This window comes from Nuphar pumila, chromosome 1 (genome assembly GCF_984573655.1).
Source record: "Nuphar pumila chromosome 1, dmNupPumi1.hap1.1, whole genome shotgun sequence".
Classification (NCBI taxonomy): Eukaryota; Viridiplantae; Streptophyta; class Magnoliopsida; order Nymphaeales; family Nymphaeaceae; genus Nuphar; species Nuphar pumila.
Window position 1 is genome coordinate 3,750,968 of NC_143249.1, and position 144,179 is coordinate 3,895,146.

Below are 144,179 nucleotides of genomic sequence, written 5' to 3' on the forward strand. Positions count from 1 at the left end.
TGTTTCTTCTCACACCGCCACTAGAAATGTTTGATCGCCTTGTTGGAGGCCCTTTTTTATCTGTAAAGCATAAACCATGCGAACGTCGAAGCAGGTATCATGCAAGGGGACTCTTCACTCATAAAACTGATGATGTCCAAGTGGGGCATAGGCACAGACTTACTCGCCCGTAGGAACTCCATCCCGAAGATTACTTTAAAATCGTCTAACGGAGCAATAGAAAAATAAGTTCTGTCAGTCCATTGTCCAGCCTTCATGCGACTGACTTTTCGATCCCATTGCAAGCCTAATCTTCAGGCTTCCTCTTGGGCCATGAAGTTATGTGTGGCTCTCGTATCAACCATCGCATTAGTAGCCCTCCCATTGATAGTCATCGTCAACTACATTAACTCATTTACCATGAGCACTGCAGAGGTGGGCCCCTCTAGTGCATTCACCCTCTGTAAGGCCCTCATTTTGACGTCATCTTCTATGGTTGCCTCTTCTATCTCGATAGCATTGGCCGCCCTTCGTCCTGCATTTCATTGATTGTAGTTGGGGCAATCCCACGCAAAGTGATTTTTGTTGCAGTACCAACACCGAAAGATCGAAAGTACCAATCTATTTCTCAAAAGTCCAACATGTCATACTTGGGGCTGATTTCTCTGTTCTCAAGGAGGTGGTCGATATCGATTTCCCTCTTGGCCTCCTGTAGCGTTACTCTGATCATCTCTACAAAACGACCTTGCTTGAGGTCCCCCACGATTAGGGAACTCAACTATTTGTTCAGCTATCGTCATTGTACTTACAAGGTCTGTTGGTTTCATCCGAGTCAACTCCTGTTGAGCCCAAAACCTTAGGCATCTTTTAAAGAAGTAAATGTGATCCATTTTTGACATGTCTTCTATATCGAGCATCACCGATGAAAACGCTGACACATATTCATGAATGCTTCCTATATGCCTTAGGAACATCAGCTTGTCCCGAGCAAATTTCTCAGCGTTGTATAAAAAGAAATATCCCCTCATCCTTTTTGAAGTTGTCCCACGATTCAATCATAACTCCTCCGCGTTTCATGCTTCAATATTACGTCCTACACCATACAGTGACACCCTCAATCAAGTACCTAATCGTCGTACATATTCGATCAGCATCAATGTCAATCTCTGTTTGATCAAAGAATTATTCCACATCCCACAACCAATTTTTCACAATCCTAGCATATCTTTCACCTTTAAATTTTGTCGACTCGACTGGTTTCAACTTGGGCCGATCACAACGAAACATCATTGTGTATCCCCTCCTTATAGGTTGTTTCTAAGATTTTCGGCATTGGCCACACCACCAATCTCGTTTTTCAATAGCCTTTTCTAAGACTATATCGTTCCCGGAGTTTTCGCATTTCAGCATCCTGCATACTCAAACGATTTGATAATTCTTGGACTGTAGTCCTTAGTTCTTCGATCTCAACCCTTGCATCACCATCTAACTTTCCGAAGTCATCTTGTGCCCTTTCAACAACATTGGCATAGGCACGAACGTCATCTGTCAATTCTGTCATTGTTTTCTCGACTTTAGTCACCTGTTTTTCTATAGGGCTGACTGTTGCTTTCAAGCAAGACATTTTTGTCGATTCCACGACAAATTTTTTCTTTTCCGCCTTTTTCTCTTTATGGACTTTTTCAAGAAGTTCTCCCAACTCTAAGACCATTATCAAACTCAACTCATGAGAGTTTCAGCAAATACCCTTTTTTCCTTCTCCCAATTCTTGAGTAGGCTTTGGTACCAATTGTCACGGGCTTATTTAGAAGCATCGCATGGCACCTAATGATTCCAACCAAGTCGGCCTTTCGAGTCAAGAAAGAAACACAAACACCCCGTACAATGGTACACAATCACAACAGAGTGTGCACAATCTCAAAGAAAGCAACAGAGAGAGATAAAGAGAAAGTAACTCATATTCATAAGTTACAAGATTACACCAATAGAGGAAAAAGGAAGGGACCTATAACAATTGTTGTTCACGAGAGATCTTAAGTCAAAGGCCATTATGTACACTACAAAAGATCAAAGAGGTATTTGTATGAAGAAACAAATGTATCAACATGGCGGGCTGAAACACAAATGCTCTCGCTTGATTGATTCATTAACAAAAGCTTATGAGGGCAGATTTTTAGGAAAGCAAGGCCAATAGTGAAGCAGAATGCAAAGTGTAACTCTTTTTAGGAAAGCAAGGCAGCATGAAGCCTAGCTCTTTACTAAGCTGCTTTGCTTAGCTTACCTGATGGCTTAGTCAGTCTTGAGCTATGTTTAGTATGGTCAGTCAGCCTAGTAAAATCATTAGTCAAGGAAAGGAGAATAGGGCTCACCTGTTATAGAAAGAAGCTAAAGAACTAGGCACCACACTCACTAGTTGACAGAAACCTATATACAGCCGGATTATTATGCCATCCACATATTCAGTTTCTGTAGGAACCCGTGGGAGATTGGGTATGACATCCGTGATTCTCAAGGCAGGTTTGTCTCAGCTGGATGGATAGTAGATAGATCCAATCTAATGGATGGGGGGAGATTCTGCATTCAGTAACATAATTGCCTCGTCAGGGAAAGATCAAGTGGGTCTTATAAACAGAGTTATGGAAGGAAGAGGGGTAGTTGATGGCTCTTTGTTTTAATTGACACTATAGAGGTTCCAAAGAAGTTTGGTCCAGTACATCCCAACTGCATCAAATGTGTTAGCGAAATCCCTCGCGATCGTGGATGTATCAGAGCATGATGAACATTGGTATAATTGACTGGCCTGAAAAGACCCACGTTTTGTGGGCATCGGCTACGTAAGTTGTGCCAAATCGAAACCACACCACCAGCTTCAAAGATATGTAACGGATAAAGAAAACAGTAGTTTATCGTTCGGTAACAACCAGATTAATGACTATAAAAAAAAAACCAGATTCATCAAAAGTATCATTATTTCAACATGAAAGATAAAGGAAAGTCACAGCCAAACAGGCTACAAAACGATAAATGGAGAAATTGTCCGGACCTAGTGAACTCTTTTTCTCTTCATTCGGCTACGTCCATCATTTGCAGAAATGCCTACAAATTAAGCACTCATCATGCCGTTGTTCCTGCGGCAATCAGACAACATGTCCAGGTAGAACTGGCACCTGCTGATGTCTGTGCCGTTGTGGTTCACGCACTGCCACGATGACAAAACACGCTCTTCAGCTCAGTCATCCAAATGCAAACACCAAACCAAAACGTTCAAAGGACTCAAGTGAGAGAGGTACTTACATCCTGAAAAGCCTTTGAGTGGACACTGCAGGCATCGGATCCACTCGCACTGTTCACTGGAGCAGCAGGAGCCTCTGAAGAAACGGTTTCATGCTGAATGGTACGAGGGCCAAGCACAGCATCAACGGCTCTATGTGCAACAGCACTCCCGGTGCCAAAGGCCATGCCTATGGAAGAAACAAGCAAAAGTTACCAAGAAATAAGCACAACAAGTTCGTCTGAGGTTCTCTACATAACTTTAAAATCTAAAAGAAACCTCAAATTTCCATGCGGCTGTGTCTTTACCTTGGGCTATCGTAGAACCAATGCCACTAAGCATTCCTCCACCGCTACTCTGGACAGGTGCAGGAGGAGGAGCATGACTTGCTGCAGTACAAAGAGTGCAAATAAAAAGCATGATCATGGACATCAAATTCATGATGTGTTATTAACACCCATACTTGATTCGGCATTTTTTACAGATCTAATTCATGGTGGGGCTATATCCCGGTCAAGAGCAATCATGGATTGTTTAAAAAGTTGTATAACATGCGCCTACATTTGGAACCACGCAAATTTAACTGCATAGAAAGTGCTAAGATTCGCATGCTTCGTTGATAACGATCCAGGATGAGGTTGGAGTAAAAAACCCAATATGGGCATCCTACCTGGCTGAGGAGGATTGCGCACTGGAGCAGGTCGTGGAGCAGCACGAGGTGCTGGTCTTCCTGCAAAGTTCAACATACAAACAGTCAATACCCGGTAATTTACAAACAGGGTATAGTTTCAGCAATAAATTAGCTAAACTGCGACCATACCAAATAAATCCATGACTGCAAAAAAACTAACATCAACTAGTAACATGTTTGCATTGATAGTAGCAATGCAGAAAATACATCAGTAATCCCAAGAGAAAATAAGAAGAAAAGGAACAATTCCAACTATCCAGGAGCACAAAATCTAGGAAATCAAAGATGTCGTTTCATTACTGGAGCAATGTATAGCAAGCTCATACTAATATGCAATTTCCCAGCTCAGAAGATGTTCAAATGAATAATGCGGGACTCCTCAACTAGCATGCCAACTTCATAAATCAAATGGACTCACTCACCACAATGGCCTGGACGTTTTGCTACGCCAAGACAAAACTAGATTTTGCTATAAGCAAATGCCGCTTTGCATATCCCAATCAAATTGAACATGCAGGTAGAAACTATGCCCATGCCCATTCCCACCAACCCAGGCTGAAACCATGCAATACCAAAATCAACTCATCATCCAAGACAATAAAAACTGCATATGCATGCCATGCCCATGCCCAATCTCCGACCCTCCGTTTTGCAACTCACTTTCGGCCAGAATTTGGTAATATTCATCACGAAAGATCGAACAACGGCTGTATCAATCAACTTGCCCAAAGTTCAAACCCAAAACCGAGTTATATCAATCAACTTGCCCAACAACAGGAAGACTTTCAAATAGTGCAAGATCCATGTAGAATTTCGCCTACAACTCGATTTCTAATCCACAAGAATTCCGGGTTATAAATTGATTTTCTCCATCAACACTATACAATACTAAAAAATCACAAAAAGGGAAAACACGTTCCCTACCGCCTCGAGTAACAAAATCCACCCAAAACAAAAGAAAACCACGAAACCCTAGGTCTCTAACCACAGCGAATAAAAAACGCATGAAAAACCCAAAATCGAAGGCCACAAATAATTTCAGCGTTAACCGCAATCCTATCTCATCCACCAAATAAAAGACAGAAGAAAAAAAAAAGAAACAGAACCACGAAACCTAGTAATTCAATCGGAGAAATAAAGTAAATCCCGAACGAATCTCATCAAACCTTAAAATCACAGATCAAGAAAAAAGAAAAAAATACAGCGATGATCAAAGAAAAGAGGGAGAGGAAGGAAGAAGGGGATAAGAGTCGTACCTCCGGAGCTTCGGCGAGCCATGAAACAAAGAAGAACGAAACTGAATGAAAAGGGGGAAAAAAAAAACCACGGACTCCAAACTTAGGGAACAAGAAAAGACAGGGGACTCGTGGATGGATTTATAGACCCGGTTTCCAGCAAAGAAGAGAGAGAGAAAGAGAGAGAGAGAGAGAGAGAGAGGGTTCTCATTTAGGCTCCCGCATTTTGCAATATTATAAAAAGGGCAATTTTTTATTTTTTAATATAATAACTCCCATTTAACCCTAAGGGTTTTGTTGCTGTGGAAGGGTCATTTGAATTGTTGGTCAAGAGTCCCAATTGATTTGTTTTTGAAGAGAGAAAAAATCTCATGAAGAAAAAAAAATGGTTATTAGAAGTTTTCATAAGAAAAAATTTCTTAAGAGTATTTTGATTAGGGTGAGGACCGAGGGTTGCCCTCAAAACTGATTTTTTTTTATATAGGATTTTTTTTTATTAGGGTTAGAGTGGTTAGAAATTAGTAAGGTGAAATCCGGATTTGCTGGAGACAGATTTCGCTTGGGATCATCTTATATTGGTGAGCCAGGAACATGGTACACTTTGAGTGTGCCTTTGCAACTGGCTGTCCTCCATCTGCTTTTGGGCCCCCACAACTGACTGTCTCCAAAAGATGAAGGGCAGCCAGGTTCAAAGGCACATTCAAAGTATGCCATGTGATGGCACCTGATCCTAGTTCCATATTGGTGGCTTGTCTGATGGCATTCTATTGTTCTTTCGTGCTGACTCATCCGGTAGAGTGTAGCAAAAAAATGGCCGCCACCAACTATTAAAGAAATATACACAACATACAACAGGGTTTACCCAGAGTCAATTAAGAGACTTATTTTTAGGCAGGTTATTTCTTAGTCATCAAAAAAAAAAAACTTGTTGGTAGAATTATAAATAAATAAATAATAAAAAAGGCAAGTAATAAATGCAAAAAAAAAAACTTGTTGGTAGCATTATAAATAAATAAATAATAAAAAAGGCAACTAATAAATAAAAAAAAAGGAGATAGAGAGCGACCTGTTCAAATAATCACGCACCTATAGTACTGATAATGCTTTACACACTTAATGTTGCACTTTTTGAATGACTGGAAAGGTTCAATGGGAGAGGATGTGCCGTTTCACAGATGAACGCACCCTTTGGATAAAGGGTGTCCACGTTTTACAATTTTTGAGGTCCCCCTCGCCCACCAGGGAGTATTCCTAGCTTCGACCTCATGGCTGGGATGCCATCGATGGGTTTTGATCTTATGACATTCTGTCAGCTTGGTGACATTAACAAGTCTCCCCCGAGTACTTGTGAAACATCTAATTTTGAAGGAGCAACAAAATGAGGTTTTTTTTTTTTTTTTCAACTAGGCGAAGGAAAAACCTCTCCCGATCATACAATGGCAAGCCTCTGGTTGGTCAAGCTCTTGACGTCCTCCCTACCCACCTTCAGTACATCCAGCTTCAGCCTTATGGCAAGGGACGTCCCATGGGTTTTGAACCGTAGTCATCCCATGTTAAGTGGCAAACCATAGTTGCCCCTAACCAATAAGGCGTAGCGTTGGTGGGCTCAGATTGAGGGGGATGGTTGAGTTTAATCTTTTTGTATGAGAATTAATTCCTGCCATGGGTATCCAAATGCACCCTTTAACAATATATGCTCCTTAGTTTAATTTATAGAAAATATATGAAGTTGTGGGTTGATACCTAGAAAATATTCTGATGCCCTTTTAATTATATTATTTTCTCTATTGCCTAGAAAAAAAAAAAAAAGAGTGCTGTGTCATCTTTATATTTGTTGAATATATAAATTTGGTGATGAACATACTAATTTTCACGTTTCTAGTGCTAATAGCACGCGATTTAATTCGATATAATTTCCTTATGGATGGGTGGTATGTAAGTAATGGCGCAATTTATCATCTTCTACCATTTGACGGAAGAACTTTCATTTTGGATAAAACAAGTGTGTTTACTTTTGAATTGCTTAAAGGATATATATTTGCTATAATTTTGTTTTGTTTTTTTAAGTCAAGCTGGGGTTAGGCATCCCTACCAGATATCTCTTAAGCCCCATGTGGCAGAGGGATTCGAACCTAGGCCTTCAGCTTGGCACATGATATATATTTGCTATACTTGATACTGCGAACCTCATCATGATAAGCTTTTTAGTTATTTAGAGGACCCAAGTACTCTCTTTTGGATCCATGAAACAACGCTTAGAGAGCTTTTGTAAGTACAAGTGACTTATAATCTCATAGGTACATACAAATTGTTTTGACTCAACTTAACACTAATATTAATTGTCAATTCATATATCAATTCCTTTTTAAAAAATGTATCTTAGTTTTAAATAAAAATATGTTCAAAACAAAAAAAAACAGCTTGCAAGTCGAAATCCAACTGCAGATCCGTGCTAGATTGCCCTATTTTAACGTTGAAAAATTTACAAACACACCTTCCTTTTGGCCTATTTACAAATGCACTTAACTGTTGGAATATTACATGTTACAAATGCACGCCAAACTTTTGAGAATTGCTTTGTTAATAGGGATGGCAGTGGGGCGGGGCGGGGCGGGGCGGGGGACAAGGTCTCCACCCCCGCCCTGCCTCAAGATTTTATCCTCCACCCCGCCTCCCTGGCGGGGATGGATTTTATCCTCCACCCCCGCCTTCATCCCCGTTTCATGTCCTCCATCCCCGGTTCAAACGGGGATGAGGCGGGGCGGGGCCCTGCTTTCCCCGGTCCACTGCCATCCCTATTTGTTAAAAAGTGTGTATTCTTAGTATCTCAAAACTTAGGCATGTATTTGTAAATAGAACAAAAATTATGCTTATGTTTGTAACTTTTTATGATGCTGACACATTATTATTTTGAGATCTATAGTATGTTTGATGGCTTGTCCAACTTTGGACGGAACCAACAAACAAAACATTTTGTCTTTTTAGTAACAATTGTACTCCATCCAACATTTGTTTTACGTTGGCAGACATACATTGATAATAGGCCGGATAACTTTGTTTTGGATCAAATGACTTAATCCACCCAACCATATGAGTGTTTTAACATGTTTATTATGGATTTTAATTTCCAATATAGATACCAGATTAAATCTAAAAACTAATAAATTATTTATAATTTGGGTAATTTGATAATAATAAGAATTTATATATATATATATATGCTTTAATCGGTGTAATATTGGATCTAGTTATGGAAGTTTATAAAAATTTATGGATTTTAGCCCAAAATAAGGATCTCAAACTTGATCCAAGTATGAAAAAATGTTTAAATTTAAGGTAATTTGAGAGAACAAAAATAAGAATTAATAAATTTTATATACAAATAAAACAACAAAAATAAATTATAAAACCTAAAATACAAAAAAATAAATCATAAATAAACAAAAAAACTCTAAACTACAAGAAAAATAAACTATAAATAAACCATAAAATTAAAGAAATCATAAATAAACCATGATAAAAAAACCTTAATTCAAACCTTAATAAAAATAAAAGAAAAACAACTCTAATCAAATTAAATATAAAAACCCTTAATTTAAGAAATTTAATTCAAAGCCTTAATCAAAGAAAATTAAAAAAACTAATCAAATAAAAGAAAAACCTTAATAAAATTAAATATCAAAAGCCCTAATTAAAGATATTTGATTCAAAGTTTTAATAAAAAAACCAAAGAAAAATCATATTCAAACTAAATTTAAAAAACCTTAATTTAAAATGTTGATTCAAAGCCTTAATCATTCTCTTTATTCAGATCCCTACTCAAAAGTCGAATCAAATCCTTAATTAGAGCCCTAATCAGAGAAGAAGAACAAGAAGAAGAGACCTAGGTGCCATCACCGGTGGCCTTTGTCAGTCGGCCAATGCACATGGGTGAGAGAAAAAGAAAAGAGAGAGCAGGGTGTCCTGGCCGATCACTAGTGGCCTCTGTAGCCATCAATGTACTCTCAAATCACCGATGGCCTCACCTGACTGATGCAGAGAGAGGGTCGGGGTTAGACCCCCTCCGCGTTGGATCCCCTCATCCTGTTCTCAGCGTAACATGGTGGTGGAACGGTTGGATCAACGAAATAAGAACGTGACGGACATTCTTACGTGCATCCATCATTTGTTAGATCTCCCTGTTCTCAACTGCCGTACCATTCGAAATTGAGCGTGTGATTGGGGATCAAACAAGTTGGTTTACTATATGTTTACTCATGATACCAACCAAGACTACCTTTTTTTTTATTGCTATGCTGGGCCGTGTGCATTGGTAAGTTATGGTAGTTTTAAAAACTCGTATATGAGCGCAACCCTTAGTGGAACGACGCTGGACGCTCAGCATTTTCCTACAAAAATGCTAAAAGCGGACAAAACAAATCATCTAGTTCTCTACCGCTGCTAAATGTCCCTTTTTTCCTTGGGGCTTTTAGCTGTAATTTTTTGACTACTGTTCCATTGAGAAAAGGGACCCTGTCAGTCAAAAACAGCCACTAAAAAGTCTAAAATTGAGCAAAAAACATGTTTTAACAATTGTTTTAGTGTTTCTTGCGCTGGCTGTCCATCAAGCCTTGCGATGGACATACCGAGTGATCCGTAGCTGCGCACCTATGGTTTGCGCAGCATATATATATATATATATGAGCATATAAAGTGGCAGTCAACTGCTGTGCCCATGCTTGACTAGTTGGTGTAACGGGCTTGACTAAACTTGGACCAGTGTCTACCTTACCAAACAGTCAAGATACAGGGATGTAAACGGTTTGGATTTGGGTCGAATGTAGTCAATACAAAATCTGACTAATTGGTTATTGGCTAATCATACTCGGATGGAAAAAACTAATACTGAATATGAAAAAATACATGTAATCTTGTTTTGATATCCATCAGAATGGGCCATGAAATCCTTATACCAAATCTGGATTTGATTACTGATTGGATTTGGATTGAATATCAGATATATCCAACCCGTTGACATCCGTAGCAAGATTGTTTGTTGTGGCTGTATTTGACCAGTAGTCCTATTCCCTTTCTCATCTAAGAAGCAAACTAACGCTAGGTTCCGACTTACGAGGCCTAGCGTCACGCGCTCTTATTTCCCGATTTTATAGCCAATAGATACAAATTTAGTAAATGCCACAGAACCGGATAAAGTTGGACGCAATGACACAGACACGGACACGCAAGTGTATTATTTTAATATATTAAATAATATTTGCTAAAAAACATGCGTTTTTACGCATTAAAACATAAACAAAAGTTCGGATATTTACAAAAAAAGGTAAAAAGTCTGCCTTCTCATGTTCTTTGGAAAGTATATTAAATTTGCACGCTGTGCTTGAGTCACGTGTTACGTATCCATATCTTTGTAACATAAGTTTCAATCACATAATTGAGCTCTACAAGAGTCAGACCCGGTTCAATTAGTTCCCGGCCCAAATGAGTCCAACGAGAGTCACACCCTTTTTCTCGGAAGCAGATCAGGTCATGCTGAACATGAGCGTTTTTGCTCATGCCGACATCGTGGCCATCCGATTTGCATTTTAAAAAGCTCAAAAGTCAACAAAACCACGTGGCATTCATCCAAAATGCAAACAGACGGCCACGATGTCGGCATGAGCAAAAACGCTCATGTTTAGCATGACTTAATTTGCTTCCCTTTTTCTCCGCGCTTTAGAGGGAAAGCACGGGAACCCAAATGCAAGAATCTTATTTCGTAAGGAAGCCTTGCGTTCGGTAACTACAACAACAACTACGCCTTCATCCCAAAACAATTAGGGTCGGTGATATGAACCAAAAAAGGAAATCATTCTGGGTTTTCCACATGAATCTTTCTTCTCCAATCATTTATATCCAATGCTATGTCCTCAGTGAGGTTCAAAGCATTCATATCCTTTCCTATCATCTCCATCCAAGTCTTTTTAGGCCGACCCCAAACTCTTTTAACTAATATATTTTCCCATTTCTCCATCCTTCTAACTGGAGCATCATTAGGCCTTCGCTGAATATGTCCAAACCACCGTAAACGATTCTCTCTCATCTTATTTTCAATGGGTGCAACGCCTACTTTCTTACATATCTCTTTGTTCTGAATCTTATCTTTTATTGTATTTTCACACATCCATCTAAGCATATGCATCTCAGCTACACTCATTTTCTGAATATGATGTCTCTTGGCAGCTCAACATTTCGTACCATATAGTAAAGCAGGCCTAATAATCATCCTATAAAACCTGAGCATGACTTTCATTAAACAGCTTATCAAAATAAATTTTTCACCTCTCCTTAATCTCCTCATCTATGACTAAAACCCTTTGTGTTTCATCTTTGATACATCTAACCATACCCAGATCCCTCGATTTTCTATATCTCATCTTTGCAAGCCTATAAATATCCTTCTCGCCCTCTTTGGTATCCAACTTGTCATAAACCTCCTTATATACCTTATCCATCACGTTTCAAACTACTTTTTTAACTTTCTTCTTTGCTATCGTATACTTTTTCAAATTCTCATTATCACGACTCTTACTTAGATTTCTATAACATTATCTTTTAACCTTAATAGTTAATTTGACATCCTCGTTCCACCATGATGTATCCTTACATAGAGGTGCATTGCCTCTAGGCTCACCCAATTCCTCCTTAGTCACCTTTCTCATGCCACCCGCTATCTTATTCCACATTGATTATGAATCATCATCGAGACACCAATCAACTTTCTTAACTACCTGCTCTACAAACATTTCTTGTTTAGCTCTTTTCAATGCCCACCACTTAATTCTAGGATCTATCACATGTCTATCCCTTTTGTGACATTGTCTAATTCTAAGATCTAAAATTAAGACTTTATGTTATGTAGCTACACTTTCTCCCGGTATAACTTTATAATCGATGCAACAACCCTTATCTCTCTTTCTAAGTATGAAAAAATCTATCTGACTTGTATTAACCTCACTTTTAAATGTTACTAAGTGAGACTCCCTCTTCCTAAACTAAGTGTTTGCTAAGATCATATCATAGGATAAGCCAAAATCTAAAATCCTTTATCCACTTTCGTTTCTTTCTTCTATACCATAGCCTCCATGAATACTCTCAAAATCATTCTAATGCCTACATATCCATTAATGTCACCGTTGATGAAAAGTTTTTCTTCATAAGATATTCCTTGTACTACTTAATCTAAATCTTCCTAAAATTGACGCTTAATGGAATCATCTAAACCTACTTGAGATGCATAAACACTAATAATATTAATAATATTCGTACCTAATAATAATTTAATAAGTAAAACTCTATCACCCTTCTTGCGGACCTCAACTACATTATCTATAAACTCACGACTCATAACAATTCCTACTTCATTCTTATTCTTATTTATTCCTATATACTAAATCTTATATCATCAAGGTTCTATCACTTTTGTTTTTTCATGTACCAATTTGTCTCTTGTAGACTAAAATATCAATCTTTCACCTGCACATACATAACATCTACTACTTCTACTAACTTACCAGTTAAAGACCTTGTTTCCTAATGTTATGGTCTACCCCCACCCGTCCAGCAAAGTGAGGGAACTCTGCTTACGGTAACTCCTGAACTAAAATTTCAAAACGCGCCGACGACGTCGTCTTCTTTCTCCCCTCGGCGGGCAAGAAGCAGCGGAAGAGGGAAAAGAAGAGAGAGAGAGAGAGCACCCCTCTCCCATCTTCTTCTCCCTCACTGCAAAACCCTAAAAAAGTTAAGGTTTCTGAGAGCTCGATATCTCCAGAAGGCCCGCCGTACAAACCGCCGGCGTCCGTCTTCCTTGCCGAATTCCCCGAACCGCCCGTCCGATCTCGCACATCGATGGAGGATCTTCAAGAAGCCGTCCCGGATCAGTCAGCGTCGAGCGCGGTCAGTTCGATGGGGCAGTCGGTGATCCCGATCGTCAACAAGCTCCAGGATATCTTCGCGCAGCTCGGGAGCTCGTCGACGATCGACCTGCCGCAGGTCGCCGTTGTCGGGAGCCAGAGCAGCGGGAAATCGAGCGTGCTTGAGGCGCTCGTCGGTAGGGATTTCCTTCCCAGGGGCACGGACATTTGCACTCGGCGTCCGCTGGTCCTGCAGCTCGTGCACACACCTAAACGGGATGACCGGGCTGAGGGGTCGGAATGGGGGGAATTCCTTCACTTGCCCGGGAAGCGATTCTTAGATTTCTCCGCAATTCGTCAGGAAATTCAGGTCCCCCCCTCCCTTTATTTTGATTATCTCGTGCCTTGATTTGTTGTTCCGATGATTCTTGATTTCTGGTATTTTTTACCTGTCAGTGAATTGGGTTGCTCGTTCGAGTAACCAATTGGGATGCGAATTTGTTATTTATTTGATTCTTAAGATGGTCTAGTGTTGGTTTTAGTACCAACATATGGTTATTAGTAAATTTTCATTTTTAGGCTTCTGTTGTTTCTGGATTTTCTTGTTACTGCATATAATTTAGCCACTAAAATTGGAGTAGTTTAAAAAGCGTGGGTGTGTCTTCAAATGTCAATTTATTACGTTTCACACTTTCATTTGTTACGAGTTGTTCGTGTTATTATAAGCAAATTGGGGTTCCACTATAGTTCAGTACACTATGATATCAATTGAGGTCTCTATATGGAATTGACAAATGAGAAGAATTGTTGGGCAGTGTTAGCCAGTAGCCTAGACATTCTCATGTGAGGGGAGTTATAGAAGTGTAGTGAAGATGATATTGGAAACTCCGATTGTAGTTCAATATTTTTGCTGGCTTATAAAATATCTTATGTGCTTGGTAAGTTGTTGATCGGTTAGCTTATCCTATAATTAACAGAGAAGCTTTTGGAGGATGCTATGATTTTACCATTAACTGGTGGAAGTGTCAAATTGGTATATCTCTCTCCTTGGTAGTTTCTAGCTATCGTTTTGAGGAATAAGCTTTGGCAAGAATTTGGTTGTGAAAAAGATTTACTCTCTGCACACTCCTTTCTATCTTTGATTAGTGAATTGGTGACCATAGAAGCATCATGCAAATTCGTTTCCCAAACTCATGATGTTAAACAACCATCACCACATGACCCATTATCTTCTTATAGATTTAGAAGTCTTTAGGCTCTTTGAGATATTTTTTAGGGATTGAGGTTGCTTACTCTGCCTATAGCTATTTTCTAACTCAATCCAAGTTTGCTACTGATATTATTAACATGTTTGAAATTACAGATGAAAAGATGGTAGACACTCCTGAAATGATCGCTGCAAAGATTAAGATAGATGATAGCACACCCTTGCATGACCCCACTCCTTATCAACAAATGATTGAGACTCTTATTTAACCATCATATATTTCACATGCAGTACACACAACCAATCAATTCCAGCATTCCTCTACTATTGTGCACATGAGTGCCATTATGCATATCGTTAGATATTTACATAATTATTTTTTTAAAGGAATTTTACTATCTTCTTTCTTCTCACTTGAATTAATTGCTTATACTGACTTTGATTGGGGAAGAGATATGATAGACGCTCCACCACCGTTTTTTGTGTCTTTATAGGTGACTCAGTGGTGTCGTAGAAGTGTAAAAAGCAACAAAAAGTATCTTTGTCATCGTCTGAAGTTAAATATCGCTCCATGACTTTCACAACGTCCGAGATTGTATGGTTGAGATGACTATTGGAAGACATAGGAGTGTTGATGCAGTCACCCTTACTGTTATGCTGTGATAACAAAAGCGTCGTATACATAACTGACGACCACACATTTCATGAAAGAACCAAGCATATCAAGATGAATTGCTAATATGTTCGTGAAGAGTACCTTAAGAAGACGATCATCCTGCTGAATGCAACATCATAATTTAAACTGGTTGATTTCTTCATGAAAGCGCTTTCTTCTCTTCAGTTTCACTTTTTACTTGATAAACTTTCGGTGATCATACCGTAAGTTTGAGGGGGAGTATTAAGAATATATGTATATACGTGTATGTACATATATATATATTTATATTTATATGTTTGTTAGGCAATACCCACTTGGGGTATTTTTGTTTTTTCACATTGTGTAATAGGCTGTGCCCACTAAGATCACAACTATCTTTATTTTTGTATTTTTTGTTTGTAATATTGGTCCATTGCCAAGGGCTTTTTAGTCCTTTGGAATAGAGTTGTTGGGAGCTTCCAACAGCTCTTCGAGCCCATCTACCTCTATAAAAGGAGGTCTTTCACTCTTGTAAAATTATGCTTGTATCTAGTATTTCAAATTCAAATATATTTATATTTTTTATACTTGTTTCTAGCCCTTTGATGCCTTGTGCTTGTGCTCTTGTACTTGACCCATAAGTGGTCCTTGTGTTTACACACTTTAGTGTGTTTGTAACATCCCATAAGAGGCATTCTATTGCTCGTTTTGTATTTCATTACAAGGATCACAAGGATGATGATAATTGATGATTACTTCAATTGTTGTGATGAAAGTGGTCTTTATATTGGTGATGAACGACAATCCTTTTTGTGAAGAAAAAGGTCAAGGTGATTATGATGATGACTCACTGAAGTTGTGCAGGGTGATGCCCGGTAAAAGATCATTCTTTTTAATAGTCATGAAGATCTAATTGCATAATAATATGTACCAAAAACATAATCAACTAAACATTAAGCACTGTGTTGGTGAACTTACATAAGATATGGCATGCAGGTAAATGCATACAAATTTAATCTGTTTTACGGTAAAAATGTCTATGAGTCTGCACACCTTTTAGCAAGAATGTCAAGCCCACTTCTCATTTGTGTTTATATGCATGTACATAGACATGCTTATATTTACTTCATCTATTCCCTGGTCTAGTGTTTTTCCTATTTCTAAATATTCCCATTTTGACCAACAAAAAACAATTGGCTCAATCCCTGGTGTTGAATTCATGTTCCAATGATGTAAAGAAGCACACAAATATTGGTGCTACTCAAGTCTACTAAGGACTCGATAAGAATATTCACTCATAAGATGCACTAAGGCACATAAATATCACAAAATGCACTAAGGCACACATACAAAATATCAATCTTTATTAAGAGGAATCCTCACTAAAAATCACACATTACAATAGGGCATTTACTCTAATATATATACACAAGAGAAAGGGGATTAGCCGTTGGGCTACCTCCCAACGGTTCTATTTAGAGCCGTTGGGAGCTGCCCAATGGCTAGTTAACAAGTCAAACCAGAAAAAAATAAAAATGAAAGAAAAATAAAATAAAAAATTACAAAAGAGAATCCATCAATATACGACATACACTTATATACATATACATATACATATATAGTCAAGCATATACGTATGTACAAGACGTGAATTTCTAACAGTTCCTCTCAAACTTATGGTGCAATCACCGAAAGTGTCAAGAAGAAAGTTGAATCTTGGCGAGCACAGAGCCTTGGTGAAGAAATCAGTAAGTTGATATTTTGATGTCACATAGGGAAGATCAATAGTCTTCTTTAAGTATTCTTCACGAACAAAGTGACAGTCCATTTCTATATGCTTAGTCCATTCATGAAACATGTGATTCCGAGCAATGTATATGGAACTCTTGTTGTCACAACATAATCTCGTAGGATTCTGAAGATGAACTCCCATATTTGAAATTAGTTGTTTGAGCCACACGATCTCCATGGTGGTGGTGGCCATTGCTCTATACTCAACTTCTGTAGATGATAGCGACACTTTTTGTTGCTTTTTGCACTTCCACGAAATCAAGGACTCCCCTAAAAATACACAAAAACCAGTTGTTGAACGCTTGTTATTCGGATCCCTTCCCCAATCGGCATCTGAGTAAGCGATGAGGTCTAATGAGGAAGAAGAGGATAAAAAGTCTCCCTTATTGATGGTGCCTTTAATGTATTTGATGATTCTAATGACTACACCCATATGAGCTGATGTTGGAGTATGCTGAAACTGACTGGCCACGTGGACAACATGAGCTATATCAGGTCTTGTAATACTTAGATACATAAGAGATCCAACCAGTTGTCTGAAATGTGTTGGATTGTCCAAATGAACCCCATCATCAGCTCACATCTTCGTTCCAACAATCTCTGGAGTATCAACAACTTTGTCATCTGATAATCTTGACTTGTCAATGATGTTTAAAGCAAACTTTGTTTGTGACAATATACATCCTCTGTTAGAATATGACACTTCTATTCCAAGAAAGTATGATAGATAACCAAGATCAATCATTTTAAAAGTGTTTTTTAAAAACTGTTTTACTTTTTTAATTTATTCTTTGTCACTTCCTGTAATCAACATATCATCAACATATAGAAGAATAATTACAATACCTGTAGAAGAATTCTTAACAAACAAAGCTGTGTCAGTATAACATGGTTTGAAACCATATTTAGTAATAACATTGTTAAATGTGTCAAACAAGGCTTTAGGTGCTTGTTTGAGCCCATGCAGGGCTTTTCTTAATCTAAGCACTTTGCCTTTAGAAACTATCAACCCGGGTGGAACATCCATATATACTTCTTCATTAAGGTTGCCATTTAAAAAGACATTCTTAACATCCATTTGAAATATATTCCAATTTTTAACAACTGTAATAGTTACAATGATTTTAACAGTTGTCATCCTAGCAACATGGGCAAAGGTTTCTTCATAATCTACTCCATACTCCTGAGAATATCCTTTGGCAACTAACCTGACATTATGTCTTTTCAAGGATCCATCACTCTTTGTCTTGACTTTGAAGACCCATCTACAACCTATGTTTTTCTTTCCGGGAGGTAAATTTAGGATTTTCCAAGTGTTGGCACCTTCCCGTGCTTCTAGTTCCATACGCATGTCTTTTTCTTATTCAGGAAGACTTTTGGCTTCATTGCAATAGGAGGGTTCAAAGTATGAATGAATGACTAAAAGGCATGCTCTATGTTTAGGAGAGAATGAGTCATAAGAAACAAATCTATTGGGAATCCTTGGAGTTCGCTCAGATCTACGAATGATAATTTGTTTAGAGGGAGCTTCTAATGATTCATGACCATCTCGATTTAGATTTTTATTGGATATGTTAATATTCCTTCTAGTGTATACTATTGGTTTAATTGTTGTTCCACTTTCAATAGAAGACTCCATAGAAATGTCTTGATTATCATCACACCCACAATTAGAAAGTAATTTAAACAAGGAGTAATCAACAGTTATATCTTGTGACATACATCCTTCAAATCCACTTTCATTTTCAACAAAGTTAACATTCTTTGAGACAAGGAGTTTATCATTTTTGACATCATAGCATTTAAACCTTTTTTGTGATTCAGAATAACCAATGAAAGCACAAGAAATAGCCTTGGAAGATAGTTTGTCTCCTTTATCATTTAAAACATAACACTTGCAACCAAAGATTCTAAGTCTTTGATAATCAGGTTTATACTTAAACAAATTTTCAAAGGGAATTTCATTTGATAGAGATTTTGAGGGCATCCTATTTATAAGATATATTGAGGTTAGGGCAACTTCGGCCCAAAAGTTTTTAGGAACATTCCTAGAAATAAATAGTGTCCTTGTAGCCTCTATAATATGTCTATGTTTCCTTTCTGAAACTCCGTTTTGTTGTGGTGTTTTAGGACATGATCTTTGGTGCAAAATCCCTAAATTTTTTAAGAATTGTTTGAAATCATTTGATAAATACTCTCCCCCAGAGTCTGTTTTAGGATTTTAATATTGCTTTCAAATTGAGTTTTGACCATGTTATGAAAGGTTTTGAAGGATACAAACACTTTGGATTTAAATTTAAGAAAATAAATCCAACAGTATCTAGTATAATCATCAATGAACACAACATAGTAGGAGAATCCTCCTTTGAAAAGTATAGGAACAAGACCCCACACATCCGAATGGACCAACTCAAAAGGCATGGATGAGTAAAAAGTCCTTTGTCTAAAAGGCAAAGATATCATTTTTCCAAGTATGCATTCCTTGCATTCAAAATTGTCTTTGCAAAGATCCTTAGTAATAGGTACAAAATTTAAATTCCTTACATTTGGATGACCAAGTCTATGATGCCAAACTTTGATATCTTTTGTTTGGGCAATATTACAAAAAGATTCTTTTGGAATACAAAGAGAGTTCATGTAATAAAGATCTCCTTGCCTAGAACCTTCCCCAATCAATTTCTCGGACTAGCGATTCTGCACCCAACATTTGTTTGATGAGAATACAATATGACATCCGTGATCCAAGATTTGAGAGGCGAAAAGTAAGTTAAGATGTAATTTTGGTATAAATCTAACTTTTGGAATGTAAAACTTGTTGTGTTTAGTCTTAGTCAAATCGTTTTTAAAATTTCCAACACCCTTTATTTTCAAAGAAGTTCCATCGGCAATAGAAACAAAAGATGCATTTGAGTTAGGTTGACATTCGGATAGAATAGACTTATGTGGGGTCATATGAAATGAAGCTCCAAAATCAAGAAGCCAAGAGCACATACCGGGAGTTCAAGAAGATGCAATGGCCGCCCCCGATGTAGATCCTTTAAACAATGGTTGTAATGCCTCTGTCAATTGTGCCAACGATTTGGAGCGATCTTTGAGGCTTATGGTATCTTCTTCTTGCTTTGACGGAGCCGCAACAACCTTTTTTTATGAGGTCTATAGTCCTTTTTGAATTTAGGACATTGAGGTTTAATATGATCGGGTTCATAACAATTATGACAAATTACTTTGTATTCTCTTCTATTTTGATTTTTATTGAAGTGAAGAGGCCTATAAGGCTTGATATAATTTCCCGGTTTGGAGGCGGCAAGAGCGCAATCATTTTCTTTAGTGTTACTAGGTGTAGCAAGAACGCTATTACTTTTGCTTATATTAAGTCTAGTATCTTCTCCACTAAGTTTAGTGAGAATTTCGTGAATAGGAGGAGGCAATGAAGAAGATAGCAAAGAGGCCCTAGTTTGTTTAAACTCGGGTCTCAAACTATAAAGAAAGACAAAAAGTCTATCTTCTTCAACTTGAGCCCTCCGCATCTCAATACACTTTCCTTCCCATTTTGGTTCAAATTGAGTGAGTTGAGTCCAAATGAAAGATAATTTCATAAATTATTCTCTAACATTTTTATCTCCTTGTTTGATGTTTCTAGCCTTTTCTTGGAGGTAATACTTATGAGCCATATATTTCTCGGTAAACATACCTTTAAGATATTCCCATGTATCACTTGTCTTTTTGTAACATAAAAGATTTGAGGCAATTTTGGTTTCAACCCCACTTAGCATCCAAGATAGAATTTTAGCATTTTTTATGTCCTATTCATCTATTTTTTTATAATATTCCTCCATTGCTTTTTCTCTTTCTTTTCCTTCGAGATTTGTCTCAACATCATTTTCACATATAGTAATTTCGAAGATAGTACCTCTAACGTACCCCCATAATCCTTGACCTTTTTATGAATGTCTCCAAGTGTCCCTCCCAAATGATGTAGCTGCTACCGTCAAGCTTGAATGGTGGAACAAAGTTGGAGTTGCTTGAGTTATGAGACAAAAATTCAGCCATGTTGAAGAGGAAGGAATCACGATCAAAGAAAGATCACCAACACGCTTTACGAGGCAGCCTCCATGAGTGAATATAAGCAAAGTAGCCAACCCGGCTCTTATACCATGTAAAGAAGCACGCAAATATTGGTGCTAATCAAGTCTACTAAGGACTCAATAAGAATATTCACTCATAAGATGCACTAAGGCACATAAATATCACAAAATGTACTAAGGCACACATACAAAATATCAATCTTTATTAAGAGGAATCCTCACTAAAAACCACACATTACAATGGGGCATTTACCCCAATATATATACACAAGAAAAAGGGGATTAGCCGTTGGGCTACCTCCCATCGGCTAGTCAACAAGTCAAACCAGAAAAAAAATAAAAATGAAAGAAAGAAAAATAAAATAAAAAATTACAAAAGTGAATCCATCTATATACGGCATACACTTATATATATATACATATGCAGTCAAGCATATGCGTATGTACAAGACATGAATTTCTAACAAGTGAGGTTACATTATACTATTGGGCACTATCATCTTTATGTAAGTGGGAAAAAGAGTTCTGCAGTTTTGTGGAAGATCTAAATCTTTTATTTGTGGTTATGTTTTGGTGTAATCATTTATTTGTGGATGATTCTTCTTATTCTTATTAACAAACACAAGATTTAGATCCACCATTTGTGGTTATGTTCCAGTGAAATCATTTATTTAGGAATGATTCTTCTCATTCTTAGTAACAAACAGTCTCACGATGATTTTGGTTGTTATTTCTCTAAGATGCGTTAATGTTATTTTGCTTATACTTTTAATGAAGCATGGCAGTTATGTTGATTTTCCACTTTTAATTGGCCTACTTTGATGGCTTATGAAGGTTTACCATAAATTAATTCTTATTGATGTAGGCTGAAACAGAAAGGGAGGTTGGAGCAAACAAGGGTGTTTCTGATAATCAAATTCGCTTAAAGGTGTTTTCGCCAAATGTTCTTAATATCGCTTTAGTGGATTTACCTGGAATAACAAAGGTCCCAGTAGGCGATCAGCCAACTGATATTGAAGCACGAATCAGGACTATGATACTATCATACATCAAGCATGAAACTTGTATAATATTGGCAGTTACACCAGCAAATTCAGATCTAGCAAATTCAGATGCACTCCAAATGGCAAGAATTGCAGATCCCGATGGTACATTCTGAAAATATATTTCATAAATTGGGTGTGTTAATCTTCTGCTGTTAAATAAACGCGTGACCATTCCTTAATGTTTTTGTTCCTTTGGCAGGTTCTCGAACTATTGGAGTTATTACAAAGGTCAAAATACATCGCAGTGTGCATTTTTTTCCATGTTCTCTAGCCATTAAACCATATCCTTTCCACAAATTAGCCAGGAAGCTTGACTGTTGTTTTCCCCCTTCTTTTGTTCAGCTGGATATAATGGATCGGGGTACTGATGCTCGTAATTTTTTGCTTGGGAATGTAATTCCCCTTCGACTTGGTTATGTGGGTGTTGTAAATCGCAGTCAAGAGGTAATAGATTCATTCTATTTTAATGGAAAGAGATTATTATGCATTCTTAATTTTTCCTGCCACTCTTTGCTTGTCGGATTTATGATGTTGTTTTACACATGCCTAAATCTTTTTTCTTTTTCTTTCATTAAAGGGGAAAAGGGAATTAGTTTTTGTAGTTATGAAATCAAGGTTGACATTTGGAAAAGCTGATGGTAAAAAATTACCATCCTTGGTCAAATAAAAGGATGACAATACAGCTACACCGGGATGGGTCTTATCAAACCCGATTTTGAATAGAGTCTAAAAGGCCCACACCCAACCCAATCTAATTCAGGTTCAGGTACAACTAGAAACTGTAGACCCATATGGGTTAATGGGTTCAGGTATACATCGGGTCAGGTCTTTAGTAGACCCATTTTGATTAGGGTCGGGTTTGGGCCTGGGTATGACTGTTAACAGGTTCGGGTTTCAACTCAGATCTTGATATGTTCGGTATTCTAGATCTAATTACCTGCCAATAAAAAATATGTAAATTAATGAAATCAACTGTTTATTAAGAAGATTATATGCTAACAAAATTGAAGCTTAATAACTATTCTAAATAATGTCAAGATCTGAATATAAAAACAATATATCTACGCTAACCAAACATTTTAAGTTGAAACAAAAAAAACAATGATATATCATATTCAAAATGTATCAAAGTCAATGAGTTCTCAAGTAATATTTTGGGATTCACTTCAATCCGACAATTTCCATGACATACGGGCAGTAGGAAGTATATGCAAAAATGAATTAAATTTTAGATTCCTAAAATTACTAAAATGCAATGCATATTAATTCTAAGTTTATCAACATCTTTAAATGTTTAATTGAATATATAATATTTATCAATTAGAAACTTTTAGATGGTTCGGGTATGGGTCGGTTCAGGTATATAGTCGAATCGCTATGTCACATAGGTGTGGGTGCAGATGCGGCGATGCGGCACTTTAAAAAAACTTGGGTGTGGGGGTGCGGAGAGGGTGTATATATATATATATATATAAAATTTTTAACAGTTTTAAGTTAACATTACGTGTATGTGTGTGCATTTATGTATTTATATATATAATATAAATAAAAATGGACTTGATTAGGGTTAACTGAATCTACTTTGGGATAGAAATGGACCTCAGTGTGGTTGACTTTACCTAACACAAAGGAAGTTGTGTCCAAGTGTCGCACCTGCCTAGGTGCTAGTGCGACGCTGGTGCGGTGCCCTGTTAGAAGAGTCCGTGTTACATAGTCGGGTCGGGTATGAGTCAGTTTGGGTACATAATCAGGTTGAATTCGGTTTTAAAATATGGAGAACCTATGTCACATGGGTGCGGGTGCGACACAAGTGCGGCGCAATTTAAAAAATTTTGGACATGGGGACTCGGCTATATATATATATATATAACAATAATAAGTCCGCTATAGCCCATTAGGGGACACGGCTATAGCCCAGTCTGCAGTTGCACAGTCTATGACTGCAATGCAGTTGCACAGTCAGTCTGTGACTACAGTCTGTGATTGTGCAATGCAGTTGCACAGTCAGTCTGTGACTACAGTCTGTGATTTTTTTTAGTTTTTTGCCCTAAAAACGGACCAAAATAGACTCGATCAAAGTTGACCGAGTCCAAAATGTGGACGGACTCAGCCCCGGTGTGTTGACCGAGTCTGACACTTGGTTGACCGTGTCCGCTCTGTGTCCGAAGCTGCACCAGTGTCGGGGCATGTCGATGCGGGTGCATCGACCCCCTAGCCGAGTCCGTGTGACATAGTGGAGAACCATTTGGGTCCGGGTACATAATAAGGTCAAGTCCATTCGGGTTCGGGTCTTCATTCACAGTACCCAAGACCCGACCCGATTTCACTACGGGTCCACCAATATCGGTACGAGACATCAGGTCGGGTCTGGTATACCCAACCCCGTTACACCCCTAGGGCCAATGGTTTGTCTATTTGCCGAATTCTATGCACTTGTTCTTTCACCTTCTGGCTCGCCTCCCTTAGGCAGTAATATAGCTAGAAAGTCGAATAATATTCTTTTTCTGTTCTCAAGCCAGTGTATGTCTTGTATATGTAGAATTTCATTGCCTAGGAAACCTGCATTTTCCATCTCTAACCTAAACCACTAAAAGCAAGTGTGTCAAGTTTCTGGGACACAACCAAAAGGTAGGAAGAAGATGGCCCTCTTACTTAATTCTGTTGCTTGGTTGCCCCACGTGCCTATCATAAGGCTAGGTGATATGCTACACTAAATGCTAGACTTGTTGCAGTAGGTTAGCTCCTATATTTTATTAGTGAGGTGTCACCCTACGTTCTTGTTAGAAACTGTTTATGTTTCCTGATTTAATAAGAAACGTGTTCTTGTTATATTGTATAATTACATTTTAAAAGACCTTATGAGATATAATAACATTTTGCTTCTTTTAGAAACAGAGGTTGATCAGCAACTTACTTTCTGACAGTTTATGTTTTAAATGATATTTATGTGTTTATAACAAGGTTGCCAAGATGGGAAACAGGGCTTTCTAAAATCCATGTGAAACGGGAAATGTGATATATATATATATCTGTGTGTGTGTAGTAAAAATGCAAATATTGAGAATATGCATGAAGTTTACACAAACTTTACTTTTTTACGAACATTATGATAACTAATAAGAATTAATAATTTATTTTTAATAAAATGCATCATTACATTGACTACAACTATAAAACTAATATATAGTTATGTTTTATTTGAACAAGCACATAGTCAGCTTAGTTTTAATAAAATATTAATTATCATAAATAAAGTATTTAAATGCAACATATGTTTAGATAGAATCAAGAATTAAATAAAAATAATGTGGTTACATTAATTTTTGAAAATTTTCAATTTCGTCCAGTCCATTATGTTCTTCTTATAACAAATATATTCATAATTTAGTTTTTTAAATAAATAATTCAGATTTTGGATAACACGTGTATTTCAACTTTTTATTGTAAAAAGAAATTCTCATTCAACCTAAATATTCAGAAAATGTATGGAAGACATGTTTCCTAAATAAGGAAAACGAGTTTCCCATATAAGTTAAGTAGGTTTTCCTTATAATATAAATGAGTTTCTCAGTCGATAGAAAATGAGTTTCCCATGCATTTTTAGAAGTTTCCCACAAAGTGATGTAAATGTTAGGTTTTTGGTTTGGGAAATGGTTTCCTAAGAAACCAGTTTCCCACATGCAAGTAGACTTTCCAGTAACCCTGGTTTATAACTTAGTCCCTTAAGTATATCTTTTAGTGAAAGAGTGACCATGAGGAAACTCTCCTATGCATCTCTGCAGGGTAATGTATAAATTTTGAAACCAGCAGAATCAATAAAAATGAACAAGGATTGAACCCTAGAGGTCCTGAACAAGTACACTATCTTATTTGGCTACTTATTGACGTTGTATGAGTCTGCAGCCTTGTATTATTGACTTAAGGCCTTCAACTCTGTATTAATAGGATTCTTGTGGTTGCTGTGCCAGCATAATTCTACTTTATGCTTAGACAGTATTCCTAGCTATGGTATTGATGCTGATCTTATGCAAAAGTTGAACCATATACGTTAATGTGAAATAAACTGGCTTAATACGGATCAGACTTGGTACCATGGTTATTTGCAGATCACCTAGTCCACATCAATGATCTTGTAGTCTCCCTCTGGTTGGCTTGTAGCAATGCCAATGTAAAATAAGGTTTGAGAATTTTATTTTCTAATGATTTGCTGTGTTCAATAACTGTATTTGTACTGAGCAGTCATCTTGTTTAGTGCTTATCCTTTTAGACCAACCTCAAAGATCATAAACAAAAGAGAAATTTTGTTATTATATAAATAACCTAATGACTTTTTTTAAACAAACCTGTTGCATGATTATGATGTACTTGTAACGCCCCCAAAATCCCGGGCTTGTAACTTTTTAGGAAAATTTTGAAAGCTTTGTAATCATTCATTTTTCAAGATTGATATACTTTGGTGCCTTTATATAAGAATAAGGGTGATATACAAGATTGCACAAACTATCGTAGTATAAAACTCATGAGTCATACTATGAAACTTTGGGAGAGGGTGATTGAGTCTAGGTTGAGGAAGGTTGTCATGATATCGGAGAATCAATTTGGTTTTATGCCTGGAAGATCAACTATGGAAGCTATACATCTTCTTAGACAACTTATTGAAAGACATAGAGAGAGGAACAAAGATTTGCATATGTTTTTTATTGATTTAGAGAAGGCATACGATAGAGTACCTAGGGACGTTCTGTGGTGGACAATGATGAAGAAAGGTGTTTCTCTCAAGTACATTAGTATAATTAAAGATATGTATGAAGGAGTAGTAACCAATGTCCGCACTTGTGGAGGGGTGACAACCAATTTTCCGATAACGGTTGGGTTACATCAAGGATCTGCTTTAAGCCCTTTCCTATTTGCGATAGTGATGGATGAGCTTACGAGATCAATTCAAGAAAATGTACCGTGGTGTATGTTGTTTGCTGATGATATTGTTTTGATTGATGAGTCTAGAGCTGGGGTTAATGCTAAGTTAGAATTATGGAGACAGACATTGGAAGTTAGAGGTTTCAAGTTGAGTAAGAGTAAGACTGAATATATGGAATGTCGATTTAGTAAGCAACGAAGTAGTGATGGGAGTGTAGTGAAGCTTGGTGAGCAAGAAATACCGGTGAATGATTATTTCAAATATTTGGGATCCATCATTCAAAAGTATGGAGAAATTGATGGAGATGTAAATCATAGGATAAAGGTTGGGTGGATGAAATGGAAAAGTGCAACTGGAGTGCTGTGCGATCGTAGAATGCCATTGCGGTTGAATGAAAAGTTTTATAGGACGACTATTAGACCCGCTTTACTATATGGTACGGAATGTTGGGCTGCCAAGAGACATCATATTCAAAAAATGAGTGTAGCTGAGATGCGGATGCTTAGATGGATGTGTGGAAATACAATAAAAGATAAGATTCGGAACGAGGAGATACGTAAGAAGGTAGGTGTTGCACCCATTGAAAATAAGATGAGAGAGAATCGTTTACGGTGGTTTGGACATATTCGGCGAAGGCCTAATGATGCTCCAGTTAGAAGGTTGGAGAAATGGGAAAATATATTAGTTAAAAGAGGTCGGGGTAGGCCTAGGAAGACTTGGATGGAGATGATAGGAAAGGATATGAATGCTTTGAACCTCACCGAGGACATGGCATTGGATAGAAATGATTGGAGGAAAAGGATTCATGTGGAAGACCCAAAATGAATTTCTTTTTTGGTTCATATCGCTGACCCCAATTGTTTTGGGATGAAGGCGTAGTTGTTGTTGTTGTTGTAATCATTCATTTTTCAGAGTTTTAAATAACAGTTCAGCGGAAAATGGTGTTTGAAAGCACAAGTCAACGGACCTTGGGCGCATTACAAGCGGACCTTCCTTTACACAACGGATTTGTAACTCCGTATATTCATTGAAACCAAATAAATTCAAAATGAGGTTTTAAAGTTTATACGAAAAGGAAAATTTCAAAGAAACCCTTATACCAAATTACAAAAATGTCCTCAAGAGCGAAACGTTAGGGAAAGAGTCTCATCTTGATATCATCACGTCATCGTGCCATCGTTTATCGTTCCGACCTAATCATCACCTGTACTCATGAAATAAGTTAGATTGATAAAAATTTGGTAGGTGTATAGATAACAAAATTCAGAACAAAACTCACATATACGTTGTCCCTTTCGTGATGTGCAGTTCAGAATAAGCAAAATGAGCATGATAATCTTGTTTCGATATTAACTGTCTTGAGGGTACACAAATGAGAGAACATAGAAACAATTGAAACTGCTTGGGGGTTTGTTTTGTTATGTATTTTGATATCCCAGACAACTAGTTGAGTCCGTTCCTAAGGGGACAGCCAGTGACCAAGAGAGATTTTTCAAGAGGCATTCGTGGCAAGGGATGTATCCAACTTCTGTAGAAGTCCATAGGATCTACCACCTAGGATAATTTTTGGTAGTCCTGTCTCCTAACTTCTATGATCGGGGATACAGAGTCAATTGCTACTCGAGGAGCGTAGTTGTTAACAACCTGTCCATCAGAGTTTTTGTATCATCACATCCTCTCCCTTGACAGAACCAAGAGACGAATGAGTATGTCAGGTTCTATTTTAACTGACGACCCATTCTACATGCTTTGGTTTTTCAAACCAAATCGAGCATCTTGTCTCTGAAGGCGATCATCACCATTTATGTAATTTTCTTTTCATCATTGGGCATTTACACGCTACGAGGTTACCATAAACCTCTCATCCAATCATCGTAGTACTAACATGCCGTGCATGTCTGATAGTACCGTTACGATGAGAGGGATCTTAGTTTCTCAGAAAAAAACCCCAACATCATTTAGAAATTTTAATGTCTCATGCTTTAGGCTGGGGATATCCGAGTCATTTCGGATATCAAAACAAAGGATCATACGTACCACTTAAGGCTACGCAGTCGAAGCTCTTTCGTTACCCAAGGTTGAGGGAAAGACTTGGTTGCGAATATGTAAACGCCAAATATTCGTTTTTGCTTTTCGAAACAACAAATATTACAAGCTTTGGAATTTCGCATGTGAAATCCTCTTTTTCTTTAAAGATGAGTATGCGCAAGTTTGCGTCTTTAAATGCAATCGTAAGGCAAAGTAGGTAGGAGTATGCAAAACTGCATACCTTACCAAGTTATATATATGTATATATGATACATATATATCAAAGCATAAGCCTGTGCACATTACAGCGCGACGACAATGTAAATGACATAAAGCTAGGCTCGGTATGCGAAACCACACATCAAAGTAAATAAACTGCGTAAGCGATGCACAATTTACGAAACCATACATCGGCTAAATAAATTGCGTAAGCAATGCACGATGTACGAAACCGTGCATCAGATAAGTAAATTGCGTAAGCAATAGCCTGTGTACGTAACAACGCGACGATAAAGTAAATGACATAAAGCCAAATTCGATTGTGTGAAACCATACATCGAGCTAAATAAACTGCGTAAGCGATGCATGATGTACGAAACTGTAAATTGGCTAAATAATTTACGTAAGCAGTGTACGATGTACAAAACTGTACATCAGCTAAGTAAATTGCATAAGCAGTAGCCTGTACACGTAACAACGTGGCGGCAAAGTAAATGACATAAATTTTAAATGGACAAGAATACGCAAAACTGCGTCCTTGAGTTTAAAAGCATATATATATATATATATACACACACACACGTATAAGTTAGAAGTATTCTATCATTTCTCCTCGTATGCAACTTTCTCCTATCTCGGAGATAGTCGGACTCGTGGATGATTCCGAGCGTAGGTTTTCAAGGGCTCGTGCCTTAGTGTGTGTGCCGCATTTGTTGCGCCGATGGGGTGCGCTGAAAGATATTTTATTGTTGTGCTACGAAAAAGAATGATGTTATAAAACCATTTTCTGGCGAAAAGAGGCAATCATTGCATCTCAGGGTTGAACACGAATCCTGCTCGGGACGACTGAACCGAGTCAGGCTTAAAGCGGCTAACTCGTGTGATTCGGCTAACGAAATGACTGAGTTGGTTCAAATTCGTTTGCAACCCGATGTACGGCTTGGCTTGGAGTTACTCAAGATGTAAACGTTTTGGAAAAAGACCCAAGCTCGGTACAAATGAGCCGAGTCAAGCTCGGTTTCAAGGAAATCGAGTTTTGACTCGGTTTACGTGGAATGAGATCCATGACCAAGCCGGCTCGACCAGATCGAGTCGGTCTTGGAACAAAAAAGGAACAAAGGGGTGACCAACAAACCAAAACAAAACATAGGCAGCAATATCTAAGAAACTGGTATAAGTCTAAAGAAAAATGCTAGTCTTAAGTTCTTAACTAAACCATGAGTGAAATCTTATAGCTTTTCTGTACGACCATCTGTGCTTCTAACCTTCGAGGTTGGCGAAGCTTCATTGAGGAAGCTGACATTGATGAGGGTGAAGAAGAAACGGATTCAGGACCCTCTTCCGCAACTGAAGGACAAGGACACACAGTACTCCTCAAGCGAGTCCCGGTGAAAATCCCTTTTGTCAGCAGAGTGAGCCCTTGAGCATAACTTGGGCAGACACCCAGTTTGCTCGAGTAGCCCACCCTGCACGCTTGGGGCAAAGGAGGTCTGCCACGACGGAATGGGGGCACGACCAGAGGAGGATTTGCTAATGCATTCACCATCCGAAGCTAGCGAGGATGCCCGAAAAGGGCCACAGAACACCAAATTTGCCAAGCTGAAGCAACCATTCCAGCTGCCAAGCTGAAGATGGATTTCTCATTTCTGGGAGAGTAGGGGAAAATACGTTGGTGAATGGGGCTGGTACCAATAGAAACCAGCGATGAGGTGGTCGACCACTTGGTTCCATGTCTGTAAAGGGCTCCAGCAGAGCCAAAGGATAAAAAAGGGGAGGGGGTTCGGGGTTCAGCAAAGAGAGAGAGAGAGCAGGATGACAGTGGAGAACCCGACTAGTGCTGCTGGAAATTAGAGAAGGGGGAGAGGTGGGGGAAACCACCGTGGGTGGTTTCTGGTGACCATTGCAGAGAGAGAGAGAGAGAGAGAGAGAGAGAGAGAGAGAGTCGAAAGAAACATCAACATTACTAAGGCAGGGGATCAACAAAAAGTTGAGTCTGCGAAAACAAAAAAACAACAGACCCAAAACAAAGGGCCGAAAGCACGAAGGCAAAACATAAAAACAGAAGAGCACAGAGATAAGCCAGGGTCTTGAGGAAGAGAAAGCGACTGAAGGGGGTGGACAACATGGGAGTAGAGGTGCAAAATTGTGTACACATCAACCAAGATGCAATGGACGAGCTTATTGAAAACAACCAGAATTTGACGGAAGATCACATTGTTGCGAGTCATCCACACAACCCACCAAGAAGTAAGAAGCCAAGTTCTCTAGATCAACCGTCACTGTGAACCCGCGGCGGACCCCACAGAAGGTCGAGCGCGAAGGATTCCTGTCTCACGATTACTTCAGGCTGATTCCATGTACTTTTAAAGAGATCCACAAAGATTGGGCAGGCCCAAAACAGATGGTAGGTGAATTCTTCCGCTGCTTGGCAAGGGACGCACCTACTCGGATACTAAAAACCCATCTTCTTAAGGAAGTTGTCCGTATGTACCCTATCGAGTAAAATTAACTAGGCTAAGAACCGAGATCGGGGAGTTGGCCCATTCACCCATAAAAGACGTTCAGGAAGCCAGTCAGCCCTAGGAGGAAGAAGAGACTGATACAGAGTTTTGGTGCACAAAACGCCGCTAGGCGCAATTGCCCATTGCAAAAACTGCGCGTCAGGACCAGGATCACCATCTTGCATGAGGACAAAAGACATGACCTTAAGCCACATGCGACGCAAACGCGAGATATGAAGCCTGCGGGGACGACAGATATAATGAATCGACTCAAGGGAACCATACTTAGCATGGAGCAGAGGAGCACACGGATTGCCTGGACGGTGCGCCATCCAGCATTGCTTGACGACGAGAGTAATACTCCTTAGTCTGGGAGCGAAGATCCCCAGACTAGCCATACGCCTTGGTAACACGAACGAGTTCCATCCAACCAGGTGGCGCTTAGTTCGAAGCTGACAACCAGACCAAATAAAATCCGCCATTAAACTGGAGAACTTCTTCTCCACACCCTTGGGCATCATAAACATGGACATAAAAAATTCTGGGATAGAGGACAAGACGTGCCTAATAAGGGTAAGCTGACCGGTGATGGAAAGGTAGGAAGTCTGCCAGAAAAAAATTTTGGTCTGGATTTTTTGGATAATGGCAGTCCAAGCGGCTGAGGGGATGCGTTTTATTTGCAAAGGGAGACCCAGATAGGAAATAGGTAAATCCGAAGTTACGCAGCTAAAAATTTGCTGTTCGGCGGCCAGCAAGGAAGATGAGGCATTGAACATGGACATAAAACATTTATTGTCATTAAGGGATAAACCCGAAAGAGAGAAAAAACTGAAAGATGAGCTTGAATCTCAGCATCTGTTGCACAAAAGCGTGGCAAAAAATGATCATGTTATCAGCATAGGTGAGAATATGATGGGGGAATTCCTGGATGTCGATGTGATCAATTATGTCTTTATCCGCTGCCCTTTTGAATAACACCACTAGACCCTCGGTGACAACGTTAATTAACAAAGGGGAGAGAGGGCAACCTTGCTGAATACCGTGCCCAAGCTTTAAGTGCCTACCTCTTGCTCCATTAAGCTTAATCAAAGAGTGAGCATTTGATACCAGCTCACGCACCCATCGAGAGAAACGACGACCGATACCGAAGTTGGTAAGCATGTGGAATAAGAAATGCCAATGGACCAAGTCGAAGGCTTTATGGAAGTCGAGCTTGAGAGAGAAGAAAGGCTGGCCGCTGATATGCAAAGAGTGAAGAACTTCCGATGCCAAGATGAATGAGTGATGAATCCGTCTTTGGGGGATAAAAGCGAACTGGGAGTCCGAGAAGATTTGAGCAGCGACAGTCCTGAGCCTATTAGCCAAAACCTTAGCAATAATGCGGTAGAGCGCACTTATAATTGAAATCGGACGGAACCTCGAGATATCAGAGGCCGCCACGTCCTTCGGGACGAGAGAGACAATGGCTAAGTGCATGTGAGCCGACAACCGACAATTGTGATGAAACTCAATGAAGACATTGATAACGTCATGCTGAATGCAAGACCAAAAGATACATAGGAAATCCACGGGAAAGCCGTTATAGCCAGGAGCTTTCCATCCTGAAAGACAGTTGATAGCCCAAATGATTTCAGCGTCAGCGAACTTAGATTGCATAGCTCGGGTTTGAGTTTGATCAATTGCCCGTATGAAAAGAGGGCCAATAGTGCCGTCGACGGAGGTCTGGGCAACATAAATGGTCTTGAAATAGTGAGAAACCGCTGGAAGGACATTGTCGGTGGAGTAGCTGACTCCCCTAATGGAGATAGAGGGAAAAATGTTCCTCCTGTGACGGTGCGAAGCGTAGGAGTGAAAGAAGCTAGTATTGCCGTCACCAGTCGCAAGCCAATGCACCCTTGCCCGTTGTTTCCATCGAATTTCATCTTTGATCCGCCGTGTTTGCAGAACCAAAGAAAGCTCAGTGGATTCGACCTTTAAGCTTTGAATAGTCGAATAAGAAAGGGAGTCCGGGAAAGACAAAGAATAATGAATGGTCGACGGCTCTTGCTCCCAGGCGTCTATTTGCTGGAATTTACTGATATTATGATTCAGAAGCCAAGCTTTGATGTCGCAGTTGAGGCGGAAAAACTTCTCATGGCACCAGACGGCGGCCATGACTGCAGTAGAAGGCTTGCTCCACGAACGGTAGACCACAAATTTGAAGTTCGTCTCCTTCAGCCATCGCAATATATATATATATATATATATATATATATATATATATATATATATATATATATATATATAGAGAGAGAGAGAGAGAGAGAGAGAGGGGGGGGGGGGGGGAGGAGGGCGGCTCCCTCCTGTCGGCAACCGACGAGTGAGAGAGGGGGATCCCGACGGGGGGTCGGGTCAAGCAAAGAGAGGGAGAGAGATGCGAGAAAGAGAGTACCTGGGGATTTTGGGTTTTCGCAGAAGAGGTGTCAGGCGACGAGCAGGGAGAGAGAGATAAGCGCAGGGGAGCTTGGGTCCTCGAGGACTTTTTAAAAAAGAAACCCCCCCTGTTGGGGGTTTAAATAGAAACGCGGGGTGTAACGCCCCAAAATTTCGAACTTTATAATTTCCTTGAAAAATTTCTTTTCTTTACAGAGTTTATTTTTAAAATCAGCGAAAACGATTTCTTTATAAAAAAAAAGACATGTTTGACAACTTTGGGCACGTTAGCGAGAGAACAAAGATTTACCATGGACGATCTGCAATAATACTTAGGAAACCATTTCTTCTATTAAAAGAGAGTGTCAGGTTTGTACAAAATTTGGATTTCCTCCAAGAAAATTGTAACAAAAAGCAAAATGTCCAGGAGAAGAACTACGAGCAGAAACAATGGATCCTGAAGTCATCTCGCAGTCGCGCCATCGCCTGTGATGCACTTATTCGTCACATGTACCCATAAAATGGGTTAGTTTTGCGAAAAACTAGTAGGTGAGCACAAAAACAGAAAGAATTAAATTAGACATAAATAATTTATGCAGCAGGTAGTAACGAGCAAACTAAGTAGATAAACTGGAGAAACAAGCTAAGTACAACAAACTGAAAGGTGAACATGCTCAATTTAGTTATTACTTGTTAACCGGCCATGCGGGTACATACATGGCACGTGAGTCAAAACAGTCGAGACCAAGCCTTGTGTTCATTATGTTAAGTAGTTTAAGATACCTCGGTTGTCTGACTGAATCCTATTCCTATGGAGGCGACCGATGGTCGAGAGAGTAAGTCCCCAACGCCTGATAGGGATGCATCCAACTTCTGCAGAAGTGTTAGGCTAACTTATGTAACCCTTATCCCCCCTAACCTCCGATGACTGGGGAAGACGGGTCTTTTGCTCGTATAAAGCCATAAATGGTCCGTCCATCGGAGTTGGTACCCTTCGTCCTCTCTCCTGACGAAGCCAGGTTGAATCGAGCGCGACATGGTTTCTTAGCCGTTGCCTCATTCTTCATGCTCTGGTCCATTAGACCAAAATGAGCATCTTGCCTATGAAGGCGATCCCTTTTTTTTTATATGTGTTTTCAGCAACGTGCACAAAACACTAATAGAGGTCATACGACCATCTCATCCAATCGTCGTAGTACTAACATGCCTCACATGTTCAAGAGTAAACTGTGAGAAAAGGGATATAAGTCCTCAGTAGGAGCCTCAGGAGTGTGTTTCGCAAAGATATAATGTTTTATTCTAATATTCTAAATCTTTCGAAACGATCAACAACTTGCCTACATATGACATGTGATTTTCTCGAATCTCGCATCCGATGATGCAGTGTCTTGGTGCTACGCAAGTCTCGACACTTGTCTTGGTAAATGAGTTTCGCAAAAGAACCCATCACCTAACAACTTGATCTTGTCCTAGATCAAGGATTTTCCCAAAACATATCGAGTAAAAATAGTGAAAAATGTATCCCTCCCGAATACGTTGAGTCGGTTGCAAGACAAAAATGAAAGTCAATAATGCGAAAAGCAAGAGCCTGGGCGCGAAGCGCGACGGCAAACAGAAACAGGAGATGCGAAAGCAAAGGACAAGGATCGCGAAACTGCATCATTGAATTAAAAGACAGTAAGTAGTAAATATGAAAGCAAAAGCCTGGGCGCAAAGCGCGACGGAAAACAGAAACAGAAAATGCGAAAGCAAAGGACAAGGATCGCGAAACCCTGTCCTTGAATTAAAAGACAGTAAGTAGTGAATACGAAAACAAAAGCCTGGGCGCAAAGCGCGACGACAAACAAAAACAGGAAATGCGAAAGCAAAAGACAAGGATCGCGAAACTGCGTCCTTGAATTGAAAGCGTACTTATATACGTATATATATATATATAAATATATAATTAAGTCCTTTAATCTTTAATTATTTAACCTCGATTTAATTATTTAAGTCCTTGTGCAACTTCTCCTACCTTGGAGTATTGCGAGGAAGAAGTCGTCTATGAGCGTAGGTGATCGTTGGTTTAGTTCGCGGGGCGCGAACGGACTCCGTCGCGTAACACTGCAAGAGTACGATATTAGCATGAATCTTAATTAAAAACGGAACAAAGGTCGGGCATGGGCTTATTTCCACTGCCTGTCGGACATAATCGGGCGGCAGGGGCCAAAGGCCCCTGCTAGTTTCCCAAAAGACGAGACAAGGGTCTTTGGCCCCTGTCGGCTTTCTAAAAGAATGAGGTAGGGGCCAAGGGCCCCTGCCGAGTCCTGGAGAATCATGAGGCAAGGGCCAAAGACCCTTGCCGACAGTCCTACCTCGAATGGAAGGGGGCTTCCCACCCCCTTCCGTTGGCCTGTCGGAAGGCAAAACGAGAGAGAGGGGGTCGCAGGGGCTAAATGCCCACTTGCGACCCTCGGAAGATGAGGCAGGGGCCAAATGGCCCCTGCCGAGCTTTGCTCGACAGGAAATGAACGGTTTAGAGAGGGGCAGGGGCCATCGGCTCCTGCTGGGTCTTCAAAAAGAGGGGCAAGGCCCTTAGGAGGCCCTTGCTGAGTTTTAAAGAAAGTAGGGGCAGGAGCCTTCGGCTCCTGCCAGGTTTTAAAAGAAAGGGGCAGGGGCCGATGGCCCCTGCCAAGGAAACAAGCAGAGAGAGGGAGCGCAGGGGCCAAAGGCCCCCTTCGGCTTTCAAAGAGGAGGCAGGAGCCAATGGCCCCTGTCATTCATGAAAAAAGGCATCGGCCCCTGCTGGATTTTTGAAAAGAAGAGGGGCAGGGCCCGAAGGCCCCCTGCCGGAAGGTAAACAGAGAGAGAAAGTGGTAGGGGCCTTTGGCCCCTGCCTGCCGTTATCGGGAGAGGAGATAGTGAGAGGGAGGGGACTCACCTGAGGCTGCCGGAGAGAAGGGAGGTCGCTGGGGAGTGGTTGTCGAAGAGGGGTTCGCCAACGTCGACAATGAGAGAGAGATGGAGTCGGGGGAAGAGAGAGCAGAGACAGGGGGGAAGAGACGAGAGAGAGATAGAGTCGGGGGATCGGGGGGAGAGGCTCGTAAGCCCTCCCCTCTCCCCTCTCGTCCTTTTAAAAGGAGGGGGCGCACACAGGGCCCGCCCCCTGTGTCGCCGACGATCCCCCCCCTCTGTGGGGTGCCAGCCCCTCCGAAAACCCTTTTTCGAGGGGCTGGGCACGGGTTGGATCCAGGTCGGGTCTGGACCCGACCCAGGTCCGATCTTTTTTTTTACAACTGGGTTTTACATCCAACCCTCCTTAAAAATAATTTCGTCCTCGAAATTAAATTGAAGTTATCGATCAAAGTACAAGTCAGGGTATTTCTCCCTAATATCAGAGTCAGGCTCCTTAGTACATTCCTCTATCTCATGGTGCTTTCAACACACCTTTACAAGAGATATCGTCTTTAATCTAAGCACTTGATCTCGACTGGTCTTTCCTCGAAAGACAAATCCTTCTGAATGTCTACATCATCATAATGGATGATGCGTGATGGGTCGTGAACGTATTTCCGAAGCATAGATACATGAAAAACGTTATGGATTTGAGCGTACTGTTGAGGTAAAGCCACATGATAAGCTGCTTCACCAATCCGTTCCAGGATCTCGAACGGTCCGACAAATCTAGGGTTTAGCTTTCCCTTTTTCCCGAACCGAAATACGCTCTTTGTGGGAGATACCTTAACAAAAACCACATCTTCCGTCGAGAAGGTGAGCTCTCGACGATGACGATCCACATAACTTTTCTGCCGGCTCTGGGCAGTACGGAGTCGCTCCCGAATCAATTGCACTTGCTGAGTGTAGTGTTGTAGCACTACCGGAGAATCCAATCTTCGCTCGCCGACCTCGTCCCAGTAGAGAGGCGAACGACAGGGCTTTCCATACAAGGCCTCGTAAGGGGCCATCCTGATGCTAGCGTGATAACTGTTGTTGTAAGCGAATTCGGCCAAACTGTATGAGAATCCCATTCTCCCTTCCAGTCCATCATGCACGCACACAACATGTCCTCCAAAGCCTGAATTGTGCGTTCAGACTGTCCGTCTGCTGAGGGTGAAAAGCGGTGCTGAATTTTAAATTCGTACCCAAAGCGATTTGAAGTTGTCCCCAAAACCTCGAGGTAAACTTCGGATCACGATCGGAGATGATAGATACAGGAACACCGTGCAACCTCACAATCTCACTGATGTAGAGGTCCGCGAAACTGTCTAAAGACTGACTAATACGGATAGGAAGAAAATGAGCCGATTTGGTGAGTCGGTCAACGATCACCCAAATCGCATCGTTCTTTCTTCGTGTCCTAAGCAAACCGACGATAAAGTCCATAGTGATGTCTTTCCACTTCCATTGTGGGATTTTCATCTGCTGCATCACTCCGCCAGGTCGTTGATGCTCGATCTTAATCTGCTGGCAAGTCAAACACTTAGAGATGTATTCGACCACGTCTCGCTTTATTCCGCTCCACTAATATCTGCGCTGCAAGTCTTTGAACATCTTCGTGCCTCCCGGGTGAATCGTATATTTGGATTTATGGGCCTCTACGAGAATCTCGTATCTCCAAACAGGATCAGCTGGGACCCAAAGACGATTTTTGAGCCAAATGCTTCTATTGTCCTTAAGCCGGAAAGGAGTATCGGTCTGCTGTGTACGAGCCTTCAGCTTCTCGTACTGCGCATCAGTCTTTTGCCCAACAAGGATCTTGGCTAATAGCTCAGGTTGAGCTATCAGATTAGAAAGACTGATAGAATTCGACGAGACTGCAAACGGTTTCCATGAGACCAAATCCTCAATCAACTTCCAACCAACGTATAATAGGTTGACGGAAACGCTAGAAGCCTTACGGCTGAGAGCATCAGCTAACACGTTCGCCTTTCCTGGATGGTAGGAAAGGGTGAAATCGTAATCCTTGAGAAATTCTAGCCAGCGTCGTTGCCTCATATTTAGCTCATTCTTTGAAAACAAGTACTTGAGGCTCTTATGATCTGTAAAAGCCTCGAATTGCTCCCCGTACAAGTAGTGTCGCCATATCTTCAATGCGAACACCACAGCTGCCAATTCCAAGTCATGAGTCGGATAATTCTTCTCATGAATCTTAAGTTGACGCAGGGCGTAAGCTATTACCTTACCATTCTGCATTAGGACGCAACCCAAGCCTGTTCCAAAAGCGTCAGTATAGATCACGAAGCCGCCTTGTGCTGAAGGCAAAGCCAAGATAGGAGCGGTAGTAAGTCGCTCTTTCAGCAACTGAAAACTGTTTTAGCACGAATCATCCCACATAAACTTAACTTCTTTCTTTAACAACTTTGTCATAGGTAAAGAGATTTTAGAAAAGTCCTGGATAAATCTTCGATAATATCCAGCTAAGCCAAGAAAACTTCTGATGTCCCGAACGTTCTTCGGCTGCTGTCAGCTTAGCACGGCCTTCACCTTTGCAGGATCCACAGACACTCCTTTCTCGGATATAACATGTCCTAAAAACATAACCTCCTTGAGCCAAAACTCGCATTTAGAGAATTTAGCGAACAAACGCTCCTTTCGCAAGGTTTCCAAAATGATGATTAAATGTTCACGATGTTGATTCCAGGTTTCAGAGTACACCATAATGTCATCGATGAACACGATCACGAAGGTATCCAAAAAGGGTTTGAACACACTGTTCATGAGGTCCATAAAAGCTGCAGGTGCGTTGGTGACTCCGAAAGGCATGACAGTAAACTCGAAATGCCCATACCTGGTTCGAAAAGCCATCTTGGAGATATCGACTCCCTTAATTCTGAGTTGATGGTATCCTGACCTAAGGTCGATCTTTGAGAAAATCTTGGCATTCCGCAGTTGATCGAACATATCTTCGATACGCGGTAACAGATACTTATTCTTTATCGTGGCCTGGTTGAGTATTCGATAGTCGATGCACAACCACAATGATCCGTCTTTCTTTTTAACGAATAAAACAGGAGCTCCCCAAGGCGAGACACTAGGGCGAATGAATCCTAAATCCATCAATTCCTGTAACTGCTTCTTGAGCTCCTCGAGCTCGGCTGACGCCATACGGTATGAAGCTTTAGAAATTGGCGCAGTACTCGGCAACAACTCGATGTTGAATTCAACCTCTCGTGGTGGGGGAAGTCCTGACAGCTCTTCTGGGAAGACGTCCGGAAAATCCCGAACCACCTCCAGATCTCTGATTGAAATTTGCGGCGGCTCAGACTGGACGACACTGAATAAAAAGGCAGTGCATCACCTTCTCAGGTAATTTTGTGCCTTTAGTGAAGAAATCATCTTGCTTGCACGGTCCGCCTTCGCGAACTTGAATTCCACCTTAGGCATCCCTGGTGGAGACAACACAATCTTGCTTTCATGGCAAAAGGTTTTGGCATGGTACTTGTGCAGCCAATCCATGCCTAGGATGACGTCAAATTCGGTCATATCTAGAAGGATAACGCAGGCCGACAAATGTCGATCCGCTAAGACCACGCCCAAAGCTGACACGTAGGTCACAAAAATAGTGTTTTTCCCAATCGGGTTATAGACGCTGAGAACATTATCTAGCGAACTTACAGGTACGTGCAAGAGTTCGACAAATTTTACAGAAGTAAAAGAATGAGTGGCACCGCAATCAAAGAGTACGAAAGCTGCTTGGTTAGCAATCAAGATGGTACCTTGCACAAGCTCGCCTTTGGTCAGCTGTTTGACCGTGGCAGTGTAAACGCGTCTCTGTGCTTTCTTCTGGCCGCTGGACTGTGGTTGCTGCGCCTGGTAAGAATGTTGCTGTTGTTGCGGTTGCGGCGGTGGTCGGGGAGCAGAGGTGCTCTACCATTCCGTCTGAGGTCGTCAGCCGCCTTCTTGCGGCACTCGCGTGCGAAGTGGCCCATCTTGCCACAGTACAGGCATCCGCCTGTAATAAGAGGGCATGCCTGCCCGGGGTGAGGTCGTCCGCATTTGGGGCAGACATCAACCGCCTGCTGCCGGCCGGGAGGGTTGCCCTGAGGTCGCTGACGTTTTGAAGGAGGATATTGCTTGCTTCCACCTTCCTTGTTTACGAAAAAGGGTGGTCGCTTGGTTTGACCGCCAGAGGGATATTTCTTTTGATCGCTACCCGCAACGGGTGGCTTCTTGCTTTGGGTGCTCTTGGAGCGCTCCCAATCCTCGGTCAGGAGAGTGGATGCAGCAACGACTGCGGAGAGAGTTGATGGCATGCTGTTAAGGACCCTTGGTCGGAGTCCTTCCTTCAATCCGCGGATGAATTTCCCCGCTCGCTCGCGATCATCTTCGAATAAGTTGGGGCAATATCCTTCCAACTCCTGGAATTTGGAGATGTAATCCACCAGACTTGACGTGCCTTGGCAAAGTTCCAAGAACTCCACCTTTTTCCTCTCCCTTGTATGAGGAGGAAAATAGTTCTCCAAGAAAGCTCTTTTGAAGGTCTCCCAAGGAATAAACGAAGCTGTCGGGAACTGTATGTTCCGGGTCATGTCCCACCAATGGCGGGCGGCACCCAAAAGCCTGAAAGTACCATAAAGTGTCTTCTTGTCGTCTGGAACTATCAAAACTTGGAATACTCGCTCCACTTCCAATATCCAGTTCTCAGCTGCATCAGGGTCGGGCTTGCCTGTGAAGGTTGGAGGATCGAGCTTTAAGAACTTTTCATATGATACTGTCGCATGGTGGCTTGGTTCTGGGGTAGGTACTTGGTTGTGCACTTGATTTCGCATGGCGCTAGCTAATGCGTTCAGGGAATCCATGATGAATCCCCGTTGATCTGACCATTCGTTAGACGAACTTTCGTTCGAACCTTGAACCATCCTTAAAATAACCAGATGATACGTAAGTCAATACTTGGAGGAAAAGAATAATATAAAAAAGGTTATCGTATTTCCGAGTAATAGAGATTACAAAATCTCAGCAGTGCTGGTACAAGAGGTTACTTACAACAGCAAAACACAAATCGACCACGGGTACAAAAACCAACGCGTTTTATCTCCTTTTTAGGGATGATGAGAGTACTTTTTCAAGCACTCTCTTGCAATACCCGTGCGCCTTAACACACGCAGAGGGGGAAAAGGATGCAAATATTCATTCGGGACTCCTTGCCCGTGAAGAGGAGTTGTGGGGGTGTAATGTGGCGAGGCATTCGGTGCATAGGACGGCGAAGCCGGAGTGTATACCGGAGAATCCAGTATGTACTGCGGTGAAGCCGGTGTGTACACCGAAGTATCTGATATGTACTGCGGTGAGTCTGGGGCTGGTGTGTATATTGGTGAGTTGGGAGAAGGCATATAAGTGGGTGGAGCGACGTCCTGAGCTCCCTCTTGGGGTAATATCTGTCCATCACACGTTGGTGTGTCTAAAGTACCCTGGATCGAGGACGTTGTGTCTTCCAGATCTTGTGCGGCAGACACCTTTTTGTTGTATGCTTCCCTGAGTTGACAATTATTCATTGTATGACCTTCTTCACCACAGAATTCGCACTCCATCTGGGCTTGGCAGGGAGATTCTGCTTCAGAGGATTTCAGAGAAGCGTTTCGATTAAGTAAAACATGATTTGACACGCGACCACCTTCCCGAATGGCTAGCGGTGCTTGGTAGGCATTCGGAAGCGTAAAGCCCCAATAATCCGCAAAAGTGGGAGGGGGCGGCCTGCTAGTCCAATATTTTGAACCGGTAGTCGAACGCTCAAGTCTTCCTACCAGAGAGCTTTTGCCCCTAACTGAACGACAATGCGTTTTTTGTACGCCTTTTTTGCGTCTCAATCTCGAATCATCCGAAGGGTTCATTTTCTTTAAACAAGAAAACCCCAAACACCCATGTAAGGTATGCTCTAGTCTAATAGTATAGAAAAAAAAAATTAAGTTACTTACAGCGCGATACAGATGCTCGATGACCAAGAATCACTGTTTCAACCTGCTCTGATACCAAGTTGTAACGCCCCAAAATTTCAAACTTTATAATTTCCTTGAAATAGTTGAAAAATTTCTTTTCTTTACAGAGTTTATTTTTAAAATCAGCGAAAACGATTTCTTTATAAAAAAAAAGACAAGTTTGACAACTTTGGGCACGTTAGCGAGAGAACAAAGATTTACTATGGACGATCTGCAATGATACTTAGGAAACCATTTCTTCTATTAAAAGAGAGTGTCAGGTTTGTACAAAATTTGGATTTCCTCCAAGAAAATTGTAACAAAAAGCAAAATGTCCAGGAGAAGAACTACGAGCAGAAACAATGGATCCTGAAGTCATCTCGCAGTCGCGCCATCGCCTGTGATGCACTTATTCGTCACATGTACCCATGAAATGGGTTAGTTTTGCGAAAAACTAGTAGGTGAGCAAAAAAACAGAAAGAATTAAATTAGACATAAATAATTTATGCAGCAGGTAGTAACGAGCAAACTAAGTAGATAAACTGGAGAAACAAGCTAAGTACAACAAACTGAAAGGTGAACATGCTCAATTTAGTTATTACTTGTTAACCGGCCATGCGGGTACATACATGGCACGTGAGTCAAAACAGTCGAGACCAAGCCTTGTGTTCATTATGTTAAGTAGTTTAAGATACCTCGGTTGTCTGACTGAATCCTATTCCTATGGAGGCGACCGATGGTCGAGAGAGTAAGTCCCCAACGCCTGATAGGGATGCATCCAACTTCTGCAGAAGTGTTAGGCTAACTTATGTAACCCTTATCCCCCCTAACCTCCGATGACTGGGGAAGACGGGTCTTTTGCTCGTATAAAGCCATAAATGGTCCGTCCATCGGAGTTGGTACCCTTCGTCCTCTCTCCTGACGAAGCCAGGTTGAATCGAGCGCGACATGGTTTCTTAGCCGTTGCCTCATTCTTCATGCTCTGGTCCATTAGACCAAAATGAGCATCTTGCCTATGAAGGCGATCCCTTTTTTTTTATATGTGTTTTCAGCAACGTGCACAAAACACTAATAGAGGTCATACGACCATCTCATCCAATCGTCGTAGTACTAACATGCCTCACATGTTCAAGAGTAAACTGTGAGAAAAGGGATATAAGTCCTCAGTAGGAGCCTCAGGAGTGTGTTTCGCAAAGATATAATGTTTTATTCTAATATTCTAAATCTTTCGAAACGATCAACAACTTGCCTACATATGACATGTGATTTTCTCGAATCTCGCATCCGATGACGCAGTGTCTTGGTGCTACGCAAGTCTCGACACTTGTCTTGGTAAATGAGTTTCGCAAAAGAACCCATCGCCTAACAACTTGATCTTGTCCTAGATCAAGGATTTTCCCAAAACATATCGAGTAAAAATAGTGAAAAATGTATCTCTCCCGAATACGTTGAGTCGGTGGCAAGACAAAAATGAAAGTCAATAATGCGAAAAGCAAGAGCCTGGGCGCGAAGCGCGACGGCAAACAGAAACAGGAGATGCGAAAGCAAAGGACAAGGATCGCGAAACTGCATCATTGAATTAAAAGACAGTAAGTAGTAAATATGAAAGCAAAAGCCTGGGCGCAAAGCGCGACGGAAAACAGAAACAGAAAATGCGAAAGCAAAGGACAAGGATCGCGAAACCCCGTCCTTGAATTAAAAGACAGTAAGTAGTGAATACGAAAACAAAAGCCTGGGCGCAAAGCGCGACGACAAACAAAAACAGGAAATGCGAAAGCAAAAGACAAGGATCGCGAAACCGCGTCCTTGAATTGAAAGCGTACTTATATACGTATATATATATATAAATATATAATTAAGTCCTTTAATCTTTAATTATTTAACCTCGATTTAATTATTTAAGTCCTTGTGCAACTTCTCCTACCTTGGGGTATTGCGAGGAAGAAGTCGTCTATGAGCGTAGGTGATCGTTGGTTTAGTTCGAGGGGCGCGAACGACTCCGTCGCGTAACACTGCAAGAGTACGATATTAGCATGAATCTTAATTAAAAACGGAACAAAGGTCGGGCATGGGCTTATTTCCACTGCCTGTCGGACATAATCGGGCGGCAGGGGCCAAAGGCCCCTGCTAGTTTCCCAAAAGACGAGACAAGGGTCTTTGGCCCCTGTCGGCTTTCTAAAAGATCGAGGCAGGGGCCAAGGGCCCCTGCCGAGTCCTGAAGAATCATGAGGCAAGGGCCAAAGGCCTTTGCCGGCAGTCCTACCTCGAATGGAAAGGGGCTTCCCACCCCCTTCCGTTGGACTGTCGAAAGGAAAAACGAGAGAGAGAGGGGGTCGCAGGGGCCAAATGCCCACCTGCGGCCCTCAGAAGATGAGGCAGGGGCCAAATGGCCTCTGTCGAGCTTTGCTCAATAGGAAATGGGACAGGGGCCAGAGGCCTCTGTCGGTTTAGAGAGGGGCAGAGGCCATCGGCCTCTGCTGGGTCTTCAAAAAGAGGGGCAAGGGCCTTAGGAGGCCCTTGCTGAGTTTTAAAGAAAGGAGGGGCAGGAGCCTTCGGCTCCTGCCAGGTTTTTAAAGAAAGGGGCAGGGGCCGATGGCCCCTGCCAAGGAAACGAGCAGAGAGAGGGAGCGCAGGGGCCAAAGGCCCCTTGCGGCTTTTAAAGAGGAGGCAGCCTGTCGTTCATGAAAAAAAGGCAGGGGCCATCGGCCCCTGCTGGATTTTTGAAAAGAAGAAGGGTAGGTGCCGAAGGCCTCCTGTCGGAAGGTAAACAAAGAGAGAGAGAGTCGCAGGGGCCAAAGGCCCCTGCCTACCGTTATCGGGAGAGGGGACAGTGAGAGGGAGGGGACTCACCTGAGGCTGCCGGAGAGAAGGGAGGTCGCCGGGGAGTGGTTGCCGAAGAGGGGCTCGCCGACGTCGGCAATGAGAGGGCGATGGAGTCGGGGGGAGAGAGAGCAGAGACAGGGGGGGAAGAGACGAGAGAGAGAGTTGGGGGATCGGGGGGAGAGAGAGCAGAGACAAGGGGGAAGAGACGAGAGAGAGAGAGAGTTGGGGGATCTGGGGGAGAGGCTCGTAAGCCCTCCTTTCTCCCTTCTCGTCCTTTTAAAAGGAGCGGGCACACACAGGGCCCGCCCCTTGTGTCGCCAGCGACCCCCCCCCCCCCTTCTGTGGGCTGCCAACCCCTCCGAAAACCCTTTTTCGAGGGGCTGGGCACGGGTTGGATCCGGGTCAGGTCTGGACCCGACCCGGGTCCGATCTCTCTCTCTCTCTCTCTTTTTAAACTGGGTTTTGCACGGGCGGCTTGTCGACCCTGATCCAACTAGGATCCGAAGTAACAAATTTTTTTTTTTGAAAAGTGCGGGTCTTACAGTGCTTGTAAAATGGCTGCTTTTCAGCCCCTGAAAGAGGTCTGTGGACCTGTGGTTAGATTTTTTCAACTCCTTATACTCCCTCCCTATGGTGCTTGCATCAATTTTCCTTAGAAAAGATGATGTTTTTAATCTTTTCAAAAGGTAGAGGAAGGTGCTATTCTTGCTTTTTCACTAGTATTGTTAAGTCATTAAAGTTATTTGCATAGAATTAAGCATCACTTTGTTTGCATATAATGTGGTGATAATGCACCATTTGCGTAAAACCTTTGGGAACACCGGAAATTATATACTAGCATAACACTGATCGTTTTTCATGTTCTTTCACTTGCAGAGGGCTGCACTTAAAATATGATCTTGGACCTATTTTTAGCAATCTTTAATTCCTTGCTGCAGAATGGAATCCTAAAGCATGATTTAGTGAAGCAAATAATTTCATCAATAAAATGCGTTACCTGACATTCATAAGAAAAAATCTCCCATCAGATATGGTGGCTTGGGAGGAATGAAGGACGATGCAGTGGGGCAAATAAGTTTATGCTGGCAGTAGCAGGCACTAGATCAAAGTTTGTTTCTAACATAGATACTGTATAATTGCTTGTTTATGTGCACAGCTCTTTGCTGAGTAATTAGGAGGGAAGTGACTATTTCATATAATTTTCTTAGGGTCTAGGGTATATTAAGGAATTGATTTCAGATAGGGGTCACTGAAATTCTTTGAATGTCACATGCAACAACTCAGAACTTTGTGAGGAAAACAAGAGGAGGAGAGGAAATAGCTATGAATATGATCAATGATATGAGCAGCCACACAAGGGGGCCAGGGGGGCTGGAAGCTCCATTCCTCTTTACTTTGTCATGAGACGAAGACAACGTTAAGAATATGCTAGTTGGATCGGATCTGGATCTGATCCATGTAATTCCATGTAATGTGTATATCATAAATACCCAACTAAGTGAGGGGTATTATTGTAATCTCTGGTATTATATTATAAATACATGATCACACCACCCACAATGGGTGACGTCTCCATTGGGAACCCTTTCCTCCTTTTCTATTTCATTCTCTTTCTTTCTTGTCTGTTTTTGTTCAAGGAAACTTATTCCCGAGGCATTCTCACATGGTATCAGAGCATGCAAAAAGGTATCATTAAATCTTGGTGCACATCTTCTTCCACATCTAGATCTCTTCTTTTTTCCCTATTTTCTGAATCAGATCTGTTTTTAAATCTAGTCTGCCCCTCCTTCATTTCTTTTCCTTCTTTTATCTCAGATCTGGTGCGTATTTACTAGATCTATACTTTTTTCTTTCAGATCTGATCAGAATAGCATCAGATCTAATTTCTTTTCTTCTCAAACACCGAGATCTATCTCTTTTCTCGCAGATCTGATCGAAATCATATCATATCCACCACAATCATTTAGATCTATCATTTTTCTCTAAAAGTGAATCATGTGAACAATAACGGGTGAACCGTAACACGTGAGAAGTAACAGAGAAAGCGGAAATATCTGGCATTGTGGATTAAGACATTGCAATTTCAGTTTCCTTGATAGTTTGTGTAATATTGATGTTAAAGACAAAAGTGTCTCCTCTTGTGTTAGTTGTCGAGTTTGTAAAAGTCATGAACTCTTTTTTTCGAGATCTAATAAAAAGGCTTCATTTCCTTTTGAACTCATTCATTACAATGTTTCACCTATTGTGTCATTATCAAAATCCAAATATTATTTGATTTTTGTAGATGATTATAGCCGTTATACTTGGATATTCTTCTTAAAGTCAAAAGATCAAGTCTTTCCCATATTTCGTCAATTCAAATCATATGTGGAAGCCCAATTCTCAATAAAAATCCTTGCCTTGCGAAGTTATGGTGGTGGTGAATAAGTGTCAAATGGATTCACATGTTTTCTACATGATAATGGTATTCAACTTGAGTTGAGTTGTCCTAGAACTTTTCAAGAAAACGCAAACATTGACATGTGGTCGAAAAAACCCTAACGATGATGTATGATGCAAATTTAAAAGAGAGCCTATGACAGAAGCTTTTCAGACATCAGTTCACTTAATAAACAAAATGCCCTTGTCCACTCTTTCAGGAGAGTCAACCTATTTTCTGCTATATGGTATTCATCCGGATTACACAAGGCTAAAAAGCTATGGTTGTCAATGTTTTGTTAATATCGATAAGTGTCTGAGAAATAAACTATCTCCCAGGGCCACAGTGTGCCAATTCATTGGGTATGATGATGAATTTATGGGCTATCTTTGTTTTGATCATGCTACTAACAAGTTATCATTTCACGACATGTTTTCCATGAGAACATGTGTGACATCTAGCAGAAATCTAATTCCAACCTCTTGCATTCTTTTTGGCCTTCCTCACATGTGGTAACAAGTGCAGGACATAGTAATGTTGATGTCCCATCTTTGCTCAACACGATTGCTGATCCGGATTCTCATGCACCAAGGGAAAATTAGTTTTCTTTCTTTCATCAGGTCTATGCTAGAAGGAGACCAACACAATAGTCCAGCGATGCCATCCCAATTTACAGTCACGAGTTGCTGTATTTTCTTCTATTTTTGATCAGCAACAACAGCCAATAGCGACTCCTTCTAGTCATGCAACTACAACTTCAACATATGATGGTTCCAATTTAGGATCTTCATTAGTTGCTCCTACTCGCGTGAGTACTTGAGTCATGAATCTGCCATCTAGATGGGTATGCTATGAGTCCTTTTCATTAGATTTTTACACGTTGCAGCTCTTGAACATATTCAAGAGCCCCAGTCTTTTGTTGAAGCAAGCCTCGATTCTCGCTAGACGGAGGTTATGAACGATGAAATTGCTGCTCTCCATGAATGTCATACTTGGAAAGTGGTTCCCAGGCCACTCGATAAGAATGTTGTTGAATGTCGATGGATATATAAGGTTAAACGTAGGTCAGATGACAACATTGAGTGTTTCAAAGCTAGAGTCGTGGCAAAGGGGTATATATAGGATCAAAGCTTAGATTTTGATGAAACATTCAACCTTGTGGCCAGAATAGAAACAATTTGAATTATTTTATCATTGGCCATATTGCATGGATGAAAGTTATTCCAGTTAGATGTTAAAAATGCATTTTTACATGGGGATTTGTGTGAAAAAATATATATGGAGCATCCACCTGGGTATTCAGGAGACCCAAACACCTCTGTATTAAGATTGCAAAAAGCCATTTACGGTCTTAAGCAGGCTTCTCAGGCATGGTTTGATACTTTCAGTACTGTTGTGAAAACCCTTGGATTTGAGAGAAGCCAGTGTGACTATTCATTATTCGTGAAAAAGTACAGTCAGACATCACTATTATCTTGATTTATATCGATGACATCATAATTACAGAAAATAACACATGAAAGAGTAATGAGATAAAGTCACTCTTACACAAGGCGTTTCATAAGACTTGGGTCCTCTTTGATTCTTCCTTGATTGCAGGTGGACCAACAACCATATCGTCTTATTTCTTTTTGAGTGCAGACTCGGCAGACGATACCTATTTGGAAGATCTCGGAAAATATCAGAGCATAGTTGGATCTCTTCAGTATTTGACCTTCACTAGACCTAATTTAATTTTTGTTGTGAATCAGGTCTCTCAATACATGCATAGGCTTCAGACAAAACATATGGAAGCGGTGAAGTATCAAGGGCACTCTTTTTGATGGACTTGTCTACATGAGACCGACCCGTGAGTACACCCATTATACCATCAAGGTAATTGCTTACTCGGATGCTGATTGGGCTCATGATCCAACTACAAGGAGATCAGCCACAGGTTATGGTGTTTATTTAGGTTCTCATCTAGTCTCTTGGCAAGCAAAAAACAGAAAACAGTTGTGTGGTCTAGCACTGAGGCAGAGTATAGGGCCATGGCAATCGTGACTGTTGAAGTCACTTGGATTAAGCATACTTTATGTAGCCTGCACCAATCTATCTCCAACTCTCTAGTCTACTGTGACAACCACAGTGCAGTTTCTGTTTCTAGTAATCCAGTTCAACATGGAAAAATGAAACATGTGGAGATAGACCACCATTTCGTCAGAGAAAAAGTTGTATCCAAAGAGATTCATCCTATGTTTATTTGCGGAGATGACCCAGTGGCAGATTTATTCACCAAGGCCCTTTAAGTCAATCGATACTGGGGTTTAAAATCCAAACTGTCCATGGTTCTCCACCATGTTCAGTTTGAGGGGGTGTGTTAAGAGTATGCTGGTTGGATCGGATCTGGATCCGGTCCATGTAATTCCATGTAATGTGTATATCATAAATACCCAACTAAGTGAGGGGTATTATTGTAATCTCTAGTATTATATTATAAATACAAGATCACGCCACCCACAATGGGTGACGTCTCCATTGGGAACCCTTTCCTCCTTTTCTATTTCTTTCTCTTTCTTTCTTGTCTGTTGTTCAGGAAAACTTATTCCTGAGGTGTTTTCAGAGACAACCCTTATCAAATTTTTGTACATGAGGGTATTAACTACACTTGTATTAAAATAAATGCCACTTGAGGGGTGTCACCACAAACAATAGAAACAAACATGAATTATATAGTTGCCATTGACAGAAATGCCCCTGTTGTCTTACATATCTCTTTCCTAACAGTTATATATCCCTAAGTTTCTTTATTCACTAGGGTTCCTTTCTGTTTAAATGCGTTAAATTCTTGATGGGTGCATATGCAGACAAAGAGGTGCGACACATTTCATTTATTGAGATAAAATTTGTTTAGTGCTGTGGTCATTTTCTGCTTTATATCCTTAGAAAGTTCTATTGTGGTTATCACCATTCATTCTTGCATCGATAATGTAAAACTTACAATGACCTTTTTTCCATGCCTTTTTAAAACAGGATATTATATATAACAGGAGCATTAAGGAGGCACTGGCAAATGAAGAGAATTTCTTTCGTAACCGACCTGTACTGTCTAACCTATATCCTATTGGTTACTGCAAATAATTTCTTACTTGTAAATGATAATTGAATTTTACTATTTTTTGCAGGTCTATCATGGTCTCTCCGATCGCTGTGGTATTGCTCAGTTGGCCAAGAAGCTGAATCAGGTAATCGATGCCTTAATGTCTTATGTCAGATATTGCTGATGTGTGAGGCAAAGATAGTGGTCTATTTTTCGTCAAGATGTTGTTTCAGTTTGTCTCATTGATATGTCTTCCTTGTGAGGGATGCCAATATCTTTTCTTTTCCTTCTTGCCTTATCTCTTTTTAGTGATGTTAAAAGTCTTCACATTATTTTCATTTACATCTTTTATTCTGGGGTCTCCTGTATGGCTTTGTGGATGAATGTGTTGGTATGCTCTTAATCATACTTTTCTTACATCTTTATATCTACTTTCAGATCCTAGTACAGCATATAAGAAAGGTTCTTCCTGGACTGAAGTCTCGCATAAATGTTCAAATGGTTGCTTTGGCAAAGGAGCTAGCTTCCTATGGTGAAATTACAGAATCCAAAGTAAGCTTAATGAATATTTTGTTGGTATCCGAAGTTTGCAATCATGGCTCAAAGTGGTTCTTCGCCCACTTTCTTTCTTTAAATATGTGCATGTATCAATTTTTTCTGTTTTTGACATTACCATAGTATTTCCATAAAATTTTAAAGGTACTTAGTCTACCGAAAGTTTATCGTAATGATTATATTTCAGCTGTTATAGGCATTCTTATTTATTTAGATGAGAGGGATAGATTGTAATCTTGTACTAATGGAGAACACAGTATCACAACATATCCCGTTCTATGAAGGGGTGCATGGCATAAGCTTGTCTACTACTGCCAAAGTTCACTCTTGTCGGCTCTACTGTGCTTTCCTTCTGCCAAAGAGACAAGCATCTCCAATATTCATTTAGATGTTTCTGTACTTATTGAAAGCCCTGATTTCTTGTGATAAAATGAATTTTTCAAGAAATCAAAAGATCTTTTTATAACCATTACTATGTGTCATATTTTTACGTATGCTTCTAGTGTATGTGATTTAATTCAATTCACCACTTGGTAGAATTTAAAATTTCTGTAAGCAACTTTCCCTAAAAAGTTGAGTAAATGGGTGGAAGAAATGTGAACATAGGACTGAAATAAAGGAGAGGGAAATAGAAGAGATGGGGAAGTCAAACAGACAGTAAGAGAAATAAAGTAGTAAAGAACAGAAGAAGTGGAAAAGAAACTAGAAAAGAGAGAGGAGAGCATGAAGAATGTCCAAGAATTTACCTAAGCAAAATATCTACCGGGAATTGCATGCTTTCGAGTAACATGCCTAATTGCAGATGCCGTTAAAGGTTCTATGAACAAATCCAGCCAATGTCTTGTTCAAATTAATGCTTCTATTTCTATGTAGTTTTCATTTTTTTTCGTTTGTGTTGGTTGTACACTAAACTGGTGGTATTTTCTTTATCAGTGCCAGTGTCATTTAATTTCAGCATTGACTCTTCCTTTCTTTTATCTGTTTGTATATTTTTTATATGTGACAGGCTGGTCAGGGAGCTCTTGTACTGAACATCCTCACAAAATGCTCTGAAGGTGGATTCTCTTTGCTAGTTTAGTTTACTATTTTCACATTTCTGGTCTTATGTCAAGTATTCCATGAGAGAATCAACTGGAAATGAATACAATACAGTGTTCAGGCTCAGTGTCTCATGTGAAAAGAGTGCTAGAAATAATATGGCCTTTGTTTCAGATATGTAATCTGTTATGCTTACAGTTATACAATATATTCCTGATATATGTACATGGAATCAACTAATACAAAATTTCCATATGGTAGTTTTGATGTTAAATGGAGTCCATTTTAATTGGTCCTATATGGATTTTCTACACTATGCAAGTTATGAAGCTATTAACAGAAATAGATTTTTTGGCTCATTAAGTGGCCTTCAAACTTTGAGTGTGGCTTGACTGGATTTTTGTTTTTGCTTTCTTGATATAACTAGTACGTTGACCATGTAATCAATTTGGATGAGTATCAGCCCTGAATGGTGTTCCCAAAAGTTGGTTGGATGATGGCAATAACTTTTGTTACATGATACTAACTGCTAATAATAATAATATCATTCCTGATACATGGACCATCCTTGCAGCCTTTTCTTCTATGGTGGAGGGAAATCATGAAGAATTATCTACAACTGAACTCTCTGGTGGAGCTCGCATTCATTATATTTTTCAGTCAATCTTCGTTAAGAGCCTAGAGGTGCTAATATTTTTATCTCGTGTGATTTGTTGTCACATGGCATTTAGTGTGGCACTTCATCCCTTTAGATGCAAACTTGATAATGTTCTGTTATGTAATACATGATCTTATTTTGATGGATCAGTCCTTTTAATATATTTGAATCAACCTTACCTGTGGTTTTGGTGGGAGTGGGTAAATGTTAAGAACATTTGTCAACTGATTTCATCTTAGGAATCCATACAAGAGGGCACATCATGCAGAAACTTTAGTAATGTAGGTGATTCTTGGTTCTGATGTGCTTGAAACATTTCTCAGGAAGTGGATCCTTGTGATTATTTGAGTGATGAAGACATTAGAACAGCTATCCAAAATGCCACTGGTCCTAAGAATGCATTGTTTGTACCTGAGGTGTGTACTTTGATTATTAATGTTTATGGTCTGGAGCACATGGCATACCCCTTTGTTGTGACCATGTTCTTAACTTCGTCATGCACAGGTGCCATTCAACGTGTTGGTTAGGAGGCAAATATCTCGGCTCTTAGACCCCAGCCTTCAATGTGCTCGGTTCATTTATGATGAGTTGATTAAGGTATGGTAATCTCTTGTATCCTATATTCATTTGTATTTCTGGATGATTTTTCAGACTATAAGGTATAAACCATTCAATGACTGTTTTGACTTTTGCTTGTCATGAAAAAACCCTTTGCTTCTGCAGATTAGCCACCTTTGCCAAACTAGTGAATTGCGGCGTTTCCCAGTTCTTCGGAAACGGCTCGATGAAGTTGTTGGAAACTTTTTATGGGACGGTTTGGGGCTTGCAGAAACAATGATTGGACACATCATAGAGATGGAGGTGGATCTGATTCCAACTGTTTCCACATGTCGTCATTTTCAAGGCTGTTAGTCTCCATATTTTACAGTTCAATGGTGTATGGATATTCAATGTTTAGCTCTTTCTAGGTTCAACTATAGACGATCTGACCCTAGCAGAATTTTATTATTGCTCATAGATTCTTGGTGTTCACCTTTGTAGCGACCATCAAAATTTTGACAAAAATCAGCATAGGATGGTCCTTGTGTTTATGCATCTTTGACACAAATGTACAATTTGCAATTCTAATCTGAACCAGTGGATTGATTCAACTGAATGCCTGCCTGGTTAGAAAGAGATGCACTGGCTAGGGGTTGCATAGATTGTAGTACATAACAGTTTTTCTTGTATGCATATCCTAATCTTTGGTACAAGTGGGTGATCAAGATCCATTGAAAAAGGAAAAAGGGCCTGTGGATATTTGTGATGAAAAATATTGACCATTTAGCGTCTCTTTTTTAGTACAATAGTCTGAACACTGGATGTGAAATTCTACTGACTTAATAGTTAATAAACATGAAGGTTGGCTTTAGCATCAGATTAGTGCGATCAAGTTCATTAGCTTGTACATTTCTAGTAGCATGAGAAATATTCCTTGGATTGTACAATCAATGATTGGTTTCTTAAAGGTTACTCGTCTAATAGACCTAAAGTGCATTTATCATCAATGAGGCATTAACAAGTTCATGAACTCCAATGTTTCTGCCAGTGATACCCCATTATCTGCTGGTAATATCACATAAGATGTAACAAAATATTTGTGAACCACCCTTCTGTTAGGGCATATGAAAGTGAAAATATATAAATTGTCATTTTTAATCATGGTTTCTTCTGGTAGATGGCGTTCAAAATCATCCATGATGTTTATATCAATGCATCTAATGGTCTGTATATTGTCCGATGTTTCTGCTAGTAATGCCTATTTTACTGTCAGCATCACATAACACATAACAAAGATTGGTGAGACTGCCGTTCTGTTATGGTAATATAACATTGGGTAGCTACAAAATTATCAGTTTACCAATGGTTTTCTTCTGTTCAGTGTGGTTTAAAATTGTCCATGATGTTTATAGAAATTTATCCAATGGTCTGTATGTTGGCCATTGCTAATTTGTCACGCTGGGTTTTCTTTTCTCTCGAATGGAAATTCTAGATTAGATCTGCCCACCATTCAAACTTTCCCTGTCAAAGGGAATATGAATTTCCCTTGAAAATCAGAGTTGGTATTTGTTGATCAACCTCTAAGCTCTGGCTGCGTGAAAGAATGTAGCAATCCCTAACAAGGATTGTTTCTTCAACACTCACAAAGAGGATTTATGAAACAAAGGCATTTACACAAAAGAGCTCGCACTCATACACAATACCCAAAAGAGGGTATACATAAAATGAAGAACAAGATTTCATAAACTTGGGAGAGAACTCCCACAAAAAATAAAGAACAAAGAATGCTTTACAAGGGGAAACAGCCCCATAATTATAGAAGAAGGGGAGAGGAGCCACAAGGGAGTCATTGGACTCCCAACGGCTCCCTTGGAGCTTCACCTTTTTGACTTGGTCAAAAAGGCCTTTTTGACTAGTCAAAAAGGTGAAGCCTAAAGGTATCCTAAAAATAGATTTTAAGTGAGTTCTAGTTGGGTTTAAACTAGAACTAAACTAACTAAAAAAAAAGAAAAACATTACGAGGGATTACATGAGCTGTCTATGAGATTACATATGAGATATGGGCTGTCTATGAGATTACATATTTTAACACCCCCTCAAATTTACGATTGGATAACCGAAAGTTTGCCTAAGAGAAAGTGAAATCTAGGAGCAACAAGAGGCTTGGTGAAGAAATCAGCCAGCTGGTATTCAGAAGCAACATAGGGAAGATTGATGGTGCCGCGCAAGAATTCCTTCCGAACATAATGACAATCCATTTCTATATGCTTGGTACGTTCGTGGAACGTCCGATTGCTTGCAATGTAGATAGAGCTCTTGTTGTCACAACACATGTCGGATGCTTCTGAACTTTCAACTCCCATGTCAGAAAGCAGTCCTCGAAGCCAGACTACTTTCATAGTTGTAGTCAAGGTTTTAAAACCCGTGACTCAGAACTCGACTCGTTCTTTATTGACTCGTGACTCGGCGGGTCAACTCGGTGACTCAGACCGAGTTTTGTTAACTTTTGATTTTAAAAGAAAAACAATATATAAATTGTCAGTCCATGGGAAAGATGTATTATTCATTACAAGAGTGATTCATCACGCCAACACCTTCATAGCCCTTGAGAACTACATGATCCCAATGGCACTGGTATCCTGTGTGATTATGAATTGCAGTCACTTGGATCATGCAATATACCGAGAATGTCAGGTTAAGTTAAGAGATTCATTATTTTGGACAAACAAAGAACACATAATGGAGTTCGACAGATTTTCTGCACCATGCACCACCTTGAAAGAATTCAAACAGCTATTAGCAACTCGAAAGAAGATAGAATAAAATTTTCAATGCCTACGATTAGAGGTTAGGAAAAGTGAAATTGCTGCAGGCCTTAGATTCATGATGCCCAGCTCTTAAATAAAAAAGATTCAAATTAGACAAAGGGCAGAAACAAAAACAGATGATGTTGGTAAAATGGCCCAGAAGCTGCACCAAATGCTACAGACTGGGGAAAAGTATCACTGTATAAGATAAACTATCATTTACAAGAACATAAAGTGGAAAACTAGAAGTTGCCTTGGACCTCTAGTGGTCCACGAAAGGGTGGTGATGAGGCAATGTTAGTTATAGAGGCAGAGTTTTTTTATGAAGTTGTATCATCATGTATATAAAGTAATATGTGATATTCAGATAAGGAATCCTTAGGTCCTAACTCTCCAATCTCCATGTGTCTTGAAAGAAATCCCTGCTTGTAGATGCATAGAATTCTTTGTTAATTGGGTTTATAGACTAGAATGCTTTGTTGTTTGATTTATATACTATAACAGTTATTTGTTCAAAAAGATCTTTCCTGACAGTCCATGGGAAAGATGTATTATTCAGTACAAAAGTGAATATGTGTGTGTGAAATACCCAAAAAATCAAATTTCAAAGATCCCAGAACTTGGCCGAGTTAGGCCGAGTCAACAACCGAGTTTTCGCAACCCGAGTTAAGCTTGCCGGGTTGACTCGCTGGAGGGCCGAGCCGAGTCAGCCGAGTCACCGAGTTGATTCGGCGAGTTTTAAAACACTGGTTGTAGTAGCCATTGCTCTGTATTCAGCCTCTGTTGATGAAAGAGATACTTTTTGTTGCTTCTTACATCTCCATGAGATCAACGATTCCCCCAAGAAGACACAAAAACCTGTCGTTGAATGACGATCATTCAGATCACCTCCCCAACTGCATCAGTATAAGCAAGAAGCTTGAGATTAGAAGAAGCAGACAAAAATTGACCCCGAGATATAAAATTTTTAATGTATCTGATAATTCGCAAAACTGCTCTCATATGGACAGAGGTTGTAGCATGTTGAAATTGACTGACTGTATGGACAACATGTGCAATGTCAGGTCTTGTAATGAAAAGGTACGACAAAGCCCCGACGAGTTGTCTATACGGAGTTGGGTTTTCAAGAGGTTCTCCATCATCACTCTTCATCTTGACATTTACAACTTCTGGAGTGTCCACATGTCTTTCATCTGAAATACTTGACCTGACAACAATATCCAAAGCAAACTTAGATTGTGTTAGCAAATATCCTCTAGAAGAATAAGCAACTTCTATACCAAGAAAGTACTTTAAGAAACCCAAATCACTCATTTCAAAGTGAGTTTTGAGAATTTTTTTAATATTGCACACTCCCTGTTTGTCACTGCCAGTGATGATCATATCGTCGACATAGAGAAGGAGGATAATGATGCCTGTATTAGAATTTTTAATAAACAAAGCAGTGTCAGTAAGACAAGATTGAAAATTAAAATCAAGCATCACCCTGCTAAATTTATCATACCAAGCCTTCAAAGCTTGTTTAAGTCCATACAAGGCTTTATTTAGACGAAAAGTTTTTTCTTTAGGAACATCAATTCCTGGTGGTGGATCCATGTATACTTTTTCAGTTAAACTACCATTTAGGAACACATTCTTAACATCCATTTAATATATGGACCATTGTTTTATAGAGGCAAGGGCAATTAGAATTCTAACTGTGGTCATTCTGGCTACTGGAGCAAAGGTTTTCTCATAATCTATTCTATATTCTTGAGCGTAGCCTTTGGCAACTAATCTAGCCTTAAACCGCTCAAGACTGCCATCGCTTTTAGTCTTTACTTTGTAAACCCATTGACAACCAATAGGTTTCTTGTTAGGCGGAAGTTCTGTAATGAAATGGTGGTCTTCAACAAATGCACGAATAACTCACAAACAAGTGTCTATTGGAGACACTACAAGCATGACCCTTGAAAGGGTATAAAAGGAAGAACACTTGAAAAATAAATAATACTTTATTCATGAACAAAATGCTTAAGAAGCATAGTAATTTACATTGAAGGGGTTCACCCCTATATATACAAAAAAGTGGAAGAGAGAGGAGAGCTCATTTTGAGCTCTCCAAAAGAGACGTTGGACTGTAGTCCAACGTCTCTTATTATAGTTGTTGGACTACAGTCCAACAACATTTATTATAGCTGTTGGACTACAGTCCAACAACTATTTGCACAGTCAAGTTCCAACAGGAACTTGACTGGATCAAATATCTAGTTTCTATTGAACTAGATGCTAAAAAAGAAAATAAAAAAAATAGAAAAAGAAAATAATAAAAGAAAATATAATAATATTAAATAATATATATATTACAATTTACATTTTAACACTCCCCATCAAACTTACGGTACAATGAGCGAAAGTTTGTCTAAGAGGAAGTGAAATCTGGAAGCAGCGAGAGGCTTGGTGAAGAAGTCTGCTAATTGATATTCTGATGTAACATATGACAGATCAATGGTTCTATGTAAGTATTCCTCTCTAACATAGTGTCAGTCCATCTCAATGTGTTTAGTGCGCTCATGGAATGTCCGGTTGCTTGCAATGTAGATCGCACTTTTGTTGTCACAACACATCTTTGAAGCTTGCGTTGCTTTAGCTCCCATATTCGCTAGCAATCGTCTGAGCCAAACAACCTCCATAGTGGTGGTTGCCATGACTCTGTATTCAGCTTCGGTGGAGGAAAGAGAGACTTTCTAATGCTTCTTGCATCTCCACGAAATTAAAGCTTCACCTAGGAACACACAAAAACCAGTAGTTGAATGTCTATTATTGGGATCACCTCCTCAGTCAGCATCAATATATGCAATTAAATTTAATGAAAATGAAGCAGACAAGAAGAGTCCTCGTGAAAGAGAGGATTTTAAGTATCTAATAATACGCAAAATTGCTCCCATATACACGGAGGTGGGAGCATGCTGAAACTGACTGGCTGTATGAACCGCATGAGTTATATCTGGCCTAGTAATGGAAAGATAAGAAAGAGCTCCAACAAGCTCTCTATAAGGAGTAGGATCATCAAGAAGTTCTCCATCATCAATTTTCATTTTAACATTGATAACTTCTAGAGTGTCTACTTTCTTATCATCTGTAATTCCAGACCTGGAAACAATATCAAGAGCAAATTTAGATTGAGATATTAAATACCCCCGAGGGGAATAAGCAACTTCAATGCCTAAAAAATATCTTAATAAACCTAAGTCAGTCATTTCAAAGTGAGTTTTAAGAAGAGATTTGATATTTGCAACTCCCTGTTTGTCGCCTCCGGTGATGATCATATCGTCAACATAGAGAAGAAGAATAATGATGCCTGCATCAGATTTCTTAACAAACAAAACAGTGTCAGTTAAACAAGGTTGAAAACCAATATCAAGCATAACATGACTAAATCGATCATACCAGGCTTTTGGAGCCTGTTTAAGACCATAAATAGCTTTTTCTAGACGAAGAGCTTTACTCTTAGGAATACTAACACCAGGTGGGGCTTCCATGTATACTTATTCAACGAGATTCCCATTCAGGAAAGCATTTTTGACATCTAATTGAAAGATAAGCCATGTTCTAATGGAGGCCAAGGCTATTAAAGTTCTAACAATGGTCATACGTGCCACATGAGCAAATGTTTCTTCATAATCGATGCCATACTCTTGGGCATATTCTTTTGCTACTAAACGGGCCTTATATCTTTCCAGGGTCCTATCACTTTTGGTTTTGACTTTGTATACCCACCTACAGCCTATAGGTTTCTTACCTGGAGGGATATCTTGGATCGTCCAAGTATTGGCCTTTTCTAGTGCATCCAATTCTATTTTCATGGCTTCTATCCATTCTATATGATTTTTGGCTTGAGAATAGGATGATGGTTCAACATATGATTGTATTAATGTAATGGCGGCCCTATACGTGGGTGAAAAAGATTCATAAGACACAAATTTTTCTGGAGGTCTAGAGATTCTAGACGTTCTTCTAGGTGAGACTTCAAAGTATTTTTGTAATGCACATGGAAGATTTTGCTCTCTACGTCTTGAATATTGTAGACTAACATCCCTATGGATTTGCTCTTCATTATCATCATTTTCAACAACAATAGGACTTTGATCATTGTCAAGGTCACATCTAACATCACATTCATTGGATTTTGAAGTTGGATCAATTAAAAACGAGTATTCAGTGGCATCCTTGGATTTTTCAAATTCAAAGAAGCTTTCTTTTTCCAAAAAAGATACATTTCTTGACACATATAATTTGTCATTTTGAAAATCGAAACACCTGTAGCCTTTTTGATTATCAGCATATCCTAAAAAGGCACATGTGATTGCACAAGGAGAGAGTTTGCCATTTTTGTTGGTGAAAACAAAACATTTGCATCTAAAGACTCTTAATCTAGAATAATCTGAAGTTAAATTAACAAGCTTTTCTATTGGAGTTGTATTCTTTAATGAAGAAGATGACATCCTATTAATGAGGTAGGTGGCAGTTAGGACCGCTTCAACCCAAAAACTTTTTGGAACTTGATTTGCAATTAGCAATATCCTAGTAGTTTCCATAATGTGCCGCTGTTTGCATTCGGCTAGGCCATTTTGCTGTGGAGTGTGTGGACATGATCTTTGATGTGTAATACCATGTAAATTGAGATAGTCTTTAAATTCGTTGGACATAAACTCTCCCCCTGAATCAATGCGAAAAACGGAAATATCATTTTGAAACTTATTTTTAACCATTTTATGAAATATTTGGAAGTTAGCAAAGACATCAGATTTATGTTTAAGAAAATAAATCCAAGTATGTCTAGAAAAGTCATCAACAAAAATGACATAATATGTATAACCACCTTTGAAAATAACTGGTGCGGGGCCCCAAACATCCGAATGTATTAACTCAAGTGGTCGTGAGGAAACAAAAGTTCTACTAAGAAATGATAACCTTTTCATTTTGCCAAGAATGCAGTCTTTACAAGAAAAATTTTCAGAATTACAAAATTTTTGAATCTTAACCTGGAGTCGTGAGGAAACAAAATTTAAGAAATGGTTAAGGAATAGCTCGAGAGAAAAGATTATCATTTTTATCTGAGAATGCAAAACATTTGCACCCGAATACCCTTAACCTGGAGTAATCAGGAATTTGTTTAAAAAGCTTTTCGATTGGAGAAATATTATTTAACGATGAAGAAGGCATCCTATTGATGAGATAAACAACAGTTAAGGCTGCTTCAACCTAGAAAATTTTTGGTACTTGATGTGATATGAGGAGGGTTCTTGTTGTCTGAATAATGTGCCTATTCTTTCTTTCAGCTAGGCCATTTTGTTGAGGAGTGTAGGGACATGACCTTTGATGTATAACTCCATATTGATTTAAGTAATCTTTGAATTCCTTTGATAAGAATTCTCCTCTTGAATCGGTACGAAATATTGAAATATCCTCTTTAAACTAATTTTTGACCATATTATGAAAGATTTTAAAATGCGAGAAGACTTCGATGTTTAAGAAAATAAATCCAACTGTGTCGTGTAAAGTCATCTACAAAGATAACATAATAAACAAACCCACCTTTTGACATAATTGGTGCAGGACCCCAGACATCAGAATGAATCAACTCAAGCAGTCTTGTAGAAACAAAAGTTTTTTCCGGAAAAGGTAATCTTTTCATTTTTCCAAGAATACAATTTTCACATGTAAAAGTTTCAAAATTACAAAATTTTTCCATGTTCGGAAAGTGTTGAATCTTGGATATACAAAGATGTCCAAATCTTTTGTGCAAAAGATCCAAATCCAATTTTTGAACATTTCAACACAGTGTACTCTTGGGAAAATCCAAAAAATTCATGTAGTATAAGCCTCCTTCTCTGTGGCCTTCCCCAATCAGCTTTCCTGACTGGTGATCCTGTACTCGACAATCATGAGAGGAGAATGAAACATTACACCCATGACCAGTTAACTGAGATACAGATAAAAGGTTTAAATTAAGTTTGGGAATATATCTAATTTTTGGAATGCGAAATTTGTTTGAGTTTTGAGAAGAATTTTCAAAACATCCTATTCCCTTAATCTCAAGAGGAGTGCCGTCAGCAGTCAAAACGTTTGAACCACTTGAGTTATGATATTGAGACAAGAATTCTATGTTAGGGGTCATATGAAAAGATGCACCAGAATCAAGAAGCCAAAGAGGTTTACCTGGATCAGAGATGCTTACTGAAGAAACCGCAGCTCCAGCAGATGGTGAAGGTCCTTTAAGAAGTGGTTGAAGTGCCTCCACTAGCTGAGATAACGACATGCTTCCAATATATGTTTCTTTTGTCTCTTGCTGGGTTTCAATAGTAGCAACCTTCTTTTCATAAGTCTTCTTTAACTTTGGGCAATGCGTCTTGACGTGCCCAGGTTCACGACAATAATAGCAAATTACTTCTTTTCTTTCCACCTTTTGTATTTCTCATCATATGTTCTTAAAAAATGTGGAGGTTTATATGCACGGACATGATTCCCTGGTCTTGAAACAGCTAAAACTGAGTCATCATCATTTTTTGAGATTCTTTTCTTCAGTCGGTTTTCTTCCATACTCAATTCTTCAATTGTGTCCTCAATAGAGGGAACCTTCCCTCGATGAAGAAGAGCAGACTTGGTTGTCTCAATTTTCGGTCTTAAACCATTAATAAATTGAAAAAAATGCTCCGCATTTATTTGATTTTGGCGAAGCTCTATATCTTGTGGACAATGCCACTTTGGTTCAAAGAGAGCCAATTCTTCCCATAGCTCGGACACGCTATTATAATATTCTCTAATACTTTTATCTCCTTGAACCATATTGCGAACCTTTTCTTAAAGATTACATATATGAGCAACATCTTTAAGAGAATACATTCTCTTAAGATAGTCCCAAGCATCATTAGCGTATTCAAACTTCGCAAGGCTTGAACACTTTTTTATATTCACACTAGAAATGAGCCAAGACATAATCTTGGCGTGACACATTCTCTATTCTTTCCACTTTTTCTCATAAGTGGAAACGACTTTAACTTTTTCTACCTCCGAAAGAGATATTTCTTTTCTTTCTTCTTCTTTAGTGAGCATTAGTTTAGGTTCCTCATCGGTTCCAACCACTAATCCCCATAGCCCCTTTCCCCAAATAAGGTGCTTGATGATAGAAGCCCATGTTACATAGTTTGAATCATTGAGTTTTATGGGCTTAATGGTGACATTATCATTGTCATCCATTTTACAAGCTTAGGAATGAAAGAAGGGGAGAAAAAAAAAAGAATAAGAGAAAAATACACCACCACAAGAAGCAAAAATATCTAGCCTTCCAAGTTTTCAAGGCTCCACACAACTACCCCTTCAAAGAGGCTTCTTTCTTTTGAAGAAAAACTCGAATGACACGCTTCCGAATGCACGAGGAGAACTCCGGACTGATTGCTTCTATCAACCGAGCTCTAATACCATGAAAGAATGTAGCAATCCCTAACAAGGATTATTTCTTCAACACTCACAAAGAGGATTTATGAAACAAAAGCATTTGCACAAAAGAGTTCACACTCATACACATTACCCAAAAGAGGGTATACATTAAATGAAGACCAAGATTTCATAAACTTGGGAGAGAACTCCCACAAAAAATAAAGAACAAAGAATGCTTTACAAGGAGAAACAACCCCATATTTATAGAAGAAGGGGAGAGGAGCCACAAGGGAGTCATTGGACTCCCAGCGGCTCTATTAGAGCTGTTGGGAGCCCAACGACTCCCTTGGAGCTTCACCTTTTTGACTTGGTCAAAAAGGCCTTTTTGACTAGTCAAAAAGGTGAAGCCTAAAGGTGTCTTAAAAATAGATTTTAAGTGAGTTCTAGTTGGGTTTAAACTAGGACTAAACTAACTAAAAAAAAAGAAAAACATTACAAGGGATTACATGAGCTGTCTATGAGATTACATATGAGATATGAGCTGTCTATGAGATTACATATTTTAACAAGTGTCATGCAACTAGGGCTGGGAACTGAGATGAACAACTCATGACTCATATTGGCTTGACTTGCCAAAAGCTCGTTGAGGCTCTTAAATGGAGCTTGGTGAGTGAAGCCAGGAGCTGCTCGTGAAGGTTACATGAGCTGAGCTTGATAAAAGGGGTGCTCAGGCTCATCTTGTTTGCCGGCCCTACATGCAACAAAAAGGAATTTGTAAACGTCCATGCTTCCGTTTGATTTTATGAATACCACGAAATGACCTCACTACAAGGATGAGGGTCAATAGCGGCGATTTTTCTTGCTGCTATTGCTTTATTTCTCGTCGCTATTGGCCTATAATGGTGAGAATTCTCGCCGATAAGTCGCCATAAAGAAATGCTCTTTGTTGACCAATAACGATGACATTTATAGGTCGCCGTTAAAGGTGACCCAACGCTAGCGAGATTACTCACCGGAACTGGGAAACTTATAGCGGCGAGGTTGTTTTAACAACGAGATCTCTGGCTCGCCGTTATAGGCTACCTATAGGTTATAACATTTTTGTGTCGCCGTTATAGCCTATAGAGGTGAACATTAACTCGCCGTTGTAGGCTATAATAGGGAGAATTAACTCGCCATTATAGGCCGGCTATAACGGCGAGACAAGGATCTCGCTTATAGCGACGCAACAAGAATGTTGTCGTTATATGCTATAAACCTGCAAATTAAAAACTAAAAATTAGTTTAAAAAAAATTTACATTAAAAAACTTGCAACTGAAACATACATTCAACAAAAACTTCAAATACACTTCAAATATATACTTCAAACATACATCCTCAAACATTCAACTTCAAACATACATTCTCAAAGATTCAACACGCTTCAAACTATTGACATACACTTCAAACATACATTCAACAAAAACTTCAATTGCACTTCAAATATATACTTCAAAAAACATACACTTCAAAAATACAAACTTCCCCTGCATCCTCTCTATGCTTGCAACAAATACACTTCAATTACAAACCTACTATATCCTCTCCAAGCCTGCAACAAACACACTTCAAATACAAACCCCTCCATACATCCTCTCCAAGCCTGCAACAAACACATTTCAAATACAAACCCCTCCATACATCCTCTCCAAGCCTACAACAAACATATACACTTCTAATATTTACATAATCAAAATACAAGCCTAATACTAATGATTGGTTATCAGTAACTAATGATAATGTACAAAATAGAATGAATGAATATGACACTACAAAGTATGAGTTACTTACAAAGGTGTCTTTTGCTTTGCTATAAATGAACATCATGCGATCTGAATGGGTATGCATCTCTTTGTAGAACGTATTCGCCGTCGGTTTTTGTCCATTTATTTCAGTTTCCCGTTAACCAAAGGAAGATCAATTAATAGACGAAAATTTAAAAGTTTGAACATTTATTTACTTATAAATATATATTCAATATTTACAATCCAATGGTCTTCGGTGAAAAACTTGCAAATCTCTTTCCACACTTCAAAGTCGACTCCTTTGGGAGGATATTGTACTGCTACGTCGTGTCCCAGAGGCAACCTTTATCTTCCACGGAATTACTCATCAAAATATTTATTAATCATCATCTGAATCATGTCGGTGTAACATGGGATCTTCGTTGATTGTGTGAGGGTAATGAATCAACCTCTTCATATGCATCATTGACCTGTATTCGCCATCATCATCTGGAGCTGGATCCAATGTTGTCCCCATAATAACGTTGTCCAACATTTCTTTGACTCGATCATCAACCTCTGTCATATTCTTGCTCTCATCATGATGTACATGCACGACATCTACGTGAGTTTGGGGCACACTCACATGGGGTTGAATATATTCCATGGTAGAACCACGTTCGATCAAGTGTAGTTTGATCAGTAGTAGAACTTTAATTTTTTATTCTTGTAGTCTTGAAATCATGTTTGAATCTTAATTTTTCAAAACTTGCTTTATTTGATATATATGTGTATAATCTTGTATGCTTGAGCATGTATTGTTGGCATTTAAATTTTTTATTTGAACAAGTCATGATTATAAATGTCAAATCATGTTCATATTTATTATTGAACTTTGTTTTGTTCTCTTTTAAAAAATTATCATATTTTAAAATAATTTGAGATATTTTAAAATATGATGTTGTGTGTCTTTCACAAGTATGATCTTATGAAATTTTGCTTAAACTTGTGTTTAATTTTTCTCTTTACTCTTGGTGTATTAAAAATAACATATGAATTGTTAAAAATTGTGATCTAACTTATGAATAATTATTTTTTATATTAATATTTGATTTTTGTGCACTTATAATTGCCTTACATGAAGAATAAGATTGTTTATTCATGCATAAGGTATTGAGCATAATTTTTTATGGGAAGTCATTTACTTTAATAAATGCCTTTTATGGTCCTTTTTGTGAGACAATAGTTATGATATTAAGTGTTTCTCTTATTGATCATTTTTGTGGTACTTATGATTATGTTATTTTCTTAGTCTTATGGCATTAATTTAAATGTTTTGCATGGGATCATGTTGCATACTTAGTTTTTAATAAAATATTAAGTTCAGAATCATGAGAAACTTCTTTTTGTTTTCTCTTTATGGGTGTTATAAGTGTTTCCCTCATGGTTCACTTTAGTACTTATCCATTATTGATGGACGTGCTTGTCCACATAGATCTTTAGTGGACGTGTATTCTTTATTAAAAGACTCTTGATTCATTGCATACTTATCATTTATAAAATATAATTTTTTATATTATGCCCTTAGTGCCTTAATCTATTACTTGTATATACATGAGTTTATTTTATCTCTTTATGGGTATCCATGATTAGTTGTACTTGTGTATGTACTTGGTTTTCTATATGGTACTTTGAGAGTCTCTATATATGTTTTGGCCCTCTTTAATGTTATATGACATTGATTGTCTTATAGTAGACTTGTAATCTAAATTGAGTTATCTCTCTATGTAGCTTGCTTATATTGGTAGTGCATATGATTGCATCAATTAACATCTTGTTTTGCATTTGATTGCATCAATTGATATATTGTGCATATGATTACACTATATTCATTGGAAGTTTTCATCTACCGTTATTAGAATTTGATTTGAAACTTTATTTTTTCAAATCAGTTCTTATATATGAACTCACTTATTTGGAAATTGATTTTCGTGAGTATTTATTGTCTTCTTATGGCATTTGTGTTGTCGATCATAGACTTTTATATGATGCATAATTTTCTTGGTATTGTTATTGTTGAATCAAAGATGTTTGTTGGGGTGTATTGTGTGCACCTCATTTTATGTTAGTTTAAATTGTCAACTTGGAGTTTAGCTCTAACTAGCAGTTATGTGATTGTGTGAGTGTGTTGAATCACTCATTCGTTTTTGGCTTTTGTCTTTATTATGAATGCTTATAATTATGTGTATTTCTGATGGCTATCTATTTTTGAAACTATGGCGTTTCAAAAGATTGTTAAAGATTAATATTCTTATTAGTGACATTAGCTTGTTTTCATTACAAGCTCTTTTAACTTGTATGTTTTTTTTCTATTATGCCTCTTATCTAAGTGTCATTATATATAGACAAGAGATGTTTATTCATACCGTCGTGTCTGTTTTTAGCCCATTAGTGGTGTTCTTGTTATACTCTTGTTCTAGTTGTTGATACACTTGTTTTAAGTGTTATTATATGTAGACAAAAGATATTGTGTTTCAATCTGGTGAGTTATATGCACCCATTGGTTATACTCTTGATCTAATCGCTAATACACTTGTTTTGAGTGTCATTATATGTAGACAAAAGATGTTTATTCATATCTTTGTGTGTGTGTGTGTTTTGGCTATTAGTGGCATTCTTGTTATACTCTTGCTCTGGTCGCTACTACACTTGTTTTGAGTGTTATTATATGTAGACAAGAGATGATTATTCACACTTTTGTGTGTTTTTTAGCCATTTAGTGGCATGATGATTGCTCTTGTTCTAGTCATTGATACATTTGACTTTTGAGGTTTGGAGGCTTAGTGAGGTGGTTGCTTGTGGTGGTCAAACTATTGTTGACGTTTGCAAAAGATCACTTCTTGATATTTTTCGAAAATTGGTATTGGTTTGCAAATATCATTTTCTTTGTTATGTGAGATTTTTAAAATCTCTCATTGAAATTTCTAAACTTTTACTGCTTGTTTTTCCTTGTATGAAAGATGTTTATGGATGAAAATTTTAAGCATTTTTGCATACTTGTAATGTTTAATAAAAATCTTATTCTTTATATTGTGAGCCTTCTTGTGTGTGCCCCTTTGTGGGTTTGTGTTTCTTAAGTAAACACTTGTGTGTTGTCTACTAGATATTGGACACTTTGGTTTGTAATCGAAGACTACTTCTTTACATTAAATTCATGCATTCTATGTGCATTTTATTGATAAAAATAGTTATTTTTATTGTCATTTCATGTGCATTAAATATACTTTAATTGCATATATGTGTGCATTTCATATTAATTAGCTTGTTCACATTATTGTTTGCATGAATTTAATTAGCTCCTCTCTTCGTGAGGTTTCTTTTTGAATTGTTATATTTTATATGCATGTTGCTATTTGAAATGCTTGGGATATCATTTATGCATAATTGTTTATCTCTTCTTGATGATTTATATATCTTTTAATGATCTCATCTTATTGATCAACGTTTATGTCTTCTTAAAAAATATGTTGATTTTGAGTTTATGGTTTGATTTCATAAAAATTAATCCTTGAGGAATACTCCTCTTATCTTTCTTAATGATTATCTCATGTTTCTAAAAATTATTACCTTTTTTTGAAAATTATCCTTAAGTGGTATTCTTGTTTTGAAAGTATATTGTTTTTTAAAACTTTGTAATTATTAGGTTAGGATATTTTCCTTGTGTAGTTGGAACCTTTGTTTTGTTCTCTTTGCAGGTTCTTAAAGATGCGATGGATTGATAAAGTAATATATTTGATGCATCATATCATGAAGATGGAGATAGCCGATGAAGGCGTTTGTGGACGATCACCAATGAAGACATTCAGAGACTTGTGTTTGCAAAATTCTCTGATGCGACTTCCTATTGATTCTTTTTGTATTTTCAAACTTTCTGTATATTACACCGTAAGTTTGAGGGGGAGTGTTATTAAGTTGGACATGTATATATATGTATTTTCATATATATATATATATTTGGTTCATATTGTACACATATATATATATATATTATAATTTATAAATGTTGTAATAGGTAAATACCCATTAGGGGTATTTTGGTCATTTTAGATCTTGTAATAGGCTATGCCCATTAGGGGCAAACTATTACTTTTATTTTATTCTTTTTGTCTTTTTCTATTTTTATAGGGACTATTTGATCAAATACCAAATATAGCTGTTAGGTTCTTTTTTGACTAGTCAATTAGATAGTCAATTAGAGCTGTTGGAACAACCCAACTGCTCTATTGATGTCTTCCTCTATCTTGTATGTGTATAAATAGGGGCTTTTATCCCTTTTCATTTTTCAATGATTCTCTTAAGCATTTATGTTCAATAAAGATGAATATTTTTATGTTTTATGTTTTTCTATTTAGTTTTTTAATGTTTTATATGCACTTAGTGCTTTTGTTGTTGCCCCTTGTTGGTTATTGTATTTTTCCATAGTGGACTTGTGCTTGTGCACACTGTGATTATGATCTTGTAAGCCCTTACTGAAATTGGTTTGTGCTTGTGCACTTTTGTGATTGTGATCTTGTAAGTCCTTAGTGACGTTGCTTTTGCAGTTTTTGCTATTTCATTACATGGTATCAGAGCCAAAAAATTCTTCTTGGCATTTTGTCTCTTTTGGGTCTTGGGATTCTTTGGTTCGAGTTCGTGCTTCGTAAAGGATTCAAAGGAAGTTTTAGCCATTTGGGCTCTTGGTTTTAACATCCAAGGGCTTAAGAGAGCAAACTGCCATTTTCTTTAGAATTTTTAAAGGTTCCAGCTGCAACTACATAGTCCTTATGGGCAGTGATCAAATCAGGTAAGATCGACTCCTTTTTGAATTCGTAAATAGAAGCAAAAGAAATTCTTGAAATACGTAGAGAAATTAATTAATTCCATTTTCATGAATTTGAAACGCACAGAGAAATTTACGAGTTGGGAAGGATTTCAAAATCTCTTCCGCAACAGACGAAAGGGGAGAGGGGAAAGGAAAAAGAGAAAGAAGGGACCTTGCTGACAGAGTAGCAGACGAACTTGCAGCCGAGGATGATATGGTTGAGGAGGATGGTGAAGTCTCCCTTCGACTTTGGGTGCTTCGATATCAGAGAGAGAGAGAGAGAGAGAGAGAGAGAGAGAGAGAGAGAGAGCCTCGACTCTATAACGACACTATCTAGATCTCGTTGTTATTAATCTATAGCAACGAAATTATGTAGCTGTTAAATATTGCAGTTAAAGTGTTTTAACGACAATATTTAATGACAGAATCTCGCCGTTATACATGTCTTTAACGGCAAAATAACTCTCGTCGTTATAGAGTAAAACCCTATAACGATAAGATTCAAATCTCCCTGTTATTGATCTATAACAATGAGATCTTTTGCCTGTTAAATTTAGCCGTTACAGTATTTTAACGATAATATTTAACATCCATATAATCTCATTGTTATAAACATATCTTTAACGATGACATTCAGATGTCGCCTTTATAGATGTCTTTAATGACGAGATTTGTGCAGGGGCAAGGCATTTAAGGCCTGGTCTAGCTCGTTGTTATTGATAAAGCAATACCGACGAGATTTATGGCCGTGGTAGAGTAATAATGGCGTGATATTTATGTCGCCGCTATTACCTATCAATTAGTGAGGACAACACTCTCGCCATTATTGCTTGATTAATAGCGGCGAGTTTTTTGCTCGCCGTTAAGAGTCGCCGCTATTGACCCTCATCCTTGTAGTGCTTGTATAATTGGTCAACTAATTTATATCATTTATTATTATTTGTACTCCGATTATATAAAGTTCCACAGGACAATTTTCATGGAAATATAAGGATTATTTCTTTGTTCATCATGTTGAGGTTTCGTGTTTTTAGTTACTCTATTAGCCAAGTGAATATAGCTTGATTGGCTTTGCCAAAGTTTTTTAGACATGAAAATTGTGAATAGCCACTGAATGGTTGATTTACTGGTACAGACGGACTACATAAACACTTCACACCCAAATTTTATTGGCGGTAGTAAAGCAGTAGAAATTGCAGTACAGCAGTTGAAGTCTTCTGCATTGCCTCCTTCAGTGCCAAAACCAAAGGTATTCTTCCCATTTTTTGCGAACGATCATTTGATGCTATTCCAGTTTTAATGTGTTCAGCAATGAATATGAAGAAGGTTATTAATCCTTGCAATTTGCATTTGTTCGTGATGGGTACAGGATGCTGTAGATCCAGAGAAATTAGTAGATAAGAGTAATAAGTCTCGGTCGTATTTTGCTAGATCAGGTTCTAATGGAATTATAGCTGACCAGGTACTTAAGATATTCATGTCATGTTTCGTGATGTCAAAGGGATTTTCAAAATGATAGTCAAGAAATATTATTCTAAATGTCAAATGTTTTTGTGGTTAGTAATTTTAAGTTCCCCTTTACTTTTGCTTATAGGCATCCCAGGATGTTCAACCAGTCATAATCAATGAGCGACCCAGGTCATCTGGTAATGTGATTCTTAAAGCATCTCTGTGATATAGATGCAAAACCACTCATACGTTTTATTATGGTTGGATGTGTGAAGATTTAACTACTTTGGAAGTCATTATCATGTCTCATAATGTTTCTAATGGTGAATGGATCTGTTTCTGAAAGCTGGAAATTTGTGATGTGGTGATTTGACTCATGATTCTGTAAAACAGTATAAAACAAGTTATCCAGGGCTAGCTTGTGCTCTGCCTCAGGACTCTGTTGACTTGGTCTGAGGGTTGATGGCTCACCTCAAGACCATATTTGCAGTAGTGCACTTGGACTGAATCCAACGTGGCCTTCATAGTCCGAGGTTATTTTGTTTGAATTTCACACCAGGTCAACTTAAGCAACTTGACCTAAGGTGCCTTCAACCCTGAGTCAAGTCCTAAGTTCTCAACAAACTCATGCCAGTTTATCTACTGATTGAAAGAACTAAACAGGGGGCGCCCATGGAGGAAGCTGGCGTATATCATCAATATTTGGAGGCAGTGATTCCCGGTCATCTATGAGTGAAAGCTCAAACTACAATTCAAATAGTGATTCCCTTCACAGTACTGAGCATACTCCCTCTATAATCCAATTGAAAGAGGTAGCTGCATATCTGTAATATATTTTCTGCTTTCATAATTGTTTAGTTTTGCTTTTTTTGTACTTTGACGTATTCATCATTTCAGCCACCCACCATACTGAGGCCATCAGCAACCCCCACAGAGCAAGAGGCTGTTGAAATAGAAGTCACAAAATTGCTTTTGAGGTCATATTTCAACATTGTCAGAAAAAATATTGAAGACTATGTGCCTAAAACAATTATGCACTTCTTGGTAAGTTGTTTGGTTATAAGGTGAACAAAGTTAATTGCCATATGCTTACACTCCTTTCCTAAGGCATGTTGAAGACTCAAAATAAAAATAAAGCCAAATCAAATTGTGCATAAGTTGATTTTCTTCAGAAGTATAGAACGTTTAACATGGTGTTTCTAAAAGGATTCCCACATGCTTGATTTATCTCAGTTGAGGTTCAGCACGATGCCAACTCCACAAGAGTGGATGTGAGGTTGATTTTAGTGGACAACTAGAAATGGTTAAAACACTGGATTCTTTTCCTTTGTGGTATATATAATGATACGAGTATATATCGTGCAGATCATTTGCAACCAATGTTAAACAAGTTCTTCAACCTTTATTGCCTCTAAAAAATTACAGAAGTCCATGGTAGTGTATTGTATTGGTTAGCCCTGAAAATCAGATACCCGATCAACTTTGTTACTTGTTCTTTACTGCTTTTTTCTTTTCACCAGGAGTTTTGAAAAACCAAGTGTGCTTGCAATTACAAAGATACCCTTGGTGATGCCAATGTAAGCCACTGGTGTGGGACTCTAACATTTATTATGGTAATAAAACGTTGGTCTTGAACTTGCTAATTTCAATCCCAGCTTTGCATTTATTAAACTCAAATGTGCCCTTTTCTCTGCTAGTTTTCTTATGCTCTGCTTATCGTGGATCCATTTCTTATAGTGCAAAGGATGGGGTTATTCTAGTTATTCTCATATATGGTAAATTTTAAGGACATGTAAAATCCCATCCTTTGTTATTCTATTAAGGTGGAAATAACATAGTTTCTTTGCATTTTTTTGAAAATAAAAATATGCAAAATGCTTCTGGTAGGTCCCTGTCCTTTCATGCTCCATGGCATGTTTTGTAATACGAGGGAAATGCCTATTCTATGGCGATGACAACATGGTTCAACCAGGGAATGCTTTATAAAATGAGTGCTAGCCCAATCTTTTTATCTTGTCCTTTTTTTCTCTGTGCATGACTATTTGTGCAGCAATTATGATATCAAATTATATAATACATACCATGCACGTGTCACTTTTGGGTAGATAGTTATCAAAAGCTTGATCTGAATTTTGGGATGTATTCAACATGTTCTGTTATTTCTAGCAGGTGATTGGAGGCTAGTGCTATGACCGTGTCAGTTTGTGTAGATAGTCATCAAAGGCTTGATCTAACCTTTGGGATATGTGGAACCCGTTCTCTGTTACTCTTAACAGATATGGTTGAAGGCTGGTGCGTCATAAGATTCAAATATAGAAGACAAAAAGTCAACATCCAGATTGCAGTAACAATATCTATAGAACGTCAATAATCATCTACTTAATTCAACCATGGAGTACCCATTTGGCACTATTAAGCACATACTCCATTTGTGTAAAACTTTGAAAAAACTAAGAATATGAAATGTTGGACACTATGTTACCAAGAAACTAATATGAATGATGGTGTTGGACATGTGTACAAAGTGTCAGATAGATCAACAACAACAACTACGCCTTCATCCCAAAACAATTGGGGTCAGCGATATGAACCAAAAAAGAAATTCATTTTGGGTCTTCCACATGAATCATTTTCCTCCAATCATTTCTATCCAACGCCATGTCCTCGGTGAGGTTCAAAGCATTCATATCCTTTCCTATCATCTCCATCCAAGTCTTCCTAGGCCTACCCCGACCTCTTTTAACTAATATATTTTCCCATTTCTCCAACCTTCTAACTGGAGCATCATTAGGCCTTCGCCGAATATGTCCAAACCACCGTAAACGATTCTCTCGCATCTTATTTTCAATGGGTGCAACACCTACCTTCTTACGTATCTCTTCGTTCCGAATCTTATCTTTTATTGTATTTCCACACATCCATCTAAGCATCCGCATCTCAGCTACACTCATTTTTTGAATATGATGTCTCTTGGCAGCCCAACATTCCGTACCATATAGTAAAGCGGGTCTAATAGTCGTCCTATAAAACTTTCCCTTCAACCGCAATGGCATTCTACAATCGCACAGCACTCCAGTAGCACTTTTCCATTTCATCCACCCAACCTTTATCCTATGATTTACATCTCCATCAATTTCTCCATACTTTTGAATGATGGATCCCAAATATTTGAAATAATCATTCACCGGTATATCTTGCTCACCAAGCTATATAGATCGAACCTTAAAAATTCAGATATGTAGATATGATTATAAATATAAATATATATAGTCAGTTGTAGGTACAATTGACCGGGGATCTCTCCTAGGTGAAAGTTGTTTGATTCAATCTAACATCCTAGATGTGTTTAACATGGTCGATTGGCTAGAGATTGACCCTTTGTATGGTGTTTTCAACAAAAAATGTGTTTTTAAATAGAGATTTTTGGTGCCTTTACAATCTTTGATTTTTAAATTGTCAGAAATCGTGCTCACAACATTGGAGTTCAGTTATCCAAATGTCTATCCCCCAGTAAAGGGACCCTTTGTATGGTGTTTTCAACAAAAAATATGTTTTTAAATCGAGATTTTTGGTGCCTTTACATTCATTGATTTTTGAATTGTCCGAAATCGTGCTCACAACATTGGAGTTCAGTTATCCAAATGTCTATCCCCAAGTAAAGGGACCATGTAGATCACATATCTAGGGTTGGATTTACCCAAAAACAAAAAATTTAAAAAATATGAAAAGTGCATTCAGTTATACCTATAATTCAGCATATATATATATATATATATGAGAGCGAAAGAGATTCTTTTTATAATAAAAAATAGGAGTAAAAGAAGAGGGAAAAGGTGTGACAAAAGAAAGAGAGGAAGGGTTGAGAATAGGAGAAAAGAAAGAAAGTTGACATTCATCTGAGAGAGAACACTGCATGAGAAAAGAAAGGAAATAGATCAATTGTAAAATTCTTGAAGTTTAGTTGAAAAATTCTGAGGCTCTTTTGAAAAACAACACTCAAAAGGCTATTTGGTGTTTGTGGTTATTATTGTTCACTATATAGTCAATACTAGAACATCAAAAGGTTGCTTATAAGTGTATGGCACTTCCCTATTTTGAAGTGTCCATGTAACATACAAGGAGTGTCCAATAGTTGACATACCATGTCCAATCTGTCTAACATTTTTGGACACTTTGAATTCTGAAAATGGTAGTGTCCAAGCTGTGTTAAGGAATGTTGGTATTGTGTCAGACACGGCTTGAGAGTAATAAGTTGGACTTCTAGGTAACATGGGTTCGACATGATACAATCACAGGTTGAATCATCAGGTTGCATGTTTCACTGCTAGAGCATGAAAATATCACATTGTAGCAACTGTATAGACAACCAATGAGTTGTACAAACAACTAGAACTTCTGAATAATCTGGCAAAGAACCATAGGATTGACCCGACACAATTAAGATGCTTAATTTTTGTGGATTTTTGTTCTTTATGTGCTTTGCAATTTCCATCGATTTCGTCGAAGGGTAATGATGTAATTTCGTTCTCATGCAGGTTAACTATGCTAAACGAGAGCTGCACAGTGTCTTTATTAGAAAATTATACAGGTAATGTGGCTAATAGACTTGCAAACATGTTTAGCTAATATTAGGTGTTCAAGTAAGAAGCATATACCTGGACTGTGCTACAGACTACAGTTTACCTTGACTAGACTGTGTTGGCACATGCTTTATGTACCAGTGGAAAGTCTGGGGAACAAAAAAGAATGGAAGTTGTCTAGGTGCAAAAACTGCATGTACAGGCATTGGCAGTTGAAGAGGCTACCTTGGTAGCAAATCTAATTAGACATGCTTGTTTATTAGTTTCAAGTATTTTTTGGCCACAAATCTGATTTCATGGAGTTTTTGATACTTTTTTATTCCATCAGTTGTATGAGTGAATTGGAGGATGCCAAATGCATTTAGTATGTATTGTACATGGATAATAGTTAGAGTTGCGGTTCTCCTAAGATTACCTCATTTGGGATTGATATGGAAGAGGATCAAGTTGGCACTTACAAACAACTTGATTCATTATATTCCTTCAACCCTTGAGCTAAATGCAGCAAAAGAAAGGAAGATCTGTTCACCAACCCCATATGAACTACGAGATCACCTCAAGGACGCCTTAAGTATCCCCGGGGTCATAGACTGACCATATGTCATGCTCAACAAGTAGAACGCATTACCTGTACTCTCCTTGGTTGGGCAATAAGGGATGGAAAAAGGGCAATTACACATTCTTGTTGTATGAATATTGTTTTATGTGAAGATTTTTCTTTTTCTTTATTTGCAGAGAAAATCTCTTTGAAGAGATGTTACAAGAGCCTGAAGAAATTGCTACAAAAAGAAAACAAAGTCAAGAGATGTTCCCGGTTTTGCAGCAAGCTTTCCGAGTAAGTATTCCTGCAGCCAAAGTTTATTGGTCTTATCATCAAACCCTTTTTAAACTACTTGACCCATTTTCCTTGGGATAAGCATTTTTGCCTAAGATGTCTTTCATTTTTTTTCTGTTTTACTAGACTTTGGATGAACTACCACTTAATTCTGAAGTAACAATGGTGGGTTCTACTCTGGGTTCCAATTCCACTGGCTTGCCAAGGGTCCATGGGCTTCCTCAATCTTTTTATTCAACATCAAATGGTGATGCATAATATACAGCTTTCCTGAGGATCCAACATCCTGCTGCTGACTTCGAATTTGGAGCTTGAGAGGCTGCGAATTCTCAGCTTGAAGCCACCTCCATTGTGACAGATCTGCAATTGCTGGACAGGAAATTGAGAATTTATCACCATTCACGCATTGTTTGTGTTGAGTTTACGTTCCCCAGTTTGGATGATGTGCAAGGCCATGAACTAACCAAGTATTCTTCATGGTTTCTCCTTTCCGAGCATTGGACATCGGCGGCGATGTTATCCAGGGCACTATGTAATCCAGTTCATGATCTATCTCATGAGTTGTCTTCTGCGGAAACCAGACCGTGGAACTGCAAGTTTGACATTGATTCCAGGATTCCTCCATGTCTTGAGATGGCCTCATCTATTCTCCGAAGCAGGTTTTGGCTTCCCTGAAGTTGATCTCTAACTTGTTAATTATCATTTCAGAGGAAAAGAATATGTCCCGTATATAATATTGGCATGGGGACGCAAGGGTCCAAGGTCCAGAGAATTCATGGGATGCATGAACTCCCTTGTGTACAGAGAATCCGAGTTTTCCTTTTTTCTTGTATAATACATGTCAGTTATTATCATATAAAAATTTGAGTCACGAGTTTCTAAATTATTGAATCATCTTTGATGTTTTTTGTTGTTTAGATTCTGTTCTGGTATATATATATATATATATATATATAATTCTTGTAATGCCCACTAGGGGTAAAACATTTTTTTCCTTATTTCACGCATATTCCTTTTGAATATGCTCTTTTCTTTTTTGTATTTTTTATTTCTATTTTTTTATTTTTTTATTTTTTATCTTTTAGCCATAGAGGGCCCCACATCATATAGATGTTGGGCCCCTCCAATGTAGAGGGAGCCCCTCCATGGGCCCTCATTTGTATATAAATAGGGGATTCTTTCCTTTGTAAACGGAAGCTTTGTAAAGCTCTCACTTATTCAATAAAAGTTTTTTAATTTTATGCCTTTGTGCATTTGTATTCTTTTGGGAGCGTTCATCTTGTGCTTTTGTGCATACATTTCATATTGAAAATCTAGTGCCTTTGTGTACATGGTCTTTTTAAGACATTTTCATACACACACCCATATATATATATATATATATATATATATATATATATATATATATATATATATATATATATATATAGTAGTGTGCAGGTGCTTGAACATGCTGGCCAGAGTCAAAAATGAGTTTTTTTTGCCAAACAAGCAATAGCGGTAAAAAAAGTTTATGCTAAAAGTCAATAGCAGTGACAAAAGTCACTGCTAAACCAGTTTTTGGCAAAAAAGACTCGTTTTTGAAGCTGGCAGTCCATCAAGCGCACGATAAATGTTCAAATGTTCAAGCACCTACCACTTTATATTATATATATATATCTGTGTGTGTGTGTGTGGTCTGGTATTTATTGGAATCAAAATTGAGAGGTCCGAGCAATCATATTTAACCCTATTTTTGGTCTTAGAAGAGGTGCTATATAAGTCAAATGAGTATTGGACTTGGTTGATGGGCGGTACAATTTTATCGCAATAAAGCCCAAATTCGTAGTTGTTATGGGTAAAAGGATCTTAACAATGTTGGATATTTTCAATTTTAGACATCCAGATAATATAAAAAATTATAAAATTTTTAAGGAATCAGGTTTAATTATTCATACAAGGTCATTTTCTGTATCTCTCGTATGGGATCAGAGTTTGATCCTAGCTTAGAACCAATGCTAGATTGTCTAGCAAAGAACTTATACACGTTTCAGTGCAACAAAACAAAACCTGATGATGTCTTTCATTGCCAAGGATCCATGAAACTAGTATGCAACTCGATGCCTGCCAATATGCAGATTAGTGATCAGGGAAGGCGGGGATGGCTTTCCTTTGACCTAAATAAAAAGAAAGGAAGTAGTGTCGATGGCATATGCTGGCAGATTTGGTGATACAAATCGAACATTTTATGACATGCTGGCACGTCTAGGATACAAAAGGGCATTGTTCAAATTTTGCAATGCTTTTTAATAATATGATTATATTTTAATAAAAAAGTGTTTTTATATATTATAATAGCAAAATACATATTGATTAAAATTTAAAAAAAAACTGCATCACAAAGTCCTATTTTTCAAAAAGTTTAAGAATTTTAAAAAATCTGCATCCCATCCCGGATTGTACACATTTTGAGGACATTCGCAAACATGAGTTGTGAAGGTCGTATTATATGTGTGAACCTTCTTTAACTAAATAGTGTCACATTTGCGAATGTCTTGACCTTCACATGCTAAAGGCCTCACACATTTGTGAACGTTTTCATTCCTGTGCCCCTTAATGTAGCACTTCATGCTAACAGCTCCTAACAAGGGGCTCCGCTTATTTTGTAGGAGCCCTTAGTACATGCCACCTTGTGTTGTAAGGTTGCAAGTTCAAAGCCCAATGATACATTGTATAGCTGATGAGGGTTTGTCTATAGCCCCATCTCGCATATATATATATATATATATATATATATATATATATATATATATATATATATATATATATATATATATATATTGGCTAACGATAAAAAGCTCTTGGATTAGGCAGAAAATTTGGAAAAAAGAACAAAAAATGATTGTATTGTTCTTGTAAAACAGTGCATTTTAAAAAAGCCTCACAATTTTGTCAAAATTCACCTCATGTCCAAAATTTCAATTCTTGCCTTTTTAGGATATTTTTGCCCCTCCACAAATATAGCACAACCTATGCAACTCATACTTGTGAACGTCCTCAAAATGTGTGAACCTCCTTTTACTAAAAAAAAAATCATATATGGGAATGTCCTTACTTTTTAGGGACATAGGCATGAAGATATTCACAAACATAGTACGATCTTCACAACTCATACTTGTTAATGTCCCTAAAATGTGGGAACATCCTTCTACTATTCATAGTGATATCATGAAGATCAACATAAATTGAAGACAATGATTTAGAGCTCATTTATGCTTATAAGAGAATTCTTTAGGGGCACATTTGAAAGTGGGAAAGTAATTGGAAAAGTGAAGGTAGGAAAAAAATTACAACTTTTTTCTTCAGTCCCAAACAAGAGAAATAAAAAAATTTCATTTTTCATATCAAAAACTTTCTAGGGCAAAGCCTTATTTCTTTTGCTACCATTCAACGCCGACCTCCATCTTTGTCCTCCACCTTTGTTTTTATCTCTCTCTCTCTCTCTCTCTCTCTCTCTCTCTCTCTCTCTCTCTCTCTCTCTCTCTCGCTCTCGCTCTCTCTCGCTCGTGGGTCTAGTCGATCCACCAACCTCAGCCATCGTTTCCAGGTCTCTCTCTGGTGGGTCTGATCGATCCACCTCTCTTTCTTGTTTCTCTCCAAAAGAGAGTGAAAAAGAGGGTGGAAATCTTTGTTGGGCATCAACAAGCATAAGCATGCATCCTTGCTCTCCTTTGCTATTGATTCTGGGTTTTGTTCTACCTATAAACTGAGTCATATCTTGCTGATGCTACTGGGTTTTGTTCTACCTATAAACCGAGTCAGACTTTGTTGGGTTTTGTTCTACCTCCATATTTTGTTCAACTCTTGGATTGATTTTGATACAAATAAAACTTGTCCAACAGTAGATGGATCGGGTGTAAATAATTTTAGAGCCTTGTAAAGGCATAAATTATCTTCTGTAGATGGCCACATAGCAACTAGCATTTATCTCTGATTTTTCTTATAAACAGAGAGCATGTTTGTGGCAAAAGAAAGCAAAAAACTAACCATAGAAATAACAAAGAATAATTACTATAAGATGCCATGCTATTTGCAATCATTTCCATGCACAAGTGCTCACAAAATATTAAAAAGACAGAAAACCAGTGATACAAGATATTTTGATTCATAAAATTGATGTTTTGATGCATCAATTAGTACATTTTCATGTTGCTCTATTTGTAAGGGAAGTAAAGACATCCTGAAAAAAAGAAAAAAAAGACCAACATGCATGTAGTTGGGGAAAGTTTCCAACCTTAAAAAGTTTAGTAATGATAGGGCGATCTTGGAGCATAGGGTGACAAATACCAGCCAACACGAGTATGGAGTTGATCTACCCTCAAATGGATTAAATCTATCTGTACATAAACCTAGCCTAACATTTCTCACTTTCAAAGCGAAGTTCTAATGAATACGATCAAAGTGCCTTCAAACTTCTGCGTCAACAGGATGTGTGATCGTGTCTTCATCATGTCAAATCTTATTTGTATGCCATATCATTTGTTTAGCTGTCATCGAAAACATATAAAGTCGTTGCAATTTAAGGGTGAGAGGGAAGTAGCAGAGTGACTTCACAATAGAGCACGGACGATCAAAACATGATTGACTCAAATTATACTCTGACTTCAAATTCAGTAGTTGAAGAACTGCAGACAAGATAGTGTGACTCTCGCAATCATTCCACAATAACTCATCAGCATCTCTAAGTAAGTCATAAAATGTACTAGCTGTATCATTTGTTGCTTCTTCCTATACCCCAGTTGGTGCATCACTATGTCCTATAGCAGAACCCATTTCTGATCCTACGACATCAAATATCAAATCCATATATGAATTATCGTGTCACATTTACCCGTGCATCAAAATTATTTCAAAATTCTTCACCATGAAGCGTCTAATTCTGATAACCACTAACTAAACCCTTCCTGTATAGGTGATGTCTAACACCATGAGGTTCTGCAAATCGATTATTCTTACACATTGTGCAGGGGCATCAGATCCGACCGATGCGATCACTGTACTGACACTTGCTGTTGCAAATTCAATAAAACTGTCAACACCATCCATATATTCATACGACACCTCATTATCAATTATCCTACGGTACATTCATTCACGGTTTACAGTCATTTTGTCCTATAATATTATAGATATTATCATCACCATTTAAAATAGAATCTTAATAATCCTATGATGAAAAAATATCTAATTTATCTATTAATTCTTGTTTGGTGATTGTTTGTGAATAATTTTTTGAATGCGTAAATTTTTGTGTATAACACCATCACATCATATTTATACACATCACGAGGATATTTAGAAATATGAAATCACATTTCGTAAAATGATACATTTATTTGAAGCATGTTTTCATGATACAATTTTATATGAAAGGTATAATCAAATGAAAAATAACTTCGTGCAAGCATGCATGCAGACATATCAAACATTGCAATACATTCAAATCATTCATATCAAAACATATATTAAACATGTACCTGCAATAAACACACTCCAATATTCCGCGAACTACTACCATGCTGAGTATGAAATCCGTACTCTAAAAATAAGAACACTTCTATTCTCATACATTAAAATCATGCTCAGCATGATGTCCAAACTCCATCAAAATAATCCTAAATATCCACAACTAAGTGAGTGTGTGAATATAAAGTATTGCATCCAATAAATTAAATGACATGTGATGCGCTTGCATCACTTACTCACCACCGGTATTTACCTGATTTGAATTGTTTATGCCTTTATATATTTTTCTTTTTTCTGTTTGCATTTCATTTTTAGCCATATGCAATGCTTAACACTAAGCATCGTGCAATTAGCTCAACAACGTACCTGCAAAGCACAAATATACAGTACAATACAGGGAGGCGGGTCAGGGGGTTACCTGCGAGGTCGTCGGAGATGGGGGTAAGGCGTCAGGGATGTCCGAAACACGAGCAAAAAAGAGGGGAAAAGGGGATGTCCGGACGAGTGTGTCGTCCTAGGTCAGGTGCGCATAGGAAGGGGGTCGGCAAGGCTGCCATAGAGGGAGGGGGTAACCGTGAGTTAGGTAGGAGGGTTGGCAACGATGTTGTCAGGCCGGGGGGCGACGAGAGGCGGGCTGGGGAAACACGGCGGAGACGAAACAGAAAAGAAAAAAAAAAATTATGGGGAAATTAGCGACGGATTCGTGACGACCAAATTTCGTCGCTATTTGGCGATGACTTAGCGACAAGTTCTGCCGCTGATCCGTCACTAAGTTGCGATTGATATGGAGATAGAATAAAATCATTTCTAATCCGTCGCAAAGTAGTAACAAATTATCGACAGAATATTTGCCGTCGCTAAAATCGCAAATAAACGATATTTCAGTGATGAATATCTTTCTCTCGCTAATCTGTCACCAATTTGCGATGAATTTTGTCCGTCGCAAATGTCTGTCGCTAATTAGTGTTTTTCTTGTAGTGTAATAATGATAGGGTGATCTGAGAGCACCTTATACTTCCACATAATAGAAGCTTCATATTTTCAAAAATTTTCAATTTTTTTCATTGATCAAGGCACATAGATATCATCTTCTGGAGAACCATAGCAGTGGTCTTTTATAAGGTTTGAAAAATCAGTGGTCCAAAATCTTTGTAAATTTTTGAGGCTCCAAATATCATTTTTTTCATTGAAAACACATGATCCAAGTGTGCATTCTTTGTAAATCGACCATGCCGAACACATTTATGGGGTTGAAACTGCGAAAAAAATATCGAAAGAGCAGAAAAACCTATTTAGCACATTCCATTTAGCATATTTTATTTAGCACGGACCCGTTACTCTAATATATAGAGTAAGGGATCCATGCTCAATGAAATATGCTAAATAAAACATATGTTAAATGAGTTTTTCAGGGTTTTTTAGTTTTATTTTTAAATTCTGAGATGTGATCTATGTACTTAATTTTATAGGGATCAACTCTTGAAGTGTCCGATTCCTACACATGGGTGGGTTTTTATAACGTTAAAAAAATCAATGGTCCAAAATCTTTGTAAAATTTTTATGCTTCAAATATCATTTTTTTCATCTACAAAAGCAATAAGAAACAGTAGGAAGACGTTACTCTCTCTCTCTCTCATATATATATATATATATAAAGAGAGTGGCCAAATGTGGTCATTTTTTATTTTAATAGAAAGTGGCCATGAGGCAAGCGTGGACCACGTGCAGATGGCAATCATCTTGCTACGTAGCATGAATCACCTTTGCCATGTGTGTAACGTTTGCCGTCTTCGCCCATTCACCCACTACAATGCCAAACGACCCACATTGCTTCCCCTCTATTTTTGACTTGTATTGCATTGTACCTCATCCTAGGGAATTTAACCCGAGACCCTAAATAGGGCTGGAAAACCAGATGAGCCGCTTGTAGCTCGGCTCAGTTTTGGCTCGTAAAAAGGCTCCACATGCTCGAGCATGAACAACCAATGTTTGCCTAGACTCATTTAGTGTAGTCTCATTTATTAATTCTAAATATATTTTATATTATAAAAGTGAAGATGATTGAAGTATTTGGTTTAGATTTCAAATTCTATTACAAGTTTGAAACAATTTTGTAAATGAGATAGGTTGAGCTTGGCTTACTAGGTTTAACGTCCAATTTCTACTTTTTTCAACTTTTAAAAATTATATATATATATATATATATATATATATATATATATATATATATATATATATATATATATATATATATATATATATTTATGAATGAGCTTGTGCGTGCCCAGCTCATTTAGCTCGGGCTTTTCATGAGCTGAAGCTTGGCTCCACTTGATACAAGAAACAAACCAAGCTTGAACACCCTCTGTTGGGTTCGTTCAGCTCGTTTACCAGCCCCCTAAACAATGCAAGGCCAGATGCCCAGCTTTTATATTATTCCCACTCTGATCTGATCTAGGTCGAAACCAGGGTCATGCCCAGTGTGACAAATTTCGCGAGATTTATAAAAATCTTGCGATAATATCGCAAGAAATATATTGCCATAAAGTTTAAAACAACAATTTCTCGCAAGATTTACAAAATATCGCAAGATTTATGAAAAAAACATAAATATCGCAATTTAAACGTGGTATTTACATTTTAAACGGCTATTTATCGCAAAAAAAATATTGTATTTTTATTTTTAAATATTTTTTATTAATATTTTCTTATAAAAAATATTTTTTTAATATTTTTAATTAACTTTTTTATTGCTGAGATTTTGCCAAAAAATGCGAGATTTATGGTTTTTTTTTCTTCAATTTCTCGTGAGTTTTTGGAAAACAAGAAATTGCCGATAAAAACTTTTGTCACTATGGTTATGCCCAACCTATTGACAACTCTAAGTATGGTATTATTTTTGAAGAGCCCCGGTGAACAGGGGGAACTCAAGGGTTTTACCTACCGAAGCTCAGTCATTGTGTCGGTCACTAATTGGATGGGGTGGTTCCCTAAGAAAATTTGAAGAGGAAAAACATTGCAGTGAATTTTCAAATTACCTTTTTTTTTTTTAATTTGGAGAGTCTTAGGCATATTAAATATATGAAAATATATATGCAATATTATATAAACATAAAATTTAAAGAAAATATTAATGTTGAGACCATTTCACACTAAAATCGTGATATTTTAAGAATAGATGACATTTTGAAAATTCAAAATTTTTCCGGTCAATGAAAATATTACGATATTTAGAAAATGTCTCCCATTTTCAGCTGACTAGGATTTATCAGTGTCATTCTTCGATAAATAACAATATAAAATCATTGGATGACAAGGGTCCCTTCCAAAAAAGGACAAAAAAAAAACAACTGTTTAACGATGGCGGCTCATACTATCTTTTCATCCGAGCCATTTTGTGGGTGCTAGAGCTGGTAAACAAGCTTGGCTAGTGAGCCGAGTCCAGTACAAGCCCGAGCCACTTAAAGGAGTAGAACCTCGAGCCGGCTTATTTACAACGAAAATATATGGTCGCAGGCTCAACGCCTGGCTTCGCCTCATCGCATTTACAACCTTGCTTGAGAGTCTCACGTTGTGAGAGGCGTACACCTTAGTACCTGAGGCGTACGCCTCAGAGGCGAAGCGCAGGCTCAACGCCTCATCGCATTTAACAACCTTGGTCTCATCTACAAAAAGAATAAGAAACAATAGGAACTCAAACCTAGCAACAACTTCCTTAAAAAAAAAAAAAACTGTTGCAAGCTAAACCATAATTACCAGAAGCTTCTTAATTACTACGTAGGAAAGCTCGTTTTTCTTGAAGCTCGCTTCAAAAGCAGGAAACTTGCTTTTCAAATATGGGAAACTCATTTTTCTATAGTTGGAAGCCTACTTTCTCCTCATCTCCCCAATCGATTCTCTTTCGCTTCTTTAAAGTTTCTCTCTCCCTTTTTGTCACTTCTCACTGGATTCTTCTTCACTTCATACGTTTTTCATATTATAAAATTATATTTTTTTAGTAACAAACTTGCGTGTGGTTTTATAATTAACTATTTATATTTATATATGTTTGCGTCATTTTTTATTTGGTTCTGCTTATGTTTCATATTATGTGCTTTCTTTTTATTTTTCACGAGCTTGCATAATCGCTTCACTTCACAACCGTATCTAGAATCCCGCTTCATACTACTTTTAACACTCGCTTCCCCATTTTTGCTTCACACATTCGTTTCTTGGTAACTATGAGCCAAACAATCTAACCCTTTGTTTTGCATTATATCATGCAATGTAAAATATATTAGTATGGCTTCACGTACGTTCGATTCATGAAGCCTATATCTTACGAGTCTAAACACTCTATTTACAAGCTGAACACAAGCCAAACCGCCAGTGGCTTCTCTCTCTCTCTCTCTCTCACAGGTTGGGTAGTAGGGATGAAAATGTGTTTTGCAATTTTTGGTTGTTTCAAATCGGATTCGACTCTCCCATGTATTTAACTGCTCCAGATCCGAATTGGGTAGGGGGTCTGCCAAAGTGGATTGGTGTCTTGGAGCCAAGTGGGAGTCATGTTTGGCGTGTGGACTGCAAGTACAATGGAAATATGGCCCAGACATCACGAGATCCACGACAAAGCTTCTAACTTATCGGCGTGTGATAGACGATTCCATCCATCACTGATGGTGTTTCATATATTACTGCACCCATCAAAATGACATTATGGTGAGACAACATACATGTGATTGTCCCAGTGGTAGGTGGGTGTATGGATGTTGTGACTGACCGCCACCAGACCACGCTAGGATCCAAGCCCTGCCCTTGTCCTTGTCATAAGTATGGAAAAAGGGAGGTTTGAACAAGTAAGGTCAGACCAAGGCAACATGCAGAACCTGAGGGTCCCACACATGCATTTATATTTACAGAGTGGGGGAGTAGGAGAGTGCCTACCAAAGTTATGTACCTGCGGCATATATACGAACGGGTTACGAGTTGTTTTAGGAAATGTGTTCGAACGGAACCTTTACTGGCGCTTTTAGTGCGCCACTGAAAGTATTTCTTGCCCAAAAATCATATTTTTGATGCGATTTTTTGTATTTTTTGCCGTCCATTAATGTGAGTGACAGATGGTCAGCACGCTTTAGCACCAATGTGGTTTAACACGGATATATATATATATATATAAAGTAAGTTTTATACAGATCAAATTTAAAAAACTTTAAAAAATTAAACTTTTTAGAATACGAGCCAGCACGTGATAAGCTCATGAGCCTAGCCCCAGCAGGGGAGCACTCTTAATGAGCGAAGGCCGAGCTCAGCTCCTTCGGCTCGCTTATCAGCCTTAAAGTTGGGTGTACGTGGGCAAATCGGACGTAAGGTTTTTTTTTAGTTCGATGTGCATGCGAGTGTGTGAGGAGGCTTTATGTCATTATTTAAAAGAAATAATAATAATAATAATAGAGGAGAACCCGTTTTAAAACAAGCTGTTTTTTCTTGAAAATGAGAAGGAATTCCATCACGTGGACCTTCAAACACTTGAAAACTTCATGTTTCATCACTCTGCTTGTGCATGTATGCATGAGAACAGCAATTAAAACGGTGACTAGAAGGGGTGGTCAAATACGTTAATAGAAGAGAGGAAAGGCAAAGGAAGGAGACCCGCAAAGACAAAATGGACAAAAAGATAGTCTACAGAAAACAGCTAAAACATATCCTTTCTTCTTTACCACTTCACTTCTTAACTATATCATTTACAGGCCCTTAGTTTTACAATTTGTGTTTGTAATCCTCGACCGATTTAATTGTTGTCCTTTGTTTAATCAAACAAAGTGATTGAACCGCACACTGTTAATTTGTTAAATAAAAACAGTGTAACTAAGCATAACAAGCGGTTCCGCGCGTTCAACATTTGTCAAAAACCTGTGTTCTTTTTGTGTTTTTCATCCCACATGACGCGCAGGACGTGCCATCAAACATGCTCTTAAAGCTCGGTATGGAAACCGAAAAAAAGTACTCTATGCATTGGGCAAAAAGGCAGCTGCCAATTCCTGGATTTAGCAACTACTACCTGTATACAACAACAACTACTACCTGTATGCGTTATGTAAATCCATTTTTTTAATGCAAAAATACAAAGGGGAGATGGTTTCACATTCTTTTCTGAATGCATATTTTATAGTCACAAATCGTGTTCTCAGTAAAATCTCAACAAGGAAAATCTCTTGGTATTTTAAAAAAAGATTTGTTTGTCTTAAAAAACATTGAAAAAATATTGATGTATATAAAATACATAAAAATTAATATATATGAATAAAGTGTAAACAATATGAAACCTATTTTTATGTAATCTCAAAATAAGTGATATTTTGAAAATGGTGTGTTTTTTCTCGACATTATATTGGCCTTTGGAAATCACGCGATAAAATCATGATATTTTAAAAAATGTGTTGATATTTTGTGATTATGGTATATAGTATATACTATCTCCTAAAAAATATGCCGATAAATATCAGAGTAGAAGATTATACCCCTCAACGTCCTCCTCTCACACAGCCACCACTACCAAAGGTAATTTGGACTAGCTTTTACAGGTGTATAAACTCTCATGATCCCATCACAGTTATGGGTTCTCAAACAGACACTAAAATAGACTCAGTCAAAATTAGACAGTTGAATGAAATAATCAAAATATCGGAACCTCTTTCTAAATAGCCGTTAAATTAGGCAACTTATTGTAAATTTGTCAAAAATGGAAAACCTATAAATGAGGCATCTAGGGAGCCTTACCAGACAGCTGATCCTGGTGAGTGTCATCAAACAGGAACTATCCACTGAACATTATTGATAGTCAAGTTCTCTCTTGTTGTTTAGAGATTCATTGGATTCCTCTTTCCACCCCCAGCTTTGCAAAAGGAATCAAGTTCTAATCTTTCCCACTTTCCATCTATTCATCCCTTGTCACTCTAAAATCTCAGCCAACCTATCTCAAGTTTCCACCCCCTCTCTCTAAGAAACTCATCCATGGCTGCTTCTGGTTCTCTCTTAGCAAACCCATCCGCTTTCCCTTCCTCTGCTTTCCAAACTAAGAAGAATGCCTCCTTTCATGGCTTCAGAAGACAGGTGATTTTTTCCTGAAAATTTATCTTCCAAGAACCAAAAAGCTCGTATTTGTCTTTGAGCGCAAGGGGTAAGCCCACGGAGTTTTACGCTGCCAGGACAGTGACCGTAAGTACGGCAGGCATAGCCAGCTAGATGTCTGATCCTGGGGCCGGTTTCTCCGTGTAAATATAAAAAAAAACTCATATTTGGGTTTCTGTTTCCTTTACTAATTCCATTCTGTTGGGCATAAATATGGTTTTGGTTTCCTTAGTTCTGCACTTTTTCGGTTTCCATCTTAAAGTTTCATGGTTTTCTTGTTCAGTTTTGTGTCAAGGCAAGCAACTCTGATGCTGAGGGGAAAATTATGTTAAATAGAGAAAATAATGGATTCAAGATAGATTTCTCAGGAGAGAAACCAGAAACACCATTGTTGGACACCATCAATTACCCTGTTCACATGAAAAACTTATCAACAACAGTAGGTTTCTTTTTTTTTTTCGTTTCTTTTCTTGTTCTGTTTTTCTCTCATTCGTTTAACGATTTTGATCCATGCAGTGCTCAATGGAAACATGACTGTCTGATTTTCAGGATCTAGAACAGTTGGCAGAAGAACTCAGGGCAGATATTGTGTACACAGTAGCAAAAATAGGTGGACACCTGAGTGCAAGCCTTGGGGTGGTGGAGTTGACTGTGGCACTTCATCATGTCTTCAATGCACCTGAAGACAAGATCATATGGGATGTTGGTCACCAGGTTTGAATAGTTATATAATCTTGGTTTTCTACACCTACTTATTTAGTCAAATTATTTAGACGTATGGTTATCCATGTTGGTAAATCAAGTGGATGGTGGTGGTTTTGCAGAGCTACCCACATAAGATTTTGACTGGTAGAAGGTCTAGAATGCACACCATAAGGCAAACATCAGGCCTGGCAGGGTTTCCCAAGAGGGAAGAGAGCGCTTATGACGCTTTTGGTGTTGGCCATAGCTCAACAAGCATCTCTGCTGGTCTTGGTAAGTTCAGATTCTCCTTTATTTTCTTGTTTCCTGTTCTGGCATTTCCTTATTTGTGCTAGTCAATGTTCATCTGTTTTTTGCTTTCTTTGGTTACCAAAATGAACATGGCAGGGATGGCAGTAGGCAGGGACATTTTAGGAAAGAGCAACCATGTCATCTCTGTAATTGGAGATGGTGCCATGACCGCGGGGCAGGCATATGAAGCCATGAATAACTCAGGCTACTTGGACTCCAATCTCATAATTGTGTTGAATGACAACAAACAAGTCTCTCTGCCGACAGCTACACTTGATGGCCCCGCAACTCCGGTCGGAGCTCTGAGCAGTTCTCTTGCCAAGCTCCAAGCTAGCACCAAGTTCCGGAAGCTTCGGGAAACGGCAAAGGTTAGCTGAAACTCACATACTTTGCAACTGTATTTTCATGCTTCTTTTTTGCTAGATTTTCATATCCTAAAGCAGTAATTCTCTTACTATTCCTTGCTGTGAAGATTGGTTTAGCTGTTTTCCTTGGATAAACTAATAATCATGCTGGTTCTCTGTTCACTTGTATTCATTAGTTTATGTGAAGTTGAATATGGTTCTCATTGTTGCAGAGTATCACCAAACAGATGGGAGAACAGACTCACCAAGTCGCAGCGAAGGTTGACGAATATGCTAGGGGAATGATCAGTGCGTCTGGTTCAACCCTGTTTGAGGAACTGGGTTTATACTATATCGGCCCAGTTGATGGCCACAGTATCGAAGATTTGGTTACAATTTTACAGAAGGTGAAGGCCATGCCGGCACAGGGTCCAGTTCTTATTCACATAGTTACAGAGAAAGGGAAGGGATATCCACCTGCAGAAGCTGCGGCTGACAAAATGCATGGTAAGATAGGATCAAGATTTCCTTTTTTAATTTGAAATAGCTGGATTTTTCATGAGTTTCTGATTTTTTATCCATCTGATAACAGGAGTTGTCAAGTTCGATCCAAAAACTGGGAAGCAATTCAAATCAAAGTCTCCTACACTTTCATACACTCAGTATTTTGCAGAGTCCCTTATAGCTGAAGCAGAATCAGATAGTAAGATCGTGGCAATCCATGCCGCAATGGGTGGAGGAACAGGGCTCAATTACTTCCAGAAAAGGTTTCCTGATCGATGCTTTGATGTGGGGATTGCCGAGCAGCATGCGGTGACATTTGCAGCTGGTCTAGCAACAGAGGGTCTAAAGCCTTTCTGTGCAATCTACTCATCTTTTCTGCAAAGAGGCTATGATCAGGTAATCATCATGCACTAACTCTTGCTTCAAGTACATTGAGAGAAATGTGCATAGTTTGCTCAAGGGGGCTGACATACTCAGATCTCTATGTAGGTTGTTCATGATGTGGATCTTCAAAAGATACCAGTTCGATTTGCGATCGATCGAGCTGGTCTTGTTGGCGCAGATGGGCCTACACATTGTGGTGCATTTGATATTACGTACATGGCCTGCTTACCCAATATGATTGTCATGGCTCCTTCAGATGAAGCTGAACTTATGCATATGGTTGCCACGGCAGCAGCCATTGATGACAGACCAAGCTGTTTTAGGTTTCCTAGAGGAAGTGGAGTTGGAGTGCCATTGCCGCCTGATAACAAAGGAACGCCTCTTGAGGTTAGCATCTCATGAATCTCTGTGAATCTCATAGAAGACGATAAAATAAGTGAACCTAATTGTTTAACCGTCTTTCACAAACCTTCTGTTGATGCAGATTGGGAAGGGAAGAATTCTCCTTGAAGGCAGCAGAGTCGCCATCCTCGGGTTTGGTTCGATAGTACAGAACTGTATTGGTGCTGCAACTCTACTGAATGAACATGGCATCTCAGCCACTGTAGCAGATGCACGTTTCTGCAAGCCTCTGGATGCAGAACTCATCAAAAGATTAGCAAAGGAGCATGAAATCTTGATTACTGTTGAAGAAGGATCAATTGGAGGTTTTGGGTCTCATGTAACTCATTTCTTGGGTTCAAATGGCCTTCTAGATGGTATCCTCAAGGTATTCAAATGATCTGTGATTTCCAATGCTTTGTTTGACATCAAACTCAAAGACTTGATTTCTTTCATGGTGCTAATTAGAATGATGAATGTGTAACAGATAAGATCAATGGTTCTTCCAGACATATACATTGACCATGGTTCTTCTCAAGATCAAATTGAAGAAGCAGGATTGTCTTCTAAACATATTGCTGCCACAATATGCTCTCTATTGGGGAAGCCAAAACAAGCCTTGCAGTTCCATTGATTTGAACAAAATCCCAGATAAAGGGGGAATTTGTACATGAGATGAAGAATGAGCCCAGTATCTAGAACTTGGTCTGAATAACACTCTGAAAGTGAGTGGGTGATGGTCATCAAAATGACCTATAAAAATCATTGTTTGTTTTGTAAAGAGAAATCTTAAACTCCAGTTATGTGGGTTTATGATTTGGAATCATTATGTTTAATATAGCCATCTCGATAAAGTTGAATAGACATCAGGAGATTGATTGTATGCTGAATTTATTATTAAGATATGCATCGCCTTCAGACTATACTCTTTTAAGTATAGATACTCAGAAAATGTTTCCTAAATACTGTTTATGAAGTATTTGAACAGATAAATGGGTAATCATCACTATGTGCAAATTCTTAGGTAGGGGTAAGCTCGTATGGGATTTTTAGATAACAACCCCTATTTATAGAATTCTGCATGAGATATAGATTTAATTTTTTTTGGGTTTGAACCCAACCCAAATGAATTTGTTATTATCCTTATGGAATGATAAGATAGACAAGATGTTATTTTTTTAGGGCTCTATGGAGACAATGATAGACTTTTGAGTGATTTCCATCCAAATAAACGTGTTCATGGGGTTTCTAGAGGTTTCCTACAGATTAAATAATAGAATTTCAAATTTTCACTATTAAATTAGGTCGTACTTCAGATCCATTATAATAGGGTAATTGTTTTGACCATAACTTTCTATCTAGATGTCAAATTGAGGCACCGTTTGATATGTTGAAAAGCCAACATTTTCAAATTTAATTTATCTTTTAAGTAAAAATTCAAATTCAATCATTTTGGTGGTCAAAAATATACTCAAAGTGGGTCCTAACTGAAAGTAAGATTTTCATTGAACAAGTTACACTATTTTCGTCATAACTTCCTATTTTGATATTGTATTGACCTGATTTTTAGCTTGTTGGAAAGCTAAGATCCTCTAGTTTAATTGATATTTTAAACAAAAGATTAGAAGATGTTGTTTTAGAGTTCAAAAGTTTAAACTAGCATAACTTTATAATAACCTGGTCCAAATTTAGGTGTTTACATATGCTCCTCTTTGACATTAATCGAATGCGGTTCGATTTATGGCAAAGAAGTAGACACCTATGGAGACTGACTAATTTTTGGTGCCAGTGGATTGTCGAGAACTTTTTGGTGGTCTCGCCAAACAAGGTCGATCTAATGCTTGGACAACTATTTTTTTGAGACTATTTGTGATCTAGTCGAGCAAGGTTGGGCTATTGTTGGGAGGTGAACAAGGTTTTCAAGACCATCTGTAGTCTCGCTAGGCGAGGCCGGGCCGGTTTCTAGATGACTGAATTTTCGAGACTATTTTGATGGTTTCGTCGAACGAGGTCGGATAAGTCTGCGAGCTAGTTTTTGACAATAACGATGAGACATCATATTTTTTTTTATTTCCATAGTTAGAAGTGCATTATCGGTAGGATTTGGGTTCTAGCGAACCCAAAACCTTTAAATTTTAAGTTTTTTTGTTCAAATGACAAAAAAATCCCTTTTGCCGTATAGGACCAAAACAACAAAACAATTCGGTCGTCCAGAGATTAAAATGACAAAACCCTTTTGATGTTTGACCCCTATATTTTTTTTCTGAATAGCCTGCCTTTCGAAGGCCGTATCTCAGGGATCCATAATCAAATTTGAGCATTTTTTTTTGTGATGGAAAGATAAGATTCCCTTCTTTATTTCATATTTTGGGTGTATTTCCTAAAACTATATATTAATTTCTACCTGAAAATTTCTCAAAAATGTTATGTTCCTGCTTTAAGACAAAATTTTCTAGACATTTTATATTTTGGGAAGGTTATCTATGCTCCAACATCGAAATTGTGTCATTTTTGTTTCATTTAAAAGATAACTCATTTTTCTAAATTTTATTTTCTATGAGTTTTCTTGAAAACAAAAATTTCTAGGTATAAATTATCCGAGAAGCTTTTGTTTTCCGTTTAATAGCTGGTGAAGCGGCAAAATAGTTTCTATTATGGGAGGTGTTTCTCTCTGCTTGGGTGTCAGATAAAAAAAAATAGTTTATTTTGAAAGCTGACATCCCAAGCTTTCTTTGATCTTTTGAGAGAAAAATCTATAAAGATGATTTTCATAGGTAAAAATCTCTGAGCAAATTCTGTTATGTCATTTTGGGGTTGAAAAGCTCATTGGTGATTTGGCATTCTAAATATCATATGTTTATGCTTCAGAATCCAAATCTCATGATTGTTTGCTTTTGGAGATAATATCATACTCTTTAAGGTTGTTTCTTAGTGTCTTGTCTGTTGGTTCTTTTTATTTTGAATATTGAATATAAGATTTGCATTGGGTGCATGCATACATATCAGGTTTAGGTTTTATCACATTTTAAAAACACTTGCTGGAGAAAATTCATGTCATATAGAAATTAGAAAAATATAACCTCCAGCAAGTTAGGGTTTATTTAGGACACTGCTTGATCTAATTGTGTGCTCCTCATTTTTGTTATCTCTCTTTCTCTCTTAGAAAAAGAGTCCTTCTTTTATTAGGAAATTTTGAAAAATTCTGTCCTATCATTTGGATCTTTAGATCCCCCACTAGTATCCTTAAGTTGTTAGCTTGAGTGTACCGGTGGTGGTACCATTTGAGCCGGATCATCCACACTAGTAACCTTAAGTTGTTAGCTTAGATATATTGGTGTAGATATGAAAAAAAATCCTAAAACCTTAGAACCCAAAAAGGCCTAGCCAATCAGTGGATACAACTTTTTAGGGCACTCATTATTTTAAAATCTCTCGTTACTTGTTTTAGGTCTATGTGAACCAATTATTTGGAGTATAATGAATACCCGATCTAAAGCCCACAATCTCCAAATCCAATCAATCCCAGACGAACTACCTCTGAAAAATCCCAAGTATGGGATGTCACCCCATATGATGTCAAACATCATATTCGATGGGGATCATTAAGAAATGACCCATACTGACATCCAAGATGAGTCTATAGACGACTAGAAAAATAAAAAGACCCTCATGTTAATTTCTTGAGTCCGGCTCAGGTCAGTACTCTCATCGATCTTGTAAAGTACCACACATAGGTTATGAGATAGGTAGTTCTAGCACAAATAAGTCTACCAAAAGATGAATCTCTAAGACCTTATATTTCAAAGCTTCATCTAAAGAACGACACCCCCACCAATCTCATAAAGTCCCATACGCAGGTTACAAGACAAACAACTCTAGCACAGGTAAATCCACCAAGAAACAAACCCCTAGGACCTCACATTTCAAGGTTTGGTCTAAAGAAAGAGATATGCTAATACAAGCAAAACATAACATAGAGAGGATTAAAGAGAAAATGATAGAGATCCAAGAAAGGTTGGGGAAAGAACAAGAATGAGTTGAAAGAAGAACTAGAAGAGCCTAGAAATTAGAACATGAAAAGGTACGGGCCGACAACGAGATTAGAAGAAGGACCAAGCGGACTCCAAAGCCACAAGAAGACAAAGAGTACAGTCAGTGGGAAAGAGTCCCAAGTATTTGATATGGAGAGGCGAGTCCACAGATTCAGGTCGACCTGTCCAGTCCAAACCATGTCATCTAAGTGAGACATAAATATCAAATCACTAGAAGATATGGTGTATATAACATCGAGAATGAGATACATGGATATAGACTAGAGATAATACTCTATGGACAACTTCTTGCCAAGGGGATACAATGATGAGGATGATAAGACCCCTCCAAAATTTCTAAAGTTCAGCGGAAAGGAAGACCCAAGAACTCAGTTGTTATTATTCATGAAAAGTATAGCCAAATATCAAAACAATGATAGAAGGCTAATTAATTGGTTCACCAAAAGCCTGAAAGGAGAGACATTGGAATGGTTTGCCACTCTGAACCTCCAAAATGTTAAAGAATTTAAGCAAGTCATCAATCTGTTCATAGAATAGTTTAGATTTAATGTTGAGGATCTTTCGACCATCGGTCAACTGTATGACATGAAGGAGAAGAAAGAGGAAGGTGCCCATGAATTTATAGATCAATGGCGGTCCATGGCCAGTAGGATGGAGGAACCAATTTCAGACTCTCATGCTCTGTTATAGTTATAGGCAACTTCTCTTAACCTCTACAAAGCTTCAACAACATGACTCAGGTTAAAACCTATGTTGAACTTATCAAGAAGGCTACCACTTTCGAGGTAGGCATCCAAAAAAGAGTGTATGATGGGTTCCTAAAGCACAACAGAGACAACAACATATATAAAAAGCCAAACTTATCCAAAGGTCAGGTTAATAGTGTCCAAGGACACCAAAAGTAAGGCAACAAGGGTCAGAGGCAAAGATGCGAGCAACCAGAGAACTGCCCCAAAGAAGGCGAACCCAAAAGAAAATGGGTATGGTGAAAACCCAAAATGAACTAAGGACAAAGTGTTATCTAAGTTTCAATAAGTCTGATGAGATGTTCTGGATCTCCTGTTAAAGGAAGGGTTGGTAAAGTTGGTCGAGATGTTGAACCCACCATAGATGAAAAGAAATGACCCAACTAAGTATTGTCGGTATAACAGACTTGTGTGTCATGACATTGAGGAATGTTTTATCCACCGACATGCCATCCAGGATAACATTGGAAGTGGTGATCTCTTTGTAAATCAAGAGCAAGAACAATCTACATAGAATGAGAACATAAACCATAATGAAGAGGAAGGAGTCCAAGCATGCGAGCCTAGAGATGAATGGTTCCCGAAATAGGTTAGCGAGCATAAAGCGTTAATAATAGTCTGCATTCCTCGAGTCATTCCATGCAGTGATAGTCCTTGTCAACCATCAGCGGTTCCGCAAGTTTGCTACCAAACAGTCACACCAGGGTCTCCCCTCCTGTGTCCTGCAAGAAAGATTACATCCTATAAAAGGACAATCTTCACGTGCTTTCACTCAAGAAGAAACATCTAAGAGGTAGGGTAAATCAAGTTAAAAAGAGTACACCCTTATTTTTTAACAAAATTGTCTTGCAACCCAAAAGTCCCAAACACAAATAGAGGATGGATGTTTCTCAGTTTAGAGGTCACCCTCAGTACAAACAAGTCTCTAAATGCCTCAATAGGTGGAGAATCGCCTTGTATATGGGGTACCAACCTTTCAAAGGATTATGCAAAAAGTAGCAGGGCATCACAAAGCCTCTCCTAGCAGTGTCTAAAGTGGAAACTCAAGCTCTAGGTTACAAAGGACCTGAATAGAAAATGGGCAAAAGGGAAAAGCTCACATGGGTCCTAAATGATCATTTCAAGAAAAGAGCCACCATCATAAGCTTAGTGAAAGGACCAAGCATGACAAATAACACAAGACTGAGTCTCCCCTTATAAGAACTCAACATGGGATAGAAAAAGCTATAAGCCAACTGGTACTCCTTTGTCTCTCGTTTAGTAAAAGGAATATACTTTCCTTAGAATATTGCAATAACAGGTCGAGATAGAGTCACAATAGTATAGAGAAAAAGGATATCTGACATGAGTCACCATCCCACGAGCCCAAGTAAGCCTTCAAAACCTAGATTATGTAAAATAGTCTTTTAAAAACCAAAATCCAAAAACAAAATTCCAAAAAAATAACAAAAAAATCTAAAAAAAAAAATTTAAGGTTTTGAAAATCCCAAAAAATTGAAATATTCTAAAAATATAAAAAATGAGAAAACCCAAAAAAATCCTAAAAATATTTTCTTCTCCTGGGGTCCTAGTTATCCTCTTCGTTGCAGGATTACACTATTCTAAGGAAGCCTTTGTCAAACCTGTTTCTTTGTTTTCACTGATCATTTTCAATGATGCCTTTATGTTAAAATCACGTAAGAGCGTGTCAAAAGAGTCTGAACCTATGCAAAATCCAAGGATAGAGCATTATAAAGTCATTCCAAAGTCCAAATCTTTGAGATAAGAAGGGATCTCTAGCAACCAAGCATACAAATCCTTAAACCAGCTCAACCTTGTTCGATGAGACCCAAGTGGTCTTGAAAGCCCAGTTTACCTCTAGACACTGACTCAACCTCGTTTGGTAGGACCCACAATGATCTTCACATCCCAGTTGCCTTAGACATTGGCTTGACCTCGTTCGATGAAACCACAAAATGGTCCCTACACTCTAATAATCCTTAAACTGGTCCAACCTTGTTTGATGAGACTAATCACGGTCTTGACAACCCAGTTGTGTCTCAAATTTTTGGAGTGTCTATTTCTTTGTTATAAATCGAATCACATCGATTAATGACAAAGAGGAGCATATATAGACACCCAAAAATTTTATGATTCCTGGTTACTGATGTCTTCATAAGTGTTTGCAAGTGTTAAGCAGAAATCAGGCACCCCTCCATCTAAAGGATGGCTCCCTGGACTATCGTCCATTACTGGATGATAGAATAGACCATCGTATGTTATGAGAGGATAGAAGGGGAATGTTGTTTGTTACTAGACGGCAGAACAGAGCACTATCCACCATGGGATGACACAATCCTTTCGCCATCCACTATACCAGACGTGTGGATAAGTCGTGGTTTATGCCTTTCTCATCCCAACTTTCCTGCACATCTTTCTGGGTGGGGGGACTCTTCTCGGACCAGTTTTTGTATGAGAAGACTATCCTACATTAGCCTTATCCTAATTCAGTATAGACCAAGATCTATCTAAGATCAGATCTAGACCCAAAAAATCTAGTGATTCATATCGTTCTGAACTCTATAAATAGGGTTCACCCCTATACTTTGATCATCTAGAAATTATCAGAAGATATGAAAATCTCATATATAAGTGTTGGCTCTGGAGAAGAAGTCTACCTAAGTCCTACATGCACTATGTCCCAATGCCATTGAAGAATACTCATACTTACGTGGAGGTGGACAAAAGGGAGCTTGAACGATAAAACAAACATTCAAGTTCGAAAAAGATATTTTTCAAATCCCTAATATGCTTATTTTAATTTCATAAATTTTTTTGATTGAGTGCTTATACATGTTTTGTATTTGTTCGCATACCTGAATCTGCGGTGGTGCAATTCGAGCTACAGAGATCAAAAAACTTTTTTTGACTTTACCTTTTCTTCAGACAAATGACGGTTAGAGATGGTAAACGGTGTCTTCACATTTAAAAAAAAAGACTTGCATAATCAAGGTAAGTCGGATCTTTGTCAAACTTTCAAATTTTTATCAATAGCCAGCAATGAAAAAATTGGCAGCTTCCTAAAAAATCTACAAACTGAAATAGAAAATTGTCAAGTTGTGTAGGCAGCTTTCCTTTTTTTAAAGCAACCATTTCTTTTCTATTTATCTTTATATTTTTTTTTATTGTATAAACAAACGTTCACCATCAATGACATATGCAAATAAGAAGGAATAGCGAAACCTACGACAAGGGATGACCAAGACGATAAAGTCGGTCAACAACTGCTATTTTTATTAATCTACCTACTAAAATGAGTCCCATCATACAAAGATACTTTCTTTCATTCTTGTAGTCTATAAGATACTAAGGGAGACATGTCATATCATATTAATAGATATTAGTAGTAGGAAGCAAACAAGACAATGACTGAAAGCCCATGATAATTTTCATAAAGAGTAGGAGGAGGACCACACAATACGTTAATGCCTTTCCCACCAGTGTTGTGAGAGGGGTACGCCTCAGAGGCGAGGTACACGCTCAAGGTACTGAGGCATTGCTGTGATGCGCAAATTGCCCGTTGCCCCTCATCACAGTTCCCCGGTTACAAATTCCCCGGTGGCGAACTTCGCCGTTGGCTGCTCAGTCTTCTCCGACCACCGGACACGCCCCCCCTCGCTTCCGTACCAGCTGGGCGCGTGGTCCTTCTCCTACTGCCTCCCCTCCCACCGCTTCACTTCCAGTCCAGTTGTGAGAGGCGTACGCCTCAGCTCAGAGGCGAAGCTCAGGCTCAACGCCTCGCTTCGCCTCATCGCATTTAACAACCTTGTTTCCCACTACTTCATGACTGATAGCGGTTCCACTTGAGACCCATCTGCGTTCTCCTACGATTCCTTTCGGAAGATTCCATTATTTGGATGCATGCTCATTTACAGTAATCTTCTTTCCTTGATAAATGTTCACAAGCATTTGTCCTCACTAGGATTGCTTCTGCAGGCTGAGGCGGCATGTAGTCCGCCCAACTTCGTCACACTGGGCCCCGCCCAGTTATCAAATAAGACCACTTGAGTATAGGGCAACTCAAGTCTGACAGTGCTCAATAGCCGCAAAACCGGACGGGTTCAAGGAAAATCGTGAAGCTTGACTTTCCACTGCAGCAAAGTTTCCAAATAGAACAAATAGCCTTAGAAGGAATCTCTCTCTCTCTCTCTCTCTCTCTCTCTCTCTATATATATATATATATATATATATATATATATATATATATATATATATATATATATATATATATATATATGATTAACCTCTCTCTCTGCAAGAGAGAAGAAATTTAGAAGATGTGCAACTGTACAAGGACGTTTTGAATATCAAGAATATGATAAAATATGTGTTTGGACAATCCCTTCAAGCTTTGTAATCAAAGGCCAGAGGAGGAATGGTTTTGATATATTTCATGTAATAAAAAAGAGGGGATTTTGTCCGAAGCGCACTTATTAATTAAACCTCTATGTGCTTGTATAGTTGTGTTAGTTTGATGCATGAAAATTGATTCGATAACAGCTTTAAGCTGAGAAACTACAGACCGATATAATGACATTCATGCGTTTCGATTAAAAAAGCAGTTTACCACACAACAATGTGGATTTTTTTTTTATTAGCTCGTTGGAGTTTAGAGAACCCTTACAACGAGCTCAGTAAGATGTGTCTGATATCAAAGTGAAACAAATACCAACACTTTGACACAATTACAAAATTACAAAGGCTGTAGGTGGTATACAATCAAAATATGAGCAACCTAAGTGTTGGACTCATATAGTTGGCTTAGGCAGTTGAATCTCAACATAGCAAGAGACACTTAGCCTAAAGCCATAATGCGACAGCCAACTGAGCAATATTTAACTAAGTTAGAAGATGGCAATCAATTAGATCCTGACCATGATCGGCTCTCTAAATGCTCTCTGTAACATACAGTATCTTGACTGTAGTAGAGGCAGCTTTACCATACACCCTAGTAAAGCAGTTGACAACATAGCAACCAGCTGCAGCCAGTAAAACCACCGAAACACCACAGCATCATAAGCAGTGAATAGAACAGCAGCAGAACAGCCCACATTCAGAATTGCATCAACTGGAGCCTGAGATAGGTAACACTGCAAGAGCACCGGGAGACCTAACGACAACATAGTCTAGCAAAGCACATTGCACTCCATGGATTGGAATTGCACATTGCAGCCCTGCAAACGAAAGTTGTGCAAATTCAAACAATTCACAGCACTGCAGGAATATTGTTCACCATTTTCATTAGTTATCACCTTCTACAGAAATGACAGCAACTTCAATCGAGGGATCAATCAATGTCTAAAATACATTGTAAGTAGCAGCATCACGTAAAAAGAAAAAAAATCACATTGAACATTAATAAAAGTAATAATCAAAAGTTTGCAAAACATTTACAAATGCTAATTAACCACATTATGCATATGGTTGATGGTCACGACTTTGTTTTGCAAACGGTCAGAGAGAGAGAGAGAGAGAGAGAGAGAGAGATGATGATGATGATGGTCACGGTCAGAGAGAGAAAATTCCAAAGGTGCGTGCCAAGGAAGGTTGAGAAGAAAACAACACTGGTGCAAACGATGCCTGATGGGGGCGCTGGGTTGCACGTCTCCAACAGAGGGCGTGAGGTTGCAGGCTGAGGGACGCTGCGTGATGAAAGGGTGTGTGAGACTGGATTGAACGCTGTGTGAGACTAGGTTGAACGATGCTGATGGAGGGGCATGCACTCGGCTGGCTTGAACACTGCTGCTGGAGGGGCGGCCCCACCTCTTAATGAAGGAGGATGCCCCCCCTTCTTAATGGAAGGGGGCGGCAACTACGTGGTGCCCACTGGTTGGGGCCGAACACTTCAGCCCTGAACATTGAATCGGCTACGCATCGGGAGGTCAGTCAAGTTAGTTACCTCTCACGTACAGTGATCATAAGCTGGATATATTGCATGCATCTTCAGTCATAGAAAACTTCAGCATCTATGTCACAGTTAGGGCTGTCAAGGGGTCGGGTACCCAACCCATTAATGTATATTTGAACCTGCCCAAACGACAAATCACCAGGTTCAGGTTTTGTTGAGTCACTAAAATGACATTCCGAACCCAGACCTTGCTTAATTTCATAAAACTTTTTTTATTAAAAATATGTATAAAATACTCAGGCCCGATCAAATCGGGTACTCGGCAAAACTCATGATCCAAACTCGGCCACATATTGCTTGGGTCGGGTTCAGATGTAACCAAATATTATTGGGGTCAGCATTTTTCATGCCATACATGGAAATTCAATTTGGGATCGGGTCAGGTATCTGATACAAACCCAACCCATTGACAGCCTTAGTCACAGTGAGACACCCACTCAGAGGAAGCATCTTAGGTGAGACAAGTCGAATATGACTAGAACACCTCAAAATTTTCAACTCGAAATAAGTGAAAAATTTCAACTATTTTTTTTTAAATATAATCTCATTCGAACGAGAGGATTGCTACAAAAAATAGTTTTGATTTTTGAATTGGACAATCTTGGGTGGGTTACAGAAACTAACCACTCTAAATTGGACTGCATCTAAATTCGATTTAGACTTGGATACAAGTTCGCACACTAAAGATTCCATCGAGAATCCAACTCTACATGAATCGAAATAAAAGTAACATCATTCCAACTTAAATCATAATGTAATATTAATCATTTGAACAAAAACACGTCCATACATGAGTCAAAAATCATCTTGATCTAACTGAGACACAAAAAGACAAAACATCTTAGGATTGATAGAAGAATAAAAACATAGTACACTGGCCTCGCCCCTGCACTGCACCACCACACTGCAGATCATTCATCACATGAAATAGAGTCATACTTATGAAAGCCGATAAGTTTATACCACTAACATTAAGATTGCACATGCTAAAACATTCACCACAAACATGATATCATAATTCAATAATTTAACATAATCATGATATAATTGAAGCATAATAAATAAGAAACATATATTTCAACATTCCATAACAATTTATATTCATTGTGTCAATAAGTCTTCATTTCTCTTAATTATGCCCATGGGTACTCGAAGGGTGAACCGTCATAACAGATGAGGTCACGATAGGTATTTATTATGCTAGGTGAAGTAATTTTTCGAAGTGCCTATCTAACCTGGATTCTAAAGCGGGCAATTAGTGACTAAAAGATAACTCCCGCAAAGGCATGACGTTCAGTATAGGATATATCCAGATTATCTGCAGTAGTTGGGGTCTATCACATAGGACACACAGATAGCCCTGATCTTCTATACCTTGGAGTGACTGAAGACCATCTGGGATGCCATTGCTTTAAAAAATATGACATGCAACTCAAGGTTGTACCACTGTACCATCTCCAAGGTCAACATTCTTCTAAACAGGTTATTGGGTTCTTGTTAAGGGATTGATAAATCATATGTGCCTTAAAACATAGGCAAAGCAGAGCTCAGTAGCCCAAATACCCTCTTTTTGGGTATCAATCAATTTTAAATGTATTTACTGGTACCCAACCCAATTCAGTATGCTCTGATGCCTTTAGTCCATATGAGCACTTCACCTATGAAGGCAGATCTCAAGTTAAGTGTAGGTATGTATCATTTATTTTATGGTGTATTATTTTTGCACTCAAGGGTTCTCATTAGACCCAAGCTCGTACATGAGCTAACAAAAATACAAACATGGCTTTCATGCATTATAGTATTAAATTGAACAACGATACTATGTACCCAATCAAGCTCAATGGCACTGTGAAGGTTCCTTAGACCATATATCCATTCACAAGCAATAAGCATGAATCTATACATAGAACATCATACATATCATGCTTCAATTTTATGGCACACATCACCATTGCATATTGAGTTCAAGCATTCATACACATGCATTCTCTAGATTTTTGAAAACTCATATCATATGTAAGTTTCATATTACTGAAATATTCATAATACGTAACTAGATTCAGACTTGGGAACAATAACTCAAACCTATCACATGATTCAATAAAGATTGGTCTGCATACAAAAGTATAACAGAGAAGTCTCCAAGGAGTATGGAGAGTCGACCCTCTGATTCTAAGGTCAAACCAAGCATGAACAACATTCATACAAACTAAAAAGAGATCATACAAACCACATCACTCAATACCTGGTTGGATCACACATATTTGAGCTCAATTGCATTAACTCATAGTCAAAACACCATGGAGAAACCATTTTTCAAGCAAAAGAGTCAACTCAGAACCTTAAGAATTGTCTCAAGCACTTCAGGGGTCGACCCATAAATCAACTAGTGTCAAACACATTGCAGCGATAGAGCCTTGGGTAGACCAACATAAACAAAAGGAGAAGAATGGTTAACCCTGGCAAACAAGGGTCGACCCTTGGGTAGACCAGAGAATCCATAAGAGACAGAAGAGTCGATCCAGAATCAAACTAGGAGGGTGTAAACACCCTAAAATTTTCTCATCCATTCTCAGACACCTCTCCTCTCGCATATGCCAATCTCCTTAGGTAAGTTTACCCCAATTTAGGTGTCATTTTGCCATTTTTGTTAGTAAAATTACCATTTTACCCCTAGGTCACCTTAGATCCCTAACAGTCAGAGCCGACCGAGCTCATTTTTAAGTTCAGAACAATTAGAATGTCAGTTATTTCTAGCTCACCTATGCTCACGATGAGCAAATCTTGTTCATTTCTCATCATTTCAGCTAAAATTGGTTCATTTCCTAAAATATGAGCTCAATTCTAGCTTAAATTGTAGTCAATTGTTCCCGAGTCAGTTGATCCCAGTCGACCATATTTCCTTGTGTTTAACTTGAGCTCACCAGAAGTTCAAGTGCTTCAGTTTCAGTTTAAATCTAATTTTCATAGCGTCGGAGTCCACTTTAGCCCATTTCAGCTAAAACTGAGCGGGGTCCAGTCAATTGAGCTAGTGTTTGAGCTTAAAAAATAGTTCATCTCAGTATTACCGATCTTTATTCTAACTCAAACCCAGTGCAGTCTCGCTACCCATTTCACTCCAGTGTGTATTTCTCACCATTTCTCTTAGAATTGTATCATTTCTCGATCATCCAATCTAGGAGTTTGTTCGAGTTAGTGTCATTTTAGTTCATCTGAGTTTAGAAACCCTAGGATTCAGTTTGAACCAATTCAAACCAGTTTAAACCTAGTCTTTCAGTGTCACTTCCCGCCCTGTAGGGGCAAAATCATTTCTCGGTCATTTTGTCCAAAATTTTATTTTTATCATTCTCCCAGTTGGTACAATCACTAATCGGAGCTCGAATCAATTTTCTTCCTAAAAATTTTAGTTATATTCGAGACTCATTTCACATTTGGATCAGATCTAGTGTCGGATCTGATATTCAATTATCATTTTTCATCCCCGAATAGGAATGTTCAATTCTTTGTTTCTCCCAGGGCCCGAGACTTCAAATCTGTTATCCAGGGTTTGCAATTTGCATCTTATTTCATATCATTTTATTGCATTTCATGACATTGCATGTCATTTTTGAGATCCAACACTCTTGTTTTTCAAAACCTTCAATCCAGATTTGAGTTTTGAAACCCTTTTTCGAAGTTAATTTCAAATGACTGGGTTTTAAATCAACACTTGCCATTTGTCAACCCCCAGGATTTTATATTTCTTTGTTTTCAAAAAATTTTCTTTAGAAAGCGATCTGGATTCGTTTTAAACTTAATTTTTAACTGATCTTAATTCTCGAATGGGACCCATCTAGGTGGTGTCGCTTCTAGATCACTTCCTTCATTTATCAAATTTTAGTTATTTCAGAGTTTTTAGTTGATTTAGGACTCTGTCTTTTTATATTTTAAACCCTTTTCAAAATTTTATTTTGGTTTTAAATCAGAGGTAGCCTTACCCCTTACCAATTTCTTTCATTTTGGCCCAAAATTTTAGAGTTTCAGTCAGACTAGGACTCTATCCGGAGTTTCGGTCGGATTAGGACTCTACCTTTCATTTCTATTTTTACCTATTTTCAAAAAAAACTTTCAAAATCTTTAAAAAAAAATCAAAATTCTAGAGTTTTAGTTAGATTAGGACTCTGCGCCGGAGTTTCAGTTGGATTAGGACTCTAACCTTAACTTCATTTCTGAGAAAATCTTTCAAAAACTTCTTCATTTGTCTTTCAAAAAATCAAATTCTAAAGTTTTAGGACTTTATCCTACAATTTCAGTCAGTTTAGAACTCTAGTCTGGAGTTTTAGTTAGTTTAGGACTCTATTTAAACCTTCGATTTTTATCTGGCAATTTTAATCTTATTTTAAAATTCCTTTTTAACCATCATTTTAAACCTTTTCAAAACCCAAATATGAGGCCCACACAACTGGCGCAACACTTAAAAGATTTGCAATTTATCTAGGACTCTAGTTGATTCAGAACTTTAATTTTTATCTTTTGTTCTAAACTCTTTTTGAAAACCTCATTTTTATCTCCTTTATTTTCAAGTTTTAAAATCATTTTTTGAAAAATCAAATGGGGCCCACAATAGGTGGTGCCACATTTGAGGGTATTTAGGTTAGTTTAGGGTTTAGTAGTGTTCAAGTTAGATTAGGAGTTTGAAAAAGCTAGAATTGATTTTAAAACTCAACCTTTATTTTCACACTTTAAAACCTTGCTTTTAAAACTTGAAATTAGAGATTTTAAAAACCAAATATGGTCCCGCATAGGTGGCGTCACATTTGAGATTTTTCTTAACCCATTAGGAGTCTTAGTTGGATTTAATTAAGGCTAATTAGGTAGAAGTTCTTCAGAGTTAGAGCTCCACCAAAAACCGCCCCCCATTTGATTTATCTTATTAATTAAGAGGAACTTCAAAAAAACCAAACTCTTTAATTAAGAGTTGGAAAAAAAATTATAAATAGGGGCTATGAGAGCATGTTCTCTCATCCTCTCTCTCTCTCTCAAATTCGTGTTTCTCTCTCTCCTCCAAGTTTCAGCCCCTCCTCCATTGTTGTCCAAGGTAAGTTCTTTCTATCTTTTATTTTTCATTAAAATAGCCATTACCTCCCCCTATGTGTTGCTTCTTTTTTTTATTTTTTTTTGTTCAAACCTCATGCTCTATGATTCAAGATGTATTTTCACATTTTTGATCCGTTGGAATCATTGAAAAATAGTTTATTATGCTAAATGCCCAAAAAAGATCGAGATTCAACCTTTTTATAGGTTAAATCCCTTTTTTAATGGCTAAATCAAATTTCTTACCGAGCTTTCCTGATTTTTTTTTATTTCATCATATTCATGTTTATTTTAATTGTTTAAGCATCAAATCATGATTCATTGCATTATTTACATTTTTTTATATTTTTAGCATAAATAATTCATGTTATTTTGTTCTAGGGTTTTAGATTTGTTATTTATGATTTTGTCCGTCTGTTAATGTATATATTTAGCCAATCTATGTTCGTTAGAAAAAGTTGAATTTTTTATGGTGAAATCATGCACGTGTCTACGATTTAAAATAAAAAAATCAGGATTTTTAAAGGTCTGTAATTTTGTGTTCAAAAATCGAATTCGGAACCTATTTTCCGAGTCAGGAAAATGCTATAGAAATTCAAGAGTACCTTTTCGAGGTCGTATCTTCCTCGTCCAAGATTTGATTGATGATCCGTGAAAAGGGTTATTTCTGTCTAAATTTCTAGTTTGTTCTGTAAATTTTTTATAAATTCCTATGGTAGATTGCTATTTTATTTTGGCCAAGAATTAGATCTGTATTTCTGCAACTGTCAATCGGTATTTAAAATCAGATCCAACTTGTCGAAACTATTTCTCTCTAACCAAAGATCGTATTGATGATCTGTAAAAAAGGTCATTTCCATCAAAATATCTAGTATATCTTTATAAAATTTTATAAATTTTGAAGTCGGTCTGTTATATTTCCCTACACCTGAAACTAGATCTATCTGTTTTACATCGTTATGCATAAGCCAGAATCAAGTACGTATTGCCGAAAACGTATCTCCCTAACCGTAGATGCTTTTTCCAATTTGTAAAAAGAGTTATTTTGGTTCATCTGTCTAGTTTTTTCATGTTAAATTTTATAGTTTTTCATTACAATTTGATACCCGATTCGAGTCTGACAGTGTGACAGGTATGTGCCCGCAGGCAAAATCGCATATTTTTCTTTCTTTATTTAATTTTTATATTTAAATAAAACCAAAAATATATTTTTTATTGAATTTTAGCTTTAGAGTTATTAAAAGTATCCATATTAATTTTTATGAATTTTTGAATTCATTTGATACATTATTTGGTTATTTCATAAAAACAGGATGCCCAGGGAATCCCGATTCAATTGAAACACGGGCAAAAAATGATTTTTTATAATATTTTGAGTTTTTCATGAAAAGTTTTATATTTTTTGGGTTTGATCATGTTCATTATCATATTAGAGTGACCTCCACTCGATTTGGTTTTGTTTTAAATTAGTTTGATCCCTAGATTAAGCATTTTACAAAAACATTTTTTGAGAAACCCTTTTTTTAACCCTGTTTTACAATAAAGATCAATTTTCAAGGGTATTTTGGCTATTTTTCTCAAAATTCTGAATTTTAAAGTTATTTATTTTTATTATTTATTCAATTTTGAATAATCTTTTATTACGTTTATTTCAAGGAAGCATGAAAAAAGTCTTATATCTAGATAAATCCCTCAATTCTAAATATTGTTGGATAAATCGAGAAAAGCCAACATTTGTCCACTAACAAGTTTGCTAATTTTACAAAGACACTCAAGATTGCATTTTTTTCTTTATTTTTTTTCTTTTCTTTAATTTATTATTGATGTAAATTATAAAATTTGAAATAAGAATTTACTCTTTTTCTGCTTAGAATAGGGCTGCATTGCATATAGTTTATTCTCAAATAATGTTACTGTGTGATGAATGATGATTTATGCATATTCAAATTCACAATGGACTACACGAATGACACATGCACTTGCTTCTAGGAAGTTAATAAACTCGATTGAGTTTATATTTGTGACCATAGTCAGAATACAAATAATATCCAGATTTATCATCTTTTTTTAAGCCATAAATAACCTATAGTCTTAAGATATCTTAAAAAAACATTACATATTTTTAAAACTTTTCTAATTGATTCCCTCGTTTAGAATCAAATGAGGTATATTCAATGCATATTTGTGGCCATAGTCAGGAATATCTGCTGAGTTTATTTTATTTGAATTCTATAAGGCACAAAAATCCTTTTTTGCAAATGATTTTCATCAAAATTCTTCAGAAAATATTTTCTTAAATTGCATTCATGCATCATCTAGGTTAAATTGCATCATAAAAAGGATTTCATAAGGCCACACGCCCATCCATGTTGAGTTATTTCACAAATCCACTTCAGAAAAATTGATTTTCTAAAAAATTACCCAAGTTTTCTTTAAAATTGATTTTCTCCAAACATTAAGGTTTCTTTAGAAATCAATTTTTCTTTCCTTCAAAAGTATTCTCCCAATGTGATTCACGATTTTCAAAGTGTCCTTTTTTCAAGAATTTTCAAGTATTTCAAGCAAACATCATATTTTCAATTTGCATCATTCAAAAGTTCATAGCACATGCCTGATTCTTTGTGCATTTAGGAATAGAACATCGATTTAGACAAGTTGAGCAAAGCAAAGCACATGATTGATCCTTGGTTCGATTACCCCAGGTTATGACACAAAAAATGATCAAACCTCGTACCGACAAACGAGTCTCATTCTATAGATTTTTTACGCATTTTAAAACGAAGGTGAGTTATTTTCAAAATCTTTTTCAAAGGTCAGTTTGTCTTTCCAAAGTAAAATTTTGCAATGATAACAGAGGGGTTGACCATGGCAAACAAAGGTCAACCCTTAGGTTACCCGATTGAAATAAAAGATAGAGAGAGGGGTTGACCCTGGCAAGTAGGGGTTGACCCTTTGGCAAACAACACAATAAGTAGAGAGGGAGAGGCTGACCTTGAATACTAAGAGTTGAACCTTAGAGCCAACATCTAAACAAAAGGGAATAGAGGGGTCGACCCTCAGGGTTTTACCAACTGCATTATACAAAAAGGGGGTCGACTTTGGTAAGCAGGGATCAACCCTTCTGGTAACCCAACTGAAACCCCAAACAAAGGAGGGTCGACTCTTTGGTAGAACAAAACTTTAAAACTCTAGTTTTTTTTTGAAAAAGAATCGTAGACCACAAAAAAGAATCTCTGAACCAAGTTTTTGAATAGATTTTTCAAACATTGCATACTTTTAAAAATCATTGCACATGCTTTGAATTGGTTCATGTTTTAAAAGATTACAAACTTTTTAAAACTTTACATATTTGTAAAATATTGCAGACTTGCACATATGCAGTCTATATATTGAATACAGACTACATATGGCACTGGCTGCTATCTCTAGATTGTGTTTCCAGCTTTGCAAAACTCATAACGAGTTTTAGATGCAAAAATGTTAGATGTATTGCAGATCCAGATACAAAAATTAAAAATAATAGAAACTTAAAACGGGTTCCCAAATTTGTTAAACAAATAAGGCAGAAAATGAAAACAAGCCTTCAAGGTAAACATGCTAGAAATGATAAAGTCTATAACACTATTAGAAATCCAAGATATATAACAAAAATGCAGGAAAAAGACTAACACATGCTGAAAATAATGTGAACTACCTCATGAACTATGAACACCTCCATACTGGAAATGAATTGAAATGAATACACAACATGCTTGAAATAAAAATCACATGCTTACTATAACAATAAATGTTGGAATTGTCATGAAATGAAAACAACACATGCTTAAGATAATAACCCATGTTGAACAAAAATGAATGAAATAAAAACACATATGCTTAAGCTAACAACCCTGTTGGAAAATAATAAAATCACAACGTACGTGCATTGTAGTATTCTTAGTCATCTAAACCAACTGAAACCCCATTTAAATGCATGGTGTAACGCCCTAAACTTTTAACCCAAAATCATGAGATTTTTTTTAATTCTTATAAAATTAACAATAAAAACCATTTGCTAAAAAAAAGATTGGTTAAAAAGATTGGGCTTGTTATAAACCTATCAAACCATATACTAAATTAAATTAAATTTATCAATCGCATAAATAATTTAATTCACTCCTATGAATTTAAAATAACACCAGAGTCTATAAAATATCCAAAATAACATATTAATGTCTATTTCAAAAATGCCCAGGAAAAGAAAAGGTTTGGCTCTCGACCCGTCACAACATCTTTTCATCGCAAGGCGTTCTCAATAAGTACATACTTGTAATTTTTGGGGTCAAACTTACTAAGCCCCAATAGAAGGTATTAAACCAACACAAGTAAACTAAAACCAATATATATATAAAATATACTCCAATAAATTCAAACATCATTTCAGACAATTATCCATTTTATTTATACATGATATCACAGTTGTATAACAAGACTAAATATCAGAAGTCAATAATAATTTTATGCATGAGCATGTAAAAATGCATACACTTACTAATGCAGAACAATGAATCTTTCATGCACACGTATAACAAATCTATCTCAAGGATTTGTGTCACCATCTTGGGCACTTTGATGCATGATTCAATGTCATTATCACTTTCATGTCATGCATGATAATTATAAAACATTCACATACATTTACACATTCATCTTAAGCATCGAATATAAATAACGTCATGCATCTACACATAGTCACACATTTCAATGCACGTGCATTTGCAATTCTATATCCGTGTTCATTCAGTGATATGAAATAATAACACGTCCAATGACATGTTTCATAAAATTTTAACACGCATATCAGTATACCTATGAACGTTAACGTGTCAACACATTTATAAAAACAATATCGAAAAACCATGCTTCACATAATTAACTGGCCCATGCTCGATTAGGGTCTGATTAAGTGAAATTCACCACAAGCATTTATTTAGTGGCATACAATGAGAACTCACCTGATATCATGCTTATTTAAAACTTAAAACATGCTTTTATAAGATACTACAAAGTATATCCACATGTTAACTTATCATTCGAAACCAAGCATCACCATCAGGAGTTTATACTACACAACTTAACCAGCTCGTATTCGGTTGGGGACCCGACTAGACAAACAGATAAGACTTTCATTCACGTGTGTAACCTGTTAAATCACAATGCATAATTTGCACAAACATGTACTAAGACCATTTACACACGAAAGGTCATCAGCGGTGCTCACCGCAGGACTATGCTCTAGCCGATACAAGTGTCGAATAAAGTTGCCAAGGATTTATAAAACCATCTTTTAAGCTGGCATTTGAGAATGGACAAACCTAGCCCCAAATAGGGACTGGTCCGATCCATTTTAGGATCTGGACTCAGGTCTTGATCCATAAATGGATCAGACTTTAAGGTCTAAATATCCTTTCTTTGAAACAGAACCGGCCCACTCATATTGTCATTTTTTTCTTCTTTATTTTCTGTCATACTCCAGCAGGTTTATTAAAACCAATCAGACCCAATCCCAATGGGGACTAGTCTGACCCATTTCAACATCTAGGTGTAGGTTTGATCCATGAATTGATCAGACCCCGAGATCCACGCATCACACAAATTCAGAGATGAATAAATTAGTGCCACAACATAGGTACATGACTATGACATGGTTTGTATTGTATAAAGATACCAACTTCATGGTATCTATTCAGTTTATGTCATATCATACATTTTGCACAACATCCTTGATAGGCGTTCTCCACCCTTGCTCCATAGATCAACCATGCCATGGTTATAGCTAAGCTGGAAATCCAAACTAAAGACCCCTAAAATAGGCCTAGGCATCAGTTTCCAAGCCAAAGAGGATCTATGTTGGTGAAGGAATTAGTTGTTCTATTGTGTGTTGACGATGGGTTCAGTACAATTCATAATTTCATATTCTGGAGGACATCAATGGGTAGCAGTTATAAACATAAAATCATTAATAGGATAAAAAGAGGTATTGAATATATTTTCAGCCATCAACCTGCTTCCATCCCCATGCAAAACATACACATGCAAAACATATGCAAGCACACAAACACACATATGCACAAGCACATCCAAGAAAAACACCCACAATAATATAGAAAAATAACTAAACTAAAGGCTCTATGCATCATGAAAAAAATGAGACATATATCAAAGGACTGAACACGTTGATTCATCAAAATAAGTACTCATGCGTCACACCATTTTTTTTTTTAATTTAACATTGTACACCTCTTTTTTTCTTTTAAATCTAACATCTGAAAGGAGACAGACCCAGTTCCAATAGGGTCGGGTCTGGTCCGTTTTAGTAGCTCTGTTTCTGGGACATCATAATAAATTTTGTTTTAAAAGTTTTTGCTGAGACCGATCAGTCCCACTGCTAGCAGGGACTGATCGAGGTCCCTTTGTCACTCATCCATCACTGATCCATAAAAGGATCAATGTTGTTTGTATCAGGCTGGTACACACATACCCAACAAAGGGTCCTCTTGCGCATCAATCTATATGTATATATATATATATATATATATATATATATATATATATATATATATATATATATATATATATATTATCACACTTCTTTGATCAGTATGCATGACTGATCCAGTCATGCATTCCTATATCAGTTTTCACAACTGATTTCGGTGCTTATTGGGTTTGAACTAATATTGATCCCGCCATTAACTGGGATCGGTATACGAGTTCAAATCTATACGCACTTATAAACACCCCAAATTTTCCACATCCATTCTCAAACAATCCTCCTCGTGCAGTACCAACCTTGTTAGGTCAGTGTAAGAGTCAAACCCCGAGTCAGTTTCAGAAAATCACCATTTTACCCCTAGGTCATCCCAGACCGCAGTCAGTCGGAGTCAACAAAGCTCACTGGTCAGTTCAGAACATTTAGAATATCAGTCATTTCAAGCTCATTTGAGCTCACAATGAACATACCATTTTCATTTCTGACCATTCCTGCCAAAATGGGATCATTTCTTCAGAAATGAGCTCATTTCTCACTCAAATCCAAGTCAATCATCTTCGAGTCAGTCATTCAAAGTCAGTCATATTCCCTAGAGTCTAACTTGAGCTCACCAGGAGTTCAAGCGCTCTAGTCTCAGTTCAAAACCATTTCCAAGTGTCCAGGAGCCCATTTTAGTCCATTTCAGCTCTTTCAGCTGAAATTGAGCTGAGTTCAGTCAATTGAGCTAGTGTTCGAGCTTCGATTTTAGTTCATGTCAATATTATTGACCTTTGTTCTAGCTCAAACCCAGCTCAGGTTCGTAATTCACTTCAATCTAGTCACAATTCCGTACCATTTCTCTAAAAATGGCAGTTTTTCTTGAAAATTCCGTTGGAAAGGCCAGTTGAGTCGGTATCATTGTCATCTCATTGAAGATCTGAAACTCTAAAACCCAGCTCAATCTAGCTCATCTCAGTTCAATCCAGCTTGAACCCTGATTTTCAGTGTCACTCTAATCCAGTAGAGTCCAAAAACCATTTCTTCAACCATTTTTTGCAAATTTTGTCAATTTTAACACTTTTGAATTGGTTCAATTGCCAATCGGGGTCTAACATCAAAAATTCTTCATTCAGGGTTTGCATTTCGCATGTCATTTCATATCATTTCTCAGCATTTCATAACATTTTATCACATTTCATTCCATTTTCAAAGTCCAGAACTCCAGTTTTATAAATTTCAATCCAGATTGAGTTTTTAAAGTTTTCAGAAATCAATTTCAAACCCTGGGTTTCCAAAATTGATATTTTTACCCCCGAGATTCTAAATTTGGAAATATTTTCTTGAAAAAACAATCTGGATTTATTTCAAACTCAAATTTTCAAATTCTATACTGGATTTGCTTCGCAACAGGGTATTGAACTTCAAAATCTGAGCTCGTTTCAAAAATTGCCAAAAATAGCTCGTTTCATCTAGAAATTTTTTAAAAAGACTATTTTACCCCTCTAATCATCAAAATGAATTTCAAAAGTGGAATTTGGACCCGCTCTGAGATGGCCCATTCATTTACATTTCTACTTTATTAAAAAAATGTTTCTTTTTATTTATTTGTTTTTGTTTTTATTGATTTTTATTTATTTATTTTATTTTAAAGAGGAGGTGGGGCACACAAGGTGGTCACCCAAACCTCCAGCCCCCTCTCCTTTCCTTTTTCTTGTTTTCCCTTTCTCTTTCCCTTTCTTCTTCCTTTCTTTCCTTTTCTTTTTCCTTTTTTTCATTTTCTTTCCTTTCTTTTCTTCCCTTTCTTTCCTTCTTCCCTTCCTTCCTTCCTCCCTTTCCCTCTTGCCCAGCCATTCACGTAAACTACTTTTGTTTTCTTTTCATTAAGACTATCAATACCTAAGTATTTGATAGAATTAAACCCTAAGTTTCCTTGGGTTGAAAGGGACCATGCGGCTGGCCCTAATCCAACTCACGCCTCTCTCTCTCTCTCTCCCTCTCTACCTTAAGCTCTTCATCCCCATTACACAGCAGCCATCTCTCTCTGCCCAGCCCTTGCATCCTTCATCACCACCAATAGTAGCTGCCACCTACCAGCTTGCAGCCACCACAAAGGGGAGCACCAGCCGGTTCACCTCTTCCAGCAACCTATCAGCCGGTTCACCTCCTTACACAACCACCATTACCTGTTGGCAGCTACCACCTCTTTATCTTCTTTCCTCCATCAAGGAACTCCTTCCTCCAGCCGTACCAGCTCCTTCAAGCACAGCTTCAAGCTGCCACCATTGCAACCATTACAAAAGGACTTCCAACATCTTCAATCATTGCAGCACCACCTTGGCTCAGCATCTTTTAAACATTGCAGCCACCACGAGAGGAGTTTCAGCCGGTGTTTGCTTCCAGCCACCTCTTCCAAGGACTCTTCCAGTTGCAGCCTCTTCCGCTTTGTAGCACCAACCATCACAACTCCCCAAGGTAAGCCATTACCTTATTATTCCATATATTTCATTAGTTCTTGTTACAGTCCTACGGTGTTCACCTTTGTCGTCCATCAATTTGAGGCCTTTAGGCTTCGGTTTTTATGAGGATGTTGTGGAACCGAATAAAAGGCTGGATCAAGGGTCATGTGAAGATCCCCTTCATGGTTTTAAATTAATAAACATCGTAAGGCCCTTATCCACTATACTGAAAACTCTATAAACGATAGGATTAATCCATCTCATGGATTGAATCCTTCATTTCAAGAGTCAAATCAAGAATGGATCATATTCCCTCGATTGTTTTACTATTTATTTTTGTATTTTACATAGATTACATGTTTAAATCTTGCATTTAGTTTAATCTCATGATGCATATTGTTCATGTTCTATAGTTTTATTTGCAATTGATTTAGAATCTATAGAATCAATGTTTATGTCTAGTCCAATTATGATTTCATACTCAAATTCTTGTTTAAAATTTTTGAGTTTTTTGTGATAGATGTATTTATATGTTTGAGATTTCATGTGAAAAATCCAGATTGATTTGATAGCTGTAATCCCATTTTGAAGATCAAACTCCAAAACTGGATTTTCCCCTTCTGAAATTTCCAGAATTCCTTTTAGCAGACAAGAACCTCCGACACCACCCTCGTGGGAGATTTGAATTGTCCTACAAAAATCACAGTAGATTTATAATTGAATCTACTAATTATCTAAAAATTTTGAGGTTTTTATAAGTAGTTTTGACCTCTGTCAAAAATCAGATTTCCCAGACTCCTGGGAAAATCTCTATCTTCCTTCGTCGGGGTATAGACAGACCCTAATGCACCGAGTCCGTTCAATCCGTAGCCCGTCTGCAAAAACTTTCAACACGAAAGTTGTTCCTAACATGTTTTCCTGTCATTTCCAAAAATTTGGAGATTTTTGAAACTGTTTCAGTATTTTTCCCAAAAATTTCTTTTCTGTCTAACAGATTTCAATATCCCAAAATTCCAGAGATTCGGGTCTCTAATAACAGTATTCTTTTTTCCAAACCGTAACTCTAATCCTAATAGTATGAAAAGATCAAATTTTACCCTGTTTGTAAGAGACATTTTCCTACAGTTTCAGCCTTTTTCCCATCTGTTTATTATTTTCCCCACATTTTCTACCGAAACCTGTCTGTTTCTCCCAAATCCTAGAGTCGCCGGATTCCGATCCAACTTGCTGGAGTGGTACAGCTCCGACCATAGGTCAAAACCAGAAAGTTTAAAAGGCAAAAATCTTTTACTTAGTGTCCTATATCACCCCATAAAATTTGGGAAACTTTTATGGAAGTTTGATATCAGAAATCCCCTTTATAATCAACATTTTAAGCAAAATTTTGATTTTCTTAGGATTTTAATTATTTTCCATATTAAGAAAATACAAAAAAATTTAATTTTTGAAATCCATTCTGTTTCTAGGGTTATTTTAGGTGTCCATACCAAATTTGGCTTAATTCCAAGTTCATTTGCTCCATGTGTTAGTTTATCTTTAAATTCAGAAGCGAAAATCAGGTTAAATTTGATATTTTATGATATTTTCGCCATTTTAGGGTTTTATTCATGTAAATAAGCATATAGAGTCATATCAAGGTTTTTAAGGTTAATCTCCTATTTGGACTCTCTTTTTCCAAGATTTTTAAAACTCTAAAGTTGACTTTTCAAAGCTTCATTCCTAATTCAATTAAAATTTCTCAAACCTTCTTTGGCCTTCTTAGACATGCATAAGAACTCTATCAAGGAGTCCTAGACAACCCTCAAAATTAAATTTCAAAATTAATTAAAATTAATTAATTAATTAATTAATAAATATCCAAAAACTTTCAGAGGGTACCTTATCCCTCTGGGAATCTTCTAATACTAGTTAACTTCAATTTAAATACAAAAATTGATTTTAAAGCTGGATTTTTGTTGGGCATAAGTTTTGGATTTGGATCTAGATCCAAATCCATATCTAAAATCCAATTGGATCTTGGACTAGATCAATTCCAGATTAATATGGGTCTTGAACAAAGTTCAGATCCATATTAATTTGGACCAAAGCATTGGATCCAGTCTGACCCAAATCTGGTCCCAACTCATTGAGGCGTTCATTTTTTTGGAAAAATATGATTTTCGTGCCAACCGTAGGTCGAATTCATAAAAGTAAAATACCGTTATGCACAAAATTTCAAAATGCATCCAATGATATATAACTTAAATTTGACTTCTGAATTTTGCCTAAAAATAACCTGAATTTTTCTTGAATTTAAAGGTTGAAAATAAAACTTTTTATCGCCTTTCGATTGGCTCATCTCGACCTTGTCGATGAAACCTGAGCGAAGCCCAAACTCAAAAGGCGTCAGCCCATATCAAGGTTTTACCCATTTTTCTTCTATATTTAGCCAAATTTTTGAAAGATAACTCACTTGGATCAAACAGTTATTAACAGAATTGAACGTTCTATCATGTGACGTGCAAAAAGAAGTTTCAAAAGGTGAATTCAATGTTCAATTCATCGTCTTTCAAGACCAAGTAGCTGACATCTTGACCAAGACTCTCACTAGACCTAAGTTTGTATACTTCATAGACATGCTCAACCTTATAGAGGTAAGCTTGAGAGGGCATGTAAAGATATCAGATCTAGAGCCGGGACTAGTTCCAACATTGAACCCACCACGTCTCAAGGCAGAGTCCAGAATCGTTAAGACCCCCGAGGTTAATGGGATGAAGGTCCAAAAGCAAAAGAGGATATGGCTAATGTGTGCAAGCCTATCAAGACCCTTCTCAAGACTGTTTTCAACGTAGATTCCTCCTTGGCTAAGTCTTCTCTCAATAAGACTTTTCTACCTAAAATGTAACTAATGATAAGCATTGGATTCTTCCTAATGTATCTCATGATAATAAGGACTTTATGTTGATAATTGAACAGAGAGTCCTGGTCCATTGTAAACATTATCATCAAGAATTTATAAATGGAGTTGGACCATCTCCTCCTCTCTGCATCAACTAGAGAGAGAGAGAGAGAGCTTACCCGAACCACGTTACATCGTGTGCCCTATTCCATTGAGTTTTTGTGTTTTCATGAATTTCCTTAACGGTGAATGGAACTTGCAAAGCGTTGCATTATTCTACCGTGAGGCACTTGAAAATACTGTTTGAAATGATGTCTGCGTCAAGAGATTGCTGCTGGTACTACGATTTATAGAAATCTGAGAGGGCTGGAAGGAAGTTGTGATCAGTATTAGGTATGGTTCCCAATACGGACATATGAGTTGTTGATCCGGGCACATTTTGATGCAGATTGATGGAAGAAATGGGTGTTGGAATCACCCCATTTCAGCCATGTGATCCGTGATTTCTGATGCCAATGTAGCTCATCACGTAGTCGTCACTCTTTGACTCAACTCACTCCTTCTGATCAAGGGATGCCGCAGAAGCCTGAATTTTAGAAAGTTCTGAAATTTCATTTTGCAAGCAGTCTGGATCTGGTTAAATTTAGCCATATTGCAATCCCTAACCCATTTACTAATTGGTTGCCTAACGTCATATCAATACAACACCAAGACAAATATGGTATAAGTATGACAAATCTCGCCCACAAGGGCTCCACCCATCTGGTAGGGGCGGCTTGTGAATGCCACCAAGTTTACGAGACGTCACAAGTTCGAAACCTAGGGATGGCGTCCCTTGCCATAAAGTCGAAGCTGGGTGTACTCTCAGGTGGGCAGGGGGGACCTCACCGGTTTTACCAATCCGAGGCCAGCCATTGTGCGGTTGGTGATTGAGTTTCCCTTGGATTATCCAAAAAAAAAGAAAGAATGACAAGTCTAATATAGTTCTATGCTTATATTTTTCTCTCTACACAAGACCACTTGAAAGGTGGATGGGTCCACCCAAACGAGGATGGACCAAGAGAGAGGACGAAACAGGGGGCATTGAGTAGGTTCTAGGTGGTGTTCATTTTCATGATGAATGGCATCCAAGTGCCTTGGATAGTGTTCCTGTCCAAGTCTCATTGGACCTGATCTACTCTCATGGATGAAACCTTGGAGAAGGATGGAGAGAATAATATCTAACATTTAATCTAAGATGCACCTTGCAAGACATTATTGAACTTGACTAAAGTATCCATTTCACACCACGGTGGTAGTTACCCATGCTGTCAGCGGGGTCTTGTGTCAAGCTGAAGTCTCAGGATCGAATCTTACTGGTGCATTGGGGCTGCTGTTAAGTTTTACTTAGTAGGGAGGCAGGCCCATTAATTATGTGGCCTGGTTCTCTGTGAGGGTTCCTTCAGCATAGTATCCATTTCATGGACAGACATTTATTATTTGTAGCATAACTGATAAAGAAAACAAAGCATGTTTTTAATAGATAACTTATCAGACAAGCAGAGCCCCTGTTGGTAATATATATATATATATATATATATATATATATATATATATATATATAAAGAGAGAGAGAGAGACGAAAGGGGATCATCATTAATACTCATAATACTCATGAAGATCAATGTTGAGCCCATGAACCGAACAAAATAAAAAACAAAACTAAAATATAGAAAAAACAAAAGCTAAAGAAAAAGAAACTACAGACAGCTAGCAACAAACAACAAAGCCAGCTCAACCAGGATCTAGATGATTAAGGATGACCAGAATTTGACGGAAAATAGCATCATTGCGTGTCATCCAAACAAACCACCAAGTAGTAAGCAACCATGTCTTTCAGATCAGTCTCCACCGCTTGCATCGTCTAATTTCAATAGGGCCCAGGAGCAGATCAAGCGCAAAAGACTCTTCTTTGACAATTACGTTCGGAGATCTCCACGTCCTATTAAATAAGGCCACAAAGATTGGGCAGGACCAAAATAAATGAAAAGTAGTTTCTTCAGCAGCTTGACACAACACACCAACTTGAAAACTGAAAGCCCAACTTTTTTAAATAACTGTGAGTCTGAATCCTATCATGCAAAATTAACCAAGCCAAGACCCGAGATCTTGGAGAAGGGCCCTTACCCCCATAACGCACACTCAGGAAACCAATATGTCCCTGGGGGAGCAACGATCTATACACTTTGTGGGTGTGGAACGCACCATTTGGTGCAATCGCCCATTGCAACCAAAAGAGAGAGAGAGGCTCCCCATGTCCCAACGTACTCAGGCTTTGTTTGGGAGCCTGTCGTGATATGAGATGTAATCGGAGGTGTGAATCACGTCCAAGTAATCCACCAACTCCAAATCCCCATTTTTTCAAATTTCAAGTCCGAGGTATTTAAGACTCCTTGAATCATAGGGAGGTCACACCTATTTACGTTATTTACCTCAGTAAATGCAGTAAAAATACACTTTTCTACTGAATTTACTTCAGCAAATCCCCTTTGAAACACTGTTTTACTGCATTTACATCAGAAAATCCCCCTTTTAAATTCTTTTTTTTCTGGATTTAATTCAGTAAATCCCCTTTTTAAACACTTTTTACTGGATTAACCTTAGTAAATCTCCTTTTAAACACTGTTTTGCTGCCTTTACCTTCTTTTAAACACTGTTACCTGCTACAACATTGTGTTCCTTTGGTTCTCAATCTCAAAAGGAAAGAGGTAAAACAATAGGTTATTCTTTTTTTTTAGTGTTTATTTGTGTGTAAATTTGAAATTTTCTCTGTTTTTTGAGTGTTTAATTTTGTGTTTATTTCCTGTATATCTTTCAAAATTTCCATTTTCTTCGTTGCTTTCCTTGAATGTGTTCCCCCTTATTCTGTTGCTAGTTAGTTCCTTAGCTAATTTTGTTGTAGCTCCAAAAAATAGCCCCTGAGATGAATATAAATTTTCATTTCTTGCTCTGTGACAATTTCTTGGATTGCAAATGTTCTTCTGTTTCAGGATATCCAATTTAAAACACAGGATATGTTCTTCATTGGTTTGTCACAGAGTTATTTGTTTACCAGGCACTGCTTAAATGTTATGAAGTGGATTCATCTTAAAAGTAACTAGAACTAAAAAAGAAATGGATCCATATGGTTCCTTTAATTCTGAATTTCTCTCAATGTGTTGACCTTGTTTTGTTATTTGTTTGTACGAGAATGTGAAGAAATAGGAGATCTGGAATGGGTCTCTTGAGGATAAGCAAATAATGAAACTTTTGTTCTTGAAGACGAGGATGATACTAAAGCTGTCAAGAACACTTCATCTAGACTTTTTTTTTTGAAAGAAAAATAATGAACACTTCATCTAGAATTGCTGGTGAATTTATTCTAGAAAATTGAGACGGATGATAATGGTGTAGAGAAAACTGAAAGAGAAAGCTTGGGTGGATTTATTGTAGATGGGTCTGATGGATCCAAAGTTGAGACCAGTTCTTCAATTTCATCTCCAGATGAAGCTGACAATGATTCTGACCTTTTAGAGAGGATTCAGAGGAAAAAGTTTTGAAAAAATGGGACTTTGAGGTCGATATGTGTGCTTCATTTCAAAAAGATGAACTCTGCATGAAGGCTGTTTGTGATCTTTATGGGCAGCAAACATCTGATGAGAAAGCAGTGGCAGCCTCACTATATTATAATTGCTGACGTTTTAATAAGTTCGACGCTTTGAGGTATGCTTTAAAAGTTATGATTTAGAGTTCTATTTTACCATAGAGGCTTTATTATGGGCTTCTTACGGGTGTTTGCTCATGCATTTCCATTTGAGTAATGTACTCTGAGATCTAAAACTTGGAAGTGCTAGATCCTGCCAGAAAGATGCTCACTGACGTCCAGTATAAGCAAAACTAAACAGAAATCAGTGCTTCACTTTTAGACAGTAATGATTTCATATGATGCACTCACTTCTTTCACTTTTATAAAATGGGCTGCTCATACTGCATAGTTGGCCAAATTTCCAGACTCAGTTCGCATGTAGTCTCTTTAGATAATAGCTATGTTAAAGAAACTTTTTCATAAATCTAGGCTGCCATGAGTTGGAAATGGTTAAATTAGCTGTGTTGCTGCACTTTTCTCTGGTGGAAACCGGAAAGTTGGAATAACAAGAAAGAGATTGTGTTACTGGGGTCTGTATAAGATAGCAGAATAATGGTACAGCTTATGTTGCAATGAGCTTCTGTATTTTAGGTTATCCCTTACAGATATGACATTTTGAGTGTGAGGTGCATACGAAAATGTTCTGTAATAATTGTTCATGTTGCTTCTTAACTTATGTTCCATAAGCATGCAAAACATGTTAAAGTTTAGCATCATTTAACTAAAGATCAGGTTATGTGATCTTATTTTACTCTTCATACACTTCAAGCAGAGTTGGCTAGTATAATATTGTTGCTAAATTTATTGAGCGTAAAGGATATCTCTAAGAGGCTTGGCTTGATAGGCATTATTATAACTGCTTGAGGAGGCAAGTGATTCTTGTATCTGGGATATTTGTTGGAAGAAAGGAGAGGAACACTAGCTATACCATACTCATCACACACAAAAGGACTACTAAAATACCTCAATACATTAACAAAAGAGCACAAGAAAATAACAAGCAAAGAACTCACACAACACTCAAAATGAAAACACACAAAATGACACACCTACACTCATGTCTAATGCCTCTTTATATAGGCATAGGCAACACATCATTAAAGCGCACACCCACATATGATACTAACCCACTAACACTTATTGCAAAGGTTACACACTTTAACCACTAACACCACTAATTCTTTACTCACTTTTATTTTAACAGTTACACACACTCGTAGCCCTTTCAACTCTTGATTTTCACACTATAAGAAAAATGCGGATTAGCGACGAATGCTATCCGTCGTTAATCCATCGTTAATCCATCGCTAACGTGTTTAGTGACGGAAATCGGTCGTCGCATAATCCTGGTCGTTAAAATACGACAGAATTTATCTATCGTCAATCCATCGCCAATTAGCAACGGATAATGTATGTCGCTAATCCATCGCTAAATAAGGACTGATTTGGTTTTGCGAAGGAATCTGTCGCTAATCCGTCACTAAAATTTAACGACGAATACATATCCATCGCTAATGTCCGCCGCCAATTGAGCGAGGGATTAGCGATGGATTAAATTCTGTCACAAAACATAGACTGATTTAAATTGACAACGGATATTAGCGACAGATAATATCCATCGCAAATTTTAAAAAAAATAAATTTTTTTTTGAAATATGAATATCGAAAAAAATTTCTCGTTATACAATTTATATAACCTGTGTATAAAAAATAAAATATACATAAAAATATATATATACAAAGCAGGTGAAACAAATTTAACACAAGTTATAAGTTATAGTACAGTCCTTGCCAAGTTCTAATTAGTTACAAGTACGTGAAACAAATTAAACAGATGAATCTAATCCTCGCCAAGATTTGGGGCATCATCCTCTTCATTGTCTCGATCTGCCCCTCCATCAATGCCTCCATCAGCTTCTCTACGCTGATTATCTCCAGCATCCTACAAGAGAACCAAAATATTAGTATTGATAAACAAAATATAATGAAATAAATTATATGCAATGCACCTAGTCTAATACAATCAAAGTAAATGACTGAATGACACATAGACTAGCAATAAACTGAAGGACAATAACAAAATTCAAATATGTGTTCTAAGACTGACAAAAAAATTCACTGTAATTCAATCATGTAGATATATGTTCTAAGGTTGTCAAAAAAATGTCACAGTGATTCACGCATGCATATAATGTTTATAAGGTTGTCAAATAAATGTGTTATGTATCACAATCATGCATATATGTTTTATAAGGTAGTCAAAAAACTTTTATAGTGATGAAATCATGCTTATATGTGTTCTAAAGTTGTCAAAAAACTTTCATAGTGATTCAATCATGCACATATGTGTTCTAAGGCAGTAAACAAATTTCATAGTGATTCAATCATGCATATATGTGTTCTAAGGCAGTAAAAAACTTTCATAGTGATTCAATCATGCATATATGTGTTCTAAGGTTGTCAAAAAAACTTTCATATTGATTCAATCATGCATATATGTGTTATAAGGCAGTAAAAAAAAATTCATATATGCTAATATCATACTCATATGTGTTCTAAGATTGTCAAAAAACTTTCATAGTGATTCAATCATGCTCATATATGTTCTAAGGCAGTAAAAAAACTTTCACAGTGATTCAATCATGCTCATATGTGTTCTAAGGCAGTAAAAAAACTTTCATAGTTATTCAATCATGCATATATGTGTTTTAAGGTTGTCAAAAAACTTTCATATTGATTCAATCATGTATATATGTTATAAGGCAGTCAAAAAACTTTCATATATGCTAATATCATGCTCATATGTGTTCTAAAGTTGTCATAGTGATGAAAGAATGCTTGTATGTGTTCTAAGGTTGCCAAAAAACTTTCATAGTGATTCAATCATGTATATATGTGTTATAAGGCAGTCAAAAAAATTTATAGTGATGAAATCATGCTTATATGTGTTCAATCATGCATATACTAGCTTGAAATCTAACGACATGAAAAAAATTACATGAATCTTTATACCTGACGAGCATCGAAGCTCATGTTGAATTCAGACGAAGTTCTCCTGTCCTGAAAAAAGTTGCACAACTCATTATGAACAAGGTTGAGAATGACTTCATGTAAAAAGTCACGCATTTTGTCCTCAAGACGCTGACAGACACCATCCCAAGACATAGCAAGGTCAATCGGATGGTGGAAGTTGATGTTGGCGGGAGAACTCTGAGAGCCCTGGCTGCAGGAGGCAACGACTGGTGTAGTGTTCATGTTACTCCCAAACCCGAACACACGACCCTTTTTTGGTTCACCGGTTGCAGTCACCCATGCTGCAGGATCAAAAGGCGGATGTTGAGTGGAGTCATCGCCATATCGCTCTACCATCTACTGCTCGTATGACTCCTATAAATGATTACAATATGAATTAATAATTAAGAATTACAATATTTATGATAATGTAATTCATAGTAACTTGTATATTACAATGTTTATTAATACAATAAATACATACCAATGTCTCTCTTGCCTTTTTTGATACAAACTCTCCCGTGCTCTTACATTTATGTGTTTCAATAAATACATCCTTGTAAGGCACAATGCATCTTTTTCTGCTTTCTGCAAGGTTAAATGATAAAAAATCAATTAAAAAGTATGCAAAAATACTTATAAATTTGACAATATATATTGATGAGTTACCATTTTCTTCTGGTGGCTTCCAAAAGTCCTAGATCCACCTATGTGTAGATGGGCATCAGGCATCTTCGCTCGGTTTTATGCAGCCTTTGCTGAGCGGTTTTGAAATTTATTGCTCACCCATTTATCGCACATTCCCTCTCCCAATAATCTCTCCTGATAGTAGAAGGGTCATGGCCCTTCCACTGCAGTGGATCATCTATCCCACCAACTATTTTTATTGTTGCAGTCTTCATATTATGCAGCATGTTGGCAAATCGATTGGCAACCACCTTCTGCCAAACTATCCTTGTGTCATTCTCCTCGTTCGTAGTCGTGAAGCAATGTGAAGCCTACAAATACTTCCAAAAAGTTAACACACATGACTATAAAAAAAAAATATGAAATACATTAGTTATGATAAACGATTGCATACCATGAATGAGGACAATAATTTGTCCAACACCTCATTCGGATACTCTTTCCATTGAGCAACCGGTCCTGGAAGATGCTGCAGTAGTGACTTACTGATTTCTCGTACTACTTCTTGTGGCTCGAGCCTCGTGTTGTACATGAATTGATACACATTAATAATCGATTGTCGATATACACTATTTATAAGATAAGTATTGGACAAGTGACAATAAAATACTTACGGTCGACTATCGATATACACTATTTGAATGAGTCATCGTGTGTCAGACTGAGAAGACCCTGCATCCGACGTTGTCTCGTGATGTGTATGAATAGATGGTGTAGGTGAGTCATGTGCAGGCGAAACATCACCTATAGAAAATTGAGTTAGAAATTCACACAATGCACATTTAAACTAATCAAGTATACAATTAGTTAAATGATATATCTATCGAAGCAGCCCGTGAAGATGAAGACTGAGACTGACTACCACTGGGTGCTCGACCATTGTGACCTCCACGAATCATACTCTAACAAATAAAAATTTTATTTGGATCAGTTACACAACTCTATATCTTCATGAATACATAATCAAATCGAAAATAACTCCATGCAATACATTCAAATCATTGTAATACATTCAAATCATTCACATCAAATTATTGCAATACATTGCAAATCATTCACATCAAACATTGCAATACATTCAAATCATTCACATCATGCATTGCAATACATTCAAATCATTCACATCATGCATTGCAATACATTTAAATCATTGCAATACATTTCAATACATTCAAATCATTTAAATCATTCACATCAAACATAAGGTATGTATTACAAAATGTATTTCACTAGCTCAAGTATGCTTTCTCATCACTTGTTTGACTTTCATATTCTTCTTCTTCCTCCTCCTCCTCTTCATCCTCTTCTTCTTCATTGGGCATCCATCCACTTAGTATATCATTTGGATCACATTCTCCCATACGTGTGCTATTGAACAATGGAGATCTGACATGCAGACCATGTATGACATCATGACCATAAGAGAAGTCATACATATCATTTGATTGATAGTAATCACGGATGCAGAGCATCCTGAACATCTGAGCTTTGAAGATGATTTGGATCCAAATCCAATTCCCAAAATCTGTTTCAGGATGCGATCCATGACAGATCCAATCATACAGGACTATCTGGGTCCAATTGGATCTCTGCGTACCCAGATCCACTTTGATTAGCATGTTCCAATTTTTGAGATATTTTGTTTGTTTCTGAGAAATTGTATTTCTAAGTTTGATTCTAGTTTGTATGTCCGAAATCATTTAGATTTTTATGTATTTTATTTTTGTTATTATTTTTTTTCTTTTCTGTAGGTGTCAGATTCTACAAATCTAGATAGTTCTAGTGCTCTGTAGGATTGTTTTGTGGTACTAGAGGGTGTACGGGGTTGTTGTTTTGAGAAAAGAAAAAAATCCAAAAATAGAGTGGAGAAGAAAGGTTTGAAGGGTGAAGTCAGTTCTGGTATTTTGGTTGTATCTCCCTAGATACTAGTCCAAATTGCATGATCTTTAGCTTGTTAGAAAGCTAAGGTTCTGTTCTACAAGTTTGCTTTTTAGCACTTGACCTGATTCGGCTTGGTTAAGTCAACAAAGTCCATAACAAGTGCCTGTTGACAACATTAAGGATTTTTGTGAAGGATTTTGGCGAAGGAAGAGTGAAACTCGATTCGGGGTTGAATCCCTTGTTGGTGAAAGTCACGGAAGCTGCATCCCGGAGGAGTCTGCACCTTCACCCCACTTGTTACTTGGTGAAGGATTCGGTTGCTGCACCTTTACGTCTTTCCCCTCGTCATCAACCGAGCCTTGTTTGATTTCTTGAACTCTTGTTCTTAAGTTTCAAATTTGTTCTTACTTTCTGCTATTTTTTGCAACATGCAGTTGTTTCTAAATGATTAGGGAATGAAATTTGATGTGGTTTATTTTTTTAAGAGTCATTAAAGTTGTGTTAACACTCTGCAAAATTGTGGTTGTGCTAATTTTAAATTCTGTTAAAAAATCAAATTCCCGCTTCTGGAGTTGTCAGAGACAACTCCAAAGAATTGACTGTATCTAATACGATATTGGTTCGATTCTGGTGTTCTTGGGCTTCCTGGAAAACTAAGACATGGACCTACGACATTGCTATTGAGGTCTAGGCTTCATTCGGCCGACAAGGTCCCAAAAAATCTCCGTCAAGCAGTTGGTTGGACAGAATCTGTGAGACCCTGTCCCGTCCAGAACACTATGAACAGTGTTCCATATTTTGGAGATTTCTCACGATTCTTTCCATGCAACTTTGATTTCTTTAAATATGTGGAAAGCTAAGACAATGGTCTGTAACTTTCATGTTTATCATTTCTGTTGATTTATAATGTAAGTAACTCAAAAGATTTGATCTTTCTGCATCTATCGTAGAACTGAGCATGAGATTTTCAATTATAGAATCCTGCATATGGTTTTGTAATTTTCGAATATCTGGAGTTTTACTGTGAGATTTCTAAATCTGAAAGTTAGTCTGGTTAGCTAACATCCATCCACACAATAGTGATGTTCAGAGTTTCTTCTGAAACTCTCATGTGCATGGCCAAATCTGGGGTGTTTCACGTGGCCAATGAGAACCCAATTAGCAGGTTAGGCTAGTTAGCAATTAGTTCATCAGAGATTTTAAAATTCAATAGAGGCGTGTGTGATTGCTCAAAAATAACAAACCATAGCTTTCTGGAAAGGTCTAAATGAGACCTTCAGTTCATCTGTTGGGAGTTTTCACAAACCTCATCGTCTAAGGTGTCAAACCCCTCCTCAAACATGCTGTCCACCGAACCCGAAGAGCCTATCCCAGATTTGACTATCAGTCCCGGTTTCGAGTCCGTGGAGCGGACATTCCTGATCTAAATCTAGTGATTTTGGATTTGTTGGAAAGTTGTGTGAGTTACACACAACCTTACTTTGTATTGTATCTGTCGAAATAGAGTGAACGAGTCCCAAAAACCCTATTTCTCAGAGTCTTGTTTGGACTCATCATAGTGAAAAAGCTTCTGCGCGTATTGAGATCCGTTTAGATCTTGGATCGTGGATCGGTGTGTACCGATTTCACATCAATCGCCCTCTTCAACAATCTTGTCTTTCTGTAACTGATCATACTCGGGGTATAGTTTGGACTTCACCTTGCAAATCACCCACCATTCATTTTTATTTGACTTCCTTGTATTCGAATATGAAGTATAGTAAACTTGTTGAGCTTACGATGCTAATATGAATGGTTCATATGTTCCAAACCTTGATTTATGATTCACCTCCACAATGCCTGAGGCTTTGTCGACTCTTGTTGTTGTGGGATCAAACCAATGACACTTGAATAAAGTTATCTTATTATTTATGCCTATGTAACTCAACTCCATTATTTCTTCTATAACACTGTAGTAGTCAAGTTCATTTTCACTGTAACTGCTACTCTTGACACACATGCCACTATTCATCGTTGCCTTGTTTACACCATAGTCTTCTGTATGAAATCGATAACCATTTACGATGTATCCATTGTAACATTGCACAACTTTGATCAGACCATTTTTGTAAATCACATATTCCTTGGTCATTAACATCACCATGACGGATCTACAAGCATAAACAATGATTGTAAACACAACCAATTAAGGAACATATTGTTGTTTACACAGAAAGAATGCATGGCATCGTCCTTACCTACGCTTTCAACCATGCCACAAACTTATTTTCATGTTCTTTTTATAATTATGAATCAGTGAGATGGAGAAGTTCTCTTCTCAGCTCCAGATCAAATCGTCTGCATTTAACAAATAATTATATTACCGAACCATGTACGTAGAGAACTTAGTGTAACATATTATGTATACTTACTCGATGTAGGGGTTGATCTCTGAGCAATTAAAAAGGATATAGATTTGTGTTGTGTCTTGCTCTCGATCTTCCAAGAGTCTTGACCGGCAACTGCCAAAGGCATTCCCAAGTGGTTTAAATATCGATAGTTTGTCAGCCATAATAACTTGTTCTCCATCATCATTACGAGGTGGACAAGTGTAACGTGTTGGAATGTGAGGCTCAAAGTACATAGATGAGAAATTTGAAATCTCTTCTAAAGTGTACGCCTCACAAATTGAACCCTCCACTCTTGCTTTATTTCGAACCCTTTTTTTTTTGAGGTCAAACATGCATATGTCAACAATATACATCTCGTAATACAATAAATTTCTAATAGCATTATAGAGAAAAAAAAAAAAAACCTTTCAAATAGGTATATCCACTGATATTGCAGAGGACCACCAATCCTAAGTTCATATGGCAAGTGTATGATCACATGTTCCATAACGTCAAAAAATGCTTGAGGAAATATCTTTTCTAGTTGACAAATAGTAGTGACGACAGAATCCTCTAGATTCTTTACCTCAATTACTACAACTTTTGATGCACACAATGTTCTAAAAAAATGACTCAACTCGGATAATACCCCCCATATAGGTTTGTCTAACATATCATGAAATGCTAGAGGAATCAACCATTGCATGATAACATGACAATCATGACTCTTCAACCCATATAATAATCTCTCGTCTATCTTCACAGCTCGAGCAATGTTAGAGATGTATCTATCTGGAAATCTCAATTGTCTCAACCACTGGCATACCTGTTTTACTTGATCTGGTCCAAGCACGTACCTTGCCTTTGGTTTCAGTACTTTGTCATTATACTCTTTGAGTTCCAATTCTAGTTTTTTACATATTACTTTTAAATCCATACGGGCTTTCGGATTATTCTTCGTTTTTCCTTTGACATTCATTACCGCATTGAACACATTATCAAACACATTTTTCTCCACATGCATCACATCTAAATTATGTCGTATCAATATGGTCGGCCAATATGATAGTTCGCAAAATATAGATTTCTTTGTCCAATTGTGATCCTTCTCAAATTTAAGGAAGGGCCTTGCACTATGACATCTTTCAGTCCATATGAAAACTATCGCAATCGTCTTAAAATCTCTATGCCAGACAATTGTGTAGGTGGACCTTCTATTTCAGTTGTGCCTGCTTTGAACGCATTCCTTTGTTGTCGGAACGGATGGTCATTGGGTAGAAATCGACGGTGACAATCAAACCAACACGGCTTCCTTCTATGCGTCAATCTAAAAGATTTTATATCCTCCATGCAGTACAGACATGCCAACCTCCCATGTGTGCTCCAACCAGATAACATAACATATGCATGAAAGTCACTAATTGTCCATAAAACAACAACCTTCATATTGAAGTTTTGTTTTCTGTGGGCATCATACCTGAGAACATTGTCATCCCACAGTATTTTCAGTTCATCAATCAATGACCTTAAATATACATAAAGATTTTAGCCCGGAGACGACGGGCTAGGGATCAATAGAGACAAGAAAAGATTTTGATGCTTTATACACAAGCTTGGAGGAAGGTTATATGGGGTGACAAATACTGGCCAACACGAGTATGGGGATGATCTACCTCCAAATGAATTAAATTCATCTGTACATAAACCGAGCCTAACATTTCTCACTTCCATTGCGAAGGTCTGATGAGTACGATCAAAATGCTTCCAAGCTTTCGCATCAACAGGATGCGTGATCTTGTCTTTATCATGTCAAACTTTATTTGCATGTCATCTCATGTGTGTAGTTGTCCTCGAAAACATATACAATCATTGCAATCTAGGGGTGAGAGGGAAGTAGTGAAGCGACTTGTATGGCACTTCTTTTGACCTCGTGCTACCATTGCTTCTTGTCTTTGGCTTGAACCGAGGATGCCCGCATGACGGACATGATCTACTATTTTCTTGATCTTTGAAATACAGCATGCAGTGATTTGGACAAGCATCTATCTTTTGATACCCCATACCTAAAGCGTTGACTATAACCTTTACACGATAAAAATTTTGTGATAATTTCTCATCTTTGGGCAACATACTCTTTACAATAGAGCATAGACAGTCAAAACATGATTGGCTCAAATTATACTCGGACTTCAAATTCATTAGTTGAAGAACTGCAGACAAGATAGTGTGACTCTTGCAACCATTCCAAAGTAGCTCATTAGCATCTCTAAGTAAATCATAAAATCTACTGGCTGCATTATTTGTTGCTTCTTCCTCTACCCCAGTTGGTACATTACTAGGACTCATAGTAGAACCCATTTTTAGTCTTGCAGCATCAAATATCAAATACACATATGGATTATTGTGCACCACATCCACCCGTGCATCAAAATTGTTTCAAAATTCTTTACCATGAAGCTTCTAATTCTGATAATCACTCACAAAATCCTTTTTGTATAGGTGATGTCTAACGCCATGAGGTTCTGCAAATCGATTGTTCTTACACATCGTGCAGGGGGCACCTGATCCGACCTGCGAGATCCACTATACTCACACTCGCCACTGCAAATTCAATAAATCTGTCAACACCATTCATATATTCAAGCGATACCTCATTGTCAACTATCCTATGGTACATTCATTCAAGGTTTGCAGTCATTTTGTTCTATGATGTTATGGATATTATCCTAACCAGTTAAAAGAGAATCATAAGAATGTTATGATAAAGAAAATATCAAATTTATCATGCATTTGTGGTAGATGTAATGATTTGATATATCACACACACACACACATATATAGATATATATATATATATATATATATATATATATATATATATATATATATATATATGATGTCATTCAATCACAAGAACAATGATGCATGCATTGATAACTTAATATTTTCATGTGCAAAACCATTCATTTGAAAGTTGTTTGAAGCATTAATAACTAATCATTCATTTTCATGTGCAAACTCAGTCATAACATGATACATTGATTTGAAGCATGTTTTCATGATATAATTTCACATAAAAGGCATAATCAAATTGAAAATAACTGCATGCAAGCATGGATACAGTTACATCAAACATTGTAATACATTCAAATTAATCATATCAAAATAATGTCAAACATGTACTTGTAGCAAACACACTCCAATATCCCGCTAACTACTACCATGACTAGCATGGAATCCGAACTCCAAAAATAAGAGCACTTCTATTTTCATATATTAAAATCATGCTTAGCATGATCTTCGAACTCCATCAAAGTAGTCCTAGATATCAACAACTAAGTGAGTGTGTGAACAGAAAATTATTGCATCCAAGAAATTAAATAACCTGTAATGTGCTTGCATCACTTACTCACCATGGGTATTTACCCGATTTGCATGCTATTGCCTTTGCATTTTTTTTTATTTTTTTTTTGCATTTCATTTTTAGCCGCATGTGATGCTTAGCACTAAGCATCTCACAATTAGCTCAGCTACGCACCTGCAAAGTACAATTATATACGACCAAGAAAAAAAGGAGAGGGGGGGGGGGCAGAGGCCAAAAGGCCCCTGCGTTGCGGCTTTTGAAAAGGAGGAGGCAGGGGCCGATGGCCCTTGCCGGACCAAGACAAAAAAAAGGAGGGGGGGGGGAAGGCCCATGAGGCTTTTGAAATGGAGGAGGTAGGGGCCGATGGCCCCTGTTGGACCAAGACGAAAAAAAAAGGGGTGGGGGCGCAGGGGCTGATGGCCCCTGCCGGACCAAGACGAAAAAAGAAAGGGGGGGGGGGGCGCTTTGGCCCCTGCGGCTCTTGAAAAGGAGGAGGCTGGGGCCGATGGCCCCTGTCGGACCAAGACGAAAAAAAAAGAATAAGGAGATAACGTAGGGGGAGAGAGGGAGCGCAGACGACAATGAGAGGGAGGGCGGACGGGGGGCTCCAGAGAGGCGAGGGAGCGCGGACGAGGGCTTCGACGACTGAGGAGGCTCGAGAGGGAGACAAACCAAGAGGGGAGGGGGGGAGTGAGGTGATCGGACGGGGTTGGTCGCCCGACGAGGAGGCACCGGTGGAGCTGTCGGAAAAGGGGCGGCGGTGGTCAGATAGGAGGATTGGCGGAGACGGGAGGGTTAGAGTTCGATTTGGGGGAAATCAGAGAGAGGAGAGAGAATGTCGCAGCTTAGACGGACTTATATTGAAAAATAGAGAAGAAAACATTCCATCTCAAACTCTGTCGCTAAGTAGCGACTTTCTTAGTTAGCGATGAAAAACTTATGTCGCTAATCCGTCGCTATGTTGCGACGGAGTATGAGACAAAATATTTTTGTCGCTAAATCCGCAGCAAATTTTAATTTTAGCGACGAATACTTTTCTCTCGCTAAGTCATCGCAACTTTGCGACGAAAATAATCCGTCGCCAATTTCCGTCCCTAATTAACGTTTTTCTTGTAGTGTCAACATACCCACTACCTTCACACAACCTGTCCTTAAAAAGGACATTACATAGCATTTACTTGTACGTTAACTTCATCACTCCCCTTTGATGCAAAACTGAAGACACCAAGTGAATCTTTGAATTTGATGAACTTTAGATATGAAAGTGTTTTGGTGAGACCATAAACTACTTGATCAATGTTTCAGCATAATTATATTTTCTACAACAATATTTTGAATGAAATGGTAGTGGAGCTTGATATGCTTAGTTTTCCCATAAAAAGTGGATTTTTTGTGATTGCTATTGTGTTGCAATAAATTTTTGTTGCAGAAACTTGAGATTGTTGCACATCTTTTAAGATCGTTCTCATCTATATAGCTTGAGAAGTTGTTGCGGAAGCTGCAATACATTCGGCTTCATATAATGATAATGCTATAGAAGACTGTTTCTTTGAACTCCATGATATAGCACCTGAACCAAGATTGAAAACATACCCGCTTGTGCTTTTCCTGTCGTCTACAAAACCAGCCCAATCGCTATCATTAAAACCAACTATATTAAAATTATGAATTGATTTATACCAGATTCCAAAGTTGTTGGTTGCGCGAATGCAACGAAGAATACACTTGGTTACTCCAAGAAGATGCTTCAAAGAATCATGCATAAATCTTGAGACCAAGCTAACACGAAATAAAAATATCATTAATTGTTTAATAAAATATATAGAGTTAAATACATTAACCAACCAATAATTCTTGGATCTACACTTGTTGTTCCATAATTTGATGACAACTTATCATTCATGTTCATTGGAGTGGAACTCTCCTTGCAATTTAACATATCGTGCTTTTTAAGAAGATCAAGTGCATATTTCTCTTGAGAAATAAAAATATCATTAATTGTTTAATAAATTTCAAATCCAAGTAATGCAAAAGTCCCAGACCAGTCATGTTAAAGTTTTGCATCATACTGTTCTTGAATTTTTCAATTATAAGATTTGAAGAACCATTATATATAATATCGTCCACATAAACATAAACAATAAGAACATCATTAGCTTCCACTTTGAAATATAATGTAGTCTCATTTTTACTTTGATGAAAATCATTTTGTTGAAAATATAAATCAAGTCTCTCATACCATGCTCTTGGTGCTTGCTTAAAACAATAGAGTGTTTTGTTCAACTTGTAAACTTTCTCCTCTTTTCCAATCAACAATAAATCCTTGTAGTTGCTCAACATGCACATCTTCTTCTAAAAAATTATTTAAGAATGCCGACTTGGTATCAAATTGAAAAACTTGCCATTTCATCTAACTAGCTAATGACAATACACGTTTAATGGATTCAATTCAAGCAACAAGAAAGAAAGTTTTAAAAAAATCTATACCAGGTTTTTGTGCATATCCTTTTACAATTAACCACGCTTAGAATTTGTTCACACTTCCATCGAAATTGCACTTCACCTTGTTATTCTTCTCAATAGCGGCAATCTCTTCTCTCATTTATTCTTCTCACTCTTCTTTTTCACTTGCCTCTTCATAACATGTAGGCTCTATATCCATAAGAGAAAAATTACATTATTCATAAATTTTATATAAGGATCGTACCTTCTGTGGAGGAGTGTTGTTGTTAGGTTCATTTAAATCGCTAGATGATGTCCTTCGAGTTGAAAATGAAAGAGATTAAAACCCAAGGGATGACATTCTCTATTGAAGGAGTAGACTTAAGTTAATCCTCCAAACTGTTAAATGTTGACCTGGTTCTTCTTTCCAATTTTAACAACTATTTTCATCATAAACATCTTTTCTAATAATTAACTTTTTATTAATAGGATTAAACAACGGATAACCTTTTGTTTCATCATTATACCCAACAAATATGCATTTTATACTTTTCTTATATATTTTGACAAGATTATCAAAATGAATCAAATCATAAACAATATAACCAAAGATTCTCGAAATACTTACATAGGTTTTCACTTTCACCAAGCTTCATACAAAATCTTGTTGTGCACTGCTTTAGTTGGTGATATGTTTAGAAGATGAACTGACGTCGCCACTACTTTAGCCTAAAAATCATTTGAGAGCCTCTTCTCACTTAGTATACTTCGAGTCATTTCTATAATTGTTCAATTTTTTCGCTCGGCAACGCTATTTTGTTTCGGTGCTTTTCTTATAGTTAATTGCCTGCAAATACCATTTTGCTTGCAAAAAGAACCAAACTCATCAAATAAAAAATTTCTTCCTCTATCACTACGGTGAGTTTTTATAACATGCCCACTTTCTTTTTTAATAAGGGCTTTAAATTCCTGAAATTTTTCAAACGCCTCTGACTTTTGAACAAGAAAGAACACCCAACTCATATGGAAAAAATCATTAGTAAATAATATAAAATATTTACTCTTGTTCAAAGATGTAGTTTATACTGATCCACATATGTCAACTTGAACCAGTTCAAGAGTTTTTTTGGCTCTCCAAGCTTTTCCAATAGAAAATTATCGTTTATGCTGCTTGCCATAAATACAACCTTCACACACATTAACAACAAAAATAATAGATGGCAAACCACGTACCATCCATTTTTGACTTAACAACTTCAAACCATTGATGTGCAAATGATCATAACGTAGATGTCATAGCCAAGAGTCATTCTTTACATTAGCAAAAAGACACTCATCAAGATGTGAGATATCAAGAGGGAACATCTTGTTGTCGGTCATGTGAATCTTAATATGTAGAACATTAGATTTTATACTTTTAATTTCACATATTATCATGAAATATTATTGAATAACCTTTTTTAATCAATTGACCCACACTAAGCAAGTTATGAGCTAATTCAAGAATATAATCGACATCATCAAATTTTTTTTCACCACTCGGTACCTTTGTCTTTAATTTTTACACGCTTGTCATTTTCAAGCGTAACTTGCAACTTCACTGATTCATTCATGTAGCAGAACAAATCATGTTTGTCTGTCATGTGGTTACTACATCTACTATCTAAAAACCATTACCAGTACTTTCATTTGAATTTAAGCAAGTGAGAAATAACTTACTATCATCTTGCTTTCCTTCAACAAAGTTTTTCTTTTGCTTTGCTTTATCCCAACAATATGGCTCAGTATAACCTATCTTTCTACAAAACTTGCATTGTTTTTATTTGTGACTGTTTTTTATCTCCTTTCCCACCACTATCTGATTTCTGTTGCGTGGTGTAGGATCTCCCTTGTTCTCGACCATAACTACGACCACGATAGCTAGCTCTTCCTCTGTCTCTATCTGCATACTTGTGATCAGAGAAATTTTCACCATTTTTCTCTTTATCAAAAATCTCCACTTTAGACTGAAATGCATGCTAAATATTCTTGTCAATTGATGTATTCATTCTTACTTTATGAGCCATCAAAGAACCCATTAGTTCATTAAAAGAGTAAGTTGACAAGTTCTTAGATTTCTCGATTGATAGCAGTGACATTATGATCAAATTTTAAAGGTAAACTTCTCAAAACTTTTTCGACAATCTTTGATCAATAATATTTTATCCAAAAGATCGCATTTGATTAATGACAATAATAATTTTAGAGAAAAAATCGTGTACATACTCATTGCCTTTCATAAGCAATGTTTCAAATTCTCTACGTAGAGTTTGGAGTTTCACTGTGGAATTGTTGCCTTAATATGTCTTATGCTTCTTTTGCTTTTATAACATTGGCAATTCAAAGAAAAACAGAATCTGTAAATACTTGTTGAAATACAAGCAAAGCTTTGAAGTCCCTTTTCTTAATCTCCTTTGCATCTGTCGATTTCTTTTCTGCTTTAGAACTCTCTGTTCCTACACAACCAGCATCTATTAGATCCCAAAGATCTTGTGAGATTAAGAATGTTCGAATTTTTATACTCTAAAATTCATAATTTTTCACCACTAAAAATAAGAACCAGAGATTGTGAGAGGTTGAGTGTGTTCATACTAGGGGTGGCAAAATCTGACACGACCCGCCAACCCGCTTCTTAGTCGGGTTCGGGTTTGGCTTAAACAGGTTTGTGTCATAAACGGGTCGACCCGCCTAACCCGTTTATTAAACGGGTCGGATTCATGTTAGGGGTATGCCAACCCGCTAACCCGGCTGACCCGTTTAATAAACGGGTTAGGCGGGCGGGTCAACATGTTTACTCGAACCCGACCCGCCAACCCGCCCACCAACCCGTTTACCCGACCCCGACCAGCCCGCCAACCCGTTTACCCAAACCTGACCCTCCAACCCGTTTACCCGACCTGACCCGTTTATTAAATGGGTTAACCGTGCCGTGTCGGGTTACCCGTTTAATAAATTGGTCGGGTTCGTGTTTGCCACAACCGACTTGTTTAATAAACGGGTCGGGTTCGTGTTGAGGTATGCTGACCCGCCGACCCGACTCGCCAACCTGACCCGATTGCCACCCCTAGTTCATACCATTCGACATCATGAACCACAAAACAATTATCTCTCTTTACCACTTGAAGATCTTTAGCTTCAGCTATGACCTTCACTACTACAGTGTTACGCCCAACTTTCATCGAAGGAGAGGAACACTAGCTATACCACACTCATCACACAGAAATAATATTAAAATACCTTAATACAAAATGACACACCTACACTCACGTCTAATGCTTCTGCGTATAGGCATAGGCAACACATCATTAAGGCCCACACCCATAACCCACTAACACTTTATTGCAAAGGTTACACCCTTTAACCACTAACACCACTAATTCTTTACTCACCATTAACACTTTTATTTTAACAGTTACACACTCACACGCATAGCCCTTTCAACTCTTGACTTTTCAACACACCCACTACCTTCACACAACTTGTCCTTGAAAATGACGTTACACAGCAGTTACTCATACGTTAATTTCATCAATATTTTAGGTGTTTGGTTAAATAGACACCGGTTGAGATTCAAGATTGATTAGATCAATATCAAAACAAAACCTACTTAATTTGTAAATATCCTTAGGTCGAGATATCATGCTGCAGGTTCCCAAACATGGTAAGGAATCAAGAATAGTTGAAAGCTTGAATCCTTGAAAGAGTTATTCGTGCTTCCAAACAAAACAGGTTCAAATCCATTTCCCTTGGAAAATAGTCGTTGTACTTCCCCCTACTCCTGTCAACTCCCTCCAACACGAGTTCCCAAACAGAGCTTGAGTGTCCATGCGAGATCACGCGTATGTGTCATATTTATGCTGGTTTTGAAACCATGGGGTTTGTGCACCCCTTTCTTGTAAGTTGTGTTGATATCTCGTACATAGATATTTAAATGAAATTGTTGATATCTCGTTTTTTTCAAATTTTTGCGATACAAAAATGAGAAATTAAATTTAAGTGGTATTTTGAAAATATCGCATATAATATGAGAAAAATATAGGGGAAATATGTTTTGCATTTTCTGGTGAGAACTTCAAAAAAAATTGTGATATTGGTCTATTTAAAAAAAAAAATTGTGATATTCAATACTGAACTGAATCATTTTTTACAAAGATTTTGAAAAAATTGGATTGGATCGAGTTGTTTTGAAATATTGGTCTATTTAAAAACTTGATTTTTAAAAACTATGAGAACGCAAAAATTAAATTCAGGCAAAATTGTCTAAAACAAGGAAAATACAGAAATAAAGTAAATGATGACTTGTAGGGTTCAATCAAATTGCAAAATACACATTCAATGCCTTAATAAATAGCATCATCAATGAATATCGTAATATCATGAAAATTTGAAAAAAAGAAAATCAGTCTAGATAGATTTTCAGTTGAACCTGTGAGGTGCCGATTTTTTTCAAATAGGCCAATCCCAACCTAATTTTTACAACATTGGTTTTTCTAACTTGATGCTGATCATAGTCCTTGTGATGATGATGAGATGATGAACCCCTTTGATGATGGTAGTCATATAGCATTCATGATCTTGATGTTGTTGCTATGACATATGGATTTGATCAAGTATTCAATGATTATAGGAAACTCAATGTTTGGGAGCAGTGAGTTGCGGTTTTCCTGGCAATTTTTGTTGTTTAAGAGCAGTGGTGTAGCCAAAATACCGCATTGCCAAAATGTGACATTTTTTTTATAAGCAGCTTTTTTTTTTTTTACGAATTCAAAAATCAACAACTCACAATGCCCTAAAAGTTCACGACTCAAAAAAAACGTATTTCTGGATCAAAATAACACGATTTAAGGTTTGGTCTTTAGCAAACAAACCATGCTGAGTACATCTACAAAGCTTGGACCTATGATTTCCAGCTCAATAATTCTGTGCCTTCAATAACGCCATGTCAATAGAAGATAATGCATGATTACTGCTTGTTCATTTTGATGATCATGATGTGATATGCAAGCTAGACACAATTTGGTTTTACATTGTGAAAGCTTGCAAGGACAAAAGGGCTTCTATGCACCCGGTCCACTCACTTTCTTACGTGGGGATCATTGTTATTCATGTCCTACAAGAGGACACATTCTACAACACCAGAACTCACTTCACATGCAATCCAGAGTTTGATTCAGTAGAAAGCTTCCATTGTCTAAATTTCAGGTTTATATCATTGTCCAGTTGGTTACATTTCTCCATAGTTATAGATTTATTATCATTATCGAGAGGGGCATGTCTCGATACGAGGATGATGACTACTTAGACATATTTGGGGCTGTCAATGGGTCGGGTTTGTATCAGGTACCCAACCCAAACCCGAACCCAAATTCCTGGGTATAACATGAAAAACACTAACCCAAACTCACCCGAGAAATATGTCGGCCAGGTTTGTGTCATGATTTTTGCCAGGTACCGGACCTGAGTATTTTATATGTATTTTTAATAAAAATAAATTTCTGAAATTATGCAGGTCTAGGTCTAGGATTTCATTTTCATTTGCAGATGAAACCCGAACCTGACCCCGGTGATTTGTTATCTAGGTGGGTTCGGGTATACCCTAATGGCAGAGTCGGACCTGTCAAGAGGCCAATGAGACTTGGGCCTCAGGGCCCCTGGGCCAAAAAAAAATTTAGGGGCTCATTTTTAATAGGAATTCCATTTTTAATGGGAACCAAAAACAGCAAAAAAAATTTTAGGGGCCCCAAAAAAATTCGAGGCGCCCTCGAACTCCTACTATTAATAGGGGGCTCAAAAAATTCCGAGGCGCTGCTCTCAAACTCTTACTATTAATAGGGGGCCTATTTTTAGGGAGCCCATTTTTAATAGGGGCTCAAAAAATTTCGAGACCCTGCCTCAGAACTCCTGCTATTAATAGGGGGGCCCATTTTTTCCCTTCGCCTCAGGCCCCATAAAACACAGGTACGGCCCTGCCTAATGGGTTGGGTACCCGGCCCGTTGCAGGCCCAATAGGAAGACACATGTGCATGCCTCACTAAAACTGATTCAATGATCGGGGCCGAGTACTTATAAGGTGTTTGCCTATTCGGCCCCAACTAGGTGGCGCCACGTAGTGGCTTCCCCGCTCCATTAAGAGAGTGGGCCCACGTCTCCCCCTGTTCAAAAGGGCCGAACACCTTCCGATCACTCAACCATGTCTCATGCCTCACC

At 37.8% G+C, this 144,179-nt stretch overlaps 3 protein-coding genes across 4 annotated transcripts; 2 read left to right on the forward strand and 1 right to left on the reverse strand.

Moving 5' to 3' along the window:
* Nucleotides 1–2,881: 2,881 nt before the first annotated feature.
* LOC149847716 (uncharacterized) lies at nucleotides 2,882–5,297 on the reverse strand. The gene is made up of 5 exons (XM_089996892.1): nucleotides 5,198–5,297; nucleotides 3,921–3,980; nucleotides 3,559–3,639; nucleotides 3,274–3,440; nucleotides 2,882–3,178 (listed from the first exon to the last, which is right to left on the reverse strand). Exons 1-5 carry the CDS (start codon nucleotides 5,217–5,219, stop codon nucleotides 3,083–3,085), a joined length of 426 nt encoding a protein of 141 aa, XP_089853018.1. The 5' UTR covers nucleotides 5,220–5,297; the 3' UTR covers nucleotides 2,882–3,082.
* A 7,579-nt stretch (nucleotides 5,298–12,876) lies between these two features.
* Nucleotides 12,877–78,516, forward strand: LOC149847717 (dynamin-related protein 3A-like). Of its 2 annotated transcripts, XR_016430390.1 has the most exons (21): nucleotides 12,877–13,435; nucleotides 21,651–21,933; nucleotides 22,031–22,059; nucleotides 22,174–22,275; nucleotides 51,058–51,126; nucleotides 51,210–51,269; nucleotides 51,563–51,676; nucleotides 52,686–52,734; nucleotides 53,292–53,401; nucleotides 53,699–53,791; nucleotides 53,880–53,972; nucleotides 54,099–54,236; nucleotides 71,902–72,015; nucleotides 72,136–72,228; nucleotides 72,361–72,412; nucleotides 72,879–73,027; nucleotides 73,113–73,259; nucleotides 73,736–73,828; nucleotides 76,751–76,803; nucleotides 77,531–77,630; nucleotides 77,757–78,516. XR_016430390.1 is itself a non-coding variant. In XM_089997015.1 (20 exons), exons 1-20 carry the CDS (start codon nucleotides 13,061–13,063, stop codon nucleotides 77,886–77,888), a joined length of 2,355 nt encoding a protein of 784 aa, XP_089853141.1. In that variant the 5' UTR covers nucleotides 12,877–13,060; the 3' UTR covers nucleotides 77,889–78,516. The 2 variants fall into 2 exon arrangements, 1 of the variants encoding a protein (XP_089853141.1); XM_089997015.1 differs by lacking the exon at nucleotides 73,736–73,828.
* An 11,505-nt stretch (nucleotides 78,517–90,021) lies between these two features.
* LOC149847718 (1-deoxy-D-xylulose-5-phosphate synthase 2, chloroplastic-like) lies at nucleotides 90,022–93,711 on the forward strand. The gene is made up of 10 exons (XM_090009353.1): nucleotides 90,022–90,227; nucleotides 90,529–90,684; nucleotides 90,795–90,959; nucleotides 91,070–91,220; nucleotides 91,335–91,606; nucleotides 91,816–92,089; nucleotides 92,175–92,482; nucleotides 92,576–92,857; nucleotides 92,955–93,239; nucleotides 93,339–93,711. Exons 1-10 carry the CDS (start codon nucleotides 90,129–90,131, stop codon nucleotides 93,483–93,485), a joined length of 2,139 nt encoding a protein of 712 aa, XP_089865479.1. The 5' UTR covers nucleotides 90,022–90,128; the 3' UTR covers nucleotides 93,486–93,711.
* The last annotated feature ends 50,468 nt before the right edge of the window (nucleotides 93,712–144,179 follow it).

What these genes read in the sequence shown, in the direction of transcription:
- LOC149847717 (XM_089997015.1), top strand. Translation starts at nt 13,061, where the DNA reads ATGGAGGATCTTCAAGAAGCCGTCCCGGATCAGTCAGCGTCGAGCGCG. An exon ending in GTGAAATTACAGAATCCAAA is followed by an intron (nt 51,677 to 52,685) that starts GTAAGCTTAATG and finishes TATATGTGACAG; the next exon opens with GCTGGTCAGGGAGCTCTTGT. An exon ending in CTTCAGTGCCAAAACCAAAG is followed by an intron (nt 72,016 to 72,135) that starts GTATTCTTCCCA and finishes TGATGGGTACAG; the next exon opens with GATGCTGTAGATCCAGAGAA.
- LOC149847716 (XM_089996892.1), bottom strand. Translation starts at nt 5,219, where the DNA reads ATGGCTCGCCGAAGCTCCGGAG. An exon ending in TGGTTCTACGATAGCCCAAG is followed by an intron (nt 3,441 to 3,558) that starts GTAAAGACACAG and finishes TTTCTTCCATAG; the next exon opens with GCATGGCCTTTGGCACCGGG. An exon ending in ACTCAAAGGCTTTTCAGGAT is followed by an intron (nt 3,179 to 3,273) that starts GTAAGTACCTCT and finishes TCATCGTGGCAG; the next exon opens with TGCGTGAACCACAACGGCAC.
- LOC149847718 (XM_090009353.1), top strand. Translation starts at nt 90,129, where the DNA reads ATGGCTGCTTCTGGTTCTCTCTTAGCAAACCCATCCGCTTTCCCTTCC. An exon ending in TATGGGATGTTGGTCACCAG is followed by an intron (nt 90,960 to 91,069) that starts GTTTGAATAGTT and finishes GTGGTTTTGCAG; the next exon opens with AGCTACCCACATAAGATTTT. An exon ending in TGCGGCTGACAAAATGCATG is followed by an intron (nt 92,090 to 92,174) that starts GTAAGATAGGAT and finishes ATCTGATAACAG; the next exon opens with GAGTTGTCAAGTTCGATCCA.